At 43.1% G+C, this 124,037-nt stretch overlaps 5 protein-coding genes across 8 annotated transcripts; 1 reads left to right on the forward strand and 4 right to left on the reverse strand.

The window, feature by feature from the left end:
* Positions 1-7,728: 7,728 nt before the first annotated feature.
* LOC148326705 (uncharacterized) lies at positions 7,729-50,652 on the reverse strand. Its single transcript, XM_088308851.1, has 8 exons — positions 50,583-50,652; positions 50,498-50,509; positions 50,321-50,428; positions 50,036-50,100; positions 49,127-49,236; positions 48,575-48,629; positions 12,776-13,499; positions 7,729-7,795 (listed from the first exon to the last, which is right to left on the reverse strand). Exons 1-7 carry the CDS (start codon positions 50,650-50,652, stop codon positions 13,467-13,469), a joined length of 453 nt encoding a protein of 150 aa, XP_088164977.1. The 3' UTR covers positions 7,729-7,795; positions 12,776-13,466.
* A 1,952-nt stretch (positions 50,653-52,604) lies between these two features.
* Positions 52,605-69,054, reverse strand: tfap2c (transcription factor AP-2 gamma (activating enhancer binding protein 2 gamma)). Of its 4 annotated transcripts, none has more exons than XM_088309678.1 (8): positions 68,926-69,054; positions 65,756-66,229; positions 64,845-64,896; positions 62,317-62,388; positions 61,168-61,390; positions 57,812-57,930; positions 56,153-56,294; positions 52,605-55,099 (listed from the first exon to the last, which is right to left on the reverse strand). In XM_088309678.1, the coding sequence occupies exons 1-8, from the start codon at positions 68,953-68,955 to the stop codon at positions 54,811-54,813; spliced, it is 1,401 nt and encodes a 466-aa protein (XP_088165804.1). In that variant the 5' UTR covers positions 68,956-69,054; the 3' UTR covers positions 52,605-54,810. The 4 variants fall into 4 exon arrangements, with proteins under 4 accessions (XP_088165804.1, XP_088165803.1, XP_088165806.1 ...); XM_088309677.1 differs by lacking the exon at positions 68,926-69,054 and adding an exon at positions 66,831-67,221; XM_088309680.1 differs by lacking the exon at positions 62,317-62,388.
* A 1,598-nt stretch (positions 69,055-70,652) lies between these two features.
* On the reverse strand, positions 70,653-80,177 carry rtf2 (replication termination factor 2). The gene is made up of 9 exons (XM_088309702.1): positions 80,022-80,177; positions 79,647-79,741; positions 79,076-79,169; positions 78,833-78,972; positions 78,409-78,487; positions 73,307-73,417; positions 73,037-73,091; positions 71,639-71,695; positions 70,653-71,531 (listed from the first exon to the last, which is right to left on the reverse strand). The coding sequence occupies exons 1-9, from the start codon at positions 80,088-80,090 to the stop codon at positions 71,329-71,331; spliced, it is 903 nt and encodes a 300-aa protein (XP_088165828.1). The 5' UTR covers positions 80,091-80,177; the 3' UTR covers positions 70,653-71,328.
* Positions 73,809-78,890, forward strand: gcnt7 (glucosaminyl (N-acetyl) transferase family member 7). The gene is made up of 5 exons (XM_088309701.1): positions 73,809-74,260; positions 75,007-75,238; positions 75,316-76,051; positions 76,382-76,477; positions 77,021-78,890. Exons 2-5 carry the CDS (start codon positions 75,032-75,034, stop codon positions 77,236-77,238), a joined length of 1,257 nt encoding a protein of 418 aa, XP_088165827.1. The 5' UTR covers positions 73,809-74,260; positions 75,007-75,031; the 3' UTR covers positions 77,239-78,890.
* Positions 80,178-84,818: 4,641 nt separating the features above from the next.
* Positions 84,819-102,702, reverse strand: wnt4 (wingless-type MMTV integration site family, member 4). Its single transcript, XM_088308304.1, has 6 exons — positions 102,118-102,702; positions 88,813-88,894; positions 88,271-88,424; positions 87,935-88,066; positions 87,301-87,443; positions 84,819-86,777 (listed from the first exon to the last, which is right to left on the reverse strand). Exons 1-6 carry the CDS (start codon positions 102,192-102,194, stop codon positions 86,307-86,309), a joined length of 1,059 nt encoding a protein of 352 aa, XP_088164430.1. The 5' UTR covers positions 102,195-102,702; the 3' UTR covers positions 84,819-86,306.
* Positions 102,703-124,037: the final 21,335 nt, after the last annotated feature.

Genomic DNA, 124,037 nt, shown 5'->3' on the forward strand with positions numbered 1-124,037 from the left:
TTGTTTGTCCCAAACGGGACCTCAGACGATCGTCAACCTTTGTAAGTACAGCAAAGAGCAGAGATCCGAGATCAGATAACACGACAATGTCTGATCGATAGTGATGCTTGAAATTTGCTTCATGAAGCAGCTGGTGTATTTTTTTTTAATTCCTCTAGATGGCACTGTTGGTTTAAGTAAATGTTTTAAGAATTGGCAAGTCGGCGTACTTTCAGAGAAACTTGAACAAAGAGTGCCATTTAGAGGAGTGAAAAAAATACAACGACTGGTTCATGAAGAAAATTTGAAGCTTCATGTCCTCATCACTACACATCAAGCGTCAATCTCTCAAGCCGTCCAATCACGGACGTGGGGCATCATCACATGCCCCGATACAGCGTCAAATTGAGTCCTTCCAAAAAAATTCATGTGGTCATGTGTGGTGTCGTCGGGTTGTTTTGGCAAAGGGAAACATGGAAAAAGAAAAAACAAAAGCGTGTGCCGCTACAACAAGCAGCGGGAAGCCAAGAAGTCACCGGTTAAGCCTGGAAGCGGTGACTCAACCAAAGCCGCCTTCTGCGCTTAATGCCGCGGGGGAATTTTCAACATGACACGGAGGTCAAAAGAACCTAGCTTAGCATGCGAGGACAGAATCACAAGCAAAGATACGCGAGCGAAAGCTGCTTGCAATATTGCCGCGGACCGGACGGTGAAACGTCACCGCAAGCTCAATGGGGCCTCAACGGATGACGTAAGAAAATGATTCGGCCATGAAGAACAAAAGCGGAGATGATTAGAATGAATGTTTCAGTACCAAAGACTGCGTGGGACATTTTGGATGATGTTCCCAACCGAAGGTGAGCCAGTGTGTTTGTCCTTGTTGGCGGATGTTTCATAAAAGGGTAACCAAAAAAAAAAAAAACTTTCCAGTTGATATTATTTGGCTGTGTCTGAGAAAGCGCAATGCATAACATCAGCAAGTTGTGATCAGCTGTCAGTGGATATAAGATCTCTCTCGTTTCCCGACGAGAGAAAATGCGGTCATTTTTTTTTTTCTTGCTTTTGTTGACATTGAACGGCGTGAAATTCTGCGTCGCGTTTGCACACGACGGCTCGCACCTCTTCCAGCTGTCCTCCAATCAAATTGGAATGCTGAGGAAATTACGTTGAAAAAGTGCCTACTAAGATTGATTTTGCACATCAATAGCTCATTTGAAATGTGAAATTTAACAAGCTTTGCACTCGCACAAACCCGAATCCAAAATGTCGCCCCTGAACACGTCCAGGCAACACAAAATTCGGAAGCTTGACTTGAAGCACCTTCTCAGCATGGGCGGATGTAGTTCAGTCGTTCTCTCTTTAAATTCTGCTAATGCTCTGCAGGATTCCCTACTTCTGAGTCTCTCCTGCCAGCTACTTCCTACGATTGCCGGGGCAGCTCTTTTCCCTAAGAGGCCTGTGGCGAGCAAAGCCGAGGCACAGCGCAAAGGATTCTGGGTAGTTGAAAGCCGTTTTTTGTTTTTTTTTCCGGTTCAAAGACCAGGAAGTCATTCAGAACATGGGGACATTGGATCAAAAGCTCTGGGAGCTCTCGCTAATTATTAGTTGGGAACCTTGCAAAGCTATTGTGCGTGCTGTGACATGAGCAAGGTGGAGAGGAAAAAAGGGAACTGAGAGCGTGTGACAGCGAAAGAAAATGATGCGCACCCCTGTGGTGTGTGAATTTGAATAATGCTCTTTGCGCGTGTGAATGATGTGTATGTGGCCGTAATGCCGTGATAAATCACGTTTTTAACAACTGCAGCTCCATCTCTTGGATCGGGAGAGTCGGTGTCCCCAATGCAAGCGGACCATAACTTCTATTCTTTCATCCATTTTTTTTATCCTTCAAGTTTTAACGTTGCAAGATGAGTTTAAATTGAATGTGATTTGTCATTTATTTCATGGAAATACTCGAGATGCTGCGGGCCACAAAAAAGAAGCATAAGGGCCGTAGTTTGCACACTCCTGATTTAAACTAGTAATATTCAAAATGAGATGAAGCAATTTGTGGGGGAATTGCAATTCTTGCATGTGAATGCTGAAAGAAAAATTACTGTATTTTCCGCATCATCAGCCGTTTTTTTCTTCCTATATTTTGAACCATGCAGATTTTTCTTTCACCAGTAGGGGCGCACTGTAGTTCCGAAAATACGCTAAAAAAATCTCAATTTTTTTTCTTTCGTTTCTGTTCTAATTAGCAAAGTTGTAGCCGTGTTAAAAGGCATTGTTTTAACAATCCGTTGATGTACCTTTTATGTGCATTCACTGTACAATATCGTTCTGCACATGCAGTAAACTACTCCTTTTTTTTTTTACATAGAAAACTGCGGCTTATAGTTTAGTGGGGCTTGTACATTTTTTTAAATAAAAAGTGTTGCTGCGTCTTATAGCCCAGAAAATGCTGTAATTTACCGTTGTCAAAAATATGGAATGGTATTGAATGATATGGAATGGTGAGAACTAATGGAAAGTTTTTGTGAGGGTGAAATGTATCAGATTGAATGGCAAGATGAATGAAATGGGCTGAATTTTTTTTTTCCCCCAAAATGTGAAATGTGTGCAATTAGGTTAAGACGGGCTCCATTGGAGATAAATAGGGAATTTTTGAGAGAAAAATGTAGGGGGAAAAAGGAATGCTTGGAACATGACCAAAAAATAGCCCGCAAGGCATGAATTATTTGGAAAGTATGAAATTGGAACGGTTTGAATTGGTCAGGAAATGTAGAAGTCGTTGAAGGATGAAAAAACGGCGGGGAAAAAAATATATAATCATGCAAAAATCCAGGTACAATAAATTGCTTTCAGCATCCGCACAGTAACAAAAAAAGTTTAGGCACTGTCAATTGGGAAACACACACACGCACACACACACTCCCCAGCGGATAGCATTGGTTGACTGTAGCAGCGAAATAGGCCGACAGATGCAGCAGGGACTTAAGTGCATAAGGTCGGTGCATGTGTGGCTCACCTCCGCTTCATCACTCATCAAATAAAAAAACGGCTCATGAGATCTGCCCCTGTGTAGCGCACGTGCACGCACACACCTCACATGCCCCCCAGGGGACGATAGTCGCCATCCACAGCACGGTGATGAGCACTTGTCGGCCCGGATTGACATTTTTGCCTCATGAGGTGTTGATGTCGCGCACCTGACAGGTCGCTGGCTCGGCGCGTTGGGCCCACCCGCTTCAATGTGATGCTGACAATGTGTGACTGGGTGACAGGTGGCACCCGCACACACGCACGCACGCACGCACGCACGCAAAGCCCTCCATCCCAGCAAATATTTGATGAGGAGATTTTGTCCGGATAGGAGATGGAAGCTGATGTTGACATTTGTGCAATTGGACTGGTCATCGTCTTCTCCCTAAAGAACGGCAAAGTCTTGCTTTACTGGCATTGGGAAATGATTTCTTATGCCGTGTCAGTCATGTGGATTTCCCTGAAGCTTTTTCCAAATTATGCAATGCAAATAAAAACAATAGAAATCACTCTCCTGGTTGCAATTTTTCCAGTCCTCACAACCTCGGGGATCATTTTTCCGAGAGATTGGGAATTATATCTGTTTGAATGTTCGCGCACCATGGGTCAACACAACTTCAAACCTTCAGGGTTATTATTTGTCCGATTATGTTTCATCTTGCATGGCAAAGCTAGATGAGTCAAATAGGCGAGCGGTGTTCACTACCAGCTGAGTAAAAAAAAATTTAAAAATGGATCTTTGACGTCTTTAGCCGTCAATGGCAGCAAATTATTATGCCGTTAGCATCTCTCCCGTGGCAGCACAGGCGCTTTTTTGTTGAGTCGAGTTTGACAATTTTTATGAAAAGGCGGAGGGTCGATCTCGGAAGGCTAGCCAGATCGCGACCGGAGGGCGGGGGACTGACTGGAAAATGAGGGTCAAGTGCCCAGCTCTGTTTGTTGCATTATAATAAAAAAAGACTTGAGGGTGTCATTTCTGCCAAAGTAAAGTAGCCGACAGATTTATTATTATTATTAAATTGGCAATAATATTTTCTCAAACGAGTAAATGATAAAAAGCTACAGGGAACAAACTTCCAGAAACTCAATCGAACTTCAGCCATCTTGATGCAACAAACACCTCACTGAAGCGTGCACAAATGCTCCAAAGCGCTTGAATGCAAATGGAAGGCGAACGGACATGCAGTAAAGAGTTTCTGGCCGTCGAAATGAGGCGAGCTTTCGATGCGCCTTCCTCTTATGTTGAGATTCCTTCCGAATTAGCCGGAATGGCGCCTCATTGTGCTCCATTACGTGGTTCATCGACCGTGCTTATTTGAGCTGCATGCTGACACTTTTAACGCTCATGGACCGCAGTGCACAACCCGCTTAGTAATCACACCGAATGAAGACAGATGAGCTGTTTGTTGAGGACATACTGACTCACTGACTATATATCAGCTTGCGTGTGTGAAAGTGTGTTTGTGCGCGAGTCTGCGAGTGTGTGCGTGTTGTTGCAAGATTGTGTGTCTTTTGTGGTTTATAGTTTTCATTATAACTTTTTATATGTTCGTGCAGGTGTAAAAATAACAGAGTACAATGAACGTAGGCTCCCCCTAGTGGTACGTGACATGATTGTTAAAATAAATTCAAAATGGACATAATATTACATTTTTTTTTTTTTAATTACAGTATTTGTTGAGAATAGTTTAGTTGCATTTAACTTTTTGGTCACTCTTTTTCGGATGAAATTAATACATTATGTACAAAACTAACCTTTTGCCTCACGCCCCAACGACACCTCAGACACCAAACAGACGTCGTGTACCGACCTCACGGTGTGGGATTGGTGCGTTGAGGCCTCTACAAGCACCGTCACCTTTGACCCAATGTTCACGTTACCATGGTCATACATGTTCCACGCCATGGACACAGAGGACGTCTGACAGCTTGAGTGTTCTCCGCCGGCCTTTTTGCCACTCACCAGAAAGTGCCTTTTAGAGCAATTACATGGGTTTCTACACATCAATTAGCAATCCAATTAAGTCTTGATGTGATGAATAACGTTTGGTGGGGTGGGGTGGGGAGCTGGTGATCTCTCTAATAATGATCCTGACGATTACGCCGATCAGTCAGCGGCTGAGAAGACGGGACACGCCAAGGTTATCAATTAGCGCACATTGAGAAGGATAGACACAGCAGTGTCCTACATGCTGGGCCGCCTTTACCTACTCATAGGCCCCGTGGCTAACCACCAAATATAGACCCCCTCCCCTCGCCCTAAAAGCCCCTATCCCACTTATTAGGAGTGAAAATTTCTGACTATTGGCAAAGGTGGTAAAAAGAATCCGTGTTCACGTCAGTGCATGTTCAAGGTCGCAAATGTTTGCCAAACAGTCTCATCATTTTAACAAATACAATAGACAACAAATCCAAAGGTTAACCCACCTCACTTTTTATAAACCAATAGCACATTTTCCTTTCATATGAATAAGAAATATAGAATTGTATAGGATTGCACTGATATAACCAAAAACTACACATTACCAAATGATCACACTTAGTTCACCTTGCGCCTGCAATACTTGCTCAGGTAAAAAGCAGAGCTGGGCAGGCAGTCCGGGGGCCTGAACGGGGTCGGGCCGACAATTTTTATGAATAAGGCCGGTAGAGTACAGAGATCGCGGCCGGAGGGCGGGGGACTGACCGTCAAAAAAGGGTCATATGCCCAGCTCTGGTGCGATACAAAAATGGTGGAGCATTCTACAGGACACCAAAAGAAAAGAAACGCTTGTGTACAGTTGAGTCTTGAATGAACATAACCTGTTTTTGCAATATCATCATCGCAGGACGCAGAACGACATTTTCACAAATTTGCAGCTCACAAAAAAATGACTTGGTTGTGCAATTCCACCCGAACGTAACGGGCAGGCAAGCCAGTTATTTACATACAAGCAATTAAAAGTCATTCTTTCAAACTACGTCCTCCCCTTTAAAGCTTCCAGTTAATTGAGTCTGCCACTTTGTGTGTATTTACCTCGTTTGGTTATGCTCTTTTTTTTTTCATGAGCGTGTTTTGTTGGTCTCTTTACTGTACACACAATTGTATCAACATGCTGTCACGGAATGAAAATGGTTTGTTCCTTGTTCAATTAACTGCTGCTTGTCCATTGTGGAAAGTTAACAATGAGAAGCAACGCGCTCCACAGGCCAAATAACGTCCACTTTGTGAGGAGATTTCAAAGTTTAAGGGTGTGTGATTTCATCTGCTCCAAAGGTTCCCTCTTTTGTGGCTCAGTGACTTCAACTAATTTTTCCGCTGCCGTCGTTTCTCCTGCAACCTTGTCAAACTCTCATTAGATGACTTTGGAACGAAACGCCTGCGCGGTGAGATATGGAGCGCGCCTTTGTATCGACAGCGACAATGACCTTTTGCATGGATGATTGTGTTGCGTTTCCATCGCGGGTGCATGCTTGGTAGTCTTACACGAGCGGCCGTACGTTTATTGTATGTACAAAGTGCGTTTAGCGGGGACGGGCCATCCATCAGGTGGGAATGCAGTTGGTGAAAGGCGATGGCTGGCCCTCGTGCAGCAAACACATTTATATGATGTGTCTTTATCGAAGCAAGTGCACGTACAGCACACTACGGGTCAGTCGTGTGCAAAAGATTACAAATCCAACAGCCCCTGAAAATGTCTTTGCCGTTTATGTGTAAATTTCCAAAAAAGATCATCTTGACTAATGGTGGTGGTGTGGGACGAGTTAAGATTGATTATTTTTCTTCACGATTTGCTTGGAAAATGGTCTGTGCTGACAATGTTAAAAGTTAAAATCGTCAGAGTCACAGACTTTGTGATTGGGATGCGAAATATGGCCATGTTGGAATCTGGTTCTGTTGCCAGACACGATGTTATTCACAGTGGTGAGCGGTCAAGGCCTTCAAGGCCTTCTCTGCTGGCCTAACATAGTCAAGAAATCATGATTATATTCTTCACATTGATGTCATATTATATCCTAGTTGTGTATTAATAGGTGAGAGTTTTTATCCAATCAGAATTCAGGTAGTTGGTGTTGCCAGGCAGATTTCACACGCACTATTCAAATTGCAGAAACAGCAAATAGGTGAAGAATAAGTTGAGCAAAGAATCTATGAAAATATGAATTTATAGACGGCAATATGCGGCAGGATTTACTGAAAAACCTTGAGATGCGGTTCACGCCGTTCTTACCGCCTTTCGCCTCTAACTGCTTTGCTTCACCAAGACAACTGGACGGCGGTTGATTTGTTTTTTAACAACATTAATTTTCCACTAAAATGAAAAGTTCTTCACCTCACAGAGTGAAACTTCAAAACACTTCCTTGGATTGTTTGCACTGGCCTATCGGTTAGAAAAGTGACAAGTCTGGTTTTTTTTTTTGGTTTTTTTTCCAATTGCGTGTGTGCCGACGTTCACGTCTAAAGTACTTATGACCAAAGTGCTCTATTTATTGCCACAATTAAAAGGGCCTTTTTCCCAAGAGCCAGGCATCGTTAAGTGGAGCTTTATCAACACTCGGGGGAAGAAAAAAAAAAAATAAATAAGAAACTCCCCGGCCGTTCAAATTGTCTGGCCGACCTCCCGTGTTGGCCCCTTCGCTTGTTAGTCGTTGTTGCGCTGGTTCTCTCCTGCTCATTATTTTCCTGGTGTTGATGGAACACTCCCACACGCTGCTGTGTTGTCAGAGAGTGGCTAGCCCTTACCTCCCAAATCTCCCGAGTGAGGTACTTGTCCACCTCCTCCATCTCCATCCAGCCAGAGGCCTTTCTATCCTGGACACAAAGATGGAATATTTCACTTGCAGGAACTTGACGGCATGACACGTCTTTTCACATTCTTGACTGAAGCTTCGATAATTATCGCTTGAGGCCGTTGAAATTATGTGCGCATTGTGTTCCGTGCTTTCGCATTCCACCCTCTGCGTATGCAAATTCAAGTCGAGCCGCATGCCTCTCCCCACGGGGGCCCTCGGTTGTAAGCGGCACACACATCCATTACCTGCTCCTATAGACAGACGCTGCGTCAATACGAAAAAAATAAAGAAAAATAGTACACAGCAATCGCAGACTTGTTTACTTCCTCAACGGCCCTCGTGCAATGCGCCGCTGACCAACTTTGAGGCTTCACAGTGGATCGACTTTATGGTTTCTCATAAGTTCTGTTCTTCCGACTGTGCAGAAATGGTTTTAGTGTAAAAAGGTTTTTAATGCTCTCCTGCCTGTAAGTGCACTGAAGCTGCAAGTGAACCATGAACGCTCTCGATGATTTCGCAGAAGGGAGAACTCCTCCGACAACAAAAATTTTTTTTATCAAATAATATCGTCGATGCTGACGAGTGGTTATAACGTCAGCTTGTGGATTATAAGCGACTCAGCACGAGACTCCAGTTAGTGTTTTACTGTGTTTACTCTTTTCAGCTTATTAATTCACTCTTTTAACTGTCTTGGTTTTCAAGTGTCGGATTTTTTTTTTTTTTTACTTTATGTCGGCTGCAGCACTTTGTAGGTGCTTATGGTTATTTATTTTCAAAGTGCTCTATAAATAAAGTTGAGTTGTGTTTTCTCTGTGTACTTTGGATTTGGACGTTCCAAAAACATGCACGTTAGGTTGGAATGGTTGTTTCTTCATGTGTCCACCTCACCTCTTGGAATGGAATAAACGATTTATATTCGCCAAAACATATTTACTAGTGACAGACCGATTATCGGATATTTGGCATGCGGCCGATTGTCGGGTGCGAAATTAAATTCAAAGCTGTGCTCTCTCTCTCTCTGGCTGCTGTGCTGGTGGCCCTGCTTGCAGAAGCAGCTTGACCCGCCCACAGCACCATCTGATTGGTTCCTCGAAGCAGCCAACCAACAGAAAGCTGCCTGTTTGTTTTCATTGAACTTGAAAACATGCGGCTGAGCTGCGTGTACTTTTTATTCGACTTTCAAAACTACGTTGTCTATTTTCGAAAACTTTAACATGTAAATCACTAAAGTTTTTTTTCGCAAACATGAGGTTAAAGGCTAAGTTTTGGAGTTTTTAATTTTCAAAATTTTGACACCATTTTATCCCTTTTATTCCACAAATGAATATCGGCTTCAGATATCAGTTATCGGCGTCCATGACTTCTAATAATCGGTATCGGCCCTGAAAAAAAAAAGCATATCTTTGACTGAGCAGTCATGAGATTCTTGTGATACAAAAAAAAAAAAAAAAAAACTGAAAATCCACATCTGTAACCCCCAATGTTAACTCCACCGTATTTCATCAATATAACCGCCGGCGATTTATGTTAGCGGTATGGCATCTGACAGTCATCTCGGTGCAAAGGCAGCTAAAACGTTCCACTTTTTAACAAGGGGCCTTCCAAGAAGATTTAGTCTGCTGGGCTGCACTTTATAGCCCGACTCGAGAAGCAGCTTACATGCTATTTGTGTGCGTCTCTCTCAGATGTTAGAGTGCATGAATAAGCGATGGCCTACAACTAGTTGTCTGGTTGCCACCAGACGGGAGAACTGACATGCGCTATTTTTCACTCGGCTGATTTGTTTCCGGTATATGGGAACATCGCTCTCGCCGGACACATCAGTCGGAGGTCTGCAGCGCTTTCTGTTGAAACTGGAAAAAGAAGCTATTTAGCAGTGTTGTATAGGAAATAAATGTCAACTAAAAAGGTCATAAAATAGCACAAAACATGGTTGGAGGCGTTGTTAAAAGCTCCCAATATATTCTCCACTCAGCAGGCTTTTTAAACGGCGCTTCCACCGCAGAAATTGCTAAATCTCCCACTAAATGGACTTTATTCCCCACCGGATGAAAGAATGAAAAATGCCAGCAAGGGGAGATGGAATGACAGATGACACTTTTACCTTTATTAAGGCGTTTTAGGCTCACGGAATTGCCGCCAACATTGTTTATGATGAAAAGTTGGCGTTAGGACAAAAGAAAGGAAAAGAAATAAGTGCGAGAAAAAGCTTATATTTGGCTCATTAATATTCCAAGAGACCATTCTGCTAAGACACACTCAGTCCAAATGATGTTATCATACTGCAAATATGTGTAAATGGAAATTAGCAAGTGCGTCTAAATCTTAGAAATGAGGTTGATGGCTGATATGTCAACCCTGCAAAGCTGTGCTAATGCCGACTGATGCAAAAAATGGCGGCCAACAAATAAACGAGCAAAAATCTTGTGGATCGCAGGAAAATCAAGAAGGCTTTTTCTTGACAAAGAGAGATCGTATTTTGCAGCAAGGAACGGGCTATTAAACATCGGATCTCCTCATGTCTGATCAACATAGTTGCTTGGCAACAAAGTGCCACCAGAGGGCGCTAAAGCCAATATTTTTTTTGCAATTAACGTAGGATAGCTTCCCTCAAAAACATGCAGGAGTTGAATGTAATTCTTCAATATTAATTGCCCGTCCAGCGAAAAAAATAAATCAACAATAATCTATTTCCATTCGCCCCTAGATTAATTGTCAAGCGGGTCGAAAAATACAATTTGTCTCAACCCACAACCTGTTTGGCTCCTCAAATCTCCAGAATTAAGAAGCGGGACGTCCAAACGACAACAATTTACACACACCTCTGTTTTTCCATCTGGCTGCCATTTGTCGTCCAACAATTTCCACTTAATTTGCTTGAATCATCACTCAACATCAAAGTGAGAGGAGAATGTCAGAGTCGTTTTGGTAAGTGAAGGGAACATTTAGCGGAATCGCTAGCATAACGTGCCACCTGTTCTCTTGCCAGTCCGCCGGCTTGGTGTCACAACGGGAGCAGACAGTTTCCCCCTGGAGACATGAAATGATGCACCGTGTGGACAAATACGAAAAACATGTTAAAGCAGCCGAGCGAGGCCTTTTGCGTTTTCTCTTTGTGTTGCTGCTGTTGTGCAAAAGAGTCCAAGCAAGGTCTCAGTCTGCATTCATGCGAGGACGACAAAATAATCTTGTCCTCAAGCCAACAATAAATGATGTCTGATTTATTGTCCAATTTTTGGCCATGAATCCTTTAGACTCTTTTGTGCATCTTGGTATAGGAATTTTGTTCTTTCGTGAAACTAGTTTTGTGAAAGCTTTTTTTAAAGGTGGCACTTGGAGTAAAAAAAAAAATATGAGAGCCACTGTGTGAAAAATGATCCGTGGGACGGAGGAGTCGTCCACCTCCACAACCAGCAGCCGCAGAACGAGCAAACAAAGTCCAAGTACCCGTTCCAACGAGCCTTATGTTCATGGGGAGGTGTGCACAAGACTCGCTATCAGCAGCTCCATCCTTAACTCATTTCATTCGGCGAGAGTCATCAATAAAGTAACGGACAGAAAATGAGCACGAGCTGTATTGTGCAAGATAGTTTCAGTTACAGTTATGCATCGATATATACTGCACCAATAAAGAATTCTAATTCTATTTTCAAATAAAGTAAGAAGATCACTTGGACTTGGTTATTTTATAAGTAGCTCTCATGCTGAAAAAGAGTGCGAACTTCCTCTTGTACATTAAGGCACGTGCTTCTTCCAATGTTTATAGGTCAGGAGGAGAGTAAAGAAAACTTTTTTATCTCAACACCACAAGATGGAGACAGAGCTTACTATACAACTTCATGCTACGCCTTCAAGACATTGGCTTCATTTATATAGGAACAATTCGGCTGGTTAAAAAAAAAATCGGCTGGTTAAAAATGTGTTTCAGTGCAGAAAATGAGAACTTGAGCCTTTCCAAAAGGCTTGAGCTAATCTTGAGCAAAGATGCTCCGCAGTACACAGCAAGAACCTCTCGGGGCCAACATGAAGTCAGCTAGAATGCAACGATGCTGCCATCACGTGGTCAAGTTCGTCATGGCTCTTCTAGGGGGCTTTTTTTTTCAGTCAGATATCCCAACGAAAATATAAAATTCAGTTCATTTTCCACACGGAAAAGAAAGTAATTAACGACCAGTTGAGTATGATTAAAAATTGTAAACTGACGTAATTTTCTACTCTATAAATATTTTAATGATATGTTAGTTTGACACATTTTAACAACATTTGTTTTTGTTTTATTCATTGCATGCAGGATTTCACCAGAATAATGGATGGAGAGATGGAAAGGTTGTCTGTGAGACTTTTATTCTTTGGCCACGTCATTAAAGTGGCCACTAGAGGTCACTGTTTACCACGAATTCAAGAAGTCAAAACGGAAACAAGATGCACCTGACTTGCGACTGAAAATGTTTTTTTCTAAAATTCAATTGCTTGCGCAGCTTACAAGTTACCAAATACTTTACTGAATTGTATTTTGTTTTGTGAATTCATTGTTTAAATATATTTTATTTCAACTTATAATATTTTATTGTTTTTCAAAAAGCTAGATTTACTTCCCAAAAAATGGCTATCACATTATTTACATCAACTGCATAATAAGTAATGATTTGGTAAAAAAAAAAAATATATATCTATATATAAATAGCAACATGTCCAATTTTCAATCTCCACACTAATAGCAGACATATCGAGTATAATGAGACATAGGATAAGAGCTCCACTGTTCTAATGTTTTACATTGCCACTTTTGGCAAAAAAAAACAACAAAAAAAAAAAAACAACACGAGTCACACAACATAAAACCTCACACGATGAAAAAATCCCGCAAAAGCTGCATCATACACTGGCTCCTTGCAGCGTGCAATAATGCTACCTGCTTTGTTTGAGCTTCACTTAACATTTTCGACAGTGATTCATCAAAAAAAAAAAGATTCTGTCACAGATTCTATGTGAGGCTCACCTGGAGTGTGTAACTTGGCCGCAGGCTGCTGAGCACAAACCCAATGCAGTCAAGAGGTTGAGAAGCCTCCACAGTCCATGTGCGCGCGTGTGCGCGTGTTCGCATGTGTGAGTCTTCACACACATAAATGCAACACTCGCTCACTTTTGCCGACAGTCATGTTTGTGAGATCACTGGGTTATTTTGGTGCATTGAGTTTATACTTCACTACTCAGCAATAATTGTGTGCGCGAGTGTGCCGCTCAGTCTGAAGGCTTCTCTGCAAAGGCTGTCCTTCCACCTGCGGAGTTGCTTATTGTTGTTGTACCGCCTCCAACTTCCTGCATTTCCGGCACGCCTTTTTTTTTTTATTAAAGTCCATCATTGATATGTTAATTAACAAAGGGGGAAAATCCATGTCATAACTCGGCATGTGACTGCATTCACAAAATTAAGCAGCCACATTTAAAGATCACAGCACAAATAAAGCTCAGATACTCTAGTAGACTTTTTTTTTTGCAGTAGCAAAAATTCCAATGAAAGAAAATGCATGTAAATGTTGGCATTTGCAGTGGTTGTCGTGATCCCAAAGCCTGAAGTCGACAGCAAAAGCCCGAAACGGAACTCCAAGGCTGCGTGATGTGGTGACGCTTTGATGGTAGGCCTGTTGACGCCCGTGTCACTCGGCTCCAACCTTCTGCAGCAGCAGATGTCAAGTCAGCCGGAGGAGCTGCGTTTCATTAGCCTGGCTCAAATGAAATGACAACTGAATTAGGAGTTTTTGTCTCAGAACTCTCTCTCGATGAAGTCCATTCTGGGGAAAAAAAAAAAAAAGTCTTTTTTCTTTACACGCACTGTGAGCAAAATAAAATATGACCCATAAAGCCACATTTATTTTGACATGATGAACACGATAAAGACTAAATTGTGAGAAACGTAGCTGAGAAAAAGAAACCACTAACTATGATCCCAAAACACTTTCATGCCATTTCAAACTAATCTTACAATTTTATCATTCAAAGAAATGACTTGCTTATGATTTAATTTTAATGGCAAAAGCCGCAAAATGCACAAGTACGTGTACATGTGGTAAAGAATGTGCGCGACTTCCCCTAACAACCCAGATTATCGTAACCTCCTCCCGGACATACAAAACTGGATCACTCTAACAATACTTCCTTGACGCCAATTACAAGTTTCCCATTTGGCATATATATATATATATATATATATATATATATATATATATATATATATATATACATATGCTTTGTGTGAAAATAACTTAAACTGTCAGAGAGGAAAAGCAAAAGAAAGAGGAACAAAATAAAGTGCGGTCCTGAAATGAAGCATACGAAAGAAGCCCAAGTCATCCTGTCACTTATTTTGTTTTAAGGTGGTCACTTGCTTCTTGGAGGTTAGTTTCACTTGCAAGGTATGCTAACCAGTAAATATCCATGTCAAGTAACAATGAAAAAAAAATTAAAAATTCGCTGATGGAGGTGGCTGCTCTACAAAATCTAACCTAGAGCGCCACATTGGGTGGCCTCTCGTCACGCAACACAAGAAGGCACTCACACTTTGCCCAACTTATTGATTTTCTTTTTAATATTTCATACTGATGGCCAAGAAGGATTTTTTTTTTTTACTGTTATGCTGATTTTACTAATACATTAGCGTAGGTATAGAGACATACTATTGTATATTCCAATATGCAAATTAGGATCACAACCATAAACTAAGGACCTATTGTAATGCACTTTTTAAAAAAATTTTTACTTCATTGGTATGTCATCTAGTGTATTGTTTGAATTTCAGCGTGAGTTCTCGTGCGATGCCCTTGTGGTCCATGTTGCTGCACAACTGAGGTGGCAAAGCTGAGCCTCACAAAATCTCAGACTTGATTGCTTGATCTGTGCCCATCCGCTCCAGTCTGTCATTTGTTCCAGCAAGTCTCTGGGAATACGGACCACAAGAAGCCCCCCAAGGGGGTGTTTGAAGTCCCAAACATTTTGACTACATTTGATGTAGACGGCACAGTCAAAGGGAAGCGCAGAGACACATACAAACGGGGGGGGGGAAGGAAAAGAGAAAAGCGGAATGGCTGGAGTGGCGCAACAGTGGAAATGTGTTTTTAGTATGTGGCCAAGGTCCTTCAGGACAAAACACAAATTGGAACAACATGATGAGGAAATGCGGGCTTGAACAATACAATACGAGCCTTTCTTTTTGTTTTTTTCACCAAATCTTTCATTAATTTCTCCAAGCCTCTTTTCAGGAAGCAATGCAGCACTTTTGATAATTGTTGTGTGTCACAAGCACTTAATGAAGCTTTTTCATGACATTTTTGTCAGGTTGCATGGGTTTGCCCGCAGATACGACCCCTCCTCACGATGGAAACACACAAAAACACACACACACACTCCTGAATTCCGACTGCTTGAGTCGACACATGAATGGACTGACTGATGAATGACTGGTTAATAATAATAATAATAAAAATAAAAAATAAAAAATAAAAATAATAATACTTATTATTATTATTATTATTATTATATTTGCATCTCTCCAATTATATTTTATGCAATTTTTGGACTCATAAAATGTCAAACTCAATCAACTAATATTATTGTTGCATTCCCTGCTCTTTTCTCACCCTCCACCGGAGACCATAAACGCATTCGGAGTCAAACGCCAAAGGTCACAGCTGTCAGTTTACCTTATAATTAACTTTACGTCGCACAGATCTTTTTACAGCTCCCTCCCTTGTGAGGGTTGTTACCGACGGATGCAGTTTGGAATTTCAGGCCCTTCACATACAACCCAAAAGGATGTTGACAGTAATAACATTTTATGAGAGTTTTGGAGTCAGTCAATCGTCAAACAAATGCTTTCATGATGATGCTTACCAAAAGGAAGACGTTCACTCGTGCACGCCATTGCTGTTTCGAATGCATCATTGTGTTTGAAATATTAATTCACATTTCATTCATACTCCGGTGTTAACTCATTCACTCCCGGTCGAGTTAAAAAAAAAAAAGCATCTTTGACTTCTCTGGCCGTCAATGGCAGTAAACGAGTTAATTAAGATTGCATGACAGCAGTGTGAAATTTAAAAGTATCAGTGTCTGCAAAAAGCATCTCGGCAGGTTGGCAAGGAAAGACATATTTTTAATTGAATTTGAAATCGACATTTTCAGAAATATTCGGTATGCAATATGGAATAATTATATCCTGTACCTGATTGATTATTACCCCCAATTAAATGTATTGTTTGCTGCAAATAGGCGGGGCCTTACTGGACACGTCGACACACACGTCATCATCGTCGTCGTCACGCCGCTCCGACTGCAGGTGACAGAGTTAAACCTTTGACTCCGGCACCGGCTCCGACAGCCGCCTGCCCACCAAGCCCCGCCCTTGCACGCCCGAGGCCAGAGAGAGAGAGCGAGCGAGCGCGGCGCGGCGCGGCGCGGCGCGGCGCGGCGGGGGGATACGACTCATGCCGTGCCAGAGATTCACACCGGCAATTTGAGCTGTCAGCCGACTCATGAATCACCTGGCCTGGGCGTCATTACTCAGGAAGATTTATTGGAGACACGTAGGCCACATTTTCATACTAAAGCAGCAAGAGGAGGAGCGCCTCGGGGCCTGAAGAGATAGTGTGAAAAGTTATAGAACTGAGTGGTGCTGATGGGGGGGGGAGTTTGATGTCAGGGTACCTTAAGAGTATCCAAATCAAGCAATTAACTCATTTACTGCCATTGATGTCAAAGATGCCCTCGAGGAACAGGATTGAAGACCCCTGCCCTAAAAGCCTTAACCTTGAACCTCTCATGGAAAATCCTAATCGTAACTTTAAAGCATCACCCCGTTCGTAGTGTCACCTGGGGTGTGTTGTTGGGCTAGTTGCGGATCCGCCAGGAGTTGGAAAGTGAAATTCCCTTTCTTGTTTCTTTGTTTTTTTTCTCACCTAGGTTTAGTTTCATCATCATTGATATTCATTCCTTACATCATTTTTAAACCACAAAGGTCCACTCATGTCCCTCTCACAATACTAAAAAAACTTTCCTCTTCCAACCTTCAAAGGATATTAGCTCTGGTTTAATAACGTTCCACCAAAAGGATAAATATATCACAGGATGATGTTTAAAAGTAAACACTTGTGGTTATTTGAAGAGGACAATTGGCAGACTGAGTTAATTACGCAACACATTTTGAACACGCAATCATCCTCTCCACCTCGGGAAGCCGCCTGAGCAACTCCTCATCTCGGTGGTGTCAGACTATTCCGCGTTAATGAGCAATATTCACGACTTAGCATTCAAGTGTCTCAGAGTGCGCTGCTCAGTGCGCATTTTGCAGATTCCCATCATCCACCTGACAGGCTGCACTCAAACATTTCACACCTTTAATTAACTCATTCCTATTAATATTAATTAGCGTTGTCAATTTCCCCGGGTCAGGCAAGTACACACACTAATATATATATATATATATATATATACATTAGGTGCAGCAACATGCGTTGTCATGGTAACCTTAAAGAAAACTGAGCGAAAACCCAAAGGCCTTCGGACAATGTACATAGCAGCATGACACGTAATAATGATTGAAAAAGACACGCCTGTCTGGAAACGTTGCCCTCTAATTATCCAGTGGGTGGCTAATTTGAATTAGCCTTGTGTTGTGCCCTTGAGAGAAAAAGGCATCAAGTTGCACTTTAGTTGGCGAGAGGTGGACATACTTAACATGACTGAATAAAATCAATTGAGCGAATGCTCACTTATCTGCATGGTTGTCATTGCTGTTTAACAAGTCACTCTCAACATTTGCCAACCAAGTGTTGCTTCATCAGTGTTCCAAAGCAAATTACACTGACCAATATTTAATTCGCCGGAAATGCAGAATGTCCCGATGAAACGATAGAGGACCAAAGATGGAGCCCTGAGGCACACCAAATCATTTTAGCGTTCATTTCCTAACGCTGATAGCAAATGGACAAATAATCCTAACACTCACATTTAGAGGTAGCGCGAGGGTGATGCTCATAAAGATGAGAATATCACATGAGAAGGATTGATGTACTCGCCAAATCCAGCATCGTACCTCACACTCAAGCTGAGGAAAAAAAAAAAAAAAAAACTTCTCTTAGCGTGTGTGAAAAGGTCTTGTGACTCACAGCAACACAAGAACACATTCAGGATCTCTTTGCTCGTTCACATTTTCCATTTCATGTCTGCTCTACTGGAAGTCAGTTGATGTTCATCATATCTACGCGACCGATGACAAAACTCTGGCGTGTCCAATGAAAAATCCGTCCTCTTTGACATTTCTCCCCGCTCCAGATCATGCCGCACGGAGCGAGAGGGAGAAATGAATCACGCCGCAGATTCAACTCGGAGTGACATTTCAAAGCAGGCCCGCGGTGATTCGCCCCGAGACTCATCAGCGTCAACCCCGTGAAAAGCGCTCGTCCAACAGAGCTCCTCGCTAATCGTGTCACTGCACCGAGCTTTTTTTTTTTTTTTTTCAACATCATCCGTCAGACCTTGATATTCATATCCAGATAAAATATAACATCTGTATTCTTGAATCACTCAGCGACCATCGCTTGTCTTTCAAAAGAAAGCGACCAGCAACAATTGTCGCGGCTTTGCGTGACGTCATTTGAGAGTTCTGGAGACTCGGACTCGACCAGAGCAGGAGAAATTCAGCCCTTCTGCATTCGGACTGCAAATAAACGGCGCTCAGCTGAGGCCAATTGAGCTGATGCTAATCTTCCGTCTACCTCAATAAGAAGTAGTGTAGCTTGGCACTTTCAAAAAATAATGACAACACATCTCGTGACATTTTGTGGTGGTGTGAAATATTTCTGGAGCTGAACCGTACCTTCAGGACACTCTGAGACTCCCCGCAAAGAAGGAAAGGGGATGTTCACATGCTTTGCTTGCTGAAAGCGACCATTGGCAACATTTGGACAATTCTCGATGGCCTATTCATACAAATATTTTCAAAGTCACCAGACCAATCCGGTTACTCTTTTTGAAACTTTTCCGACCACCTTAGGCTCTTTTTCTTTTTTTTTTTTTTAATGACTTGCAACAAATCAAGCGACTTGTGTTCATAACCGCTTTTGCTCATTTGCCATGTTTTCCCGAGCGGACCATCCGCTTAGGTTAGAAATTTCCGAATACTTGAAGTGGAAAATGTGGGCAAAGTGGACACCGCGCGGACGGGCGTGATTGCCTGAATTTGATCATTTCATCACATCGAGCCATGCGGACCTCGAGGACGGATCGAGCCGAAAACAAGCTTAAGACTATCCAGAGAAAATGTTCGCCCGGTCAATGTCCAGACTGCAAATGATTAGCGCTTTGCTGGCGAATTTAAACAATAAAAACTTTACGTTGCACCTTGAGAAAATCCTAAAAAAAAAAATGAGACAATCCCAAACCTATTTACCTCAACAATTCAACCAATTGACGAATGCAGGCAAGAACTCAACGGGAGGAATCGACACCATGTAGCTTTGACAAGCTGTTTATAAGCAAATAAAAAAGTTAATTTTGCATAATTGCCCACTTCAAACGTGTGCTCGGGTGTCACGCTACGTTTTTAGTTTCAGTTGAGAACGGTCGTGTTTTTAAAAAGACGCATTGTGACAGATTGCACTAATTATCCGAAATAGTTAACCCTTTTCACCTGTTCCAAGCAAATGTGTCATTTGCATTTACGTTGACGACCGTTATTCGCGCGGTTTCTGTCAAGGCTCTGCGAGATTTCCAATGTTTTGCTCATAAACAAATGAGCAATGCACAAAGCAGCGCATTCTCACCTGCGCTGCCGATGACAGCGGCCGCTTCCTCGTTACTGCCTGGGAGGCAAAGCCATGACCTTGTCGCAGCAAAAGAAAGGTGATGCATGCGTGATTTGTGATGGGGGGGCCTCGGTTCACAACGGCGGTTTCTCAACTCAAATGCACGACAAATGAACGTCAGACAAAGTACTTGTGGAAAGAAAACGTTACACGTCATACACAGTTACAAAAAATAAATATATAATATATAAAAAAAGATTCATTATTCTCGTAAAAATATTGTGACTTTGTACTATAGACATTTATTTTGTGGTTCTGAACGTTTAAAGCAAGTGGTGAGTACCGTTGTTTAATATTGTGTTTATTTTTGTTGTTGTTGAGCTTTATTATTTATTTAGCATTTCTGTAATTAATTAACACCGGTCCAGTGTTATTTAAAGCATGACCGGTGCAGCTCATCAAAGTTTTATGCTGGTGACAGCCTTGAAACTAAAACAACTTGGCAGTCAACTTAACTTTTGGACACTTAATTGGACGTTTTTTTGGGGGGAGGGGGCTGATTAAAAATAATTAGAAGGAAATAGAAAAATGCAAAGTAGTAACTAGTATTTTTGGGAGTTGCAAAATGCGAATCAACGACAACGGCATACACGTCAGTGTCCCTTCCTGCATTTCTGATGCCAAATATTTAATTAAAAAAAAAAAAAAAAAAAAAAAAAAAAAAAACCCCGCCCCAAACACACACACAAATTATCCCGAGATGTTAATCACATCATGATGGCTTTGGGAAGATTTGAAATGGCCGCTGATTAGGAAAAAAAAACAAAAAGAAGCTTCCTCTCGCATTGAACAGAAGTTTAGTTGGGACTTGTTGCAATGTCGGAATCTTCTGTACTTAAGAAAGAAGAATGCAAGCTTTCGCCGCTTAATTGCTGCGAGGGAACAAGTCACAGTTGAAGGCAGCAGCAACAGCGGCCCCCCCTGAGGGCCTGGATCATTTTCATCATCATAACCGCCCTGCTCTGCTCTTTTTTCTTTTTTTTTTTCTTCCCTCCTCTGGTTGGCTTTTTCACCAGCCCCACCGGCAGCTTTTCTTTTTTTTTCACTGGGAATTGTCTGGCTGAAGCGATAAAAGCCTCAACACCCGCCAGACACTTCATTAGGTACACTTGCACATTGTACACATGTCTACGGAGATAAGAGTAATAAAATTCTGTGAACACTTCTTCACACAATGAAAAACATCCTCTTGGAATAATGTCGCAAGGACGTTTGTCCCAAAGTGAACAGGAAGCGGGCCATTTTGTCTGGATTCATCGGAACCTTTTCAAACAATTCCTATTCAATCCTGGCAAAACCAAAAACACTTTGCAGGGTTAACATTTGTCATTGGCGCGATACAACAAACTGCAAATGAAATATTTACTTTCCACGGCAAACGTTTTTGACCTCTGCCCCAAAGTCTCTCATTTCAATTTCATTGAGTGACAAATCAACATCAGCAGCTCATCCAGCGGCAACAATTTGATCTGGTCCTTTCTGCCGTTGCTGCTGCTGCTCGGCCTCGGGGCCGACTGCCGTTCACTCGGAAAGATAAGAAGACTTCAACCGATGGGCTCCACATACAAATCGGGCTTGTAATAATTGCGCTGCAGTGAACAGTCAGCTCGTCAAAATGTTTCCCTCAAGCAGTCACGCAATGGCCTCCGTGTAAAGATGAAAAGTTCAAACTGGTGAACGACGGACTGCCAATCACAGAATGGTTCGTCACCGCACAAAACCAAAAAAGAAAAAATTCTTCCAGTATTTTAACTTTTTTAAAATTGATGACAATTTTCGATTTTGAAACATGAAGTCGTGCATGATTGGCCTTGGCGGGCCACATCAAATGATGTGGCGGGCCGGATCTGACCCCCGGGCCTTAAGTTTGAGACCTGCGCCTTATGCATTTTTGTCATTGCGTAGAACTTTGATTGTACTTGATAGCCAACGTCAAAGATTGTCTTGGGGGGGGGGGGGGGAATCGAACAAATAAAATGTCATGAAAGTCATCAGTGATTTTTAAACTCAATTAAAGTTTTTGGAGTTGTCTGGATTTGATCTCAAATGTTAATAAAAAAAACTAAAGAAACTTGAAAGACCTTTCAAATGCCCCCCCCCTCCCAAATTGCTGCTCGTAAAATTCAGAAACAGAAATTGAATTCCAATCAGAATGGAGATGCTCACTTTTGTGTTTTCCGGAATCTTCCATTTTGCGGTTTGCAATTTCAAACGTGGCATGACACGTGTCCTCTGCACGCAACAGCGCATTTCGTTTTGATTGAAGTGATGCACAAAGTTGTTTTTTCCTCCCCCTTTCTTTTGTTAATCCTCCCCCTTTGCCGCCTCGGGGCTCTCTCTTGTGTGATGCTTATCGCGGCGTTTATGGTAAACAACAGCTGAAAAGAGGTTTTATCTGGCTACGGTGCATTCGTTAGCTGATTAGAAGGAGGGATAAAGAGCAAGCGCAAAATGTCCCCCACAAAGTGAGTTTATGTTTAAAAATGATAACATCATAAATAATAAATATGATGCACGAGTGTTGCCTTGGCTCCAGTTTGTGCTTTGAATCTTCCAATTGTATCTTGAAGTTTTCAAGGCCATTTGGGTGACAGTTTTTTCATTTAAATTTAATTTCATTTTAATTTAAAATTGAAATCCATTGACGTATCAAATTTTTTCAATTTTATTTCGATGTGTCCATTTGAATGTTGTACAAAATGTCATTAAAATCACTGATGCTACGCAAGTTTGCTCTTGCACGAGTTGTATGGCTCCTGCCGTTATTTAGATTTTATTATTGATTACTTGCCATTCCCCAACATCTCGAGCTCATTTTCACGCTACCTCTCCATCCACCCACCCTCCGTATTTTCTGGACTATACGACGCACACGCATAGAAGCCGCAGCATCTCTTTCTGAAAAAATAAAATAAAAACAAAAAACAATATACAAGCCACACCAGGCTATAAGCTGCAGTTTGCTATGTTAAAAAAAAACGAGATGTTTACTGCATGTACAGAACGATTTTGGACTGCGAATGCACATAAAGTCATATGAACAGATTTAAAAAAATTGAGATTTATTTACCGTCATCTGATTTTTAATTTGATTCCACTATCTGACATAATGGAATATATTCTGCTGGTAGAGAACCCATATGGGCATACGGGACATAAAAAAAAAAAAAACAAGAGTAGAAATTAGCATCTAAAATAATAGCAGCCAGCAGCAAAGTTCATCCTTGGGCTGTCTTTTGAAGCCATTAACCGAGTTGATACAGAATATCGCGCGCCGTTGTTCCAATTTGTAAAACATGACTTTTGCTGTGCATTTATGCACCTGAAGCGCAAGACGAAATGGGAAGAGCTGGAGGCTGAGGCGCTCTCGCTCCAAAACGATTGCCTCCAAGCCTTAGTAGAGAGAAAGTAGGTGAGCGGAAGAGTCATTAAGTTAGCACTTGTAGAAGCGGAGAGCACCTCCCTTTCGGCGTGCACGTTTTGCCCATTTTCAAAGTTGTCATGGAGCCCACTGGGTCAAAGGCGCAACGTCTCCAAAGAAGAACCTTTTGCAAGGTGCATTCGCAATCCATTGAAAGTTGGCGCGTATCGGGTTGTTATTGGAATGCTTTTGTGTCGAAAGCAATCCCAGCCCTTCGTTCCGCCTATCTCACACGCACGCACATTTACGGAAGCTGAAATATCGTGCACGTCCTGCGTAATTAAAAGAGATGCTGATCTTTGTGACCTGGCCACACCCGTCACTTAACTTGACAGGTCGTCTGCATTTTGGAGCCCTGCCCAGCCGGGTGTGCATGACAAAAGAGAGGTTCACAATGCCTGCCTGCGTGCATGTGTGTGTGTGCGTGCGCATGTGTGTGTGTGCGTGTGTGTGTGAGACAGGGAGGACAGAAAGGTTGTGGGGGTACCTGCAGAACCTTTTGACCTCTTCCCCTGTCCCCCTTTTAACCTGAAGTCGTCGTGGAATTCCACACCTGCTTGCTTTGGGTTGTGGTCGCATTCTCTAGTTTGACGTTCCCATTTCGTCAATCACGACACAATATAACGTGAACAAATTTGCAAAGTTGCATTTACAGTGTGTCGCCTCAATCCTTTGTTCTACTTTCATTGTGCTTTTTGTTTTGTTTTTATGCTGTTCTTATTAATTTGGGGAAGTGGGAACATTTATCAATATATATATATATATATATATATATATATATATATATATATATATATATATATTACATGTTGATTGGACATGCATTTCATTTTTTTTTAAAAATACACATTTAGTTCTTAATTTATAAAATCATTTTTTTAGACATGGAGTATACATTCAACAGCGTGACTCAGTGGCCCCCATACATTTAAAGATACATTTTAAAAAATGGTTATTTCTGAATATATTTCTAATGATCTGCTTTATAGGTTACGTTCTTTACTGTGAACTTTTATGAACTATTTATGGTTGAATTGAATGTGTGCATTTCCATGATTTAAAAATGATTCTTATGAACTATTATGGAGAATTGTATTGAAGATGAATGCAGTGCCACTCATCAACACGAGAGGGCTCTCTTTCTTTCAAATTCTTTAAACTGGGTTGAGAGAATTTTGAATAACGGACACTTTTTTTTGTTAATGCCATTTAGAACATTACCTTTGCCACAATGTTCTTACCTTCCCGTTATCATGTTCAGCAGATGCCAACATAATGCGCATAAATCATTATTTAAAAAAAAAATAAAAAATTAAATGTGTGCTTTACGTGTTCGGTTTGTACAATGTTCAGTGCAACAAAACAGGGAGAACCTTTGTATCGCACTGCAGTCTTTGGGAATTTTTGGGAGAATTCCCCCCCCCCAGCCCCCCGCAAACAAGCCTGTGGCAACTTGGCAACACGGCATAGTGGGCCAGCCGATTTTGGCCGTGGGCTCTGCGTGATAACAATTAGTGCAGCCACAAGCTGAAGCGTTCGGATTAGCGGTTGTGGTTATCAAAGCGAGACTGCTGACAAGCTAAGTCATCTTTGATAAATGCCATCTCCGATCGAGTTGACGCAACCAAAAGCAAACATTGGGGCTTGCTGGCACTGCCAATCATCCGTGTCATGTACTTTCAATTTTGAAGTTGGGATTCGCAGGTTTACAAAAAGAAATTTGGTTGGTCTGTAAAAGTGTTATTTATAAAAGTAATATATGTGTTTGGAAAATTTGTAGCCAGTAAAGATCTTTTAACTTGCGGACTTGTGTATTTTTAATTGCAAACGCAAGTGCAAAGTGGTTATCTTATCGTGTGCACATTTGTTGCGTTGTGTTATGCTATCTGACGTTGGTGTGTGGTCATTTATCAGTTTTTCTCAAGTAGGCTTCTGGGAGGTGGAGATTAACAGACGTGATTATGTTGTATTATGTGCATTTTAGTTTCTGTGTCATGCATGCAGACAAATTGTTTGTATGTTTATAAAATGTCAAAGTTCTTTCTTTAGGCATTTGGTCAACATGATAGCAAGGCTAATGGATCCCAGCTAACTTAGCTCAGTACCTAACATTCAAATGTTTAATTATGCCACTGAAGTAAGCTTAATGAATAAAAAAATATAAATAAATATGAAGTATAAAAAGAATCTAAACACTAACAAAATAAAAATGTGATTGCTAGGCTAATGGATGCTAGCTAACTTAGCTCTTTAGCTAACATTCAAATATGTAACTATACCACGGAAGTAAGCTTAATAAATGAAAAAAAATAAGTTTACAAAAGAATTTAAGAGCTAATAAAATAAAAATAATGAAAAAAATATTGAGATTTTTTTTTTTTTTGGACAGAGGAACCAATAAAAATATGATAACACGGGGCAACGGAAACATTATGCAGTTGGTCTTGAATTTGATTTTTACTGAAATTGAAAAAAATCTCAAGAAGTCTTGAATTTAGCAAATAAAAGAAAAATCCAGATCATCTGATACCTCTAAAAAAATTCCTATGCCTACCCTGAGGCATTTTTTCTTTAAGAATCATTTTCCTCTCTTGTGGGCTCAGAAAACGGATGGGCAGACAATTGTAGACCTCTTCATGATTTCCAATCTCAAACTGTCCTATGCTCAACACTGACGAGACGTGTTCAGCGCTAACTGGAGGCAGGCATTCCTTCTTTCCTCCTTCATGCAGCGAGCCAACCGGCCGGCCAGCCCCCCACGTGCGCTCCTCCAGGCTGCGTGGTGGGGCAAGTTACACTCTTTCGCTCGCCTTAATTCCCAGTGACAGCGCCGACGCCCGGGGCCAGACCCGTAACGCCCCAACACCGCCTTCACAAACAGGCCCCACGGACACCGACACTCACTCTCTCACCCTCCTCTCCCGTCTGGCTCACCCATTCGCCTCATATCTGCTTTTACCTGCCACTGGTGGGTCGGTTTTCTGCTGCATTGTTTTTGTTTACGCCGCTCATGTGATGCTTCTGAGAATACAGACCTGCCTCAAATCCCCAAGCGCTTTTTTTTTTTTATTAGACAAAGCTATGGCTGGACGAAGTATGCAATGCACTTTTCAGCAACAGTAAAACAATCACAATTAGCACAGCCACCAAGGAGCTGTTGTTGGCCAATGCTCACACACACACACACACACACACACACACTTACACCAGACTCGCTCAAGTCGCACAAAATGTGTTTTAATACGCTTAAAAGTGTTGAGAGTGCAAAACATTTTTTTTTTTTTGTAGTTGTATTTTTACATCAGTGGTCTCCAATATTTTTCCCGCCACAGTCCAGTTCATACAAGTTCAAAAGTTTTGCGGACCGGCAACTTTTGGGGGACGGAGCCCGATATAACGGAGAGAAGCTGGGCATTTTTCAAAATATTTTTCAAAATATTTTCCACCCCCGGCCAGTTCAAAGGGGCCGCAACCCAGTGGTTGGGGACCGCTACTCTACGTAACTTTATTTTTGGAAAACGTTCGATTTGAGCGATGTGAGAGATTGCTCACATTAAAAAAATAAATAAATAAATAACTAAAAACCGTTCCGATGTTAAAAAACAGTATGCATGTACCAAGATTTCCGCTCTCCGGTTCCACCGCAGTTGACCTGTGTGGCAACCTGAGGGCAAATGTTTGACTCCGCATTGCATGACAACACAGCTTTTCCGACCTGATTAAAGCCATAGTGAGTCAGAGTGCCCTGAACGCTCCTTCTTTTTTTTTTTTTTTGGCCCAGAAACAACCAACCGGGTGGTTCAGATCCACTATCAGCACCACTGTGGGGTCAAGTTCACTTAGCGGGGACGTGAGGAACTGGATCCTTAGCGCGGAGAACACCTCAGGCGCCGAAGAGGAATTCTTAATGTCAAAAATGAATATGCAAATACCACCAAATGTCACAACACGTGCCTTAGTCAGGCTCTGATCCGAGAGCACCAGGCCGGTCCGTGCACGAGACGCCCGAAGAATCCAAGCCCTACCGCCAGCCAGCGCGAGATGCCAGTTTTCGAGCCAAAAGCGCACAGATCCGAAAGCAGCCCAAATCCGTCATTGGGACGCATGCATCAGGAGTCACGTGCTCATCGGGAACCCTTCTGGCGGGTTTCCCAGCAGTCTTCCTCTTTTACCGCCGTTTACTAAAGCGGAACAATGCCGATGGGGGGGGGGCGAATTCATGACAGCATAACAGATTGCAATACAAGGACCGGTACGAACATCGAGGAACACACCTGCGCTAAGTCAGTTTGAACTTTGTGACAGTTGGAAAGGTGAAAATGTGTCGGGACCCGGGAAAAGCCGCACCGTTGTATTAGCCGCACGGTTCAAAATCGAGGAAAAAAGGAAAAAATACGGCAATTAAACACGGAACAAACAACCAAAGAAATATTTGATATGCCCGTTTCTGAAAATGTGCCTGAGAGCGAGCCATTTAGCACTTCTGCCTGAATTTCATGAAACAGTGCTGCTCATTTAAGTTTCATTGTCCGTGATCCGGAAGCTCGGATGGGTGAAGATCCAGAGCCACTGTCGAGCTCATATACTCGCTGAAAGTCCATCATGCATAAAAATGCACAATCGTCACTGGCGCATCACCTCCATTCAAATGAAAAAAGGCAGAAAGGTAAGCAGAGCTGCATTTAGTTTTGGTCGCCGCACAGATGAAAAAATTCTACTTCCGATAAACGACACATGCTCGATTGCTCGTTGAACACGGCAGAGTGTATGAAGTGCTGCTTTAACAAGCAAAAATAATTTGAATTGTCCTCATAAAAGCCATCAATTGCGAAAACCAAAGCAATAAATCAATTAGTGACAATTGTACATAAAATGAATAAATGTAGTTTGGGCTTATTCTTTGAATTTTCATTATCAACAAAGAGTTATTTTGAAAGGTAAAATGTTTGTCCACTTTTCTTGAAACAAGCACAGTGCATCCTTTGCCTTTTACATTTACTGACAGTCACATTTCATTATCATTATTCAATAACACAAATTCCTACAAAATCTCAAATTTCCGACACCGGTCAACATCTGCCAAGAAAATTGTGTCTGTTCCCATCGTGAGGGGAGTCGGCAGGTTTTGTTACAGTACGTACAAGGCTTGCATGAGCGCGCGCGCACACACACACGCACACACGCACACACACACACAGTTTAATGAAAACGCACACTGTGGATGGAAGTCATTAGTGTGGAACAGAGCTGAGAATTAAAGTGGGGAGGTTGTGGTGGGGGGGGGGTGGATGTTGAAAAGTTTGCTAAATGCCCTCATAAACACACTCTTGTACACAAAAACACAATGATCCCACTTTGTGTTTTCATGTTCTGTTGTTCTTGTCGGGACATGTAAATGACGGACTTCAAAGCATGCCCCCCCCCCCCTCCCCCCACGGTACCCCTCCCCTCTCTTTCTCCCACTGTCAGACCAGCTTGGCTACGCTCGGTCTTCATCTGGTCCTCATATGGGCTTCATTCGCCCCCTACTGCAATCCAGCCCAAAACTATTTCCTCTTTCAATTTCCAGGGGAAGTTGTTAAATGCTTTCTGAAGCAAACAGGCCTCATTCCGCCCGTCCTTCTTTCTGTCTCGGCTACTTTATGCATGCCGACGCACGACATGACAATAATCAGCTCTGCGTTGCTTCAATATACTTTTAAGTACTCAAAATGATTTAGAATGTTAATTAACCATCTATCATTATAATAATGCTCGCAAGTTAGCATTTGAACTATTTTCCTTTATTACTATTTGAAAATTGCAATCAATCCACGTGAGCACTTTCAGGGCTAAGGTTGACAGATGTTGTTATTTTATTGATTAGAATTAAAACTTGATTAAAGAGCAAAGAGAACCATTTTTTGCATTCATTCCAAATCCGCCTTTGTTTTTTTCAGGTTTTCATAAGAATAAGATGTAATAAAGTAATACATTATGAATTATGGGCTAGGTTCAGCATCAAGTGGATTTTTTCTGGCTATGAATTAAAACACAAAAATCTGTATTGCGCAAGCTTTTTTAGCTCAAATTTATAAACCCAAAAAATTAAACTCTCCCAAACCTGACAACATTTTTCAGTCAGCAACACAAATACGTTTACGTAAAATACATAATGAACATTTGCTCTTGACGGTTTGTAAATTGTAATCATGATATGTGTCGGCATGTTAGAATATCATCAAAATCGAAAATGTGACCCGCACGATTTCTTTTAAAGAGCAACGATATTTTCCGATATTGATGCACAAAATGAGAAGAATTTGGTTGTCTGCCATTTTAAGAAGGGATCTGGAAGTGACAATGGAACAGTGAAGTGGTTGTGGAGCATCTCGCACACACACACCCACACACACACACACACCCCCTCTTTGTCCCAAGCACGCAGTCATGTGGGAAGCCATCGCCACAGGGCCTCAAACGCATCATCTGAAGGACAAACCAGGCCGACTTCCCTCATCCCTCGCTCCCTCCTCTCCGCACACAATGTGCCCGCTAACCTCGCTATCAGTAAGGAAGGGAGAGGAGAGCGGATCTATTAATCCCCCCCCCCCGCTCGCCCCTCCCGAGTGTGATGGTGGCGGAGGCGAGGCTGGAGGTGCTACGTAGCAGGTCTTCAATGTAAGCCGTGATGACAGGTGTCACTGGGTCTCACGGGCGGACCTGTGACGGGTGTCCTGCTCACTTACAATCCTCACTCGGGCACTTTTCACAAGTCACACACTGATGAGTACCAAAAATAAAAAAAATATATATTTATTTACAAAAGAACAGGAGATAAGCAGGATGCTGCGAAGAAAAGTCTCAAGCGTGCAGAAGCAACACAAAACGGCCTCCAGCCTGGCATTGCACACACGCCGGCTGCCAAGCCCAACTAGTGGAGTGCGAGAGAGCCGCACTGTCTGCGAGCTAAAGGAGGCCCGTAGCTCCCAAATGCAACGGCTCACAATTAGGCGAGCTGGAAGAAACTCACAGCCACGTCCGTCTTGGTTAACGTGATGTAGAAAAGCAAAGAGTCGAAAAGAAAAGCCTCCGTACAGGTTGTTCACACTTTTTAAATACAATTGGACACATTTACAGTATATTTATATATTTTTATTATAATAAAAATAAAAATCATAATAATTTAATAATATCTTGTAATTACTGTAAAATCCCTGAATATTAATATGAAGTGTATTTTGAATCAAAGACTGTTCTTTGACAGGCCTTTTCTTTGGAAACAGCTCTCAAAACGTATACATTTAGTTCTGCCCACAAGAACCACACTCCACGCCATGTTGGTTCGCAAGGCCCAGTGGTAACTTGAGCACGGAGTTTTGTTCTGAGATGATGTGCTAAAGATGTAAACCGAATATGGGACAGTGTTTGGATTTGGCTTTGCAATGTACGCAAATTACTTTTTGAAGTAAATCAAACTGAGTGAAAATATTTGTGTTCAATTTTGTGCAGTGAATAAAGACTTTGCAAGTCAACTTACAGTGTGTGTCCCTAAATTTTCTACGTGTAAAATTTCAGGTTAGGGGCCACTTTGCGAGTTAAAAAAAAAAAAAAAGTTAATCTGGAGCGCTGTACTCAAATTAAGTACACATACCTGAATTTTCAAATATTTTATTCACTTGAAAATATTATCTATGTTTACAAGTACGGCATATTGTTGCATATCCAATCCAGGTGTAAAAACCTGCAAGGAAAAAAGCTGAAAATCTTTCTATGATGTCAAATTTGAACATTTTTAACTTGGCCACACTTTTGGTGCAACATTTTTTTTTTTTTTAAATTTTTTTTAATGCTCATGCATTCTCTGAGCGGGACCCCAGCAGGGAAACACGAAACCATGAACGCCCTCTTTTGTGGCGGTGACACAGAGGAAAGTCCGGCCTTTTTTTTTTTTTTTTTTCCCGCCTTGACTCAGGGAGGCTAATGAGTGCAGGTCCGGTGCATCTACTCTCCAGGGAGGCCGCTCCATTCATCCAACGGCCCCCTTGTGTGAAATCCCGTGTATTTACTAGAGGCCAAGCCTGTAGTGTGTCAACACTCTCATACGTTTACACACACACTTCACTCCTCCCTGCACTGTGAGGTCTCTCTCTCTCTCTCTATTGCGAAAGCCGCAGCCCACCTTCTCACACTGCGGCTGGCTCAAAGGGAGGCTAGCGGCGGATGCGAAGAGGGGAAAAGTGATGTTTGTTTAAACGCGCCTCGAAAAAGCGGGTGGGGAACTTGTTAAACGGCCGTCCGTATGGCCCCGCTCAGCACAAGAGGACGCGGCGTGCAGGGTGTGGAAGCTGCAGTGCCCATGGATGCTCATGTGCGACTGAGGGCCTTTTGGGTATCACCGGCGCACTCATGGAGACTCTTGAAATGCCACAGAAGCTCTTTGACGCCGTGTGTGTGTGTTAGTGCGTGGGGGTGTGCGTGTGCGTGCACGGCTACAAGGCAAACTACAGTCACTTGCGTGGATGTGATGCTATTTTCGTGGACACTTGTTCTATTTTTGACACTTTGAGGCCACAGTCTGTCCAGTGATTCCTTGTTTTTTATAATATCTTTAAAAAAAAAAGGGGGCAATAAATATATTATTGCAGCCTATGCACCAACATTTTTAAACGAAGAATTTGAATTTATTGCCAATGCATTTTTATTTTATTTTTTTCTTTGAAATCAAAATAATTAATTGGGCAGACGACTAATTCAGTTTATGATTACTCATTGAAAATGCCAAAATTAGCAATTAGTGGTCCATTAAATTGCTGATAAATGTTCACTAAAATTAGAGTAAAAGGCTTTGAGTTAGTTAAATTGTTAGATAATAATCCTCAAGATTGATTTTATCTTTCAAGACTTTAGGCTCTATTTTTTTGAATGGCGTCAATCTAGCACAGGGTGCGCCGATCTGGGTGAAGGAGGCCTGCGCTGCCGTGGGAGTGGTCACAGCCGACTTCAGGTTCAAATTAAATGTGCCGTTACAGAAATGTCGAGATTATTGCTCGCCCTTCTCCTCTTATTCGAATCTTTGATGATGGTTTTCACATCTTGAGGAAAGAGCCCCTCCAAATGTGTTTGACAGATTCAAGGATAACTGAGCTGTCGTTGCGTGTCTTGGTGGATCGAAGCATCCATGTGGATGGCGGCCTCTGAGAGTAAACATGTGTTTAGTTGTTTTGCATGTCTAATAAAGCAAAGCTCGTTCACGCTTGACTTTGCGTGAGCTCTGCGGGCAGGAAGACGCTTTTTGTCACGCCTGCGCTCCGTCACAGACTTGTCAGCGCCGTCCACGCTCCGGCCTCGTTTTTAGGATCCTCAAGAATTGGGTCAATTATGAGGTTATTATTTTGTTAAGGTCTTAATGAGGTCATCAAGTGGTGATTGTCTCAAACCAATTAGGCGCGCCGCCTGCCTGATGTGTCGCATGCTCACGGCTGAATGGACACAAAAAAGTTGTGATGCCGATGAACACATTCTATTGTTTTGTATTCATGCTTGAAATTCTTTGTTCTATTCATCAGATGTCTTTAATTGAGTGTTTTTAAACAACCTTTGGGTTAGCCTCGATGCTAACCACCATCACCGAGCGCTCGAGATGGCCAAGCAGGCCATTTGCATTTATGCAGATTAAATTAATCTGTTGATCCCCGAGTCTGTCTAATGAGCAAGGCATCTTGCGGTGTGTACTTGCGTGTGTGTGTGTGTGTGTGTGTGTGTGCGCATGTATGTATATGAATTTGCGTATGCATGAAAAAGGACGGCTTAATTAGGAGAAAACTGCGCCCGGGCTCCCCCTAAAAAGGTCACACTTGGCCACAGGCTTGAATACATTCGCTGCTGTTTGACGTGCCACAAAGTGACAAGTGCAATGACAGATTTTTTTTTTTTCCTTTTACTTCATTCTGGCAAAATAAATAAATAAATAAGTGAAAGATATGGAAAGACGTTCAAGGGCATTTATTGGGTCGGTTTTGTCCGCCGTATTTGGGCAATTGTACCTCTAATTAATTTATAGCCTAAAGAGTGTGTTTGTTCGTTGGTGCCTATCGTGTGCTTTTTTTTTTTTTGTTAATGTCATTTCTCTGAACAGGAAATAACATTATGTTCCCGGGTCAATTTGACCCAATTCTATTATTGAAAAGTGTCAGAAATGAAAAATAATAATCCGAGGTCATTTGGACCCGCATAATTATGGAACCACACCAGATTTATATTGATACTATTTCAATCAATCAATATTTACAGTTAAAAACACAAATTGCGTCATCATATGAACAATACGACGCCATTTTTCCGCATTTGAAATGGGTCCGTTTGAGCCACATCTTGACTTTCATCGCAAAAAAGTTCATCTTGACGCAAGTGAAAAACAGACCTGCAGCATATTGTTGAACGCCAATCACGGATTAGGACGTCTTCATTAAATACAGACATTCATCCATCCACTATCGGAGTCGCTTAGCCATAAAATGTATTTTCACTCGTGGAGGCAGCACTTCGTCATCTAGCTGCTGAATTTCACTTGCCATTTATGTAGCAGAACGGCGCATGCAGCTGACCTGCCGCCAATGACAAAAACAAAAACACCCATCGGAATTTGTACATTTGAATATGTGCCATAAGCTAACGATGCTAATGCTAATTGTGCGCTAAGACGTCAGCTCTGCTTTGTTGGATCACTTGAAAACGGCAGCTCTTCACTCAGGCAGTGAAACTCAATGTAGGGGCGGTATTATGTAAATTAACTGCTGCGTCACAATCCGGCTCCATTCAGAACGGCTCGCTTCCTGGCGCATTTTTGGAAATATACAGATAGTAAATGTTGGGCATAAAAATGATAAAGTCACTTTTACATCCCGAGACCCTAAAACGAAACGCTCCACGTCAGGAGAGGTTTGCATTCGGGGCAGACGGCAACAAGCAGCAAGGAATGAGCGGACGAGAGGTTTGTTTATTTAGGAAATTCCGATGATGCACAAAAACAGCCCGTCTATGCATTTTTTCCCAAGGTTCATGTGCACTTTTAAATGCGCTCGTTCTTGATTTGCTGTCAGTCAGCCTGCTTGTGTGTCTAAGTCGGGCTGTCTGTACAAATAATAATCATCCTTCGTGAATTGCCTCGCACCTAAAAGGCGAGGCGCGGGATAATAGCGAGCGGGCTCGGTATTAACGGATTTCATAGCTGCTATTGTGGTGCGCGCCCGTGAATCAGGATGAGCCAAATCCCTGCCCGGGCCGAGCTAACCAAACCGCAGCGTCTCGCTTTGTTTGACTCCCATATAAAAAGAGGCTTGTGCTGACACTGACGACGATGGCGAGCAAACAAGCGCCGTGTAAGTGACACAAAGGATCCAAAAGATAAACATGTAGCATTGAATCAATGGATTACACGCTCGCCTTGACAAAGTACCTTTCTGCACCTCGGGGATTTTGCCGTTTGCTAAGTGTTGACTGCCACTCCCGGCCCCGCTGAAAAGATTCCGAGGAGACGGGGGCCGTGCTGAATGACTGCTGTAGTTCCCGTAATGCTTTGCTATTGTCAGCGGTCACTACATTTGTTTTATCAAGGAGACACTCTCACACCATGGCGCGGGATGTGCTCAAAAATGCTTTTCAGCACTTGTTTCATGCTTTTGAAAGCGGCAATCTCGTTGTTAGCACAGGGGCATCAGTGGAGAAGTTCATGGAAATGAAATGAAAAAAAAAATAAGGTTGCATTCCGTGCATTTTTCATGCGAGCGAAAGAGGAAGGAAAAATGGCGGCAAGAAAAAAAAAACGTCAGGAAGTCGGAAGTGCCTGTCTCAAATCAAAATGAGCATCACAAGCTTGCATCCATGATGACTGGATCAAAAAGAGGATATTCGTTTGATGAGGAATTAAAAGTAAAGATTGCATGACACGTAAAACAAAAAATTCATTGACATCAATCCGAAAATATCAAAAATATATTTGACATTTTTCATATTTTTTTCAAGTTCATGCTTTCTACAGTGCTGTTAGTCTTGTTTATGAGCGATTCGGGGACCCCCCGCCCCAAAAAAATCACCATCTTTTGCTGCAACCAGACCAGTATATTCTTCAACATTTTGTTGAACAATTGAATATTCTCAATTTCATTTTATCCTCAAACTAACCGTCCCATCGCGCTAGCGCTAACGTTAGCCGCCTCCCCACTGTCCTCTTTGAAGTGGGGACCCGGCAATAAATTCTTTTATGCTCGTTCCCATTTCGATTAGTGAGGTTAACAAGCCACTTGCGGCTCGGGCTAATGAGACTCTACCCAAGAACGAGGTCATCAGAGGTGGTGGCCGATTGGCGCTCTTAAATTTGCTTGCCTTAATCTCTGTCCTCCTGGAATGACATTTCCCCAACAGAGACGCTTGTCTGCGTGTACGACGCTTTCGTGAACAAATCGTTGCACTGACTAACACACATTGTTGCGCAGCGTCAACATACCTAACATGGGGGCCCCGTGCGACCAATCCCGCTGAGGACAGATGGGCAGACAGAGAGGGGGGCCTCATTAAGGCAGGATGTACCAGGATGCAGTAAAAAAAAAAAAAAAACTCTCCTTGACTCTCAAGATCCCCCCCCCCCCCCTCCCTCCTTCCTCGCCTTCACAGCGTTCACAGTGGTCCAGGAGATCACTAACAGATGGGGGAGGGGCTCTCTCGGGATTAATCAACTAAAAGAACTGGTTATTTGGGTTTTTAAAAACTTTTTTTTTTTTTTTCCCCCAAAACTGGAATATTGCAAATACTCTATTCGGAGTTTGAAAGGTTTTATTGACTGCATGTGAAATTAGTCATTTTGTTTTGCTCGCCAGCATTGCAGAACATTCCAAGTCCAAGTGCGTCGCGGAGAGTCTGTTGCAAAACGTTACGGTCGCAGTTGTGAGAAAAAAAAAAAAATGCTCGGTTGGCATGACTGAACGGACGGAGTTTTCCATCGTATGCAGACCAAACTTTCCCAACGAAAGCGGTCAGCACTGCTCGGGACGATTAGACGCAGCGGGGGAGGTGACAAGACAAGACCCCCCCCAAGCTTTTCCTCATTTGTCTGCTCACTTGGAGTCAGAACGTGCGACCCGGATCGGACGGCATGCAGACACGCTCGTTAAACGACTCGTTGACCTCGCTCTTGAAACGCAAGTCGAGTCTATTGAGTCTTGTCCCTCGCCCCCCCCCTCACCCCCTCACCCCACCCCCGGGTCGGTACGTGAGGCTCGATTGCGCTGGCGGGGAGAATGTCCAGGTATCATCAACGCAATCCCACTCGTTTGATACATTTGATCCACTTAGCAACGGGATTGAAGAAAAACAAAACATGGCGCTGCTTTTGTGTGTGTGGCGACGTTTGTAAACAAGAAAATGAAATCCATCACAACAAGATTGTTTTCCTTCCATTCGGCAGCATCACACAAAGCAGGAGGTCTCGGTTGGCCAACAGGACTTTGATCAAAACTGGATTCACACTGCACGTCCAAGTGGCCAATTCAGATTTACTGCCAATATCCGATGAGTGTGATGTTGGAATAATAACAACGATAATCCCATAATCCCGTTATGTTCGAAAAAAATAATGTAAAAAAATTTTCTTTGAATTTTTTACTCGCTTTTTTTTCAAAGACATTTACAAAATGTTGAAATGTAACGACAGGCAATACGAAACAAATACGTCTTATGTAATGGGGCTGCAAAAAACAAAACAAAAAAAACAGGCAAAGCAACAAGCACACGAAGCTCGGGCAATTATAGATAACATTTCAGTGTCAACGCTATCTCCTGATTGGCCAGTAAAATGAAAAAAACAAAAACAAAAACAAGATACTCTGAATCATGACACCTGGTTCCGGTCTTGCTACCCCCGAAAGGAGATTCCTGCATGCTGACTCGCACTAAGTGAGAATTTTCTTTCTGACGAAGGACGAAAGATTTTCCCCAACGTTTTTGGAACAGGCGAATTCCAAACCCCAGATTCCAAGATTTGTTCAACCCAAATCCAAAGTACGTAATAAAAGCGAGCCAGACTTACTTTGCCTTTAGGTTTATTTGCAGACACAAAGCTTTTTTGTGCCTCTTGCCTGGAGTAAATACAAATTCATAAAATTGAGTTGCCTTCTTGGTTCATTCGGGTGCTTCCCAAATGGAGTAAAGGAGGCAGTGGGACGAGGCGGCTCGCGGCAACAGCGGACATTCGGATAATAATCCTAATTGAATTAAAATCTGCCTCACCTACGCAGAGGCTCCAGATGAACGCCGCTCGCCACTCGGCCTCTTCCTGGCAGCTAATTGAGGCCCTGAGAACGTGCTCCAGCCATGACACCATCAAGGCGGGGGGTGCCTACAACGCCTCCCAGGGGCGCTCCGCTAATAATTGGTTAATTAATCCTCGTCTGAGGTAGGAGGACCCGAGGCGGAAGGGATAACGAGGACTTTGATGATGACCTTGTGGCAAGGAGGGCCACGTGTCGGCATGAGGGGCCGGCAGGGATGAGATTCACCGCTACCTCTCATACACACAACTGAAACGCTGCATAAGATCATTGTCTCTCATACACACACACACGCACACCCCATAAAAATCTCACACACACTTTGAAAGCGGCCTTGCAGACACACAACTGAAACACTTTCATACTCGTGGCTGAAATGCTTTCGTGGGCATTCTTTCACGTACACAAATCATAAACGGTAATCTTGAACTCTGACCACGAGAGCCTCGTATAAGTTGGAGTCAGATACAAATCCTCTCGTTCTCATCGCTGAATTTTGGAGTTTTGGTCCCACGTGATTTCGGTCTTTCGGTCCTCTCGGAAGACACCCTCACCGTGTTGTTTTGCAGACGAGGGTCACAGCGGGCCCGAGGGAAGGGCAGCCGTGTATAGCGCTTGTCTCCGTGATACTCACAGAAAGAGACAAGTTTGTAATTTGCCCTCAGATGCAACACAGCACATAATCGCCTCTCGTGCACGCGCGGGTGAATTGAGGATGCCCGAGTACGACTTACAAGAAGCAAACTCAATTAAAGAGTGTGAGGAGCCTCATTGAAGAGTTTGATGAATACAAATAAGAGTAGCAAGTTGAGAAAGTTTCAAAAGTAAAACTCTGTCCCAAGAAGAAACTGCGGCTGACTCAGTGCGAATGTTGCGTGGGAAATTTGCTTTTTTTTTTTCCCCCCCTCAGCTTTGTTTTTCCTTTGCCTTTATTCTCCTCACTTTTGTTTTCTGTGACATACTCATATTATTGCAAAATTAAAAGATTGTCATCTACTATTATTTTTTTCCGGGAATTTAACTCGCAATCTGATGCAAAAGCGTATTTTGTCATAACTTTTTAGTTTGTCATGATTTTGTAATGTGAACAACACAACGAGGCACACTTGGACGAGAGCCGAGTGGCTGGGGGAAGCGGATTGGGCAACACAAGAAGCACAGACGAGAACAGGTGCAAAAAAAAAAAAAAATCAAGAGCAGGCAGAACATGAAAATGAAACTAAACTATATTGAATCCAAATAAAAACTTTTTTTTCATTTTAATGATTTCTTTTCTTTTTTATTTAACGTTACAACTTCATTTTCTTCTCCTATTATAATTATATTCGGCTGTTGTCATACCTTTATTCTCCTTAAATGATATTATATTTCTCATAATTTCATCTGATCCACCAAATCAGATTTTTTTTCACACTTAATGTCAGAATATTTCCTAGTATAAATCCTAGATTTATTTTCATAAATTTAGTTTCTGTGATCTCTAGATGCTCAACAACGAACCTTATTCTTTGAAAAAAATGTTATTAAGTTGTTTAGCTTTTTTTATAGTCTGTTTTAAATGTTCAAGTTCACAGTTGCATTGAAATTTTCTTTTTTTTCCTCTGTTTCAGCTTCCAAGACTCATTGTGGGTAAAATTTCCATCCAATTGAATCGACTTCAATATCTCAGCTGAGCCGAGACGCAAACACGTCAACGAGGCGGCGTCTCGGAAAACATGGCCCGAGTCAAATCAAGTCCATATCTCGCTGGCCGCCGGCCTGCGGCAAGGACGACAAAGACGTCATGCGACGTGACAGAGTTCTGAAGCCGCCCAAATGGACACACCGACTGTCATTGCAAATAGTCCTGGCGTGCACATATGTTGCACCGTGCACAAACACACACGGATGCTACTATACACTTCCTTTGTGTGTGTGCGGGGGTGTGCGTGTGTGTGTGTGGGCGTGTGTGGGCGTGTGCGTGTGTTCCCTCCTTGTGCCTCAGGCCTTCGCCGGTGCAGGTCAGCGATGTTAAGACAAAACACATGTCGTGCAAACAGATACAAGCATTTATTCGATATTCTTGATATCAAGTTTTACGGTCCATGCACTAGTATTCTCTTTGTCCTCACTTCCCGGTAAACCTGGTCATACCACTACGACAACGACATGCTACTCTTGAAGCAAAATCATAATTGCTTGTTTTGGTACCACTAGTTTTGTTCAGGAAGCCCCGTGTGCATGATTTAGTACGTTATAGTGCAGCACGCTGAGGGTTAATTGCTTAAGAGGATGCCAAAAGTGGCTCTAGTAGTTGAAAAAGATGACTAGTACTGGTTAGAGAGCCAAAATGGCTTACTAGTGAGGACAACGAGTTTACAAATGAAGGGACCGAAGTTGGATTTCAAGACTAGTGAATAAATTCTCAATCTGCTTGCCATAAAAAAAAAAAATAGCAAGAATTTGGGGGTAAATATGGTCGTTATACTGGCGCACGAAATTGTCGACTCGTGAGGAAAAAGAAAGTACGAGTACATGAACCTTGCATTTGAATAAATGCGGTTTGTCATAAAGCCGTTGAAGTGTCTAGCAGGCGAAAAAAAAACTTCATTAGCAAGACAAAGACATCGTACTAGAGGATCAGTGTGCTGAACTATTGCGAGGACGGAACGTACTAGGACATGGACCGAAATCGAGCCATCAAGGAAATTCGATAAAAGCTCAAATGGCAAATAAAAGAAAAGCAGCCGTCCCCTTTCGTCTTTGGTACACTCCAAAATTTTAAATGTGTCGACAATCGGTTGCCGATACCATGTCTTTGATTTGCGTGCGTGTGTGTGCGTCTCCTCAGACGTCAGCGGGACAAGGCGAGGAGTGTCACAAGTCATTTGGCCACGATGGAGCCACGCGGCACGCTGCCATTCACTTCGAATCAAGCGCACCCTGAGAGATGTCACATGGCCCGAGGTGTGGGGGGCGTAACCACACACACACACACACACACACCCCCACGCCCGCACACACACGCACTCACGCAAACGTCTCCATCACCCCACCTCACTTTGCCTCGCAGACACACCAAACACAAGGTCCCCAACACGACTCATCACCCCGCCTCGGGCCGGTCCCTGACCTGCCCGGACACACACACACCCCCCCACACACACAACAACGACACACAAACATCACTAAGCTTCCTATACGAACACATACACTCACACACAAGGATGTCATGCATCAGACGAGTCCTGCACCATCTTTTGACTTTGCCGCTTCCTCCATCCCTCACTCCTTCCATCCTTTCTTCCTTGCTTCCTATTTTCCCGCCTCGCTCCCTCCTCCCATTTGGGAAATTTCAGGGAAAATAGCCAAGGGCCAAATTGGAGGTTGGCTGCCTCTTTGCATTACCAGCAAAGATAAATATTCCCAGGATGACTCTAATTGCCCGGAGGATGTTTATGTGTGTACATGTTAACCCTAAGCCCACCTCCTCTGCTCTTCCTCCCAAAAAGAGAGAAGGAGCGAGGAGGACGCACACACACACACACACACACGCTCACGTTGTCTATATGAGAGCCGCAACATAGTGGAGAGAAAAAAAGTCTATCAAGAGTCCGAGCCCTGTGATGTCATGGAAGCTCTCTGTGGGCGATGGCTGATGCTGTTCGACAGACGTGAGCAACTCCGGTCCTCGAGGGCCACTGTCCTGCATGTTCAGGTGTGTTGGAGGAGGGAGACATCCAAAAGATCCAGGACCTTGCCCTCGAGGACCGGAGTTGCCCATTCCCTGCTGTAAGATGTGACTACACACAAATGTCAGGAAAAGCTCACTAGAACAACAGAACTTTATTTGCTGATTCAACAGTCACGTCAGGAGTTTTAGGGGTGTGTGCATTTTTGCAACTACGTTATCTCAGTGGTTTAGTTTCATCCCGCCTGGAAACTGTGAAGCATTGTTGAAAGTGTCATTTTGGGAGATTTGAGGGGCTGTCCTCGGGTTGTTCTCACACTGTCTGTCTTTATGACTTGCGAGCGATGTGCTACGGCCTGCCCGCTCTCACGAGAACGCAGCACAGCGACGCGCGGTATCCCAAGAATGGTCATAAAGGAGAGACCGGAGTGCCGACCAGAGCGCTCGCAAGCCCACAAACGCCAGCGAGCAAAAAAAAAAAAAACTAATCACTTCTGGTGTCAGTCAGATATGTCAGAAAACAGGTCAGGGTTCAGGTTTGTTGACATTCTCAACCAAAGCAAAAGTTTTTTTATTTATTTTTTTCCATAAAAATGCACAGTACAAATTAGGAGGGACAAAATTGTCTTCAAAATTAAAGGTTGACTTTAGATTGTGGTGCAGTTTTGGCCCACATTTTTCTTGTTTCTATTCATCTATTATTATTTTTTATTTTTTTAATAAAACATTTCTTGAGTACTCAATATCAACATAGACATAAAGTTGACTTTTGGACTACATTTGACACATTGATGCCTTTTGTCTGTGCTCGTCAAATACTGGCTGCGTGTGCAGAACATATTTTTATTTATAGCTTTTATTTTATTTTTAAACAAAAAAAAATACAAATGTTTTTGGGAATAATAGAAGTGCATTTTAAAAGCTCCATTAAGGTTTTTTTTTTTTTTAGGTAAAAAAAAACACATTTTTGAACTGTCAAATACTGGTCTGGTTGCGTTGTTTTAAAAAAATAAAATGAAATCTTTGTTATTTTTGGTTGTTTAATAAATGGGAAAAAAAAAGAAAAACTAAAAAAAAAGATTACTCTTGTTAATATTAATAGATTTTTTTCAATGCATTTTAAAATGGAAAAGTAAAAAAAAAAGAAAAAAAAAAAAAGATAAGCAATTCCACGGTCAATACTGACCTGGCTTGCAGCTTCCATCTTTAACCGTTTAGTTGCAGTTGCCGGAACATTTTCAGCAAAATTATCAAATAGCGATGAGCAGAAATGTACATTGTTCATTATGAGAAGAAGCACAAAACAAGAGGAAGCAGCCCCGCAGCTTATCCTGAGATTACACCTGATTGGTCGCAGCAATTATTTAAATGCCCGTAAGATTTGAATTGTCCAAAAGAAAGGCACGACATACACGACGACGTTCTTCCTTCCTTCCTTCGGAGATACTCCGTGACTCCTCAAGACAAGTTCCAAAGGGACACTCGGGAAATGGGAATCAGATGGCGATTAGACAATTAAGACCGCCTTCGTCCTCAGAAGCAAAGGCAAAGAAAACCGCGGAAGGACTGCGGTGTACCTCACAGTGCTGCGGACCTGCAGACGCGGGGAAATGAGTTTGAGGAACTCATCTTCATCTTGGCCTTTGGACATGCACATTTGGTGGAATTGATCGAGATTTTTGACCGAGATACTCCAAAATATATACAGCGCACCGGTTCACTTTATTTAGAAGTTTAATTCAATTTGTTGGATTTTCGACTCATGTTATGCAACCGTTAAAATCACGAAACGTTGATGCTTGTCTTCGTCCACATTCGGTGGCCGAAAAAGTATTTGGGGATGTCTGCTTCCTGTTGCCTCACGTTCGAGCTGACTTCATTGTAGGAAATGAGAGCCTCGGAATTCTCAATAAAATGGATGTTTCAAAGCAAAATGGCTGACTCCGTGTTTCGTTTTAAGCATGGCTCCTTGAGGCTTTTTTGCGCATCGTGTTATGATCAATTTTTGGTGTTGAGGTTTCCAATTGGGACTCCTTTCCCAAAGTAGAAACTCTGAAATCTTTCTCAAATGGTAGTTTCAAACCAAAATGGTTGACTTCCTGCTCAATTTAAGGCCGAGGCCCATGAGAATTTTTTTCTCGATCATCTGTTTGTGCCTGTTATGGGATTTAGCATATTGATTGCTTTTTTTTTTTTTTTTCCCAACATTCATATAGAGAGACTTTCACGGACTGCAAAAACACATTCGTCAGTTATGTTGGGGTGATGTGTGTTTTACCGAGTCTGTCCCTTCATTCCTCAGTTTGTAACGCTTTCATAATGATATTGACAGGAGCAAATAAAGATGAATGAGCCCTAAGCCCAAACTTTTGGGAAGTTGTGGTTTCCCTCTCCTTCCTCACCAGCGACAGTGGCGTGAAAACCGAAATGAGGCGGTTGGCGCACAGCGCAAAATGATGAAACGTGTCGGAACAAGACGGATATTTTCCAGCAGGCGCATTTTTTTCTCCTCTGCTGGAGACTTGTGTCTGTCTGTTTGGACAAAGCACTACACACACACACACACGCACACACACCCCCACACACACGTGCAGGGAGTCGCATGCGAGCATACGTTCAAGCTTCTACGTACACTTACACACACTCGTGTAATCACACATTCAGGCTCGCTCATGCATGCAAAAGGGCAAAAACAAACACTCACCACACACACGCACACACACACACATAGATGCATACTCAACACATATTTTATTTATGAAAGCCTTGACTGGAATAAAAAGATCCGTATCATGGTGGCAAGGTGCTTTGAGACCTGACTTGGACATGCGATACAAAGACATGCTGCGTGATATCTAGTTTCTTGTACCACCTACACTACACACATTTCCTCCCACGCCCAAAACAGGTGCCCTCACGCCAAGTTTGCTCTGTACACTTTGGTGCACACCACGCCGGGGTCAAATGGGGTCAAACACAACCTTGACGTCAATGTTTTAGAAGGCCCATGAAACTGTGCCACAAATTTTACTTGCCGTCTTCTCAAAATGATAAAAAATAAATAAATAAATTGGCAGGAATATGCAAAGTTTGAATTGAGGCAACTGGACTTTTCTTGTTTGTTGAAGATATTTAATTCAAAAGGCTTGTTCAGTTCTTACTGACTCACGTTTCCCAACAAGACTTTTGTCAACTCCACCAGGAGACGAATGGACGCAACTTGCCTCAGGACCAAACCGGGAGGAGGAATCAGGCTTAATATAGTTTTGGAATTTGAATTAGAGTTCATTTGAATTTGAAGCCGCATGGTTCCAAATCGAAGAAAAAAGTAGCGGATTAAAGTCCGGAAAATATGTCGTTTTTTATTTAGTTTTGAGTTGAGCGTGTTTGTTAGTATTTATTAGTTTTAGTTATTATCAAAAGTAGTTAGTTTAGTTTTAGTATTAGTTTTATTTTTTTTAATTTATTTATTTATTTTTTTTAAATTGTTTTCCACATTTAAGATTTAAAAAAAAAAAGACGGTGGTAAGCATCATGCAATGAAAATTCAACCAAAACATGAAGTCAAAACATTTTGATAAGACTTTGGAAAGAAGAGCTTGAGGTCACAATGGGCTCATTTGTGAATCTCAAGACAAACCAAATTAAAGCGCCAGAAAAGAAAGAAACGGAGCTCAAGTCTTTTTTGGAACGAGGTGGTTTTGTTTAGAAAGCCAGTTGCATGCATCATTGAATTTTGTCACGCTCTTGCAACTGATATCGTGATTGACGACTGCACGTGGTCGCAAACTGCCACGGAAGTCAAACACCCGCCTGGAAACGTCTCGGCTGAGGGTCATGCTACAGAACCATTGCGATTATATTCACATTTGCAACGGACTTTTGGAGGCCGCGCAGGGCATGGTCGCTCGTCATCAGAAACGGAACAGGACACGAGGAAGCGCAGCAGTTGTGCAGTGTAAACATGCTGAGATATGAGCTTTATCACCCTCATATCTCCCCACATCTGCCATCGCTCCCTCGCGTGTCTCCTTTTGTGTTGGCTTGTCGTCGCCTTCCCGTGCCAGTTTGAGCGCCAGTGGTTGCATCAGCAAAACGGTTGCCTGCGTCGCGGAAGTCACGCTCATTTAACTCGCTCGGCCACTTTTTTTTTTTTTTTAATTCTCTGCCGGAAAGGCGGGCAGGTGCGTTTCAGCTGGCACCGTTACAAAAAGAAGGCGCTTGTTTTAGACGTTCATGCTTGGCGACTCTTCATATTTGCCGTGGTTGGATTTTTTTCCGAGCCGTATATTCACCACGAACGTGGGCAAACATTGAGCACTTTATTCAAATGTATGTTTGACTGGTTTAAGGAATAAAGCGCGCAAGGTACACTTCACACAAATACAGCCTGGGGACATTCATTTTTCAGTATGTTCCGCCTTCATTCTACCTTTGTCTGCAGTTCAAATTGAATAAAATACCTCTGACTTCCAAAAAAAGATTTCGGAAACGGGCATTGGAATACGGTCAAAATAGACTTTTTACTGTAAATGCGCATATATCGGAAACAGTGGCCGCCGAACATTTCTCACCGAGGCCTTCAGTGAAGTCCGACTGAGTCCAACTTGAATAAATACCCCTCGCAGGTGGAGAAATAATATATAGACACACATTGTGTTGGACGACCTCGACTCACGGGGACCGAGCTTCTCCTGAAAGGTTCGTCAAATCCTAACTTTTCGCTCCTTTGGCCATTGTGGGTTAAAAAAGCAAGAATATATTTTAGATTTTCAAACGGTCAGACTGTCTGGAGTGGATTTGTTGATTCCGCATAGCGCCGCCCTCTCACAAGTCAGTATCAAATCACAAGACGAGTTTGTCAACTTCAACGCGAGGCCTGCGACCAACTCGTGATCTGATTGGCTCTCACATCTGTCTAGCAACTCTTAGAGCACAGACGCTCACATGTACGATTCTGAAGGCGTCCTATGAAATCTGCCTGGCAACACAAGCTAGTTCAATTATGATTGGATACAAACTCTCACTTAAACATACAACACTCGGATATTATAAGATGAAGGTGAAAAATAACATGTATAAAATTCTCATGAATCTGACCCTGATTTCTTGATTTTTGGTTATGTTTGGCCAGCAGAGAAGGCCTTGGAGGCCTTGACCGCCCACCACTGATCGGTAAGTGCAAAGTGTTCCATTTGCATCAAAAACTGCTAACTAAACTCAACGCTTCCAACACAACGACGTACATAACGGTAAAATAAAGCATTTTTTAAGATAAAACATTAAAGGCTTGATTGATCAACGTTTCGTGCGTGCGAACATGGGAACAAATGACAAAGCTCCCACAAACAGATGAGACGAATTGCGATGGATGACTTTGCTTCTTTAATTAACACATCCAAAAGGCAGGTCCAGACCAGCATGCAAAGACGATGTCAGCTTAGGGCAGACAAAATAAGAGGTGGTGAGAAAACCTCTTCCGCAAGTTAACGATTGAGAAATTCCACAAATCGGATTATTGCAACATACTCTCGATTTAGCAATTACATTGTGCAGCTTCTGAATTATTGAAGCCAGTCACAAGAAGAAGTCGACCGTATCACAAATGACAACGTTTGGTTCACTCCAGTGACCATGGGGTGCTTGTTGGGATCCGTACCCATAAAAGGTGAGAATCTTGGAAGGTGACCCCATTCCATCCAAATCTACATCAATTGGAATCATGCAACTGAAATTTGGAATTCCTAATTCTGATGCCACCTTACCAACACAATTCGGACCTGTTGCCTGTGCATATGGCGGGCCTTCAATTCCCATTCATTTCCTATGGGGAAAACAATAACCTGAACCCGACCGTAACGCAACCCGAACCTAACGACCCAAACTCTGTCAGAAGTTGGGTGAGCGCGACACCAAGCGTTTCAACACCCCAAACGACAGCACGGCCCAAAAATTGCAAATCTGTTTAGAGCGCCATTATCCGGTACCCAGGTCAGAATGCTTGGTTCCCGGGTCAGCAGCTTCCAGGTCCTGGGTTCCTGTTTCTGGAAGGCAACCTATGGAAGTTGGGTTCCATTCCCGCTGCCATCTGCCCGGACCTGGTGCCGACAAGGCCCTGATATGAGTCGTGCCATTTCCCATAAATTGTCATCAGGACTAGCCTAACCCACATCCGGATCCGAACACTAACCCTAACCGAACCTTAGACCTGACCCTGCCGTCACCCTAAACCAAAAACCTTACCTCATCTCTTCTGCGAAGACAAAACCATGACACAACGCATTCGATGACAACCTGAGACTTTTTGCTCATCATTGCATTGAAATTCTTGCAAATAAATGCCAGACAAGCCACATATTCGTCATAAGGCTACCTAGATGCAAAATGTTACGTCCAGTTGCTTAATTGTGTCCTTTCCCACAGCAGGATGCATCTCCCGTTCCTCGCACACACACACACACACACACGCGCACGCACATACACACGCACACACACGCACAAGCTGTGCTGCATGCTGCAAACAAGTCTGGACCAGCTTTGTATCTCATCCTCCTCTCTGGATAAACACATGCAGGAAATGAATGCGGTTTTACAATAATTCGCTCCATACTGGAAGCATTTGCTGTCAAAGAGCTCCATTCAAAGCGGCTTTGGCTTTGCGTGTTTTGCTTTTGATTTTGTCTTTTGCTGTGGCACTCGCAAAAAATGCACATTGCCCAACTGACTGAATTTTGAAACGTCAAGAACAGCGACACACTACAAAGTCGTTCATCGTTCATCTCTGACCTGTCTTTGATTTGTCAGCGAGTCATTCTGAGTCCTGTTGGATTTTAATGAACAGTGCTACTAATTGACAGAACACCAGGAGGGCGTAACACAAAAATGACAGGTAAGTCACCCCCCCCCCCCCCCCCCCCCAAAAAAAATGGCCACTTTCTGCATCCACTTTTAAGAATACCACTTTCAGCTTGAGAAAACAAATGTTGGTTTTAAATGCAATTTAGTGCTAAAATGTTCAGTTCAAAGGCGAAACGTTTGATGCGTCCTGCACATTACGTTGTAAACAACATATAGCGTCGTCTGAGCGGCGGAACTGCATCATAAAGCTCACTAAACTGTAACCGCACATTTGCACAGCTGCTATCTCATGACCAGCAGTGTGTCGGTAAATCAATTTTTTTTTTTTTTGTACTTCCACAAGTCAATACGAACAATTTCAAGGTCTGCAGCGTGGTGACATACGACAAAAGGTGAATTGGGCTGAAGCAGCATCTTGGAGGGCTGAACCGACAGCGGGGGGGCGTGACTTACCGGTCATCCTTGTGTCACGCCCTCATGGAACATCAGCTGATAAAGACGAGTCTCAAAAGACTCGGCGAAACATGTCCGGTCACAAAACAACCTAAAAGGATATTGTCTGCTATAAATGAATCCGTCAAAATATAGAAAAGCATTTTCACTTGTGGAGGCAGAATTTCATACACGACACTCATTTTGTTCATTCGTGTGCAGGTTCATGGATTTGGTACGAGCAGCAAACACAAACCTGGCGGCAGGTGATTTCCTCCCGTGCTCCTTGGGAACCAACCATGTGTGAGGTCCTGATGAGAAGTGAGGGAAGAGTCAGACGCAGACAGATCAATAATCCCTGCGAATAATCTCTAATCCTATTAGACTCAACAATGAAAGGCAGCGCTCGGAAGGCTCCTTCTAGTGTACTCGTTTGTCGCCTTCCGATCGATCCACGATTGAGGCGGGGAACATTTTGGGAAAAAGCATCTGATCTGTTGACATTTTTCAAAAAGGGTACGATGAATCAATTATCCCCTAAATATTTGTGGATTCATTTGATGATCCGGTAGTTGTTGATTCATCGAGTAATCATTGCACGTCTAAAGTTCACACTAAACTCTAAAAGAAAATTTTCAATGGGCGCCCGATTTGGAAACTTGTTGATTACATGAATAGGTTACACAATATTCGGATTCAGTTTTTTTCATATTTTGTTCTCACATGATATGGCTTTTATTATTATAATTCTTTAGTCTTCCATTTACTATTCTTATAGGTGCTTGAGTCACAATGTCGGGGCTCGTACTCGTGGATGTTGATATGAAGTGGATGAAGCCCGCCCGCCTGCTCGACGATGATGTCACATTTGACAGCATCCTGGCAGGAAGATGACGCACACGCAAGCAGCGAGAAGGCCTGCGAAGAGACGCACATTCCCTGAGAACCGGCAACATCTGTTGTCTGCGCGCGGACGAGATCAGGGGCCGAGGGGGTCCGGTGCTACACTTGGCCACTAATTGGTTGGAGAAAAGAAATGAGCCCTCGCCCGCTCCCACCCTCGCGCTCCTTTCAAACAAACGCCCCGCTTGCCCTCCCTTTGTAGCCCCTCCAGACTCCAGACTCATCCTTGTAATTTAGATTAATTTCTTCCACAATTTCCTCTGGGATTAGGCTGTGAACCCATTTAGAGACCCCGGTCAGCCCAGCACACCCACCCCCTCACACCTCCCTCACTACGATCATGACAGTTCCCTTTCTTTTTCCCCAATTAAATCCACCACAGCCCACCCTGATATGCCTTCGCATTTATGTGAATCATCAGTGACATCATCAGTGACGGTAGAACTTCATATGGCTTTTTTTTTTCTTTAGCTAAATACATGGAGTATTTCAGGTGAGAAAAATCTCACAGCACACCAACAAACTAAAAAAACAAAACAAAGAAACTGGATTGATTTTTAATCCTTCTGCTGATCACTTTACATTGCTGGCTCTAATTAAAAGTCTACACACCCCTGGTGTAATGCCAAGTTTTGGTGACTTGGGTTAATTTAACTGTAAATACTTAATTTACGACGGCTATTGATTCCTTTTTATGTCCTCATTGATTTAGGAGTGAGGACAAAACGCCTACTAGTCCATGGACCTGAAGAGCGACATGGAAAAAATGCTGAAAGGCTTTCCACAGACGACGAAGAGTAACCAGGTGTTTTACCTGTGAGTCATGCTGGGGGCAGACAGGACGAGTCAGAGGGAAAGTCACGGCGAGAATAACTGCAACTGCAAACAAAAGAAGCAAAGAACAAATAAAACGACCCGTATTCATAGTTTTGCTTAAATACTTCCTTTGTGAATGAAAATACAATTGAATCTTCATGTGATATATTTTTCGCTTATCACAAAATAGTGGCTAGAGGGCGGAAATGTTAAACTGTGAAGACCTGTGCCCACTGTGACGGTGAGTTCATTGAGTGGGAATTTTGACTATTTCACACGGTACCGTCAAAGTTGCCAACAACGAAACACGTCACCATCGTGTTTACATGAGAAGCAGATTGCATCAATTCGATGTCGGGCTTTTGTCTGCCTTGCTGAGTCGGAGAGGCGACTTCAGGAAGCGGGTTGATTAAAATTCTGACTCACAGCTCCTAATTCCAACATTTCTTGTGGTACTTACATGCATCAGCAGCTGTAGCCCAACATACGCGACGCAAATTTCACGATCAGCCCAATGGTAGAGGAACTTTAATCTTCTGTTTTACCAGTTTCTTTCTGCCTGGCGGTAATAGTGTAGTGGTGTCCCCCACCTTCACCAGTGCCATCGACGCCCATGATCGCTGTTGTAGCATTTTACTAGAACAGCATTCCTGGGGCCGTTCATTATTTGTTTTGATTATCTTTTTTTTCACCAAAAATGTCAAAAGCTCTCATCATTACATTTCCAAGGCATTTCCCATGACTTTTTATGACAAAACGTCATTTTCAATTACAAACGCTCCCATTGTTCTTACGCTTTGGAGACACTCGTTTGGATTTGAAGCACCATCTGTTTCCTGTGGTGGCAAATGACTCAAACTCAACTCCAGATTTTCTTCTTTGGATACGAGAATGCGCTGCAGCAGCCTGCGTCAATCCGAGTCATGCTAACGGTGACGCTGGCGAAGTGGTTTCGGTGGTCGGCAAATGCAAGCGAGTGATTAGTCTCACTGCTAATACGCATATTTGTGGCCACAGAGCTGGATCAGAGAAACACGTTAGGGCGTAAAAGTGCATTTTTGAAAGAGGATTGAATGTATAACATGCATTATGTGTGTGTGTTTCACCCCCCTTTGGTGTTTCCAAGTAAACAATATGACATTTAGTCTCGCTTGTCAGCAGCGCCTTCATGGCTAATTGAGAAAAACAATCAAGCAAACCGACAGCGTCATGTGCCGCGGCGTGCATACGAGGAAGGTCACTCGGGCCGGATTGTTTCACAATAAGAGAAGGCACAGCACGAGATTCTTTTGTCTGCTAAACTTCACAAGTCTGCGCTTGCTCGTGGTTATTTTTTTTAACGCTCCGTTTTATTGGGTGCGTCACAGTCCAATCACTCCTACAGCACACACCTTCTTGCAAGCATTTGAAAAAAATAAATCATGAGGAACGGGGGCGAGGGAGTTGAGAGTGTTTTAAACAGATGCATGCTGCAAAGTGGTTAATTTATATATGTATATTTTTTATTTTCAATAGATACATAAATAAAAAATACTCAACTTTGCTTATTTTGGCTTCACTTAATCATTTCATTTGTGACCGTTCAAGCCCATTTGCATTACTGGAACCAAAGAGAGGTGAAAGTTTTTTTTTTTTTTTGTGTGTGTAAGATGAATTAGGCAGGAAAATCCAACATTTTTTGACCATCTCAGGGGTCGTCCATTTTGTCACTTCAGTTGACTGAAAATGACATCTCAATTACTCAGGTAATGGCAAATTACGGCTCAGCCCTCAGCAACTGTGATGCCATTTTCAGTAGACAGAAGTGACAAAATGGCCACGCCCCGCCTGAGATGGCCAAAAAACCGGTGGATTTTATTGCTCCACACCTACTCCACAAACGCAAAATTAATCAGAATGCCACATTGAGACGAGTGGTGCGGAATAGAACACTTTCTTGTGACCAACATTTTTGGATTGACTTCCCCTTTAACCAGAATTCCACATTGCATAATAGCTAAAGGCACATTCCTGGTGGGTTCATGCACCTATGGGCGCTGTAAATCCTTGTTGTGTCAGTGAAAGCTTATTGTCATGATTGCTGTTCTCCTTCTTCCTCACCATCTTCTAAATAGAAGACAAACAAGAAGAATTTCCACCAGAATTACAGCGCCGGATTTATTCTACATTTTGAATTTGTTTACAAGATCTCCATATCTCTATCTACTGTATTCTATCTCAATTTCTCTCTCGCTATATCGCTCTTTATCTATAAAAAGCCTGTTAGACAGCACAAAATGAGTTACGCATCCATCCAAGTTGGCATCAAGTTTCAATTTGCACATTATCACCATCAAATCTTCACTTAGTACAAATGGCCCTCGGTATTGTAGTGAGTTTACATTGCTGACTTGTTGAGTGCAGCTGGCGTGGGATCAGATCCCGATCAGCGACGTGCCGACAGGTCCTCTCAATCACCCAGAGAACTTATCGGCAGGATATCCAAAGGGGCCTCGCTCACATTTTGAGCTCAACCGGTCATCAAAGGCCGCCAATAGCCCCCCCCCACCCCCAAAATCATTCGCCGATACTTGTCGTAGGTCGTCGTCTTCCCGACAACCACGTCCTCCTCCCATTATCTGATCTCAAACGCGAGACAGCCAGTCAACCGCTGAGACACCAATTCTGACACTTCTGGTTGAACAGGTTCTAAGGGGAGAGGCTCATACTACCTACCAACGCTAATAGCTGGCTAACACGCCTAAAAAAATTTTTTTTTCTCAAAGCAAAATGCTACTTTCAAATGCAGACTGTTCAGATATAGAAAGCCGTCCAACATGTGACTGATCCATTTCGCTGATAGCGTTGAAAAGAAGCATGTGAGTCACGGTCAAGCGTCAGGCTTGAATCGTATTTATTTTTCCTGTCATTTTTTTTTTTTTTTTTGCTTTTATCTTAACATCATTTCCAAAACCAAAAAAGTTTATCATGTCCGCTTGCTAACCTCTCTACTCGATAGAAAAACGAACCCGTTTATTATAAAGCACGTCAACACCAAAAAACAAAAAAACATTATTTACACAAAAACAGCCCATTAAATTACAACATAAATTAGAAAATATTTACAACTCGGGACAGGCTTGAGTGGCTAAAATTCTGTTTTGGAATTTAATGTCAAATTAGAAAAAATTATTTACAGTATATCCACATGTTCACAACACGCACACACACGCACACACACACCCCTACACACGCAACCACACACAAAAGTAAACTCATCAATAGCTTTTTTTGTTTGTTTTTTTAAATAAACATGAACAGAGGCTAACAAATAGAACATATGTTAAAGGGGACATATTATTGAAAAGTGACTTTTTAATTGTATACAAATATTTAGGTGCCTTCGGCCCTATCAAGTGTGAAAAAAAATACAACCAAGTAAATTTTTGTTGTCTTCCTATTTCTGTTCCTGTCTTTGTATATTCTCAGTCATCCAGGTCATAATAATCCGCAAATGTTGAGCTGATATGTGTGTGTGTGTGTGTGTGTTTTTCCAAAAGCATTCAGACTGACTTTGGCAATGCGATTTGGCTAAAAAAGTGGAATTTGGCATCTTGGCAATGAAGTGCTGCTCCCAGGAGTGAAAATACATGCCATGCTTTTTTTTTTTCCAGGATCTGGCGTCCACTCACTTTTTTCCCCCCACACTTTGCACACAACAGGTAGCCACCGCTTCAAGTGTCATGGTAACAAAAGTCATTCTTGCATGATTGGCACACCCCACAGTAAATGGGGCGGGGAGGACCATCAGAAAGGAAAGCCCTTTCAAAACAAGCTGATTTCAGCTTTAAAAAAAAAAGGAGGGCTCACTTGTGGGGAAAAAGTGTGCTATAAAATTGATCCTTTGTGCATTTTGGCAAAAGCGGGAAGACATTTCCACACAAAAAAAAAAACAAAAAAAATATTGTACGTCTCCTTCAAGACAGCATCACAGAGGCTTCTGTTGTGTAACCCGTTCAGACAGCACAAAACAACACTGGAGTCTTCCTCACGCAGTCAGACAAACAAAGCATAAGCAAGAACAGAAAAACGGTGGTGGGCAATTGCATCTCTTTCTCAAAAATTACAACAAAAAAAAAATAATAAAAAAAATGGTCCTTTTGCGAGTCCGTCGAGACACAGGAAATCAGAGGATTTGCCTCCAGACGCCACTGAGGACGAGGAGGAGGAGGAAGAGGGGGGAAGAAGGGAGGGAGGAGGGCACATTGCAACTCATCTTGAAATGATGTCCTCATAACGGGGGAGATAAAAAGAGCCCAAGTTGCCCGGCAGGTTACCAGAGAAATGTTGGTTGTGTTTTTGGAATTGGTCACTCCTTCTCGACTCCCTAATAACTACTTGGGGATTTTTAGATTGTATACTTTATATTTGATCAAAAAAATGTGGAGATGCAGTTGCAGGGTCAATTTTATGTTCAACGGCGCCATAGGCTCTATTTAGACGTACGGGCAAAAAAGTCAAAGATGGTCAAAAGAAGCCCGGGCGTCCTTCCATTTTTCTGTAAGCGGCCCTCGGAAGAAAAGTTTGGACACCTCTGCTGAAAGCGATAACTTATGCTCACTACACATCCGGATAATAATAAAAGAAAATGTCCATCTCACTACGTAGTGATCAGGGAGTGATTTCGAACACAAGACGCTCGTGGAAATACTATATTGTAAAGGGCGTGGGGCAGCCGGGGGTCTCGCAGCTCATCGGGGGGGTCGGTTGGGGTGGGGGGACGGGGTTGTGGTCTCATTTCCGGTGCTTGTCCAGTTTGTCAGCGGATTTGCCGCCGCCGTCGGAGGCTCCCTGCGTGTCGGAGCTCATGTACATCTTGTCCACTTGTTTGAGGGCCTCGTTCAGGTAGTTCTGCAGCGAGGTCATGGCGGCGCAGATGGCCGGCGAGCCGAAGCCGTGGCTGATGAGGCTGAAGTGGGTCAGGCAGCCTTGAATGCCCGGCTCCAGGATGGGCGCCGGACGCGAGTTGCCCAGCGGCGAGCGGTCTTGGGTGAGCAGGTCGGTGAACTCCTTGCAGATTTGCCTGGGAGGGGTTGTGAAGAGGGAATAAATATTCATGTCACGTTTGTTTAGTCAAAAGAGTCAACTTTTTTCTCCATTCATTATATTGACATCTATATCATTTGAGGAAAATATTTATTTATCTTTTAGGCAAAATATTGACTGGTGCTTTTTGAAAATATGTGGGGTTTTTTTTGGAACGCCCAAAAATCTTCCCCCAAAAAACTGTGATATGCTATATACGTTTTCCACTCAAGAGAGGGAAATGGGGAAAGAAATCCTGGAAATGAAACGGGGAAAAAATCCAAAATATTAAGAAAAATATTGAAAAATAAAAAACCACACCAGTCCGCAAATTTGAAAATGTGCAGGTGCTGAACTGCAAAGAAAATGTAAACTGTAAAAGTGCTGACTCTAGTTTTAAGTTGTACTTTCACCAATCAACACTTGATGGCAGTCATGTATTCTAATTGTATTCGTTGTGTTTACAACTACTACAACTTGAGCAGGCCAATTTTTTTTTATTGGGCGGCGGCTTTGTAATGCTACGCAGGACCTCAACAAGCTGAAAGTCATGAGTAAGACGATTTTATTTTGGGGGGGGGGAGCTACAAAAAGATTTCTTGCACTTAATGTTGGTTTCTTGTTGAGCAGTTTTGTGCCATCCTTGAATGCTCATTTTTATGAAAGAAAGTCCTTTGCACTGGAAAAAAGAAAAATTACATTTATTAAAATTCATTTGCTTCAATCCTTTTGTTGTTGGGTTAGGACATCGATTATAAATGCATTGAAAAATGCTTCACCAAAAATGTAAACCATTTAGAGCATGTATTTTGCACTTATGCTCAAACTTAAATTTGTGATTGTCAATCAGAAAGAAAGCGTTGATGGCAATGCCCGTGTCCGCATTTGGTTCAGGATAGTTTCATCAAACTAGGACTAAACAAAGCATCAAAACAAGCGTAATCCATAACACAGCTGAAATTTGTCGAATTTCCTCCTCAAACTCAAGAGCCTGTGAGGAACTGTCAAATTCCGTGAAAGGGAATTTCTTTTTCAAACGATGCCAACTCACTTGGCGGCGAGGAGCATGTTCTTGCGAGAGTTAACCTCGTTCCGTTCCACATGCGGCCTGCCCAGGTACTCGGCGATGGCCTTGGCGGGAAACTCCGTCTCGCACACGTAACCAAAGTCACGGGCTAAATGAACCGCTTCACCTGAGGAGAAATGGAAGGAGTGGCGACATGAGAAAGAGCGCCTTTGACTGCTAGGTAACAACATCAACGAGCGCGGCGGCGCACGAGGGACATATCCACTATTGAAGCTTTTAAAGTCAGCCGTGCCTCCTGGCGAGCGGCGCACGAGATAACAAGGCCGTATTCAACGGGCGAGGTCTGGAAATAGCAGCGGGCCTCCAGACATTCTCGCCGCGCAGTCATCAGACTTTTGAATCAAAGTGAAGCGAGCAAGAAGACAGACGGCAACAGTTCTTGTGATCACTGAGGGGCTGACTTGTGAATGGCCTATATTTAGGAGCGAGAGGTAAAAAGGATGTGTTCCATTTGAAGCGGGACTTGGAGGCAAAGAACACAATAGTGAAGGATATCGATTGTGCGTCAGCTGAGCAGTCAGACAATCTGCGTGAGTGGCGGCCCAAAAATGTTGGAGACAAATATTTGCACCAAATCTGTCAACGGCGACTGTGAGCTGTACCCTTCAGCAAGGCACTAAACCGCAAATGGTTTCGAGTCCCCTCGGAGGTTGGCCAAAGACATAAATACAAGATGTTATTTAATGCATCAGCGGAACAGTTACTGCATTTTTTAAATATTTTACAGGGCAGTCATTGAAATAAGAATTTTATCATCATTCCCAGAAATACTCTGGAACACGTCAAAATTGCGAGTAAAAAGTCAACCGTGAGATCTGTTGTTCATTGCAGAGGATAAAGAATATATTGCCGTGAGTGTTATTACATTAGAAGTCTACTTGTGTTCATCAGACATTTGCGTTCAAACATCTGTTGCTCAAAAGCTTATAATGTCGTGATGGCGACGTTATTTATTCGCCAAATGCCGTTTTGCATTATTTGATAGCATTAAGATAAACAGTCTTAGCTAACACAAGACATTCCAAAAAAAAAAAAAACGATATACAAGCCGAACCAGGCTGTAAGCCGTACTTTTCTATGTTGACAAAAATGAGTTGCTTACTGCATGTACACGATTTTGTACCGCGAATGCACAAAAAGGTACATAAACAGATTTTTCTCATTAAAACAGAACAGACCCAAGAGAAAAAAAATCTAGATTTATTTAACGTGTTTTCTGAACTATAGAGCACCCCCTACTGGTGAAAGAAAAATCCACAGAAAAGCCGCACCGCTGTATTAGCCGCACGGTTCAAAATCGAGGGAAAAAGTAGCGACTTATCGTCCGGAAAATACGATATCTTTTTAAATAATTTTGTTACAGTATATATTTCTAAGCTAACCTATGTGTTTTCAGAATGTGGGAGGAGCCAGACAATAAAGTCACCGTGTGTTCAAAGTTGTTGTTGTTCAATTGCAAAGAATGCCACTGATGAGTGGCATTTGCAGCGCGGTGTTCAGACGCTAACGCAAAACGCCAAGATTGACGTTCCCACATTCTGGCTTTGTTAGAGCAACATTCCAGCCTGAGAGTAATTACAGCGGACGAGGAAGACGAGGCAGCAGGAGAGTAACGCGGCGCACCTTCCACAAGTGAGGTAAGTAGAGTGACGTTGGCCGCCTTCCTTCTTCCTGCCGGCAAGTTGAGCCCAATTTTGTCCAGTTTTTCTCGCAACGAACGGCCTCCGTTTTTCGACTTGGCTCTGTGAACACACCAAGATACACACACACACACAAAAACGCACAAAAGTCGCACAGTCAGGAACTGTCAGCCAAACGGCACAGCCAGCTGACGTTTGGAGAAAATCTGTTCACGGTGAAATGAACATGACATTTAATAGTCTGCTCGCATGTTTTTGGATGGATTCCCTTGACCCGTCCATGCATTTCTGAAAGCGCTCATCCTCATTTGGGTCGTCGGTGAGTTGGAGTTTAGCGCAGCCGTCTTACATCCCGAACGGCTCGCCATTTAACCTAAAATGCCGACCTGTCATTGGTGTGACCCCAGTTGGACCTCAACAAGGAGCAAAATTCAATCGCATTTTGAGTTACAGCTGTTCTGGATGGACGTTTGGTGACAGTTTCAAGTGAAGAAATCGTGAGCTGTCCATCATCTGCAAGACACATGCAACGACCTCACCATTGCACGTCCTGGTAAATTTCATTCTACAATAACTTATCGGAAACCTAAATTATTTACCGTTACTCATTTTGCATTTCAACGTTAAAATGTGAGCAGAAAAGGAAACCCACCAAGACTTCCTGGATCCCGATTAAATCACGACCTCGAGTGATCGCTTGCAGCCCGGATGGCATTGCAAATGAGAATCACTTTTCAACTGCCTTATTTAAATAACGAGTAAATAAAAAAACACACACTTTCACTCGGATTTTAATGTTGACATTTGAATATTGATTTTATATTTCAAAGTCATCCAATATGTATTCAACTTGGATTAAGATACACAATTTTGAAGTCCACTAAATGAGTAACAAAGTAACACAACATCTCAGACTCGTTTGCATGATTTTCCAAAAACAATGAGTTGTGGTGAAGATGCAAACCACCTGAGCCACAGGAACTTTTGTGACTAGGAACTTATTTTACCAGGAACTAAATGTTCCTGTGCTTGTTGGTGGAAAAGGGGCTTATGTTTTTATTAAATGATAAAGGGCCAGGTACGGAACCCTGAGGAACGCCAAACCGAATGTTACCCATTCACCCGTTTTCTGTCGGGCTCGTTCTAATTTGGTTCACAGGTGAGCTGGAGCCCATCCCATCTAACGTTTGACGAGAAGCAGGCTACCCCCTGGACTTGTCAAACTGATGGACAATTTAGTCTTCAATTAACGGAGCATTAACATTTTTGGAATGTGGGAGGAACACCTGAAAAAACAAAAACAAAAAAAAAAAAACATGCAGGCATAGTGAGAAGCCGCAGCTGAAATTCGAACAGTGAGGCAGACATGCATGGACTGATTCCAAGCAGTTAATTAAAAAAAAGTGATGAGGACACGAAGCACTGGAAATAACCTGCCAGTCGAGGAACTTGCCGTCTCGCCCACACAGGATCTATTAAATGTGATTACATGTAAATGAACACGCTCTTTTGTTCAGTGAAAAGGCCACGCAACATTTGCGCAAGTGACACAACGCACCCCGCGACGCACCTTCTGCAGAAGTGGCACATCCGGCTCTCCTACGAGATGGTCCGGCATCTTTGGTGCGTGCGCACCCCTCACCCCCCTTCGCAAGTCCCACCTCTAAAAATCCCCCTCCTCATACTATATGACCTACTTAGAAATGCTTGTGAATTTGCACGTGTGTGTGTGTGTCAGCAATAACATGAGGCACATGGGAAGCAGCAAACGTGCGCTACAAGCAGAAAATCTACAGTCAGGGGTGTCTGGTGTAGACTGGACCGTCACACACACGCACGCACACACACACACTCTTTGCTTGTGGTATAGGTTCATCTCAGAGGCGGCCAACTCTTCCTATCCAGCTCAGTGAGTTTCGAGTCGGTAGTGAGGTCTCCCTCACAGGAAAATTAATTGCAAACCACGTATACATTGAGATGCGAGTTCCGGGACTCAAAACACGTGTGTCAAGTTATCTTTTAAAATTAAAAAAATGCCATTAATCTGTTGAAAAAAAATAAATAAATAAAAAAAACACCCGCTATAATAGTGTACTTTATGAAAACGAAGAATTATGACCGTATTTTCCGGTCGATAAGCCGCTACTATTTTCCTCAATTTGGAACCGTGCGGCGAGTACAGCGGTGCGGCTTTTCTTTCAATACTCGGGGCGCTCTAAAGTTCAGAAAATACGCTAAATAAATCTCAATTGCGCCTTATACACATGTGCCTTATATTCCAGAAAATATGGTAAATTGGGAATATAAAATGTTTCTGCCATATTTTTGGACGGATTGCTTGGCCACCTCGTGGCGATATAATACAAACAGAGATGCACGAAAAAGAGTTTCGCAGCCTCATAATTTGCAGTAATATTGGTTATTTTTTACAAAGGATAAAAACTTTCTGCCTTGGGAACTCGTTTTATTTGGTGTGTATGGTGAAGAAGACAGGCAAGTTCGCCGTAGCGTTGCTAGCTAGCAAGCAACAAGCCGCCAACGTGGTGTGAAGCCCAACTTTAAAATTAAATCTGCACCGACATCAGCACCTTGCCACGCTTTTTTGTTGGACTCATCTTCCTGACTGTAACTTGGAGCCCAGTTTAAGTTGAAGTTGTCACCAACATCAACACATGATCAAATGTTCAAAAAAATTAACAACGCTGATATTGGAGAGTGCAGCGCTTTGTCCCAGCGTGAGCGGCAAACAGCTAACCACAAACCCGCTGGACTACTTTTCAAAGTTCGTGAAATTGGCAAAAATGACAGTTGCAGTTCGTGCTGATCCATTTTTAACAAAGCAGTCTTGCGCAAATGTGCTGTTTTAGCCGACAAAATCATTGGCGTGGTTCTGACGTCACTTCTAAAAAGAGTGAAAAGTGTTCTTTTCTCGGGTTTATTCATAATTGTTTTTTAACCAATCAAATTATTTTGTTCTTATTTTTAATGCAAATTCATGATTATTTGACTGATTTTTCAAAAGCGTAGCTGAATACAAAAATATTTGATAGCTGCAGCTCGAGTTACAGTCGCACTTCTGCCTGACAGTCACGAGATTCTGTTTGAATCTTGGCTCGAGCCTTCACGCGTCAACTTTGAATCTTCTCTTATTTTGTTGCCGCCCTGTGAAAGACTGGCAACCAGCTCAGGATCTCCAGATCACAACCCGAATCAGGACAAGCGCTACAGGAAATGCATGGATGGATGCTTCTGTTTTTGTCTGACGGCAAAAATTAATTTACACTCAACGTAGACAGCAAATGTCCAATTTGCAACGTTTTGGAAGGTTTGCACTCTGACCTGCGTAAAACGCCTCCCAGCAGCGACGCATTCAGGCACTCGGGCGGCGAGAGTCGCCTCTGGACCTCGGCCACCGTCACCTTGTACTTGGAGGTGGAGCTGAGCAGCGAGAGGCGACCCGGGACGGAGCAGAACACCTCCGTGGGGTTGGACACCATGCCCAGCAGGGACTCCTTCTGGAAGGGGAGGCCCAGCGCGTTGCCTTTGGGGAGAGTCACGGGCCCTGAGGGGGGAGGAGAAGCTTAAGATGAGTCGGTCGGAGCATTTTGGGCCTCGTCGAAACCATCCGAGCGCGTTCACACTCAAGTTTAGAAGGAAGTGACGCAAAAGGTTAGGAATGATTGTGCAGTCTGATTTATTATGTCAGTTCTCATATCCCCCCCCCCCACAAAAAAAGGCAAATTCTTGCAGTTTCACAAACATGGCAGCAAAAATGATATATTTGACCATGAATTGTGTTCCTATGTAATCGTAAGAAAGACAAAGGAAGGGTTCCATTTTAACACTCCACAAACATTGTTGTAAAAATGCTCCGGCTAACACAGAATTTTCACATTTCATGAGTCGCAAGACTAAACAACAACAACACACTCCACAAACATGGTCGGCAATTTGCATCAAATATCCTCAATCAATTTTTCCTTTTAAGTGCTTTCATGTTGCAAGAGAGCATAAATCAGAACATTTTTTTTCGGAAATTCACAAACAAGACAAATATTTTTGAGAGCCTAGTGTATCAACAAAACACTCGACAAACATGGCCGACAAGTTACGGGCAAAGACGTTGCTGCGCAAATGCGATATTTGGTGGTTAATATTTAGAGGCTTATAATTATTTCGTGTTGTTGGCATTTACTAAAAGGTTTGCTCAAATATGGAAGTTACTACTAAATTTAAATACAACACAATTACAGGATGAAAAACGCATTTCCCATAAAACACCCGCTTTAAACGAAAGATTGCCAATTTGAAAAGCCGGTAAGTCACCGTCCACAAACATGGACAGTACAGACAGACAGACGGACAGTCATGGACACGAGCTCCCGTGATTAGCCTTCCTTGAAAATGGACAGGAAAAATATTAGCACTGACAGTCACTGGACACACAACCACAGCACAGCACACTAACATACAGGCGACAATCCTCACCCGCAAGGATGCCCCCCTGATAACAAGTCCTCTGTACGCGATCAAAGCTCCTGGCCCCTCGCAGTCCTAAGACTGAGACAGAAATCACAAGAGTCACACATGTGCTGCCTGCCTGCTTGCCTGCTCGGGGGAAGCCTACTTTGCCCACAGCGTGCCCTTGGGCGTGGGAACGGGAAGTTATGAGTCATCACTGCTTACTATCCAGAATTTTTCTTTTTTTTTTAAGAGCTATAAAGACGTGTTTAAGACCCATATGTCGTCTGAGCCACTCCATGAAATAGAAAAATAAATCAGTGATTATTCAGTCTGAAATATAAATCTGGGAATCTTATAATACCTTTCGACACCAAAATAGACAAATAGGTTTCATTTTTTTTTCAGCAGAACTGAGGGATAGGTTGGTGGAAAATGAAGTGATGGCATGGTGAACAGAACTTTAGGAAAAAAAAGAAAACGATTAACTCATTTACTGCCATTGACGGCTAAAGACGTCAAAGATCCTTTTTTTTTTTTACTCAGCTGGCAGTGAATGACTTAATACAAGTTAGATGCTTGATTTTTATCTGTCAGGGATAAGATACAAAAAAAGAAAAGAAAAAGAAAAAGCAAACAAACACGCAATAAATCATGTGCCCTCTACAAAAGCAAAGAAGGAAACATGAAAGTAAACGAAGCACAGAAATTTGTGATGATTTAGTCCACAGGTGTCAAACTCAAGGCCCGGGGGCCAGATTTGGCTCGCGAGCTCATTTTATGTGGCCCGCAAAGGGCAAATCATGTGCGGCAACTTCCTGTTTCTACCGTCTCTTCACTTTTGACAACATTGAGATAGTGACATTTATTTGACCAATCCTCCCCTTTTCAAATAAATTGAAAAATTGTTGTCGTTCACAGTCATAACGGCCCTGTGAGGAAAACCATAAGTACGATGTGGCCCGTCCACAAAAATGAGTTTGACACCCCTGATTTAGTCCAAACGCTGCACTTGCTGCACAATCTAACCCACAACAGAATAAACATATTGTTTCATTGATTTCAAATATATCACCGCATGCAGTCGACTATTTGACTCCACATAAAATGTTTGGAGTTCACCGTAACGTAATGAAAGTTGAGTCAAAGTCCACTCATTGATTTTTTTTTTTCAGTACCAGGACCGATACAGCTAAACAAGCTAAACTCCAGCAGTATTTGGAATTTTTTCGCGACAGTCAAGATTATTTGCAAACATTGCATTTTGCCACCACGCTGAACAGGTTTGCGCGTTTGGTGCAAGTTGTGCAAGTTGCAATCCCAATGACGAGGATTGTTTTTTCATCACACGAAAAATAAATAAATAAATTATAAATAACTTGGTTGAACTTAAAATTTCAACAAACAAACTTTTTGGCATTTTAAGTTGGGTAATTAAACTCAAAACTAAATTAACAAAAACGATACTAAACCAAATTGTACTAAACCAAATTAAAACTAATTCAGCAAACTATTTACATTTCGCTGATGTGAAAATTGGCTTTGCAGCATTTCTAAAACAAGCAAAAAAAAAAAGAAGAGTTCACAGAACTGCTGTAGGAAGTCAAAACAACTCAGCAAATTTTTGGGCCGCAAACGACTTGCTTGCTTTGATGTGCTCGCGAACATTGTTGCCACAAATGTCAATTGGTCATTTATATTTGAATAGTTCAGTGACTGTTTTAGTCCCCCAAAAATACTAATTGTGTTTTTTACTATCACTTCTCTAAATATGAGCGATTCATCGTCTGTAAAGATCACGCAAAACATTCCCGCTTCCGATGAGTGACGTCATCAGCGAATAGTCGACTCGACTGCTATCAAATTAGCATCAACTTTAAAAAAAAAAAAAAAGTCTGTAAATGGAACTCCCCGGATACAGCGATTGAAAAAGCTCGCATGGAACGCAGAACAGCATCATTCTGCTCTTGGCACGTTTAAAGACAACTTTTGAAAAATGGATTATAATGCGAGTTAATCTGCGCTTGACATCGGGCATGCGGCGAATGCGAGATGAGAAATCCAAACATAAAAGAACCGCGACAATCATCACACCACCTAATCCATCTTTCTCACTGCACACAAGTCTACGATTACAAGCGCTCTTGCAGTCGCTCCGACTCAAAGCCCGTCTAATGGACTCCTGATGACAAATCATCGGGGAATTAAGATCCTTCATCAAAACAGTTCATGTCCCAACAAATTACTAACCTGTCCTTCACATGCGAGCTCGGCACACCCCGGCCCAAAGTGGGATCGGCGCTTACGGTAATTTCCCGCTCCCAAGACGAGCCAAAATCACTTTTGATTTTCACGCTTTCTTTTCACCCACTGGGCGTCTTCTCAAGCACTTTGCCCACAACGGGATCACACGGAGCTTAGTAGGAAGGACGTCCCGCTCATACGCTAAGGAGTGTAACCTACTTAAGATATGCACTTAACAACTTAAGTGCGGCTTATTGGAACTGCAAGGCTCATGTAGAAGCGCCGTTCACTAATTGAAGTTGAGAACTCACCTTTTTTGATGACCGTCTGATCTGCCATGATAATACCGTGGTCGTCCACGTGCTGATAAAAAGAAGAGAATTCGAAGTAAGATCAAGAGGTTATCGCACACGTTTTCCGAAGGGGAAACAATACAAGAACTGCATCGAAAATATTGGCCCTGACATAAAATGGCGGTTCCTTTTATTTGGCTTTACAATTTGCGATTGGACAAGCAGGCTGCATGAAATTGGCAGCTGTTTCTAATATTTTTTGGGCAGCTTTGCAAGTTGCTACATAAAGAAAACACAACACGCTTAGTGGTGAGAATTACCGAAAGATAATCATTTACGAGCAAGTAGTATAATTACCCTAAAGGCAGAATTTGTTGCGTCACATTCTAATTGACAATTTTATTTGAATGGGACATGACAAAAACAAGAAACAAAGCATGCAGCTGCGTTGCTTTTTCGTGCTGATTCTCAAAAGTCGTACACATGCAGGAGGTTTCCAATGTGGTTGGAAAAAAAAATACAAAAATTAAATATGAGGAGGGAAATAAAGGACAAGGCCATATTGAAAGAAATTATATTAGGCTAATAAATATCTTTACACAAATTAAAAGAAATATTTTATATTGGGGATGCCATGATAATGCTGATTGTGATATAGAATTTAAGGTGTTACAATATATTATAACTTTATCATTTCTGTGGTGGCCGTTGGAGAGAATCTTGACTGTTTTAATGCTCATGTCGAAAAATGGAATGAAAATAATTCCAATCTCCACAACAATTGATTTAATTTTCAAGCGCCATACGTCGGATCCACTCACTGTAAGGTTTAGGTTTTGTGCTGAATAAAAAAACATTTGACATTGTTTTACAATTCCAAGAATGGCACATGTTACTTTTTTGTGAAGTGTGCTGAGCTTGGCACCCACCTGCACGTCGTCCATGCCGTGGCCTTGCATGTCGTGCATGGCCATGCTCTCCCCAATCACCGACGCCTCGATCCCGTGCGCGTGCGGGGGCAAAAGCTCCGGCCGGCGGAAGCTTTCCCTCCTGACCCCGGACGAGCCCCCTCCCCCTCCGTCCAGGCCGAGAATCTGTCCGGCCAGGCCGCTCCTGCCGTGCGCCGCCAGGCCCTCCTGGCTCTGGCGGACCGGCCACGGCTGCTGCTGGTTGGACGACGGCGACTGGTGCAGGGAGTTGATGTTGAACGGGTCGCCGAGGTGCGAGTAAGGGTCGCCGGACTGCGGGTACGAGATGGGCTGGTAGGGGGGCGGGAAGTAAGGCGGCTGGAAGTCCGAGGTGGCCGAGTGCGAGAGGGAGGGAGGCGGGCTGTACAGGTGCTGGCTGACCGCTGGCAGGTGAGGCAGTCGCGGGTTGCCATTGCTGCTGCCGTCGTGTCGCTCCTGGAAGATGGAAGACGACTTGTTCAAGGGTTGATTTTTTTATATTTCCTTTTTCGTTTACTTAAAATTCATAGTGCAAAGGCTTGGGGACACTATTCACTGAATTTGTATATTTTTATTTCTTGTTTACATTGATTCATCGAGCTTTCACGTCATGATAGACTATTAAAAAAACAGTGGCAAAAGCAGGAAACAATTTTACTCAAAATCTGCATTTCATCGGGTGATGTTAAATTCACTGTACTGTTGTGAATTATTTCATTGATCTTTTGTTGCCAACGCATAGGACTATTGCAGAAAATGCAAAATATACCAAATGGTCACCTGATTTATACCCTGTGCAACAGCACATGCATTATTTGTTATAAATGTCAAATCACTTCTTTTATAAACGCTGAAAAGCCAACGAAACTGTTTTCCCGGAAAGGCCTCTATTATTTGTTTTCTTTATACGCTTTACTGATTGGCGGCTAGTTAAAGAAAGTACTTAAATCTGAAAAGTGAGTACACTCATATTTCGAACTTTTTTTTTAAAAATAAAATTCTATGCGTCACCCGTAATGTCCCCGAACTTTTTTTTTTTTAATGTCCCCGAACTCACCTCGCAGTCATCCTCATACTTGACGTTGTCTGCTAATTTCCACAACATGGTGACCCCGGGGAAAAAGGGTTCGTCACCCCCCGGAAAACAACAACAACAATAATAATACAACACGAGCTCACACACACGCGCACATTCACAAAAAAGTGGAAAAAGGCTGCTTTTAACGCCTTGGAGTTAATCCAGTTTGGTGGTGAAAATCCCGTGGAGCGTTTTTTGGGGTGTTTGTTTTATAAAGGCGGAAACAGTGTCCAGCAATCCACCCTCCAACTGGAGACTATTCCACGGTACGCCAGTAAAAAAAGAAAGAGAGAGAGAGAGAGAAATATTTCTCTTGTCTCCGCGGCGTCTCGTTGCGTCTGTTGAGCAACAGCAGAGAAGCTGAGCATTTAACAGAAGAAACTTGACTCCCTCTCATGGACGAAAAGCGCGCAGACGCGCGCGTCAGGCACAGGCACGCTTTGCAGCTCTCCAAAGTCTGCGTGGTCGCTCCGGGTGGGCGTTGCCCCACTGACTGACGTCATCAGGAAAAGAAAAGGCCAAGCCGAGAGCGCTGATTGGCTGAAAAAATGGCCAATTGGAAATCTGTGCGTCGTTATGTTCCAGAAAGGGAAGAAACTGCAAGATATGAAGATTCACACCAACTAATAACTTCTAACATTTTTGGGGTGTATTTTTAACATTTATTACAAAGATTTAAAATGAGCTCAGCCTACTGAAGGACCGACATTTTCAACGTGTTGCTGCGCAATTGGAAATAATTTTAGCCATTTTCTCATATTATCTGATAATTCTTAAAATCATACCAATCCCTACGATTTTTTAAAAATGTATTTTAATTTCAGGATATACTGGCATCAATGCCATGGTACGCATGCCTTCTCTGGAGCTTTTCGAGTTACTGTACTATGTGTGCCAGGTTCATGCAATTTATTAAATTTCATCCAAAAAAATCACGCAAATCGATAGTTTGTATGTTTCCATGAAATAAAGACTATTTATTGTGTTTTAAAGAAATTCTCGGTGGTGCTTAAAACGCTGTTTAAAGCTGCAACACGCCCGAGGGGGGCTGAAGCTCGCAAGCATCAATCGCCCACCATGAAACTCTTTCTTGAGCTCATTTGCATTTCTGGTGGAGCTCTGCAAGGTCCGACATGAGCACACTTTGAAGCTTCGCTGTGCAAAACCTTTTCCAAAAACACATTTTGTAGGATTTAAAAACTGCACAATAATCATTAAAAAGCCCATTGGAACTGGTTCTGATAATAATTGGAGAGAGGACAGCCGGCGTCGAGCAATGCGTGCGTGCAACCGTGCATGGGAACAGCAAAGATGCTCGAGATTAAATCAAGTGCGCGCTGATTAAAATGTTATTTTACGTCACAGTGGACAGTGGAGCGACTTTAAGACACTTACCCACGCTTGGCCTCACGTTTTGAGCAACACTCACTTTGCGCGCTGGTGCGTGTGTGTGTGTGCGCGCTGGTGTGTGTGTGCGTGCGTGTGTCCTTTAACGACATTTTGAAACTCAGACGGTTCTGCGGATGTCAGGTGGAAAACACTCTTGAAAAAAAATTCACAAAGGATGAATAGCCTACATCTTTTTTTAAATATAGCCTATTTATGCACGAATCGAAATTGTTACTTTAATTAGTTAGGTAGTTTCAATGTAATCAAATAATACACGTGGTTCTAATGGGGAAAACCATCACGATTTTTTTAAATAAAATGCAAATGCATATATTTTACTGATTAATGCATATTTTTATTTAGGTTATATGCGATTGTTATTGTCATTGTGGTGACTTTAACTACAACGACTGCTGCGGATTAAAATAGCTAAATCGTTGAAAAAATTTCACAACAGCATCGCAAATTAGCAAAAATAATTGTATTTCATTCGTTCTTTCGTTCCTAGAAAATAGATAAATATAAAATATTCCCTTATATCAACTAACGCCCTGAGGTCAAAATATCCTACAACGGACGCTCACAAACAGCTCAATTTCTTTGGAAGTAAAAATAAGAGTTCAATTGCGAATTAAAAAAACAAAAACAAAAAAAAACAGAAGCCGAGTCATTTGACGGCACTCACCCTCCAGTCGATCCTGTCCAGCACAGACATCTGCAAGGCTCCGGTCTCGGCCAGTGAGTGAAGCACATGCGAGCCTCGCACGCATGCAGCTCGCGCTTCACCTGCTCACGCGCACTGCGCATGCGCCGCCTTCGACCACAACACACCTGAGCAAGCAAAATCCAAAACATTGATTGCCACCTTAAAATATCACATGGCGATTTTATTTTTTTTCTTCTTTAAAACAATGAAACATTGAATTCATTTCCAAATTTGGAAGCTTGTCAACTGACATTTTTCGTATATTTTTCTTTGAATTACTACCATCGCTCCCATAATGCATTTATTGTCTTCTATCATTAATAAGGACAAAGTAAAAGCTAGATCATATTAGGTTAAAAAAAAACACTCCAGAGAAATTTCAAGATGAGGTCATTCCACCCCCCCAACCCCCACTACCCCAAAAGGCCGCGTCGCCTCGGGGCGAACCAAAGAATCCGCTTTCAAAAGCCACGCACGTTTTTTTTTTTGAACCATCAAAACTTCTGTTATCGGATCTTGCAAATGCGTTGTTGAATGAACACATCAAAGTGTAGTCACAAAGCTCAGTTATTGGATGCGAAAACAAAACAAAACAAAAAACATCTTGGTGAACTCGATCGCCAAATTGTCAAATTATTTTTATGGAATTGACTAATTGCACTGTAAATGACTTTAGCGACAAAGGAGCGTCAAAAACAAAAACTCGAGAGTAAACAATTTCAGGTGGAAATTGTGTAACGGTAATGATAAGATTTGTGTTCTCAAATAGTGTTGCCCCTACTAGGTCATTCTAACAAATTATTGTCGGTTGAAACGACTCGGTTTGTCGATCACGTGCAACTCCCTCAAGGATAGCGTTGTTAAAAGGTTTCTTCTGAGGGAGCTATTTTGTCACAACGACTTGAATTTCCTCTGCCTGACTCTTGGACTCCGCGACCCGATCCCGAATAAGGGCAGATAATGGATGGAACAATATATCTTTGCCACATTGATCACCCGCTTCGAAAAAAAACTCTCTTTGAAGTTGGCAGGGCTGCTCCTTTGCTCTGCGCTATCGTTTACCAACCTCCAGGTTGTTTCGGAATGACTTTTCAAATCTTTTTACTGAAATTATGCTCAAATGTGATCTGTTGATGGGGGGAGGGTGTTAATATTCATTTGTGCAGCCCAGCAAGAGGACTGAAACACGAACAACATGGCGGGATTGTCAAGAAAGATGATGATAAACTGAAGCAAATTGCAGGTTATTCGCATTTAATTCAAGGGAAATCCATGATTGTACTTGACATCAAAGCAGACTGGATGTGGCCCCTGACCTTCGGCGTCACTTAGTCTGTAATCATTGCTCAGCAAGAACCAAATGCAGCAGCTACCAGATTAAAAACAAGCATCTGCTGACCTCTTGTGGCCGTAAATGCACATTGCGAGTCAGCGCTGAACAAACACTTTGGCTTTTGACTCAGCATGAGATTTGGGGGGGAGGGGGGTTGTCTTTACTGTTTTATGCTTTTTACTGTCTTCTTTATTAATTTTATTTGATGTTGTATGACTTACGTTTGTTCCATATACAGTACTTTATAGACAGCGGTTGCTTGTAAGTGGTTTATAAATACAGTAGTGTCGAGAATTGGGGTTGTCAAGTCAAAGGATTTGTTGAACGAGCCACATGAGCAGGTCACCATGACTCCTTTCCTGAGACAGAAACGCAGGCTTGTATGACTTTATTTTGACACTAGCCAATTCTTAAGAGTTTAACAAAATGCACTGATACAAGTGACACATCACATATGTAATGCTTTTAACTAGGGTACACAAGATGACGCATCGGTGAAGATATGAACGATGAGATGACCTAAAAATACTTCAACGGAATTCTTCCTGTGAGAGAACAGTATCCTGCCCTCCACGCAAAAAAAAAAAAAGAATCAAAATATGCATTTCCTTAATTTGGAAAAACAAGAATCTGCAAATAGGGGAAACCGCAGGTGCAGATTAGTATGTAGGAGCCCATTTTAGTCCATAAACAGGTTTTATGTATTTTATGGATACACAGAATGACAAAAAAAATTCTTTAGTTTTCTCCAAAAAGTACTTTTTTTTCAGATTACATGGCAAGTCAACACAGGTTAGCGAACAGCAATATTTTTTATGCGTTGTCGGAAAAAAGACTAAAGCGCCGGACATAAAAAGAGCAACGCTGTTTACCGAGGGGAAAAAAGAAAAACACTCCTGGCGTAATTCTCAAAGCACCTGAGCGGGAGGAGGCGGAGGAGGAGATGTGTGTGGGTGAGCAGCCTGGGGAGCCATTAAAAAGCGTCCACCACACGTCAAGAAAACACGGAGGTGCTGGGCAACAAGCTCGGCTGGGCGCCAGGGATGATTCTAGAAGTGGTATGGCGTGTGGGTGACCCAGTTGGAGGTTTGATCTTTGGTGCGTTTAGCGGAGCTGTGGGTGGTGAAGATGGACTTGAAAGTCTCAGACCTCCCTTCCATCTCTTGGATGGAGCGCTTTGAGGCGGCCAACGGAGGCCCGCCGCCGTTGAGGGAGCTCGACGGGTGCGAGGATCCCGAGCTTCCTGCCTTATCTGAGCGGGACAAGGGAAGAAAAACAATGAGAGGCTGCAGAGGGACCAAAAACTGATTTTTAATGTGATAGAGCAAACACACAATTTGAAATTTCACATTTCGCTACCTGATTGGCTTCTTTCGCCACCATTTTCGAGTGAGCACTTTTGCGCTTGGGTGTCATCTGCAGAAGTGAAAGAATCAGAACAAATGTTTTGTTATTATTCCTCATACAGTGGCGCCTTTGTGACCAAGAGAGACAATACCCCCCCGCAATGTTTAGAAAAAAAGTTCAACAAGCTTCCTTTTCCAATCCAGGCCGTGCAAAAAAGACAAATAAAAAATAAGCAGAAAATGTATTTTGGAGTGTGAAAAAAAAAGAAAAGTAAGTAATCAATGTAAGCAACAAGCTGATATTTAAGACTTTTTATACGGACAAATTCGGAATACTTTCTATGTGAAGACATGTTGACAAACGCCAAATAAGATGAAAAGAAGTGTTACGTTTGCCAGAAGAGGACACGGCGCACACATTGCCTCATTTCACTGAAAGTGACTTTGTGATTGGAGCTAAACAAATAAAGTGCAGGTGTCTGGCAGCCGAGCGGCAAACAGGAAACCACACCAGCGGAGGCGCACAGGAAGTGCGAGGCCTCTGACTCTCTCTTTACCTTTAATGTTCTTTCTTTTCGCTGGCTACGGTAAAACTATTGTGGCTCAAACCAGCGCAGACAAATCCTGTGCACGGTTTGACATACTTGACCAACAAAGATGATTCGGACGGACGGCAGTGAGAGCGCATGATTGATATTCACGATGAGCATGTTGTTGGGTCAGGGCGCGGTCAGTTATGAATTGTTTGTTTAAAAAGGCATTTGAATGCACCAATGTCATGTCCATTCAAAACCCAAACCCCAAATGACCATGGAAACTTGTTTGTGGCTTTTGTTTTGTGAACGTGTACCAATGATTGGCTTAATTGTGAGCTTCTAAGGCTACGTTCACACAGCAGCTATTTTTTTTTTTGCCTATATACAACATTTTGGATTTTTTCACCAAATCTGACCTGGGCTTCTCTTGTCTGCGGATATAAATTGAATATGTATGAGATACATCTGCAGTATGACCACTCGATGAAGTCGCATTTGTTGTTGAAATGTGAACGGCACATGAAAAGATCGGATTTAGTTAAAAAAATAAATAAATAAAAATCCAAATTGGGCATCACGCCTTGCAAGCGTGTACGTAGCCTAAATCAGCAATGGACTGATTGTTTGCTGACAGATGGTCCTTTGTCCAGACAGATTTTTCTCCCTGATTTGCTCAGAAAACAATCAACCGATAAGAGCAGTAAGCACACACATGCCAATTTGTTTCTGTGCGGGGTTAAAACTGATTAGGATGTGAAAAATCGCCGTGCTTGTACGCCATTTGCCTTTGTGTTAGTCAGAATTATTATTAGGTTTTTTTTATAGACAAACGGGATGAAAACGCAGCATGGGCTGTTTGCATGCGTCACACAAACCTTTTGCCTCTGATGGGTTGGGGACATTTTCAGCAGCTTTGCTCTTCTTTGATTTCTTAAAAAAAAGAGAAAAAGAAAAAATGTTTTTGCAGAGGATCCCTATGGAAATAGATTGCGTCCACAGTAAAACAATAATAATAATAATAATTATTATTATTACGAACAATGATCATTTAGCGTCAACCATTTTTTTTTTTATTTGAGTTCATCATTTGATCCGTAATGCAGTAAACGACCTCAAAGAGTTTTCACACTTGAATGCAAAGTCACCTTAGTTTTAGCTTTGGCTCGCCGCTCCTCCATTTTCGCCCTCAGCTTTTCCACCTCCTCCTTAGTTCCATGGAGCACGACAATATCCGCGTTCTGAAAGGGGTCCCCGCACTGAATCGGACACAAACGGCACAGGCCAGACACAGACGATGTTACACGACCTCAGACCCACGCTACTGATTGATATCTTATCGCAACAATGTGTATGAAATCAAGGGCAACACGCTACTCAAAACTTTCAGGTAAAGCGCAGCAGCGCTTGCCAAATAATAGTTTGTTTTTTTTTTATCTCCAACAACCTGTGCTCGATACAATAGAACAAACGCGGGTCCGGGAAGCACAACATTACATGCGCCGAACTGATAAGTGTTAGAATGTGGTGGGGCTTTTAAGACGGCACGACAAACCCAAAGGCCAACACAAATATGACAGCTGAGAGTAACCAGCGGGAGGGCAGGGCTGCTTTCTATTGTGTCCCGGCAAAACGGGCCCAGTGGGCGTGAGCTGTTGCCATGTGCTCTGTGCAACACAGGAGGGATCATCTCAGAAGCTGAGCAAGCACCAAACAAACTCTGGGCCGCAGACAGCCCAGTGTGGCCGTCACCAGCGGATTGGCAACGACCTCCAAAGCGGCGACGGCGCGGGACTCCCGTACGATATGTGCACCTGGAACTGGAACTAAACGGGAAAGTGTGCGTGTGTGTGCGTGTGCGTGCAAAGTGTAGGTGTGTGTCAACCGTCGCTAAGCAGGCAGGGACTATTAACTTGATCTGAGGGGGGTAGATAAGAATGCAAGCTCATGATAAGCGAAAGCGTGCCATCCCACTCTTGATGTCCCAAACCCGTGACACGAGATAAGTCTACTGCTTTCAATTTTTTATTTTTGTTTTAACCTGAATGGACTACTTATGAGTTGCCTTGTTGACAAGAAAAGACAGCTGTACGGCGTAAGAGGTAACATTTTCCCACATTGTCATGTCAAAGAGAACAAAATGAGTGCATGAAACGTGAGATTATTTCAATTCGACTAAAGACTTGCCCACTCGGCATGCTGCTCGGATTTTGCCTTGCAAATGAGTCCTTATGAGTATGTCAAACTACTGCCCACTCATATCCGCATGTCAAGGGGAGCTCAAATAATGTGTAAGGATTACATTGTTAAATATTAACTTTGTCTGAATTTTCATTGTAGCCGTTTTTTTTTTTATGAAGCCGTGTGTTGTACAAGTGGATGAGCATGTAGATTGGGTAGTACGGTCGTATGCTATTTTTAAACGTGTAACTCTTATCATTAGCGTGTTTCACAAAGAAGCAGGTGAGACAGGAAACCTGCTGTCCATATATGGCTAGTTTCATATTTCTTTTCCACAAATCAGTATTACTGATTGCCATGTCGCTGCACCATCAATTTTTTTTTTGTCTTTTTTTTTTTGAAATCATATTATGAACCAATTCATTCATGACGAATTGATTTCTTACTGATTTCAAAAACACCATTTGGCTTCGTAAATGACGCTTTACCATTGTTGTCGCAGTCTCAAAGAGCGGCAAAAAAAAAAAAAGGGAAAAGCCCCTGTTTCTTCTTACGCCTTCTCCCAGAGGCTCATTTGATCAATTTGCCGCATCCTACATACATGACCTTGTTGAAAAGCCCTCATGAGGCGTGTTACAATTCGGCTATGTGGGTGTCCCCTTTGCAGCTTCTGAGGCAGCAGCGCCATCGGGATGGCAACAAGATCCATCATGTGCCATCTCGGCTGGCCCAAATGCAGCTTCCTGCTGTGTCTTGTGATGAGCGCCAGCGTCTTTTTGGTTATTCACTTGATGGAGAAAACCCCCGTGTCACCGCCGTGCCGCCCATTCTCCGCCCAGTGTCAAGATGTTCTTCCTGCCGCAGCCGGATGGATAAAATGGCATCGGCGTGACTGTCAGGTACGGCAATATGGATGATACGCCGAGGTTGTGCTATTAAATTGCTTTTGGTTTTAATCGCTTTCCCCTCTCAACAGATTGAAAGGTACGTCACTAACAGCAAGCTTCAGTGCTCAAATTTGATGAGAGACCTTCACTTCATCACGAGACCTTTGAGCCGAGAAGAGGAGGAGTATCCACTGGCATTCATCTTGACCGTTCACAAAGAGTTGGAGCTTTTAGTTCGGCTGCTGCGGGCCATTTACGCGCCGCAAAATGTCTATTGCATTCACGTGGACGCGAAGGCTCCACACAAGTATCGGCAAGACGTGCAGAAGCTGGTGAGCTGTTTTCATAACGTCTTCCTGTCCAGCCGTAGCGAGACAATCACCTACGGTGGCTTTTCGCGCCTGAAGGCAGACTTGAACTGCATGACCGATTTGGTCGCGTCCAAGATCGGCTGGAGGAAGGTGGTCAATCTGTGCGGGCAGGACTTCCCGCTCAAGAGCAACCAGGAATTGGTGCGCTACTTGCAGAGCAAAGACTGGCGGGACAGGAACATGACGCCGGGCGTTAAGCAGCCGGCGCCTTTTCGAAGTCGGACGGAATTCCAACACAAGGAGGTGGTTGGTTCACATGTAGCTTCCGTCGGAGTGAAGAAAGACCCGGCTCCTCACAACTTGCAAATATATTTTGGGTCAGCGTACTACGCGCTCACAAGAGGTTTTGTCAACTTTGTTCTTGAGAGCCCCGTAGCCCGCGACCTCCTTGAGTGGTCCAGAGATACGTACAGTCCGGATGAGCACTACTGGGTGACGCTCAACCAAATCAGAGGTAAACGACAACTGCAAAAACTGCAAAGCAGACATGCTGAACACACGCCAATTGTGGAGCTGAAAGTCGAGCAATAACTTTTTAACTTTTGAGTGTTTAGGCGATGCAAACGTAAGACTTAAAGCTGCAGCGCGTCGCTCCCGCAGTCATTTCCCGTACGTAAACTGTGGCGACATACTTTAAAGAGAGCCCTGAAGGTTCTACTGTTAAAACCCGGAGCAGATGTGACCGTCACCAATAAGACAATATCCAAATTTCTGCGTTGTTTAGCTTCTACAATATCAAACAACACGCTGACACACTCTGCCTGCTTCTGTATTCTACCCAAAGAGGCACCGGGAGCCAACATTGGCGCTGGCTGGAGAGGAACAATCCGGGCGATCAAGTGGGAGGATCATCAAGGAAAGCGACACAACGGCTGCAACGGTACTGCTTAACGTGACATTTTCTTACAAATATGGAGTTCTATTTTGGGTAGATTGGATGAAACCCGCTACCGTGAAAAAAGGCGACGGGTGTCTCGGGTGGCTCCACACAGGATTATCAAATGCAGTGGTGCCTTGAGATACGACTTTTATCTGTGACATTGTGATTGGTTCATTGTGACAGTGCGGTTCCTTCTGATGTAAGCGCACTGGCCAACTAGACATAAAAATAAACAAATGGTCACAACTCGGTCTGCTGCAGAAATATCACTCTTCTTTTCGCAGAGGGTAAAGAAAATAAACCTGAGAATATTATCATATTAACACATGGCTGCCCAAAATCTATAAAAAAAAAAAGTACGCTTTAACGTGATGCAAGTTGAACTGAGTTCACTGCCACCATACAGTGCGCGTAGGCCACATTTTTTTGCAAGCATTATGAAAGCATTTCTCAGGTCTCAAAAAAATTCATCGGTCGGGTAATGCATATCGCAAGGTAGCGCTGTAGTCTGTTTTGACAAAAACGCCTTCTCTCGTTGACTAGGCCGTTATGTGCGCACAATCTGCATCTACGGAATAAAGGACCTGCCGTGGCTCATCGAGAGCAACAGCATGTTCGCCAACAAGTTTGAGAACGACTTCTTGCCGGGGGCACTGGACTGTCTGGAGCAGTGGCACAGGAACAAGCTGCTGAGCAATGCCAGCGTTCCCATCGAGTCGTCATGGCTGCTGGCCACACACAGCAAGTTCGGAGAGACGTGAAATCACTGCTCGCGCTGCTCTCCCAAAGGATGACAAACGCGGCAACTGAAGGGATGACGCGCCGAATGCTCATCTTGGGAATTAACTAGAATTGTAGGGCCGGTTACACAAATTGCATAGTACGTGAACTCGGGCTGTCATAAGGAATGAGTTACTAACGTGTTCACGCGTAACCGTTAATTGGCCAGCCAAGTCGTTCAGAAATTCGAGTCGTGACGCAAGCGAAGGCATCCACGTATGAATTTGAGAGCCAACACTGCGGCCAACATACACCTTGAATAAAAAGGAAAAAGGCTACGGTGGAGGCGACATTGGTGCAGACAAGCACCTGTTGCTTGCTTTGTGAGCAGCGAGTACGAGTCTTGCTAAACAATGCGCGTGGGCGTCATCGGTTCAAGAAATACGTACAATGACGTGTGTGCCGCACGAGTCATGCAGGAAATCAAAAGAGTGGGAACTCAGTCTTGCATATTGATGTGAACACGCGTTTACTTGCGCTTTAGACAGACGGCGTATTATATTCTGCAGTTCCGGAAAAAAGCTCACATTGCACAGCATTTAACAAAATAAAATAAAAGTATACATAAACCCAAAATACAATGTCGCGATGGTAATTGTATTTATTTGAGATGTATTTATACATTTGTCGACTTTCATGTCAAGAGGAGTACTATAATCATGAAAAATGTTCCTTTAGTGTACATTTATGAAATAAAAATGTGCAGCTAATCGCCTTTTAAACGACAGCCTTAACTTATCTAAGTTTTAATATTCACGATGCTTTCGGTTAATTGCTGAAAATGACTTCTTAGTTCATTTCCATCAGGCCACAAAATTCAGACACCTGCCTATTTGTCATGATACTGCTTGCTCCTTTTTTGTGTGTATATGCCTCAGACATGAAGTTGTATTTATTTATTTCGCAAATGACACAAAGCAAGATAGGAATCAAATAAATGCCACTGTTCATAAAAAGTTCAAGCTTAATCAAATGCAATTATGCTTAAAATGCATTTTAATGCAGAATAACTATCTGACCAAATGGTGCGTGCTGTCTTGACTTAGACAAAACTGGAAGCGTGTGGCCTTCACTTAGTAGTTTTATTGAACCCGTATTCCAAATTGTATTCGTCATTGTCATCCGTTAAAAAAAGGGGAAATTACATTCACCTTGTGGCAGATTTCTGTCTTGACTTCCTTGAGTGCACGGTCAGAGAAGACACAACCACACGTGCGCAGATAACAGAACCTGAGAACACAAATATGGGCAACATTCGATCAAATGAATTTCTTTGGCACGTCCATTTTAAGTGACACACTGACGCAAACGCAAATTGAACGCACGAAAGCAACACCCGACAACGACAACATAAAGTCGTATTTTGTTCATCTAACGAAGGTGGCATATTAATTGTCAAAGCTTTCGTTGTAGTTTAGAATTTATATGTTTGTGAAGTTTGTGTGCATATATCTTCGATCTGTGTATTTTGATGACGCCGAGCTCATATTGACAAAGAATACCCGATCAGTGCGTTAAAGTAGCGCTGACTAGGGTTGGGTATTGATTCAAATTTTTTCAGCTGCATTTTGTTACCTGTGCTTGCCGTTCATCTCTAGCCCAACAACGGGGCAAATAAACATCCCACAATGGACGTCCTCGTATTTGTCTCCTTTTGTGTTCCTTCTCTCCCCCTCCCACTCTGGATTATCGGTCAAGTTAAGCTCTTTTATGTCCTGCGGAAACAGAGACGCACAAAAAGGATGCCAAAATTACGAGTATGAATTGAAAAGGGTAGTAAGTTCAGCAAATGAGAAACTAGACAAAGCCTAAACATACCTTGGTCCCGCGGATGTGTGTGACAGCATCAGTGTTGGGCCTCTCAGCGGATTTATCCAGAAGGTACTCAATGACGGCATCTTTGTTATAAAGCCTATAAAATAGAAACACTTTGTCTTAAGTGTATTCAGTGATGTATATTTGAACATTGTTGTTGTTGTTGTTTTTTTGTCATCATGCCGCTATCAGTGCAGCCTTAGATTTTTCTGTGTGTAGATTAGCGGTACAGAAAATACAATACGATTCAACTTTATTTATATAGTGTATTTCACAACAGCTAGAAAGACTGATGGAGGCTATACGACTGTATAACACGGAAAACTGTAAATTATACAGTTTAAATATATTTTTTTAAATATCCTCCACTGCTTAATGTTGTTTTGAATGAATAAAAATAATAATGCCAAGTTTAATCTTTTGCCATCTTTTATTCCAGAGCTTTCAGTGGTAAGGTATGTTTTTGCTGTGTTATTGATCTTGGGGCGCTTTAGCAAGGTACATCCACTCTCAAAGAAATTTGGTATTGTGACAATACTATACATGGATGAATAAATATAACAATGTCACGGACCTTCCCAGCTCGCAGGAAACGATTGGACGTCTGAGTTTCTCCTGACTTAGGGCACAGTACTTCCATTTGGCAGCCAACTCTGCATTTTTGTCAACCTGCAGGGCATTTTGAAGACAACTTTAAACAGTCGCACACCAAATTGAAAGTACATGTTCAAATACAGTTTATGGTGATGCCTTAAACCATACCAGGGAATATAACACATAACATGTGCACATTGACAAGGGGCTTGGTTGAGTGAATAGCGTCCGATATGACAGCGAGGTAAACAAAAAAAAAAGTATGTTGCTATTAGCCACTAGCTAACTAGCCGTTAGCAACCTGGCAATGTTCGTCCACGAAACTGGCACGTGAAAAAGAATACGAGGAACTAACCTTCTCGACTTTCTTGGGACCTTTCACTAACTCGTGTCTTTTAGGAATGGTTCCACCATCACATCCCATTTTGGAAAAGTCTGAAGTATGTAGTCGAAATGTCTCAGTAAAGAAAAACAACAAGCTGGGAAACTTCCTGAACTGAACCGGATATCCGTCTTCTTTCTCGTAGGAATTTCTGGCGGTTGGCAAACAACTATATGGTGCAATTCCGCCACCTACTGGTCAATAGTGTGGACCGGAGCACACAAACAACCATGGAAAGAATTCTGAGACCACTCTTGTTTCTTCAGTTTCGTGTTCATTTTAATGCCCAGTACAACAAAAGGTACTTTTTTTTGGACCAATATATTCATGACTACAAAAACATCTCATCAAAGCTCAATTTTAAGAGCTGATTGCGACTTTTTCCAAAGCTTTTCTTGACAATTTCTTGACATTTACTGAAGTACAGCAGTTGAACCAGTATCTTTGCTTTTATCAGAAATAAGTATCTGTCCATCTACGAAACTCATTCACTGCCTCCCAATTCAAAATAGATCTTTGACTTATATAGCTGTCGATGGAACTGGTACAGAGGGAGCACTTTTGCCACATCTGCCAATCTGTCAAATATGTCATGTATGTGGCTACATGATCAACATTTACTAAAGCACTACATTAAAAATAATCTTAGCCCCTTAAAATGTATCTGTAGATACAATCTGCCATTTGGGTAGTGAGAGATCAGTTCACACTTTCACAAAGTCTGCACAGATGTACTGTACGTAATTCTTCAAATGAGGGTTGACGTATCATCACATGAGGTGACCTGCATCGCTTGTGCCGAGTTGACGTTTGGTCAGCGATGTTGAGCTGTTCTTCTCCGCAGGCATCAACCTCCTTTACCCGCATGAATCTCTGAGGGCTTCACACATTCCTTGCGTTTCTCAAGTGCGGTCTGTCAGCACCTTCTTCTACTAAAGAGACACTGACAGCGATTAATTATCACACAGGCTGAACGAAGGGCACCGCCGTCTGCTGTGTTTTTGTGTTAGACGTCCCGTACACACACTCATGGAGGGATAACACCTGGTCTACATTGGCCTTCATCATGTTTGACAAATGAGTCGAAATGTTTTGTCCTCTGGGAGAATCCAATCACCATTAAGTCTGCTCAGTCAGCGTGTTCCAGACTCTGAAACTTTCAGAAGTGCTGAGGAATGGCAAGCTGTTTGAGTATTTTTTTTTTTCATGATGCTACTAGTGCGCTGAATTGCACGAGTGTTAGTACGCTTTCCCACCTCTCACTCGTGCTAGCACTAGAACCGAACGAGCATTAGTGGTAGCCCACAGGAGTGGTTTGGATCCTCTTTGGCAGGAAGGACATTTAGTTTTCACCTTGCTTGATCTGAGTGCCACTTTGTTGAACGGTGTCCCACAAGGTTCAATTCTGGGGTCACCTGTGTTTTCATTGTATTTACAGCCGCAGCCTGGTATTTCTTTTCACTGCTATGTGGATGCCAGTCAGATCCATGTCCCTTAAGGCCACTTTTGCCCAGTCTTGAGGAAAGCAAAGTGTTCATCACACAAAACCTCTTGAACTTCAGTGAAAAGAAAAGATATGTTTTGGTGTTTGGTCCCAGCGCCGGCTTCATCTCACATCTCCCTCTGTTGACTTGGGATCGCTGGCGTATCATTTAAAGCAATCGCGGTGGACTCCCTTCACCTTGACGATAAACTTGAGCAAACTGTCAAGCCGCTGAACTTCTTATTTGTTCAGCTGCATTTACCTCGGTGAAAATATTAGGCTCCACCCGCTATCTCCACCCATCTCGCAGTGACCTGTTGCTGCTCTCGCTTATAAATTACACAACCGTGTATTTTGTGCAGTCCGGTGCGTTCGGCAGCCAGGTGGCCATCAAGTGACACGTTTACTGGTCACTGCAAGGATAATTTTGACACGGCCGATTGCTGTTGACTTAAAGATACATGCAACACACACACGCACACACGCACGCACACACTCCTTCTCTTTTCACCTGTAGCCACGCATGTCTTCAGGTGTAAGAGTACATTTGGTATCCAGGTGTGAAGGGAAGGTTCTTTGTAGTTCATCTGAAATCTCGGTGGTGACAGACGCACGGCTATGAGATAAGTCGAGAGTGTGCATGTAGAGGTGAGCCCACTGGGAGGATCCTGAATGCGGAGTCGAAGTCACGGCAGGTCATCAACATTTTGAGACGTCTCGAGACGTTCCGTCTTCTCACTCTGTTCGATCCGCATTTCGTCTGACCTGCCGTTGATAAATGTTGAAATTGAGTTTGAAATTAACATTTGCTATGTCACAAAGTAAAACAGCAAATTCAGAGCAGGCTTTGTTTGACTTTTGACTCAAGTCCAGCTCCAGTGACCGAAATCTGGTTTCTTTTCGAGAACAAAAGGGGTTGTTTTTTGAAAATGCAAATATAAATAACATTTAAGCTGAGGCTATGTTCAGTTTCGTCTGACCTGCGTACATGAAATTCGACTAGCGTTGGTGAAAAAGAAAAAAAATGATATCAATTTTTTTGCTGAGTGGCGACACCAAAACAGCAAAGATATAAGAGAATGAAAGCTGAAAGGGATAAAATGGAGGTTTTTTAAACGCGGCTGTAGGAGGTGGGAGAGCTGGAGGAGAAAGTAGTGCAACTGTCATGACAAACAAGAACCATCTGTCTCATTTGTGTAACTTGTTTTCTTTTAATATGAGAACTATGCCTGAGAAGATCTCCGAGTTTGAGAGGGGCCAAGAAGAAGGCTGGTTTAAAGCCCGTCTTCTTCTGGAGTCTCAGCGATTGGCATTAATATCCCGCCAACCTGCACGGTTAACCCTTCAAATGCAACGTGGCTCTTCAAACGAGTGAAATGTGGCCTGCGATAAGTTTGTGCTCGGCTGTTTTGGACGTCTTCATTTTGGCTAAAAGCACACGAACACGGTTGCCACCTCCCAAGTAGAACGAGGGTCATGAACTCAAAACGCCGAATGTCGCAAAGGAGTGCAAAAAGTTTTACGCGTGGTTATCACGATAGTCGGTCGGGGAGTTGTGTGATGGCGAAAGATGCCGCAACTGGGTTCGCTGAAGGATATGCCTTGGAGTGTCATTGTCGGAGTGGAAGTGTTTGGTGGTGGGTACGCTGGCTTTCTGCCACAAAAATTAAGATTCAAAAGTAAAGTGCCACGAGAAATAGTGAATCGATTATTTTTGTTGCGTGTACAAGACTGATGTGGTGGTACGTCACCATGTGCGATGTGAGTCCGCCACAATTCAACATAATGAAAGGAGGCACTTTGGTGGTGAATTGAGTCGGCTGTGTCCACACCCACAACGGCGCAAGTGATCCTTTTTTAAAAATGCGCGCGTCTGGAGATTAGAAACACTTTCCCTTGCACAATTTACGCCAATTTATGATTTGCACAGATCCCGAAAATCGAGCCCAACAATTTCTAAAAGGTTTGCCTGAGCAAAAGATCACCCTCGTCATTTAATTTTATCTTTAGCACACACACACACAAACACACATTTATTCCGAATGAGTGTGGCCAACATCCACCCGCACCTTATGTAGGCCATCTTGGTGGCTTAATGAAGGACAGATCCCAGCTGTTGCCGTTGTTACAGACCGCAGTGGAACCAATGTAATTCAAAGTTACAGCGGAATATCGTGTACGTGTACGTGCACGTGCGCGCGTGGGTGATATCGCCGGCGACAGACGGAGAAAAAGCTTACGCCATGTGGTCTGCATTTTGCGAAAATCCCAGTGTTGCGGCCTGCGTTCTTTCAAGAATCCCCAGCAGACCAGACGCTGCTTCTTCCAAATACTTCTTAAATATGTTCACTATATGTGCTTTTGTGCTCTAATGATGTGATCGATTGAAAATAATCACAGTGAGGTTACAGAGCGTGCGGTGAAGGTATTGCGATGTGTAACGCACCACACACACTGTCCGGTATTGCTCTATGAAAGCCTCGATGAATTTTGTTTTGAATCGAGATGGATACATAGGAAAATATCGAAAGTTCACTGAAATCATCAAAGATGGGTGTTTTATTTTTGTTCGAGCGAAGCTTATTTCCATTTTGTGGATGCAAGTCACTTATGACACAATAATCATCTCTTAAAGTCACTCTTGTACAGGTCACGGTGACACCATCCATCCGTTCATTATCTGTTCCGTGTCTCCTCACACGGGTTGCAGGGGGTGCTGGAGCCTTTCCCAGATGTCTTCGGGCATCCTGAGCTGGTTGCCAGCCAATCGCGGGGCCCACAAATGCAAACAACCATTCGCGCTCACACTCATAGCTAGGGCCGATTTAGTGTGTTTCATTAATTTACCGTGAATGTCTTTGGAATGTGGGAGGAAACCGGAGTACCCGAAAAAAAGCCACGCAGGAGATCATGCAAACTCCACACAGGAAGGCCAGAGCTGGAATCGAACCCGCAACCTCGGCACTGTGAGGCGATCGTGCTAACTAGTCGTCCAACGTGCCGCCCGACTCAGAAACATATTTTAATTTTTAATTTTTTATGTCAAAATTGATTATGAAAGCTAACAAAACTGAGGTGGATCTTCAATCTTTGCGAGCTCACTTTATGGGACGTCCTAAGAGCGTGTTTCCGGGCTGATCTTTTTCGTCATCAGCTTTCTTATTTTTCCTCATGTGTTTTCCTTCACGACATACACACATTTGAAAAGAGCAGTCAGTGACAACTTATGGATTTGACACAGCATATATTCAACATGAACATACATTCATAGGCAGAATAATCTTCAGTGTAGAAGTCTTTACAGATCTATATTATGATTATTATAATGATAGCACATTATTATAGGCAAGCGTGTATTTTTTTTGTTTGTTTTTTGGAGGTTCAAATTGGCCGCATGTGGTCACGTGTCGCCAGATGCTGCGGGAGGAGGGCTTTATGTGCGGTTGGAGAGAAAGTGCTTCAGTCATCATGCATGGTGAACATGCTCAGCAACCATCCGGCAGACAACATAACGGTTCACTTCCATTTGCTCTGGTCCAGTTTGGAAAGGCGTGTTTGTTGTTCCGCGACGCCACACCAGCGTGACATCGCGTTAGAATTCAACAAAGACGAGTGACGAGGGATGACCATTCAAAAATATGGGCTGCTGTCTTCTTGGCATGTGAATTTTTATTACAAGCAACAGTTTTTATGAATGATTTAGTTCTGAATTCATTCACAATGTTTTTTTTTCTGGTGTATTTCTGAATAAAGTTGGGACAATTCTTACATGAAGAAAGAAAATCAAACTGACTTCACCTTATTGAACGTCATCCTTTTTCATTTTCAGTGCCACCGCATTTGCTAACGGAGTGGATGTGGCACTCTGCAATTTAGATTTGGGTAGCCGCCGTAAAATGTTTACGACGGAAAAACTTCATTTCATTACCACCTGAACGGAACAAACCATGCCGCTCGGCGTAAACAGGCTGGATGTGTTTTTCTCCGTTTGCTCCACTTCCCATTGAAGATCTTTTGGAATAATATTTGACAAGAATGTGCGTGATTTTTTTTTTTTTTTTTTTTTTACCATTAGTGCTCCAATGCTGTGAGTTTAAAGGACGAGACGAAGGAGGTGATAGTGGCTTTCACTTGTCATTCATCGTCCCCGTCCGGACAGAAAACGTCTCAGCATGTGAGTTAGTGTGTGTACAACGTAAATAGAACAGCATGTCGGCATCGCGTGGTGCCAAATTTGTGACAAAAATCTCAGCTCAGTGCAGCCATGCACACACGGAAAGCAAATCACATCAAGTCCACGTACGACCGCTTCAGTCTTTGCAGCGTGTCTTTTATCGACGCTCCCTTGACGTGCAGCACTCCCATGGAGTCCCCGAAGCAGCAGCAGCAAGGACAGAGGACCACCAGTCCCCCCCCTCGAGACCCAAACCCCTTAACCCCACCCATCCATGGGTGCTGTTTGTCCCTCCTTATCTCCACGAGACTGCCCCTCCTTCTTCGTCAATCTTAGATATGCTCCTCAGTCTCAACAAATAAGTTAAACATGACAAGAAGGCGTAGAGAAAGGGAGACGATGTTTTCGAATCGAGAAGACACAAACAGCAAGACGAGGAAGTGGAAGTCCAGCACTTTTGGCCGCCGTGTTTCCATTGACAAGTAGTAGACGCTTTGGTCCTATCCGGCTGAAGAGGGAGCTTCAAGAGTCCTCGGCGTGCTCTCTAGTTGTGATCCGGAGTGCGAGGCATTTGTTGGCTTCATCAGCAGTTGGCATTTCATCATCGACAAGTGTGCATCTCCTCCATTTTGCGGCACTGCTTGCATTTGACGTAGCAGCACCAGTGGAACTTACAGCTGCACCTGTCCACCACCTCCACTTGCTGCGTCTGAAAACCGCGACCGCAGCACATCAGCTCACAGCCGTCGATGGCCTTTGAGGTTCTGTTGCACTGGCGCCCCACCGTGCCCAGCATACCCGGCGTGCGGGGGTCGTGCTCGCAGAAGTCCGGACTGGGTTCTAAATAGACCAGATCTTCATCGGTGTGAGGTTTGAACTGGGAGTTGCGAGGCACCAGGACTTTGGCGGAGCCCATTTTGCGCTGCTCCACCTCGGTGGCGCCGTCAAACTTCTCCTTGATGACGTTGCCCACCTTGCGAAAGGGGGGCATGGCTTTCCAGCAGGTCTTCACCTCACATGAGCCTGACACGCCGTGACATTTGCACTCCACGCGCATGTGAGCCAGGATGGCCTGTGAAGATGCCACAAACTTGATGAACTGACAGAATTATTACATCACAAAATATTGGACATGACAAAAGCTGATTGTCACTTTTGCAAATATCGTGAGCGGAATTGACACAATCTCTCTTTCCAAATATAAAAGGTGCTCATTTTGGTTTGACGCTGTCATCCATCGATCCATTCTTACATAGCATGCTTTTTTTCCTCACTGTATTACAATAAAGTGTAATTGCACATCCACTCCAGTAGATGGCAGCGGCGCTCTCCTTGCTCATTGTGCGTACCAAGAATAAAACTTTACCGTGATGACAATTTGACCATTTTTTTTTTTTGCAGGAGAAATTGAAATTAAAAGACACCGGCGGGCCATCAACAACGCAGACGAGACTGCGCTCAACCATACACGTTCCACTTCAACAGCAAAAGTTGGTTTGGACAAAGCTGCAAATCATGCGCAAGTCTGACAAAACCGGAACCGTGAAGCGATGCGACTGGCGAGAACTTGACATGTCGGTAAAACATTGAGTTACCTTCCTGCCGGCCTCATTGTTGTGCAGGTTCATGAGGGCCCGACTGGAGGACTGTCCTTTACTCCTCTCCCTCACATCCACAAAGGACTGCGAAAAAGCCACTCCGTAAGCAATGTTGTCACTGCATCCCGACCACTGGAATCCTGCGACAAGACATTAGAATATCATTAAATCACAAGCCAACAAAAAAGTGTTGGATCGAATGACAGTGAAATGTCTGAGGTGATCCTCATAGTGTTGAACCAGCAAAGCGTTCCCCGCAAGTCAGCAGCTTTGCCTTTTACTTATAAGAGGTCTCATTGTTTTGCTGTCTGGCTGCAACCGCAGTCTGACACCAGCACAACACTGACTCAGTGATAATAGGCCAATGATAATCACACAAGCACCACTTTTACTTCATACGCATTTAAAGCAACTGCATTTCAGTTTTTTCTGGGGGTTATTTTTACATGGCTTTGGCTTTCTAATGGGAGAATTAAACCTACCTATATTCTGAACTTCAGATTATTACAAATATACAACAGATGTGCCCTCCAAATATTAACAGTACAATTGATTCGACGTGTAGTTGAGCTTGCCATTTTTTTTTTTCTTTGCGTGTGTGTATTTGCAAGCGGCAGAGAGTGATACACACCCTCTGGACTGACGCCATGTACATTGTGGTCGCAGCCACATTTTTCGAGCTCCCCGCTGCTGCAGGCTCTTGTGACCGCAAACGCCACACTGGCTGCTGAGATGGCATACACAAAGGCAGCCTCGCGGGTGCCTGCAAGACACACACACACGCACACACCCCCACCAACACACACAATCACATTGACTCATGAGGTAGAGAACGAACAAACGAACAATGTTTTTAAGAAGGGTTCAAATTAATATCCTTTGAGGTATTCACCGTCAAACCACTTGTGTCTAAAAGTGTGTTTGTTATGAAGGAGTGAAGGTCACTGTGTTCTTGCGGTAAACTCACCCTGGGTGACCACTTTGCCGAACACGGGCATGCTCTCTAGAGTGGAGCAATTCCACCGCCGGTTCCGGAACTGGAACTGACACTCATCGATGGCCAGCTGAGCTCCACGGCGCACCGCGTCCATCACCTCCACGCTGCGCTTACAGATCTGAACCTGCGGCAGAACAGACACACAAAAGATGTTTCGGGATGTCAAGCACCTTGTGTAAAGTGTCGCGTCGTCTCCGACCGGGACGCAGCCTCTCCAAACGCTACGGCCTGAATTTTATTTAGTCAAGTGGCTACGCAAAATAAAATCATCTGGATTCAGATACGTTTGAAATAAATGCATCGTCTAATTTAAAAATGTTTCTGGATTCCCATGATTGCATTTTGTGCAAATTCTTGTCAAATTAAAATGGAGTAAATTCAAGAAAAGCTTTTTTTTTTTAGTGGAAGTTAAAGTCCACCCACAGGAGTGTGTCTCAGATGGCTGTAGTGTAACTAAACACCGTTGTGTCTATTGCGCAAAAATAACCTTGTAGCCTGCTAGGTGAACGCACCTGTCTCTGGATGAGGCCTCGCAACCTCTCACACGTCTCTTCGTCCCGGATGCTTCCGACTGACGATAGCTTGGCCAGATACCTGAGGGCAGAGAAAATGGAAATTGTTGTAATCTACAGAAACGAACTTACACACAATACTGAGTGAGCTTCTCTCAAAATGTCCGTCTTGAAAATGGCCTCGCAAGTGTAACTGCAATTAAATCCACACTTTTCCTTCCTTCAGCCATTGCGGTTTAAAAAAGCAAGAAAATACTTTAGATTTTCGAACGGTCGCCAGTACGACTCTTGGGTGTGTTGATTCCGCAAAGCGCAGCCCCCTCATAAGTGAGTATCCAATCACAAGCCACGTTTATCACCTTCAACTCGTGATCTGATTGGCTATCGCAACGGTAAGAGACACAGAAGAGATTGTATCTGAAGGCCTCAGACGAATAATGCGTGCTACTGGTATCACGAAATCTGCCTGTCTGAATTCTGATTGGATAAAAACTCTCACCTAAAAATTCAACACTAGGATATACTATGACATCAATGTGAAGAATATGATCATGATTTCTTGATTATTTTAGGCCATCAGAGAAGGCCTTGTAGGCCCAGCACTGCCGGCACCTGAGTTTGCTCGTGATCAAATGAACCAAGTGGCAAATCAAATTCGAGTTGACATCAAATGGAAACGCATCCAACGTGAACTACCGCTGCATGAAGTCTACGGCTTGGTCCTTCTTGCTTTGCATTTGTCGTTCAAGCAGGGATGCGTCACTTTGCTGAAAAGCGCCATTCACATCATGTCAGGCAGTTCCCATGATGTTGTGAGAAGGTTTCGGATCAAGGTCTGGTTGTGAGGAGGGAAAGTGGTTTATCACCGACAGCACCTCTAGGCCAGACAGGTCAGAAAGATAGACCGCATACACACACAATTGGAGACGTGTGAGAAAATGGCATCGGGCTTGATGCCCCCCCCCCCCCCCCGCCCCCTTCATGCGCACACAACCGCCCCGACTCACTTCGCGCTCATATCTCCTGTCCCAGCTGTGCTTTACAGAAATAGGCTTTCACAATTTCCGACACCGAATTCCCCTTTGAGGTCGGAGCCTTGATTATGTAGCGTCTAAACTGCTCAAAGGTTCCTGACGCGTCATGTTTGATTGCTTGTTGAGTCTGAAACCAGTCCAATGCTCTTGCTCATGTTTGGAAATGCCGTTTTACGGGCAAGAAGCACCACTTTGAATTTGCCAAAAGGCCAACAGAGATTTTGTTTCTGTCAAGCTGCCCTTAAATTCAACAAACACAATAACACAGTCTTTAGGAGCAGAACCATTGTGGTCGAGTAATTCTCTATATAAGATTGGCCAAAGCTAATTCAGTCAAATGAAATGTCTTGAAGATTAAAGAAACAACAAACTATGGGGAGAGCAAGGAAAATAGCAGCTTGGATGACAAAAGATGAAAAACACCCAAGACGCATAAGAAGGCCAGGTTTGAATTTGCTCTAAGAAACAAAACAAAAAAAAAAAGTACAGCGACGAGCCTCAAAGTCTGTGCGAGAAAGTTTGATGCTGGCATTTCTTGTGGTGCTTCTTCTGGATTTGGTGTCATTCCAATTTTTGTATGACGTGAAAATAAAAGCTGTTGACCCAAACGTGGTCAGTCGACGGCAAAAATTAAAGCGAGACATTGATTTCAGTGTTCCAACAGTTTTTGGACGTCCAACTGCCTTGAATGCTGTTTTTCAGTTTCAGGATAGCCGACATGGTTTGCCTTAAGGTTTCTGAAGCCCGTTTTATGAGTCGTGGGTTATGAGTTCCCAAGACCACACATACCTCTGCAAAGCCCTTGTGTGTCTGTCTGAGTGGAATGGAGTGGCAAATGTCCAAGGCTCGCGGAATTGTGCTGAAATTATTGATAGCGCTTTTCTGGGATACTGCTGCAATTTCCATAGCTTGCAGTTTTAATTCCATTAAATTTGTCAACACGGAAGACTCGCATGAAATATTAGCATCTTACGCAAGAGCTCAAAGTTGCTCACAATTCCGAAAAGCATTCAAGGCTTTTCTCTGGACATGCGCTTGATTTTTCTGTGGCTTTTTGTCCCGTTTTTTTGCAGCTCTTCTCCAAATAGAATTTCTGGGGGGGGGCCTATTTTCGTAAATAGGCACCTTAAAAACTGCCGCATTTTCATTTTCTTGCCAGTGCGAGTCAAGTTGACCTTGTTTGGGAATTTGGCAGACTGTGTTGTGCCTTGCTGGGCGATCCGATGGCCTTTTTCTATTTCACACCCCCGGCGCACCTGGCAATTTGGTGACAGAAAATGCGCAAGAATTTAGACCAGCTAAAAACAGATGTACATTGTGTCCAAGATGCTTTAAAGGGATTTGGGTGATTTGATCAAGGAGCAAGCAGGCAGATTCTTGAGTGTTGTTTTTATTGTCATTCATAAATATGACAACAGTGCGGGATAATTCATCTGAATTATTGCAGAGATCAATTAATTTAATGAATTCTTATTTCAAAGGACCCAGCCACTTTCATTGGCTCGCAACCAAGTCGGTCGGGTGTGTTCCCTCCCACAATGGCGCAACCTCCCCTATCCATCTACGGTCATCTCCCAAAATAGCAAAGAAAGAAAACTCCAAAAATCAGACACCTGGCCTGAAAAAAGGGTGTCAATAGAAGAAAGAAAAATGAACTATTGCAGGGAGTGCTGGACAAACTCAAAACAAAATGCATTCATTTTCCAAAAACAGAATAAAAAGGCAACTTTGGTATGTGGAATAAAAAAATACCAAGTTCATGGAAAGCAAAAGAAAAAGAACTAAAAAAAAGATGTTTGGGGTCACAAATGAGATGAGCATAACAGAGACACCAACAGAAGCAATGAGTCAACGAAAAGAAGCCGGGAACTAAATACAAACAAACGGACGAGACAACAAGGAACACCTGGACAAGAAACGAGGGCTGAAGGAGCTGATTGGAAGACACACGAGATGGGCGGGGCTGACGAGAACAGCTGGACACAAAAACCTAACGAGACACACATGAAAAAAAAAAATGCAAGAAAATAAGCCGTAATCTGGAATAAAACAAAATGTATTCAAAACAAAACAAAAGCCCAAAAATACATCACGACAAAGAGGAAATTACTTCAAATTCGTACTCAGTCGGACCGCTTGATAACTTGAGACAATTCATTCTTATGATGTTTTTTAACTCTTTTTTTTTTCACTCGAGTAGATGAGCGCAACATTGCGTTGCTTTTTCCGCGTGGAAGGGTGTTACATGTAAAACAACTCGTAAATTCTTATCAACGTCATTTTTTTATGAAAATTTGAGCCTGAAATGGATTCCTTTCTGGATAAAACAAAACAAATTGTAGAGCAAGTGGTGTCCTGCGGCCCTTTCAGAAGTCTGGGAGGTCAAACAGGTCCCCTCTCATCTCATCCTCTCAACAGCGCAGATAATCCGCCTCTCTCGCAGCCTCTTTGAAGGCCGCGCTCGACCCAAGCAGACAATGTCAGCATTCAGCACTCATCGCCGCGATAACCTCGCTCCCTGCCACTCCACAGCATCTCAGCCATATCCAGCCACATACAGTACACTTGATTGAGATTCACTGAGAAGGACTTCATTTTTAAGGTGGACACACTTTCCATGATGGCGGTCTGGTACGCAAGCACACAAAGTATGCGTCTCGGTGTCTTCATCTCCAGCATCATGGAAACAAGGACAACGAGGCAGTGAGTTGATTTTTAATCATGGAGGACATCGAAGTCCTCAGCATTAAATGCTGGGTAGTCGGGTTGATGGATTTTAAGGAGAAAAAAAATTGCCATTTTGATTTTCTATGCGATTTTCTTCACAATGTACAGTGACATGACAGAAAATGCCATTATATCATGGAAAACAATAACTTTGTATGTCAGATTATATGTCAATAAAATCATTCAAGCTAAATTGATTAAAAACATTTAATTTTTTATTTTAATTTTTTTATTTTAAAAAGGTTTAATTTAATATATAAATATTTAGTTCATGTTGACATTGAACTTCTTCGTCATGATGATGGCGTCAGCCATTTACGGGTCACTCTGAGAGCGACTGCTAAATTGCTAACGTAGCCGTCATCTTATTTCATGTCTCGAGACGTAATGATTGAACTACAATATTTCTGTTCAGAGCTGCTGGCTCTCCGTCCTATCGCCAGACTTCTGTTCAAAATCGACTGTGCACCTAAGCATTTATTTTGGGTCTTTCCCAAATCTCAAATTTCACTTTAGCGATCAGCAGACTTCCTCGGTTAAAACGATTCTTGTTAGCGGGATAGTTTGTGTATCACCTCGGAGGAGATGATCCGCATCACGCAGCTTGTGACTCCTACTGCGCACAGATTTGCACATAGTAAAAAAAATAATAATCCATACTGCGACATCGCAATATAGTTTCGTGCCTTGCATTCAAGCAGCAGCAAAAAATAAATAAATAAATGACTTCCGGGACTACCTGCCACACCGTGACATTTCAGTACGTGTGTGACGTTAGTGTGACCTTTCGTAAGCAAGGGCCACAAGAGCCCTTTAAAAAAAAAAAAAACTCACCATTCATGATCTCAAAATCGCATTGTCTGAGATCGCAATTTCTGTACCAAAGCGATAAATCATACAGCCCCACAGAGTCGTGTTTAATGTAGGGAATGCTTTGACGTGGTCATTAGTGCATTAAAAATTGAAGAAGATGCTGGAGCAAAACCAACAAAAAATAATGAGACCAATTGCTTTCATTGAGCGTCATTCAGAAGGACATTGATTATTAAGCACATTGTTTGTGTACATTTAAAAAATAAAACATCAGGTTTTCCTTTAACTCGTATAAATGGCTCGACAGGCAAAGTGCAAGAACAAGCGCTCAGTTGGTAAAAGTTACATCTCAGAACCAAAAACAGAATTAAAGCAGAAAGTTCAATTACGCGTCTCATCGTCAACCCAGACAGACTGTTCCAATCTTTTCAGAAAGGATGTACAGCAAAAGCTGTTCTTATGATTTTTTTTTTTCTTTTTTGCTGGGATTTGTGTTTTTACGTTAAGTCATGGGAAAGGAGCAGACAGACCTTGAGCGAGTGTGTTTCATTTTCAGCCCTCCTTCCTGTTATCTGCTCATTGTGCGGCGTACACCCTGGCTTCCCCGAGACGAGGTTAACAAAACATCTCGCCCAACAGGCAGAGGAGTCAACCCATAGAAGGGCAGAGCCAACACGCACGCACGCACGCACACAGCAGCCGGCGGCTCACGTCCCTCTCTCGCAGAAATCCCACGGGAGGCCTAAACCCGGTGGAGCCGGTCGGTGTTGTGAAGGCTGCGACGCGTAATGCAACACAAACACACAAGCGGACCGCGGAAGCACTTCAGGCCAGGTGGAATGAAGCAAGCCTCCCACCTCGAAGCCCCCCGCAGCTTTATGAAAATAAGAGATAAATCCAAACAGGGGAGACTTTTACGACATGTGTTGTTATCTTGGACAGATAATACTGACAGGAATGAAAATGGTCGGACACCGTGAGAAAACGACGTGCAACTGTTGTGTTATTAAAACAGCCAATTCAAATTGAAATTTCCATCCGTCATTTCTCCTGGTCAGGGTCATAGCTGAGCTGGTTCCTATCTCGGCGGTTTTGGATGCGATATCACCTCTTTTGTGTAAAGTGTGCAGGAATTTAATAGAGAGAGTTCCGTTGGGCGACTGAGGAAGGGAGACTGCAGTTAAAGTTTTCTTTCTGGAAATTTCTCCCATGGACACTCAGAGTGGTCACAAAGCATCCATTTTTTTAAGTAGACCATATATCTACTTTTACAATTACCAATTTAATTTCAATAAGCGGCTTCACAAAATAAAATCATCTGAATCCAACCACTGAGTAAATGCAGTTCAGTGTAGTCAACCACGGTAGTAACACAAACCAAATTATAAACACTCAGTGGAAAATAATGAGATTTTATTTAATTTTTTATAGTTTGCCATGAAAAAAATGTGACATTGTAATCACATCACTACTCACATGTAGTTAAACCTTGAATCAAAAGTTAATTAATTGTATCATATATACAAAAGCTTTTCACTTGCCATTTGGAATTATGAATCACATTTTTCGTAAATCAAAATCTATCAGTCAAATCAGGAACGTAATAATAATAATAAGATAATAAAGCTCTTTCATAACACAAGTTGAGACGGAAAAAAATACAGTAATGTAGATATATAAGAATATATAAAATTGAGACTAATACTTGAAAAAAAATTGAATAGTACTGTGCTGTACAGTCCTAATACCAACTAAAACCTGTAGAGGGCACTGTTTCACTAGTTTATTGTGGTCCCTGTTGTATCTTCTGCCTTGATGATTTCTCTTTCCAGCAAGACTCTGTTTCATTTTAAATTGACTTTAGTGGTGATGGATGAACATTAAGTGAACGGAGCAGTACAGAAAGCCCGAGTGCATTTAAAGTACACATTTTAAGTTGATGAAATAACAAGGTGGAAGTCAGGCCGCGTGAATCGGCGGAAAAATGTGAGGCAACCCCGATACTATGGTAATATGTTTGTTTGTTGGCGTGTTTATGAGCTTACACGTGCGTCTGGGTGTATTTATATGCCGGTGGCTCCACGAGAGCTCATTGCCCTCTAAAAATAACACGCTCTGCCAACACCACAAGCCTCACACACAGAAACACAGACACATTCACATATCCAGCGTTTCATGCCAATTTGGGAAAATAAATGAAAGACGGTCAAATCCATGGACTAACCTCTCTCGCCTGGTATCGGTGCCATCGCCCAATAAGGCTCGGAACGATTGCGTATAATTACGCTTCTGTGCTCGAGACGTTTTTAGTGATAAAACGTGACTTTTTTGCGCTGCACATCATGTTTGAATTCAAATCAGCGTGGAGGGTATTTCGGGTGATGTAACAACAACACTGTCCGCCATCTTACAGTTCTTTAGCTCCCGAGGAGACAACGGCTGGGTTTCAGAACTTGGCTGTACCATGTCGCCTACCTGGGACCATTTCTTTGTATAATGTGAGCCGGAATATGATAGAAAAAAATTATGTGATAGTGGCGTGATGGTGGAAAATGTGGTTAGCATGTCTGTCTCACCCAGGGCCGCTGCAAACCAAATTGAGACCCAGGACACAATTTCAAACGAATATATATCATGCACTAAAAATATAAGTTGACAGGTTTGACGGAAAATTCGGACGACGACAAATTGCAAATTGAAATGCTAATTTGTCTACAGGGGAAGAGAATCGGGTGCTGACGGAAAATTCGGATGATGACGAGCGACAGCGACGATGGGGGGCCTTGGTCTCACCGTTGAAAAGATCTGAGCTTTACCCGAAGGCTTCCCCATGCATGTGTGTTCTTCGTCGCGTAATCTGGTTTCTACTTACATTCCGAAACTCATCCATCCATCCATTATCTTCGCCGCTTATCCTCGCGAGGGTCAGGGGCGTGCTGGAGCCTATCCCAGCCGTCTTTGGGCAGGACTCGGGGTACACCCTGAACTGGTTGCCAGCGAATCGTAGAGCACACAAAGACAAACCATCGTTCGCACTCCCAATCACACCTCAATCCAAATTAGAGTAACCCTCCGCGCATGTTTTCGGAATGTGGGAGGGAATCGGAGTACCCGGAGAAAACCCACGCAGGCACGGGGAGAACATCCAAAAAGGTGACTGCAAAGGCGGATGAACTCTGAGAGAGCTGAGCAGTTTACTCAAGAGAATCCCGTCAAAGCGCCAAAGTTTGTTCAGGTGTTAGAGTCATTGTTTGATGGCCTCAAAAGTTTGCGCAAGAAAATATTCAATCAAACATCTTCACCGCCACCGAAGCCCTGAAACCGACTCGGACGCATAATTGGGTGTGAGGGTTGTCTCCAAGTGCTTGCTTCATGGTGCAGACGTTTTGGACGCCAGTGTGTGACTAGTGATTTATGTAGAAGATTTATTCATGCGGTCAGAATAAGAAAAGCGTCAATTGGACGCAATTGAAGTGATTGGTTGAACGATGTTTTTATTTCACGTCAAAGACTCACATTCATTCATTGGCGAGATGGGGAAATGTCCTCGCTCGTGGAATTGTGATCATTCATGCAAAGTGGGCACGTTTGGACACGCACCATTGAGCTTTCTATTGACACAGTTATCACACGTGTGTGTTGTACACATATTTGTATGGATAAAGACATATTTGGTCCTCACCTCGCCAACGCTGAGTCTCCTTCTTGCAACGGAACTTTTGCAATGTTCGATCAGGATGAAATGCGGATGAAGGTCACGAAAGGGTCAGCTGAGTGTGTACGCGCTAAAAATGTGAAACAATAATGTCCATTCTGCTCCCGTGCGATTGACGTTTGACCAAACAGAGAATGTGATGCACGAATGCCGTGTGTGCAGTAATCCTTTCTCATACGTCCAAATTAAATTTGTTATTTTTCAAATTTTCAGATGGCAAACTCATTCACTGCCATTGACGGGTATAGAAGTCAAAAATGTCGTTGAGTGTAGATACTTACACATGTTTTGATTTTCCAATTTTTAAACAAAGACAAGGACAATGGTGGCCCCAAAAGGTAAAAAAAAAAAAAAAAAGAAAAAAAATCTCAATACCGGACTCTGGAAAATTGCCCAGGAGTTGCTGGATCACGTGATAACTTGCACAAATATTTGACTGGTCACCAGCCCTTGCCAATGCATACCGTTATGCCAAATATGTTACTTATATATCACGTAATCCGGACGCAGAAACACAAAAGGCATTAATTGGCCTCGGTCTATTTTCTATTCTACACCGCTTATCCTTCATTCGGGTCACAGGTGAGCGCAAGTCGACCGCATATCCGCTGACTTTATCCCATTGGCTCAACTAACTTGTCTCCAGCCAATCACAGCGCAGATTTAGACAAACATTATTCGCACATTGTCACGTCACACCTATGGGCGTATTTTGGAAATGTGCGACACATGTTCAGTTAACTAGCTTTATAATGTCGTACGTGTTTGTGGAATGAAATGGCGAAGCATTCGGTCTCTCGATTTAAAACGCACGCCGAGCATCGTCAGAGAATCGGGTGAGATGCGACCAACGCTCTTGTTCTTATCATGAAACAGTGAACTATATCATATTTTATTGAAACATAAACAACATGGCGCGATGGTCTAGAAAGAACCGGATTGTCCAAGCCACTGTAGCCATTTTATAAACCAATGAAAGAGAAAAAAAAAAACAATCACAGTGAAAGTCACGTCTTGAGATCGACTGTATCTCCTCACGGGCGTTCAACAGATGGAACGGTTCGCAGCCCATCCGCAATCAGCTGTTCACAGCCATTGTCGTCGGAGCGCGTTCGCCCACCTCCGTCGCCACCGGAGGGTGTGTTATGTCTCCCGAAAGCCTGGCGCACTTCTCCGTGGCGTGCCACAATCGGATCTCATCTTTCAGTGAGGCCGCCCGCTCTGTCAGTCCTATCTGCCCTCAACTAATCCTAGTCCTAATCTGGTCATCGTGAGCGATTCCCCCGCTGATTCGAGTGTGCCGTGATAATTGCACACCCAGCGGTGACAAGAGGGCTTGAAATAACATGTCGCAACCTCATTGCAGTCATGTGCAAGAGAACAAAGTGTGAGGCGCCAGCGTGTACTGCCAAGGTCTCGGCTTTCTCTGGTTACTCTGCCATCTCTTTAGCACCTCACCATGGTTCCGCTGGACATGTGCTGGACGGCTTCACACGCACGTTTGAGCCCACGGTGACATAGAAAACACTTGTCTCTTTTGAGATGAACAAATTTACTGGAAATAATTAATAGAAGAAGGCGTAGTCCGTGTCAAATATATTTGCCGTATTTTTCACGTTTGCGTCCGAAACATTTGTCTGCCTCCTTGCGTCTCTGGAGATATGGGCTTCTTTTGGGTGTGCACCATACGTCCGTTTTTTTTGTGTATTTATTTTTTCAATTTGCCCTCTCTATGAGATTTTTTTCTTTCATTGAGGCTGGTTATAGACCACCTCATTGTTGAAAATGTTTTGATATAATTACAATTGTTCATCTTGTTACAATCAGAAAAATCTAAGAATTGACCATGGCTGTGTTGCATTGTGATTTTTTTTTTTTCTTTATCATATGCCGTACCTCAAAAAGTGCCTCTGAGGCCTCTCAGGGAATGTTCGACTCACTGTATGAATTGAAACCGTAAGGAGCAGCCTATTATTTTCCCTCTCTATGTCTTTCTTTTACAGAGCCCCCGTACGGCAGCCGTATCTGACTTGATGACTCCTTGACGACTCTGCGTTGGTTGTTGCTGTTGCATGACTGAAATGAGGCCCCCACAGGTCCAAATTTGTCTTTCACGCAGCAGTTACCTGCACTGGTCCACCTAACATTTACACCTCCACTGTAAAAACAACCAAATTTCTTCCATAGTAAATCACCACATTTTTGAGTGAGCTCCCCCTGCCAGTACATTCTCCGAATCGCGGTGCGCTGCGGATGGCCAAACAGACGTGTACTCACTTAGATTAGGTCTTAAATAATGAGTGTGGGCCAATGTTACAATTTTCAAATATCAAAATAGCACTTGACTAAATAAAAATTGCCAGGGACACGTAAATTGTTGCATTGCACTGGAGAGGGGAGCTCTCGAATCTCGTTGCACACTGAGTACAATGACAAAAAAGGGCTTTGTGATTTCTGATTCTGATTATATGAATTGAACAAATTAAATAATGACTGCCTTAAACATTTGTTTGAAGAATTGCAGCCCAAATGACACATTTACATTTGAACAATAACAATAACAATATTCTCATAATGCACTTCTACATTGATTGAGAGGGTTTGAGCGACGCTGTTGTCATATTGATGAATGAAATACGATGACATCCTCCGCACATATCAGCGGAGTGAAGAATCTTTCTTTCTGCGCCTCGGACAAATCCTTCCAAAATTGCGCAGCGCCGCGACTTATACCTGCTTTTAGTTGCTCTAAGAAGTCATCTACTTTCTGTCACCAAATTGTTAGGTGCACTAGGGGCATGTAAATTAAAATACTAGGGTCTCGGAGGGTGCTGGAGCCTATCCCAGCTGTCTTCGGGCAGTAGGCGGGGGACACCCTGAACTGGTCGCCAGCCAATCGCAGGGCACAGCCTCGCAAGTGTATCTGCAATTAAATCCACACTTTTCCCTCCTTTGGCCGTTGTGGTTTAAAAAAACAAGAATATGGTTTAGATTTTCGAACGTCGCCAGTTACGACTTCCGGGAGTGTTGATTACACATAGCGATGCCCCCTTCAGTTAAGGCCAGCGAGAAGGCTCACTATTACCAACTCGTGATCTGATTGGCTATTGCAACTGTCTATCAAGTCCATTGACTTTAACAGAAGAGATGCTGCACATTTGCATCTGAAGGGAAAGAATAGTGCGTGCAACTGGTATTGTGAAACCTGCCTGGCAACACAAGCTAGCGGAATTCTGATAGGATAAAAACTCTCACCTAAAAATACAACACTAGGATGCAATATGACATCAATGTGAAGAATATGATCTTTTTTTTCTTGATTATGTTAGGCCAGCAGAGAAGGCCTTGACGGCTCGCCACTGATCAGATTAATACCTCTCGATCACTTATTTTGACCATTGTATGAATGGAGTGCACCTGCTTTAAATTGCCAACTTCGCTCACAATCCCAAAAAAAAAAAAAATAATAATATGTGTGAGAAATGATCGATCCTAACTATAACACAATGCAAGGAAAACGTGTGAGAACGTTAATTCGTTCTTCGAGTTGATTGCGCTTGCGCACGCGCAACTCAAGTAGCTGCTGCTGAACGCGGAGGTGAAAGTGAAGCTTCGGCGTGTACAGTCCACACCACCATCGCTGCCGAGTAATCCCACTGAGCAGACTGGCAGCTTCGCAAGCCTGCCTGTACATGCCTGCTGTCACCACGCCTTCAGTCACAAACAGCACAATTAAACTCTGCACTCCGTGACAGAGTTCAAGGTGTTTGGCAAAGATTTCACATGCACGGGCCTCTTCGATTTATGGAGGAATCCGTATGTACTGACAGTCTACTCTTAATGTCAACATAAGATTAGGGTGAAGCGCACACTTTTGAGAAAGCGAACAAACAAGGAATTATGAATTACAAATTACACGTTGCAAGGTGAACGCGTGCGCGCACCTTGCCCTTACATGTTCTAAACGTGTTTGGGAATCATCAGCATGGTCCTATTTAGACCAAAAGACGGCCACGCTGGAGGCTTTTCTTTGTGGAATCAAATGGAAGTCTCCTCCCTAAATGATCGACGCCACTCGTAAATGTGTTGGAAGGTAAGAGGTAAAAAAAATCGTGACGTGCGGGAGGAATGCGAGAAATCCACCTAACCATCCCATCCGCCTCCCACGGAGTGCTTGCAGGCACACACACGCGACCCGCGCAGCCAGTTTGCACTTGGACAACTAAAACTACATAATGCATTCCAAATTTTACCGCGTGATTGGTGTCCACTTACAGATTTTCATAAACGCCCTCCATGCACGACATCGTTTCAATGAAATTTTCCATCTGTCTATCGTCAATTTCCATGACTGATCACACTTGTAAGTGATGTCACGTTCTGATTTTAAAAGATGAGTCAGATGAGAACATGTTCCACGCGCATCAAAGTCCGTCCGGCTGGCTGCAATCCCGACAAGTGAAGAAGTGCTCTTAATTCTGCCGTTTGCGTGACGTTGGAGATTTGTGGTTTTAATTATCCGCCGTCTCGCTATTGTGTCTTCATCATCTGTGCGTCTAAAATACTTCTCTTTTACGTGAGTTATTGGCGGGACGCAAGCAATGCAGGTTCCATACAGCCAGTTATTGAAATATACGAGTTTCATATTGCTGCATGCAAAATGGCAAGTCATCATTGTAGAGTTGACAGTTTAAAAAAAATCTATGCTGTTTCTTTCGTTTTTTTCCCCTTTTTTTCCCCAGCATGCAAGGTTTTCCCCCCTTTTTTGCAAGGGGGGTATATGCAGAGATTGTAATAAATTATTAAAGTGGGAGTCACTGCCCTTGGGTGTGACTCTGTATACGTATTTGGCAATTTAACAAAGTACAACCTCTGCACTGAGAAATGTGAAAATGAAGATGCAAAGGATGTCAAGCTGATCAATGAGAAAATGAGCATGTACAACTATAAACTTGAAGGAGCTCCATTTCTTCAAAAATATCATAAAAAATCAAATAAAATTGGACTTGAACTTACAGCCAGTTGCTGGCATTGGCCGAGAGGAGCGCACAGCAGAGCATCAGCACGCAGCGCAACACACACTCCTCTGTCATCTCAGCTCGGTGGGGAGGAGAAGGATTGTCGACAGTGGAAATAATCCCGTGATGGAGAGCGTTTGTCCGGACTGGCAATGGAGGCAAACAGCGGCACGTTTCGGACGAGGCTGCTGCTAATCCATCGCATTCGCATGCAGCGCTTCGGCCACGGCCGCACTGGCGCGCAGCTTCACGGCGCGTCCGCACAATTCCACCGTCCGTCCGTCCGTCGCTCCTTGCGCGCCTCCACTCCCACAGCGGACGGAGGAGGAGGATATGGGATGTTCTCAAAACTCTCAGTCAAACTTTGCATTCACCTTCACCCCCCTCGGAGAGCAACTAAGGGCCAACCATACAAATGAAAAGTTCCGATGGTGCTTCAGACACGCCACACTGCTATCCTGTCATCGGGCCTCTGAACGCACGCACCGAGCGCTTGTTCGAATAGATCCACGACGCACACGCTCACATGAACACGCGCACACACACTTGGGTCTGTCGGTGCGTCTGGCGGAGAAGAGAGCGTGTATGCTGACTTGAGTTGAGGGGCGGTGCGAGGATGTGGAGGTATGGCAGAGAGATGGGAGTTTTTTTTTTTTTTGGGGTGGGGGGATGAGGGAGGCGGGTTCATGAGCCAGAGTGCATGTGCGCGTGCATGAGCGTGTAGGTGAAAGCGAGCGTGTTTATGTGAGTGTTGGAGAGGAGTGGGGATAGCTGGGGAGGGCATTAGTGAATGGCTGTGCTATTGCATCCTCCCGGGAGACCTCTAAAACACATAGTGCTGTCTACACACACACGCACACTCGCCCCACGCACACACGCGCGCACACGCTCCTCAAACCACTTCTTGGCAGCAGCTCGCGCTCCCTGTCACACACTCAACCAAATTTTCTGCGGTCAACGGGCTATTTAAAGCTTGGCAGCAAAATGTCTGCGTTCGAACCCTGTAAATTAATCCCAACATGATAAATGTGAGGGACTCTATTGAGTGATGTGAACGTGTTGGGGAAGACAGTCCTGTGTGTTGAGGTCTTGATCAGCGTCCCTCGAGTGATCTGGGCAAAGAAGAAGAATTTGACGGGGAAAGAAAGTTGTCATTGTTTATTTAAGAACCATTTCAATCTCGCTTGCAACAGATGACCCTTTTTTACAAAGCCACGTCTTTATTTTGACCGGAACAGCAATACCAATGTCAGACTGACTGATGAGAGCCGATGAAATGACGCATAAACATGGACAAGGCGTTGTTGTTTTTTTCTGGTGTGAGATTGCTGTGCATAAGATAGTGATTGATTGCCTCAAACAGTGACGAGAAGTTTCATCTTTAATGTCATGTACATGAGTGAAAATTGTCCTCTCCTGCCGTAGAGTGATGATGGTCAAGACGATGCCAAGACGACCATGACTTCTTGTCTCAACACGAGCTGAATGCGAGTCCACTCCTCCCCAAGTTGTTCCGTTGCCGCATCTTCAATAACTTGACTTGTAAAAGTTCACATCTGAAAAAGCTGACAATTTTTCTTTTTTTTTAAATTTTATTTATAATTGTTTTGCTATTTAAAAAATAGAACCTAAAGCACAAGTAATGTTCAGACATCATCAACATTTAAACAAGAAATACAAAACAAAATGTGGACTTTAGTCTACCCACGATAGCAAAAAAAAAAAAAGTACCAGCAGAACATTTACTTGGAGCCCCGGTTACAAAGCAAACATGGTGAAAAAGCATTTAGCTGTTCTGCTGCACGCAAGAAGCTGCCAAACTCAAGTGAAGTCAGCATCAAGTGTAAATTCTTTCAAATCCAAATAAAAAATGGTACTTTCTTCTTTTCTTCTTTAAATTGGGTATTTTAAGCATTTAAAAAAAAATCCATTGTCAATAATTTTAGAAGGCCACTTTTTATTTCCTTACGTTGTTTTTAAATGCCTTAAAACAGCATTTAATTGTCATCAATTCTTCTGTTCGTAAATGCTTGTTGGTGTCGTGCTTTTGCTTTGTGTGAAGCACATTCAGTTGCGTTGTGCATAAAATATGCTGCATGAATAAAAGTGCCTTCCCTTCAGGGCAACGTCTGCAGAAAATCAGGAAAATATTTGTTGTTTTATCTCCATTGCGCTTCACTGCCTATATCCCGTCTGACTTGAGTCAGTCACAGGAAATATGTGGCACAGTATTTCCATTTACTTCAACAACTCAGCCCTGAAATTGTTTGACTATCTAATTCAATGTTGCGTCGTGGCCAAAGTAAGATGCAGTGACTTGTCAGAATGATTTGCTGGCTGGCTGAATGCCAAAAAAGGGGCACCATAATAAATATGAGCGCACAAATGTGATTTATTTTCCCAATGAAAGAGTTTCAAACATAGACTTGCTTTTTATACGGCTACTATAATAACGCGAGGTTATTATTTCAATGACTTAACTGTCCCATTTTATTTTTAGATATACTTAATTAGTTTAGAATATTATTTTGCTCTCTGGATTTTAGGGAAGAGACTGAAAAACTTGCTTGATTGCCCTGAAGCAACATCTTCATCACATTGCACTCACATTATATTCAGTAGAAGAGAAAAACGTGGCTGACTGATATTTGCAAAACATAAAATACTTTTAAAATTGGGTCAAAACTTTGTTGTATTGTGACGAGTCCCCTGGGAGAGAGGGGGGGGTGTTACTGTTATCAGCTGTACCGCTGATTGGCCAACAGAGGGAGGGAGGGAGCAGAGCAGCCCACTGATGAAGAACCAAATTCAAAAGGCCTCCTTAATCATGCAACAAGTAGTTTTAATTGCATGGGGAAAAGTGTCAAATAAGGTCAAGCTGAAAGTCACACTCAGTGACACACAATCTCTCTCTCGACTTCAGCTCAGGAATGGCACATTTTCATTTTCGTTGTATTATTGTGGTGCTGCTAAAAGAAAATCTAAATGGAAGCATTTTGACTGGTCAAGTCACGATACCCAATAGAGCATGCATTTTACCTGCATGCTGAAGAGGAGAGGAAAGGGATTGAACCTCCAAAACAACAACAACAAAAAAACTCCCGAAAGAGGCAGCGTTGATTGCCTCGAAATGTATTAAGAAGGACCACCGGGTCACAGGATTGGTGCAGTAATTGCAACCAACTATAAATGGGTTTCTTTAGTATTTATTTGGTTATTTATTTTAGTATATCATTTGGTAATTAGTTTCTTGTTTCCATTTCAAAGCTTTTTCTTTCTCCATCTAAAATGGTGCCGTTCTGTCACAAATAACGCTATCTGCGAAGTTACTGTATCAGGTCCAGATGTAAATTCCTGGAAATGAAATAAAAGCTGAAATGGTGATAATGGCAAAATGGTGTCTCATAGTCATCGTTTGAAGTCAAAATGCCAAATGTTTTTAATCTACAGCAAAAGTAAAGGAATGGCTCCAACTGCTCCGAGGACTTTGTGAATTCAGACTTTGGGGGCCTAGCTTGGAATTTGACTTTGTTGGATAGCAAATGAATTTTCCTCATTCCAATGAAGTTTTATTCTATTTCCCTCACCCTCTCAAAACACCGTCAAGTTTTGTTCCATGTTTGAAATAAAGATTTGGAGCAATGTTTTGGATAATCTAGATTAAAACATAATAAATGAAATAAATTGGTTTTAGGAAGTTGAAATAAGCCAAAAGTCATCCAAAGTGTAGCATTTGTGTAATTTGCGTCAATGAGGGGGCGTGGCCTCGTGAACAACATCTTGAACTCTGATTCTGGCTCCGGTTGGCTGTTAGTGGAGTGTTTGAGTGTCCTTCATGCTCCTTGTGAGTGTTTTCATTTTGAAGTTGTGTGTTTGACTACTTTTCCCGTTCAACAAACGGCAACCGTGTATGATTGCGTGTTTGACAGAAAAAGACTGTCAAGACATGGAGAGGGGTGGGGGGGGGGTCATGAGAGAGAAAGTCTGAGCGAAGACGTTACCCTATCGACCTCTCATCGCCATGGCAACTGGATGTGGCACACATAGCCAGCACAAAGGCATTCTGGTCAAGCACAGGTTTTATATTGCTGTGGGCTTGACACTCCTGGCCCGTCACCCCGGTAACGTCAGCGCTTCTCACACCTTTAACATTTACTCTCCTGTGAGACACACAAACACAAGCGCGCCGCGCATTCACATGTACGCACAAATGAGACGTGAACACAAGCGAGAGTTATGTCACTTGTGACAAGACTCTTCCTCTTTCACTTTCTGACCCTTTCCTGGTGTCACTTTTTGTCTTCTTTGCATGACACACTGCAATTGACCGCCGCATACTCGCCGTTCGGCACATGCGGATTCGTATTATTTTGGGGGCTGGGGGGGTATAAATGTTTTTTCCCTAGTTATTTTGTGGAATATATATAATGAATGTTTATCTGCATTTTATTGGAGTTGAATTATTTTTTTTCAGCCAATGTATTTCAATGGGTGTCAATTACCGTATTTTCGGGACTATAAGGCACACCCGTATATAACCCGTTGCAACTCTTTAAAAAAAAAACAATATACAAGCCTCACTAGGCTATAAGCCGAGGTTTTCTACGTTGAAAAAAAAAAGAGTTGTTTTCTGCATGTACAGAACGATTTTGAACTATGAATGCACATAAAGGTACATCAACAGATTGTGCCTTTTAACAAGGCAACAACTTTGCTAATTAAATATGAACCGACCCAAGAGAAAAAAAGTCAAGTTTTATTTAGCATATTTTCTAAACTATTGAGCGCCCCTTACCGGTGAAAGAAAAATCCACAGAAAAGCCGCTCCGTTGTATTAGCCGCATGCTTCAAAATCAAGGAAAAAAGTAGCGGCTTGTAGTCCGGAAAATTTTACGCAAAACGGTCTCAAAATGCCTCCTAGCCAGCTGCGGTGGCACCCGAAAGATTTCTTTTCAAAGGGCCCAAAATCCCTGGCAGTGTCTCTGAACTGGATGGATGACTGACGGAGCTGAATTGACTGAACTGAAGGATGAATCTCGAGCTTGCGATGCTTAGAAAGCTTCTCAATTGAACATTTTCCCGCTTTGACAGCAAAGATTCGGTCGCTGTCACCCAAATTAATCAGCTTTAAATTGGACTCCTTGCTCCGTTTTCTGCCATTTGTGTGTCGTACCGAGCGTGTAGTTACTCATTAGCTCAGCTTGTCGTGTCCTCTGGACCCCAACGCCCCACCAACAACACAAAGGTCGCAGGTCAAATGCCCTTTGGCCTGCCCCTCCCTTGCTTTGTTACCGCTTCCCTCTCATCCTCCTGTTGTCTTCATCCTCTCTTCTCCTTCTTGGAAGACGTGACGATTTTCTCTCGGTGCAGTCAAGTAGAAGACTATGAGTTGTGTGTGCGTGTGTGTGTGTGTGTGTTGTCAGGGTTTAGGTCAGTAAATGAACAGCTGAGAGAGGTAATTTAGTCTGTATAGAAGCAGCCCAACTGTCATAACAAAGACACAATCTGACAGCGGGCCAAGCAGAGACAAAGAGGAGTCCCTGGCCCCCGGGAGGCATCCAAAGACACACACACACACACACACTCATGCGCGCTTATGCAGACAATAGGGAGTCAGCGGAGGGCTCCCAGAGGTCTTGTGAAGGTCTCGGGGCCAGACTGAGCTTGGTTGAAAGGCCCAAAGAGGTGTCCATTACAAAGCCTGTCAGACCACAGCAAGTGAGACTCGTCTTGACATCCGTGACCCTCATCACTGACGGTCTTAAATATCAGGCCTGCAATACAAAAAAATATTGCCGGGAATCTTTTCTTCCATGTCTCTGACGGTGAGGTGGGTCACGCATCTGACTTGCGTGCAAATGGTGTGGCTTCAGTTTCCACTCAGTGATGGTGCGAATGCGAAGCTGCCGGTGTCTTTGTCTCGCTATCGAGCGGCGACCAGTCGAGGGTGTCGGCATCCGCCCGCTCGAGCTCAGGTTAAGAAAATCGATGAATGCATTTTCTTAAAAACAGGCAGGCTACTATAAAAGCTAAATCACAATAACCCGTTTAAAACCCAAATACTGGCAGTATTCGGGTTTTTAAAAGACATAAAGACAAGTGATAACCCGAATATGCCCTTATTCGGATTTTTGAAATTCTGAATATCATGCCTGAAACTGCAAAGTGTATTGTAAAGCGCGCAGTTCTTATCTGTAACGAATCTTCCTCCACTCACTTGTTAACTTTTACAGCCCGTGACCCATTTTGACCTGAACTTCTATTATCAACCTTGTCTTCAGTTTAATGACGCAGCGGTTTTCACTCTGCCCAATCTGATAAGAAGCAGACATTTGCAAGATAAGGAGACAAACTCTTTCCTCGACAGTGAGCAAAAAAAAAAAAGGTATGACTTGAATTTCATGGACTGGGATATGTTCTATCTGTTGCTTCATTGTTGGGCATCTGTGCAATTGTGAAAAATAGAAAAACAGATACAAACGCTCTACAAATGGTAAGCCGTCGACAGCATAAAACTTTTTTTTATGATGAAGGGCATTACAGCTGTACAACTGTCACTCAAATGTAAAAAAAATTAAAATGGAAATACAGTTCAACAACCTCTACTGTTCAACAAAACATCAAACGAAAATACTCCACCTTCGATGAGGCTGGTCCCAAACAGCGACGGAATTCTCATGACTGATTCTTCCGTTTATCAGCTCACTTTTTATGGAAGTTCTTCTGAACGAACACGACAACATCACCATCGCTCGTTGGCACATTTTCTAAAATGTTTCTGTCCTGGTGAATGAGTCTGCTGCATCATCCAAGAGGAGTGTATTCGTGCCGTTGCGCAATCAGGTGCAGAGTCGATCTAAATTTAGGATGGTTGGTCCTTGGCATCGGTTTGCGCTCAACGGCGTGCCATTGGAGTTTCATGCTGTTTTTTAAAAAAGCATCCATCTGCGGACTAGGCTTTATTTTGCGTCGTGTCGTTCCTTGCGCAAGAAATTCGGCCCAATTTCTTTTCCAAGTCACGTTACAATAAAGCTGTCAGATCAAATCATGTTTGAAAAGTTGGCATACAAAATACTTTTCCCACAGCCCGCTAACATTTTCTTTGCCGCTCGTTCTTGACGCAATAACCGACTTGTTTATTTATAATACCTAATGATGAGTATATTATACCGTCTACTGATTTATTTTTAATTAGGTGGCTTTGATGGACGAAATGAAGGACTTTGTTGTTGAGCGTGCGAGCCAAACGAGCTCTTTTGCTTCTTTTCTCGGGTATTATGTCTCTCTGGTGTCCTGAAGGCTTTTGCAACCACAGTGAAAGGGCAAGTGTGGCCCATCCATCCTATTAGGTTCCGATTAATCAACCTTTTCTTCAGAGTCGAGGAGCGTGATGAGGAGAGGCACAGAGCCTCCTGTAATCCATGCCCCCCCCCCCTTTCCTCCCTCCGCACTGCAACCCATCCACCTGCTGTGGCTTTGTCTGCGGCTTTGGCTCCAAGCAAAAAGCCAGCGCTGACCACACAACTAACACAACTGCATGCGCTCAAGTAGGCATGAAGGTTGGGAGAAAAAAAACTAAATAAAAAAAAAAACTGCTTCTTGTCTCGGTGGAAGTGCCACTGGATACGTGTTTGGACCGTGGAGATAGTTAAAGTTGTCCTGGTGATTTTTTTTTCAGACTTTTGCAAAGCGAAGAAAACTTGTTTGAGGAAACGGTCATAATAATATTTTCCATTTGGGCAAGGGTGGAGGGTCAAGGCCTTCAAGGCTTTTTTTGCCGGCCTAACAGAACTAAAAATCAAGAAATCATGATCATATTTAAGATAAAAGTTAATTTCATTTTATATTATATGTATTCTTCAAATTGATGTCATATTATATCCCAGTGTTAGAGTTTTTATCCAATCACAATTCAGCTAGTTTGTGTTGCCGGGCAGATTTCATAGTACGAGTGGTACGTACTATTTGTCCGAGACCTTCAGATTCAACCGTTCTGGCGTCTGTGCTCCGATCACAAATTGGTGAGCGTATAAGGCGTGAGAGTATAAGGCGTTCCTCACGTTGAATGTGACGAACACCTCTTGTGATTCGATTCTCACTTTTGAGAGGGCAACGCTCTGCGGAATCAAGAAATGATCACCAGGCAGTCTTACCCAACGCCCGTCAGAAAATCTAAAATATATTTTTACCCGCAAAAAAAGCGTGGATTTGATTGCAGTTGCACTTGCAAGGCCATTTTCAAGTCGGATGTTTTGAGAAGAATCGAGCTCTCATGAGCTGAGGTCGTCCAACACCCAGTCGTGCGTAAATGTGTGTCTGAATATTATTTCTCCGTAATGTCATAAACTACGGTACGACCACATGTTTACTCGGTGCGACTTCCTTTGTTGTTCGAGAGAAGCCACAACTATGTTCGTGTTTACTCGTGAGCATCACTCAGCAGCAAACAGAGAGGGCAAAGCGGTAATAAAATGCATACGCGTTATTCTTCAGGAGAGGGACCGCGTGTTGCAGCTCCAAATTCCAATTTCCTGTGCGCACTCGCAGGAGAAGCAGCATCGAAGCTATCAGGAGCGTATTACATGCTAGAAGCTCCACTTCCTTAGGCGACGTCCACCAAAGTGATCCGGAGTCGTTTTGGACTTAGAGCAGGAAATCAGATGGTTGTATTCTGTCCGTCCAAGTATTTCAGGCTGACAGGAGAGGAGCGGTGTGAAAACAACAGTCGGCAGCTGCGGGCTGGTGATGCTCGTGGCTTCGCTTTCACCATCCAAGCCAATGTCACATTAAAAAAAAAAATAATAATCATTTTCTTCCGGCTTCTGTTTTCTTAGGGCGCCGAACCGCGTCATTTCTCAGTGTTGCGACGACTCAGCCAAAGAGTGTTGACCGCAAGTGAGCACTTTTTTTTTTTGGGCTGCTCTGGTTGTGCATGCACATAAACAACAAAATAGACCATTTAATTACATTTTGTAAGAAGACATTTACCACAGCTAACCTTTACCGAAGCATTGACAAAAAGTCTAATTATACTCCAAAGGGTAGTTTACCGTATTTTCGGGACTATAAACCGGACCGTTGCATTAACCGCATGGTTCAGAATCGAGGAAAAAAAGTAGCAGATTATAGCCCGAAAAATAAGGTACTTTTGACTTTCTTCCCCCCAAAATTCTAAATTCTAAATCCCTTTGAACCGGTGGGCGAGTGGATGCCAGAAATAGCAAAACAAATGCAAGACTAACCGTTGATGCACTGGTTGTCTTTGAGAAATTTAGAAGAGCAAACTCATATCTCTAGCCTGCTCGTGTTCGTTCTTGCACGACTCGATTAAAAAGAACGAATCTTTTTGGTGAACGTGAGTGAACGAATCACTTCCTCAAGTGATTCGTTCTTTTCTTAGTACATTTGAGCTCAGGAACGCACATTTCTTCAATCATCGCTGTAGCCTGCTAGCTAACATCAGCTCGCCGATGCACGATCCTTTTCGACGGCAAACAATCTCGATCTCCACAGAGTAAGGCCACAGTTGATATTTTCACCACAAACGTCCGAACTGTCAAGCAGGCGTGTCGACCACCGGACTGCCCGTTTGTCCGTATATGAGCGAATATTTGTGTCCTCTAAAAGTCGGCGCATTGCTGATGCAATGTTAGCCGCTGATCTTAACTTTGTGTTCTGCTATCAGTTGGCAGACTGCCCCTTCCATTTAGATCTTTGATGCCTGAGGTCACCGCTCTGGCATTCCCAGTCAGACTCACACCATGGAAAAACGTAGCGTCAGTCAGACGATCCCCAATTACCACACAAACACACACGCACACACACACACACACGCACACCCCCACTCGGAAAAAAGACCTGTCATTCACTTTATTGGGCAACAAACGACAATTTATTTTTATTACTAATAATGCCAATGAAAAAAAAAATGGTGTGAACAACTACCGTATTTTCCGTAGTATAAGCCGCTACTTTTCCCCTCAATTTTGAACCATGCGGCTAATACAACAGTGCGGCTTTTCTGTGGATTTTTCTTTCACCGCCTGGGACGCTCTATAGTTCAGAAAATACGTTAGATAAATCTCGATTTTTTTTTTTTTACCTTGGGTCTGTTTTGACTCCCAAGTTGAACAAAAAGGTTTGAAGTCTTTTTGTGAACTCACAACCCAACTCGCCTTAAATACTCGTTGGCTTGAGCATAAAAATACCTAAAGCACTGCGCTCGCAATGCTAATGGGGCATCGCTCGAACTATCGCCTTTCTCTGATGATTATATCAAAATGAGAAATCATCGTGGAAAGTCATCTCGACGTGCATGCACACGCGCGCGCACAGGAGCAAGCTCAGTCGTAAAACCGCTGGGCTCCAGAGAGAAAAGCCATGTCAAGCTCTGCTGGGGTCCTGTCAGGAATCCTGCCAGCTTTAGCACACACACACACACCCCCCGCACACACACGCACACACACATTGCCATTACGGGGTTTGTGGATACGGCACACAGTCACTGTCTCGATTTCTCTCTCTCGCGCGCGCACAAGGGTCAGAGTTGTATAACCGACTGGCCGGGTGTTAAGGCCCAGTCGAGCTACTGGCGACAGCTTGGACCTCGGCGATGGCTCACTAAGCCTAATCATACGAGGGAATGTTGTCTGGGGCAACTGACCGTCAGACCTCTCAACGTGTGTTTGTTTGCGAACGTACTTGTTGGCTTCTCTGTATTTTTGCACGAGTGTTGATGTGAGTGTCAACTCCCAAAGAGGGCACTCATAATTGGGGCTTATCACCTCGAAATGGGAGGAGGAGAGGTGCCAGAGCAGGATTGGTGCCGTCTGAGTGCATCGGCAGTTGCTCGTCAAGCTGGTAAGGAGTCATTCAGAGCTGCAGGAGGACACTCGGACGGAAACATTTCGACTTGTCTGTCTTTCCAAGTGTTTGTGTAAATTTTTTGGATCATAAGCATGCACTGAACCATCTGTGGTGTTTTTGTTTGAGTAACTATTTTTTTAGCTACATCGTTATGAATTGAAAATATTCCCTTTTTATCTGAAAATTATTATTTACTGTGAAGAGGGCATATTTGTTCATCTTTCTATGTCAGTGACGTGTAGTGGCAGACAGAACAATGACATTTTTTTGCCACCAGATGGCAGAAGTGCGCTTAACCAGTTACTTCGATTTCGATTTCTGAAACGATCGTAATATTGCGTTCACTAGAATGAACGGACAAAGTCCATCCCGCACTTGTATAACTTGATTTAAAAAGATGACACGCGGGGCCGTCGTGATGCAAACAGACTTTGTTTCTGCTTGTTACGTTGTACCATCAATAAAAAACACTTAAATCATGTCACTCAACTCTTTTTACTTCTCGCTCCAAAATTGATCCGCGTCTGAGTTTCACCGTGACTGTTTACACCTGCTCGTGTCTTTCCGGTGATTTGCGCACCAGTCGTACAAACTTTTACACACGTCTTTGTGTGTCTGTATTCACACGGTCTTTTTTTTTCACTGTAGAGACAGAAAATAATGTGAAACCGTCCGAGATGTATTCAAGTTACGGTCAGTATGGCAATGATGCCTGCATCCAAATACTTCCCGCACTACAAAAGACAGAGATTACTTGCGGATAGAGCAAGAACAAGCGCAGAACACAAACCAGAACACAATGTCCCTTTCAACGGACGTATTCCGTTTATATGACGAAATATTCGTGTCAGAAATGGGATAACCCAGGGGTCATGTTCAGGTTTTATTTATTTATTTTTTTTCAAACAATCATTTCATTCGATAAGCATGAACCAGAACTCAGAAACAGAACTCCAGTCCAAAAAAAAATACATTTGTTTTGATTTCAGTTCCTTTCATGCAGATGCTGTTGTTGAACCGGAAAACACACACGCGCACACACACACTCTTTGAATAACAATCATGGCTTTGGCCACCAGGGGGAGTTTGCGAGCACATGAAGCCTCATGAGCCGAATCGTCCGCTGGAAAGCTTCAAGCGTTCAAAAAGCTTCATCTCTCCATCTCGACTCTCTTCATCTGAAGTGCGGACAAGTGCTGCTAGCTGATCGGCGGCAGGTGCGGCGTTGTGACTCCGCCCACCAATTGACAAGGTGACACTGTGGTTGGAGAGAACACCCGTTTCCATGCATCCAGAACAAAGAATACTTGAATCAATCAAACTGTGACGGTTCAATCTAACCTTTGCAAATACTATTCGGGTGGGTGACGGGTTCTTATCTTTGTTAAGAAGTGCTTTCACCACAAGTGCTCTCATTAAGGGTCGGTCAACATGATGGTACTCTCTCTCTCTGGGTGCCATACAGCAAATGGTGAAGGTGTACTTTTGGAATTTGTCTTTTTGAGTTCTGCTACATGATACATATCCGGATTTTCTTTCTGTGTCTTCTCCCCATCTGCTAAAATTGCCTTGATGTTGCTGTCTTCACATGACAACAGCCAGGACTGTCCGCAGTTGAATGGGGAGCGATTTCGGACACATGCTTGGATTGAGTCAGATGATGCAGACGCAGTGGAAAAAAAAAAAAATCTCGATAAAAACAAAGAGTCTGGCCAGACACTCCCTCTCACTCCATGGGGAGGTGGAAGCCATTAAGTGTGGTTGTAATTTTAAGCTCGCGCAGGATAAGGAGACGTTGGCCACCACTGCCCCGCTCTGAAAAAGTCACGTTGTGGAGACTCACTACGCCTGATATGACCGCTTACCTCAGACGCGATTTAGAACAGGGTAGGATCAGCGTCCCAAAAACTCCTGAATTTAATGTTAGCATGCGTATAATTTTCTTGGGTTGTCAATGGAATGGTGCGATGATATTATTATTATTATTGTAATAATGTAAGCAGAATAAAATGTACTTGGACACAATCAAAAAAAGATAAGTAATCAAATTATTGCAGAGCCAGTGATGATGGTTTGTTGCAAAATACACTTTGGGGATTGAGACCGAGCGCGTTTGGAAGGTCAGCAGACATTCACACTCCATCTTTTCACCAAAATCCTTTCAACATGGCCGGATGCGAGCACATGCCGAGGTAGAGAGCCGGTCTTACGGCAGATCTTCGCCTTTCCTGAGAAGTTGAGCGGATCATTAAATGGGGATTCCAAGATGAAAGCCCCGAGGACACTTTAGGGGAGGATGATTGTAGTTGTTGGCGTCTGGCTTGACTCTTCAGGGAGACGAGTCGGCGAATTGGGTAAGGCAGTGCTTTTCTTTTTCTTTTTTTTTCTGGTGTTTGCTGATGTCGCGGGGATCAAAATAACCTCTTTGCATGAGCACAGTTTGAGGATGACATTCCTGTGACGGTGATACACGTACTAATGTTTGGCCATTGCACTTTTAGCACACTCCAATTCGTATTTCCTTTTGCCAATGTGTTCATGCACCAAAAACAGGCTTTCATTGTGGAGGGCTAACGCTCGTTTTCCTCACTTTGGCTTCTGCTTTTGCTACAAGAAACATGCAGCCGGCTGCTGAAAAAGACCTTGCTGCCGAATGAAGCGTCAAAGCAGACAACCAAAAGGGTTTCATTCGGCCTCAGCAGAATGAGAGGTGGGATGACGGCCGGCGTGTTGCGCAAGACAGATTCGCCATTAATGTGTGAAATTTCACCATAGCAAGAAAAATGAAATGACTAAAAATACACCCAGGAGCTCTATTTCCGTGCCTTATTTGACAAATTCTGGGTGGCTGGAGTACAGTGAGAGGGCAAGAGAGAGAGAGAGAGAGAGAGATCCGTGAAAACTGACTCGAGAGTTCCATGTAACTTTGTAAAACAGGAAACTGACTGAAAACGAAAAAATGCTGTCGCAAAATCTCCAAAACTCCTCAATTACAATTCAAGTAACAACGTTCTCATCACCCAACACCCAAAGGACCCGAAATTCTGTCGTTCCCTCGTCCTGTCACCAATATGGTTATGATTAATCACGCTACCCGTAATCACTGCCCGTCTCTTTGGAAAAGGAAAAAAAAAAAGTAGTTCTCCATTCTCTCCACACTGGTCTTCCATGGGCTCCAGATGAGTGTCTGGTGTGTCGGGCACGAGGCAATAAGATCCAGATGCGTGATCGATAGTGGACAGACAATGTTCATAAGGCGTGAGGCATTGTGGTTTCAAGTTCCAGATATATGGTCCCATCCACTGTCCAGGTCTGTCTTGTGGCTGGGGGGGTGATTAATGGGACTTTACTGGCAGTCAGGGAGATTCACAGGAGACACAAAAGGAGAGATTGCGCACCAAGACATTCTTTGATCCGTTTTTGAAAATGGACTTGAACAGGCTGAAAAAAGAATACGGTAATCTCTTGTTTTACGCGGTTAATAGGGACTGGAATACCCCGCGAAAACCGAAAAATCGCAAAGTAGAGGTTGATTTTTTTTTTAATTATCACTGTTGTTTTTTACGTTTTAATTTATAATTTTTCTTTTTGGGTGTGTTATAAAGCCGTTGTAACCCAAAGTTCGTTGTAATCGTCCACTTCTGGATTATTATAACGGACTGTTGGCAAATACATTTGTTGAAGTTCTAATTTTGATCCTAAAATTGGCTTACCTTAAATCGAAGCAAAAAGTTAAACCATGATTGCTTCCGGCGACAACGTGCACCGTTGTCGGACGTACGGTAATCTTGGCTTAACTTTCGCTTTGCACAATCACATCAACAAGGACCTTTGGATAAAATGCAAAGCAGGATTCTAATTAATAATTTTAAGACAAAATATAACAAACACTAACATTTTATTTTCAGATATTTCGTCGTGTTGAGCGAGCCGTTCTTATCGGGTGGCGGAGCCGCTCACAGGTTCTGAACAAAGCCGTTTACGATCCGCTTATCCGGCTCGACTCTGACTAAATGAACGGCGCATTTGAATCACGTTTTTCAAAAGTGCCATTTGTTTATTAACGTTGACGAGATAGGGAAGATGCTGGATCATCGCAGCCTGTTAGATCACGGGATGAATCCACTCGTGCTCTCATTGGTCGATATCACGCCGGAAAACCAATCAGCCGCCTTGTAGTACTGCTCGTGGGAAAATACACAGCCTCTGAGTCAACTCATCTTTTTGAAGCAATGCGTCTTTACGGAAATACGACTGCTGATACGGATGGATTTTTTTCATTTTTTTTTGGAAGGGGGGGTGAATATTTTGGAAAAACCCACAAAGCTGCTAAAGTACGAAGTGGTGAGGGATGACTGTAATAACCTTTATAGTGGAATACTTTATTTCAAGTTGAGTAGATGACATGATTGAATGAGTGAATTCAGCAAATGGATCAAAACCAATCCATAAAAATAGTGCTGGGTGGGCATAAGCGGACCGGTTGTCATCACTACGGGTTCTCTAAGTCCGGCTGCAAAGTCAATGACATGGAAGAAAAAAAAAGCCCCCGAAGCGCATCGTCATGCCTCAAACATGACAAGCTTCTTGTTTCTGCCACTTTGTGATTTCCTCACAACACACGGTCGCTCACGTCTCATCCCTCGCGGTGCCATGTGCGTCTCTTCCACTGACTCATTTTTGCCTGTGGATCCGAGAGCAAAGTGGAGCTCCCTTTTTTCTGTCTTTGGGTCAGATGCTGAGCAGATGTGCTTTTTATGGAATATCTGGGTGGCTCGCATCGTGGCTTTTGATAAGCAAAGGATCACATCTGACTGCAATGAGTGCAAATCTTAGTTTTTTACTTGCAATGAATCTGCCTCTTTGGCAAAGTGTAATAAACAGAATATTGTGGAGAGGCCATCAGAGAGATTCATGATATACAACTTTGGCGAGAGCTAATAATTTGCTTCATTAAAAGAAAGGTTTATTTTTATGCTCAGAATAGATCTCTTTTGTTGGAATATTACTGCTGTACAGAATAATGTGTAGGCCTCACAATTAATTCATCACGTCGTTATGAAGGGAGATTTTTTTTTTTTTTTTTTTATTTCAACTACATTTTTAAAAGGTGTTCCAGATATTCTTCCTCAAGCCTTTCCTGGCACATTTCCAAAGCAAAGCCTCCAGCTGGAAAACAAAGCGGTGTGTTCTGTCAAGGTGAAGTTGAAGGTGCCTCACACCGACATGAACAACCGAGGTGGAAGGCGAGCTCCACGTGTACTGACCAAACTTCCGCAAAAGGAGATTTTCTTGCACTTCTTTATGAATGCACTTTGCGCTCGGTGACCTCCAACATTTGGTGGTCGCAATTAGGCCATCAACTTAAAATACAGCAAATAAAAAAAAAATTATTAACTTTCACCCGAAACTACAGATTTAAAACAATATTTCTCTCAATTCAGTCAAAAATCTTCGATTGTGTGTTCCTCACAAGACTTTTTTACCATTTTTTACCACCGTTGAACATGTGGATGTTATTACATATATTCCATATTCGAAGGAAGAAGTTCCGCTGAACCAAACCAAATGTTTTGCCCGAAGCCTGGTGGGCAATCAACGTTGCACGTCTTCCAACAATATTTTGACAGCATATTAAAAACATTCCTTGAAAGATCAATACGCTAAGTAGCAACTTTAACTTGAAACCTGCTGGATTACTTTTAATAACTTGGCCCAAATTCGTATTGACGCGTGTTTTATTTGCAGCAGCGTTATTTTCTCAACTTGGCTGCATTTTTTTTACACTCATCGCAAAATATTTGTCAGATGGAGAAATGCAGAGATATTCTCAAGATGGGCTTTGTTTAGGTTTTAAGATGTCATCATGAGTACAAACACAACACATTAAGTTCTGATTTATTCAACAAAAATATCTTTGTCAAATATTCTGCTGAAATCTTTTGCGGTTTTGCATGATGGTGGAAAGCTCCCAAAAAAGTAAAAAAAAAAAAAATCCATAGAACAAAAAGGCAATTCATCAGATACACAAAATCAACTAAAAAGGTTCAAAGTATGTCAAGAAAGTCAAGGGAAAATACTTTACTTGTTTGTACAAGCAACCAAAAAACAAACACACAAGATCAGAAAGCAAGCAGGTAACAAACGCAAGCAACTGACGAGACAACGACAAACACCTGGACGTCTCGAGACGCAAATGGCTGAGGAAGGTGCTTGACGATCGCAGGTGGACACAATCATGTCACGACGCAGACACGGGCTGAAGGAAAAGCTGACCAAACTGAAATCCAATCAATTATCCACATTGCTCCAAACTGGGCTGTGAAATGCGCGCGAGTGCTCCGACTCTTGTCGGCTTGAAACAAAGTCAAGTCACACCCTCCCGTATGCCAACACAGTGAACACGTTGGAGCGAGACATGTGGCGCAGCGTTAAAATGGCCGTCTGTGGGTACATTGATAAGACGCACGCCATCGAGGCTGGGAGTGTCAGTGAAACGGGCGTTGGCGGGTACTTGACCCGGTCAGAGACGATTAACGATTAAAAAAATAAAAACATATTCTCATCCTCCGTCCACAAAATGGCCATGCGTCCGTTGGAATGTCCATCGCTGCTTATTGCAAACGTATTTTTTTAACAACACAACCATAAAAATTAAGTATCAATGTTCACCCAATTAGAGAGTCCCATTAAAACGAGTTGCTTTTTTGCTTGCGCGTGTGTGTGCGAGTGTGTGTGCTATTTGTATGTGTTGCGGTTCACAGTGTTGCTCGCTGTGGGTGTTTTGGCTGAGTGTATGTTTTGGCTTGTGTGCGGCCTCGGGCAGGGGGAAAGGAGGTGAGGGTCAGTATGTGTTTTGGGGTCACTTTGAGGGTCTCGGATGGAATTACCAAGTCGCCTCACACATTCACACACACACACCGCCTTCTTAATGGCTTTGCTTAAGTGTGACCATCGCTGCACGCAAGCTATTCTTGCTGTTTGTTTTATCCATCACTTCCAAGTGACGCTGCACTTGCATTGGTAGCGTGCGTGCGTGTGCGTGTGTGCGTACACGAATGCATATGTGGATTTTGCCACCCATGACGAGGCCATTGTCAGCCTCAGGCAAAGTGTTTTGATGCATCTGGCTTTGTTGTCTCTCCCACCATTGCTTCACATACAATCCAGATGTTGCACCGGTGCCGTTTTTTTTTTTTTTTTTTTTTGTGCGATTGGGTCAATCGTGCTTCGGTATTGGCTGTGTTGAGATGTGCGATTTTATCTGTGCACTTATGTACGTATTAGTGGAAGTGTGTGTGGTGTATGGGAGTGCATGTGTGTTTTGGGCCTGCGGGGCAGATTTAGGATGACTGATGTGTTCTGAGTATTGCTGAGTGACACCTGAGACACCTCGCCGTGCAGATGGATATCACTCCATACATCACCGATACAGTCGCTGGCTGGCTTTTCTTTCTTTCACACAAATGCAAGCACGCGCACGCGTGCACGCCCACGCAGACGAACATCCAAATGAAATGAACGGGAAACAATGAAATGGGATGAGACAGCAAGCCGACGGGAGGGCGGGGGTTGGACATGCACGTCAGGTCGGAATGTGTGTGTTAGGCAGGTGAAAAATGAGGAAACTGTTTTGTAGACAGAACGAGTGTAATTAGTACCACACACACACTGAGACGTCTTCCGACATTTGGGGAGGTCTGGGCTCATGCTGGTGGCTCGTGGAAGTATTGTTTGAAATTCAACACAAATCCACTTCCGCTGGTTTGCCTTGGAGGAAAATTTCAAATGGAAAAGTCAAACATTTGCATTATGTTTTTATAATTTGAAGCAGTCCCACCGCTGGTCTGTGCGTGAAAAGGAAAAAAGTTTCTGAACATTTGAGAAACACGCCATGACTCTTTGATGGGACGGACGGATGATGAAGCCCAATGTGGCATTGATCAAGCCTGTAACTTTAGTTTGGGAAATGCTCATTTTGGGTTCTCATCTGCATTTACTTACAATGTCGGAATGATTGAGACATTCAGAGGCGCGCTGACAAAGTCCGACCTTTGACGAGAAAGCTGGAACATTCTCGTACGTAGGAACTACTTGCAATAAACCTCGAAAAAGTCGACTCCCCAAAACATTATACCAGGGGTCCTCAATCCTGTTCCTCGAGGGCCGGTGTTTGCATTCCCTCCCTGCTGCAGCACACCTGATCATCAGCAAGGTCTGCAGAAGCTAGATAATGATCTTGATCATTTCAATCAGGTGTGTTGCAGAAGGCCGAGATGAAAAACAGGCAGGACAGCGGCCCTCAAGGAACAGGATTGAAGACCCTTTATGCAATCAGGAATTCCACCGAAACTGGAATGGAATGAATTAGTGATGGACCGATTATCGGGGCCGATATTTGGCATTTTGCCGATCATCGGCATCGGCCTTTTTAATAACTTTCAAGGCCGATCTATTAAAAGCTGGTTTATTTTGGCACGTTGCAGCACACTTTTCTCTCTCTCAGTTGTGCTGGTGGCCCTGCCTGCAGAAGCAGATTGGCCCGCCCACAGCACCATCGGATTGTTTCCTTGTGCTGTGGGTAGCAGCCAATCAGCAGTTAGGAGTTTGATTCTGGCGCCGGAGTTTGCATGTTCTCCAGTGCCTGTGTGGGTTTTCTCCGGGTACTCCGGTTTCCTCCCACATTCCAAAGACATGCACGGCAGGTCCAAATTGTCTCTAGGTGTGATTGTGAGTGGGAGTTGTTCGTCTTTGTGTGCCCTGCGATTAGCTGGCAGCCAGTCGCGGGTGGAGCCCGCCTACTGGCCGAAGACGGCTGGGATGGGCTCCAGCGACCCTCGTGAGGAGAAGCGGATCAGATAATGGATGGATGGACGGTTCATCTTGGTCTACTGCGTAATAATCTCACGGCATCATTATAAGCAATCTGAATTTTCTGGAGGCGACTTTTACGCTAATTCGACTACATAGGATACGAAAGTCACCACAAAACGTGGCATGCATGACTCCACACGAGATGTCAGCAAGAACTAAATTAGGCTCGGATTGATGTGTTAACTGTCCATGTGATTTGCTTTTTTTCTTAAACTTATTGCATTTTTGTTTTTGAGAGGATTTTTTTATAAAGTGGAAGCAGCCTCAAGAATGGTGAGAAGGGAAGGCAGAAGGAAGCGGACTCACGAGACTCATTGGAAGCTTTGAAATTGAGTTTTGAGACGTAATCCATAAAAGATACGGTGCAATGTGAAAAAGGGAGCGGCTGATATCGAGGCATCGGAAAGGAGACGCGACGGTATCGCGAGAGGAAGTTAATGAGTTATTGCTGAAATCCTTTACATGGTGTTGATGAATGAATTTGACTCGCACGAGCTTACTCACGTCTGACGATGGCCGCGCGAGTATTTGGTGTGTGTCAGACGGTGGTGTTGTGTCAACAATCCTCAGCCAGACAGATTGAATCAGAGCGAGCGAAAGAGAAGGCGGAAGAGGTTACTAATTCTCAACAAATTGGCTCCTGTTCGCGACACAGAATCTTGCTGATGACAGACGGTCACGTGAGCAAACTGACCTGGAATGTTCGTTTTGGACAGACTTTTTTTTTTTTTTTGCTTGCTTGTTTTCTGCGTTTCTCATTAGAATTTTCTTGTGTCTTCTCCATCGTATTCGTTGACACGTTCCAGCCTGAAGTTTTGTCCTTATGTGTTTCCAAGCGGGCCGGGTCGCCGTGATACTGCAGTGACACTGGCCCATTCACTGGCCGACACCTGACACTGAGCCACTGCGCTCTCACACAGATTAACACTGGCATTTATCCATGGCTCTCATATGATGAATTCTCTCCATCGTAGGCAGCGCCGGACCACTCCGCCCGTATTCCTGCTCTAAAAGCGCCGCCATATTTCCTTGACAGGGCCACCGGGCTCAAGCTAAACTTGACCTTTTCACTTTAGTCGGTAAAAAGTATGCGCGACTGCAGTGGCCCCTAATCGGTTCAGACAAGTCCCTAAATTTTGCGGACCGCCAACACGGGGGTGCTCGCTGCGTATTGTGCAGAACGAGCTTCGTCGTACTCATTTTGTGGGTTTAATATCAGTGTAAAGTGTAAGTAGCATCTAACAAGGAGATTTCGGTCACTTATCAAATTAAAATACTTTTCGGCCAGAATTCTTTTTTTCTTAATCTTTCATGTGGCGCAACCCGGTTCAAAGTCGCCTGCGGACAGGCACCAGGCCGCGGACCAGTAGTTGGGGACCACTGGATTCAAGGTACTGACTTTCCCATTCTGTTTGGATCTTTGTTGGAAAATCTGCATGCGGAATTTGCATATTCTTGAGGTGCCTTTTAGTACTCCGACTTCCTTTCACAAGGATCCACGTTACGTTGATTTTAAAACGGATTTGTTTGTAGGTGTGAATGGGGCTTTCGTCTAAATGTGCCCTGCGTTTGGCTGGCGGTCAGTCCAGGCTGTACCAAAATCATCTCTTATCGGTTGCAACCCTCCTCGATGGCAACTGCAAAAACAAAAATGATATTTGTCACAGACAGTGAGAGAGACTGGAATTTCAGTTATTTGGTAAAACACAATCATTTATCAAGCGTTCGCGGTTCAGTTTAAGCTGCAGAAAATGGAAATGAAAATACACGAGTGTGTATTCTCCGTGTGGCTCATCACTCCGTGTCTGTCTGTTAGCACCTGAACCCTCTGCTGAGATCTTATCTCTCAATCATTGCATGGAGCGCATTCCTCTTAACGACACACGCACACACACACACCTGCATGTTCAAGGCAAAACATCAAAATACGAAGCACATCTCAGGTTACTCTCAGTCGCGACTCCGCTCAAATGTCTTTTTAAGGAGACCCGTGTCCACAATTTAGATTTCATTTTTTATGTAAAAGTCTGTTTGTTCATGTAAAACAATTTTGGTACCTCGAATCAGTATTGGTCAACGGACATACTTGGTACCAAGTTGAAAATAGATATAAGAACCCAAGGATAATTTTGATAAATGAGAGCCCCCCCCAAAATTGTTCCTCATGCAGCAACGTGC

The sequence above is a fragment of the Idiotropiscis lumnitzeri genome, chromosome 11 (assembly GCF_059441095.1).
Source record: "Idiotropiscis lumnitzeri isolate Australia: NSW breed Sydney's pygmy pipehorse chromosome 11, RoL_Ilum_1.0, whole genome shotgun sequence".
Classification (NCBI taxonomy): Eukaryota; Metazoa; Chordata; class Actinopteri; order Syngnathiformes; family Syngnathidae; genus Idiotropiscis; species Idiotropiscis lumnitzeri.

Excerpts from the sequence above, each read along its gene's own strand:
- LOC148326705 (XM_088308851.1), bottom strand. The coding sequence starts at position 50,652 with ATGGGCGTCGATGGCACTGGTGAAGGTGGGGGACACCACTACACTATT. Across the intron at positions 50,101-50,320 it reads CGTTGTTGGCAACTTTGACG|TTGCAGTTATTCTCGCCGTG; the intron begins GTACCGTGTGAA and ends TTTTGTTTGCAG. Across the intron at positions 48,630-49,126 it reads CTTCATATCAACATCCACGA|GACCTCACACATGGTTGGTT; the intron begins GTACGAGCCCCG and ends ACTTCTCATCAG.
- tfap2c (XM_088309677.1), bottom strand. The coding sequence starts at position 66,878 with ATGTTGTGGAAATTAGCAGACAACGTCAAGTATGAGGATGACTGCGAG. Across the intron at positions 64,897-65,755 it reads ACGGCATGGACGACGTGCAG|CACGTGGACGACCACGGTAT; the intron begins GTGGGTGCCAAG and ends TCTTTTTATCAG. Across the intron at positions 56,295-57,811 it reads ACTTACCTCACTTGTGGAAG|GTGAAGCGGTTCATTTAGCC; the intron begins GTGCGCCGCGTT and ends ATTTCTCCTCAG.
- gcnt7 (XM_088309701.1), top strand. The coding sequence starts at position 75,032 with ATGGCAACAAGATCCATCATGTGCCATCTCGGCTGGCCCAAATGCAGC. Across the intron at positions 76,052-76,381 it reads GACGCTCAACCAAATCAGAG|AGGCACCGGGAGCCAACATT; the intron begins GTAAACGACAAC and ends TTCTACCCAAAG. Across the intron at positions 76,478-77,020 it reads GCGACACAACGGCTGCAACG|GCCGTTATGTGCGCACAATC; the intron begins GTACTGCTTAAC and ends CTCGTTGACTAG.
- rtf2 (XM_088309702.1), bottom strand. The coding sequence starts at position 80,090 with ATGGGATGTGATGGTGGAACCATTCCTAAAAGACACGAGTTAGTGAAA. Across the intron at positions 79,742-80,021 it reads GTCCCAAGAAAGTCGAGAAG|GTTGACAAAAATGCAGAGTT; the intron begins GTTAGTTCCTCG and ends AATGCCCTGCAG. Across the intron at positions 71,696-73,036 it reads CAACCCATCAGAGGCAAAAG|ATGACACCCAAGCGCAAAAG; the intron begins GTTTGTGTGACG and ends TCACTTCTGCAG.
- wnt4 (XM_088308304.1), bottom strand. The coding sequence starts at position 102,194 with ATGACAGAGGAGTGTGTGTTGCGCTGCGTGCTGATGCTCTGCTGTGCG. Across the intron at positions 88,425-88,812 it reads GAGGCCTCATCCAGAGACAG|GTTCAGATCTGTAAGCGCAG; the intron begins GTGCGTTCACCT and ends GTTCTGCCGCAG. Across the intron at positions 88,067-88,270 it reads CGGCAAAGTGGTCACCCAGG|GCACCCGCGAGGCTGCCTTT; the intron begins GTGAGTTTACCG and ends TGTGTCTTGCAG.